This window comes from Eulemur rufifrons, chromosome 15 (assembly GCF_041146395.1).
Source record: "Eulemur rufifrons isolate Redbay chromosome 15, OSU_ERuf_1, whole genome shotgun sequence".
Taxonomy (NCBI): Eukaryota; Metazoa; Chordata; class Mammalia; order Primates; family Lemuridae; genus Eulemur; species Eulemur rufifrons.
Window position 1 is genome coordinate 83599736 of NC_090997.1, and position 144179 is coordinate 83743914.

Consider the following 144179-nt stretch of genomic DNA (forward strand, 5'->3'; position numbering starts at 1 on the left):
TCGGATTGTGTAAATACACTCTATGATGTTCGTACAATGATCAAATTGCCTAAGGATACCTTTCCCAGTGTATTACCATTGTTAAGCAATGCGTGACTGTACTTAAAAATTTTCCTAAGGCTTCAGATAGTAACAGTCTAGAGAAGATAATGGAAGAAATTTTATGCTTCTTAGGAGACACTTTTAGTACTCTGTTTTATAGAAAATCAGATCATGACATTTTACCTCATTGTGCTTGACTAGTTTGAACAGCAGAATTATATATTTTTTAGTGTCCCTAAACCAACCTTTAACTCAAGACCATTATGAAAGAAAGAGGAAAAAAAGACAAACAGATTTATTGCAAAATAAAAACAGGCAGGAATATGTGCCCTGTTATGAAGATAGAACATATATCCATGTATCATCACCAAATGGTTATAGGCTACTCACTAAGCACAAGGCACTGTGCTAGGTATAGAAGAAGGCTTATCTTATGAGTTACTTGTTTCAGGCAACACTATACCTATGCATCCTATGTCAGTTTTGGAAATCCCCATGAATCTCTCTATATAAAACAAAGAGAATTATGCTTTGACTATTTATGGCTATGAAAAAATGAAATAAAGTTTATTATATTTCAGTAGAATATAGTTATAGAAGGCAAGGATCTTTTCTGCTAGTTTAACGTAAAGTTGTCTGTACTGAGACGTCAAGCTCTTTTTAAGAATTGGAAAGTAAGTAAAACTATGTTCTTAGATAATATAATTTTATACCTTGAAAGTCCAAAAGAATCAATGCTAAAATTAACACAAGTAGGCCAGGCGTTGTGGCTCACGCCTATAATCCCAGCACTTTGGGAGGCTGAGGCAGGACGATTGCTTGAGGCCAGGAGTTTAAGACCAGCTTGATCAATATAGTGAGACTTTGTCTCTACAAAAAATAGAAAAATTAGCCAGGTGAGTCCCAGCTATTCAGGAGGCTGAGGCAGGAGGATCACTTGAGCCCAGGAGTCTGAGGATGCAGTGAGCTATGATGATGCCACTGCACTCTGGCCTGGGCAACAGAGTGAGACCCTGTCTCAATTAAAAAAAATTAATACGACTCATAAATCAGAAGCAAGCATGATATAAAAGTTAATATTTGAACAAATTATCAGATATAATGGAAGAGAATACCTCATTTATAACAGCAATATAAAAAATATGAAAATAAGTACAAGAAACGTACAGTATGAAGAAGACCTTACAATACTTCTGAAAGATACAAAAGTATAGGTGGTCTTCAACTAATGATGATTTGACTTAATCTTCTGACCTTATGATGGGTTGAAAATAATACACATTCAGTAGAAACCCTACTTTCAGCACCCACACAACCACTGTTTTTCACTTTCACAGTATGTAAGAAATTACATGAGACAGTCAACACTTGATTATAAAACAGGCTTTGTGTTAGATGATTTGGCCCAACTGTAAGCTAATGTATGTAAGTGTTCTGAGCACCTTTAAGGTAGGCTGGGCTAAGCTATGATATTGGGTAGGTCAGGTATATTAAAGGCATTTTTAACTTACGATGAGTTTGTTGGGATGTAATCCCATCATAAGTTGAGGAGCATCTGTAGTCCTGAACAAACTGAACATCATCCCTTGTTCTGTCACAAGACAATCTAACATCATATAAATGTCAATTCTCCACAAGATAATATATGAATTTAATATGATTCCAATTAAAAAAAAGTTTTTCCATAGCACATGACAAATTGATTTTAAAATTCATATGGAAGAACATGCAAGAATACCTAAAAATTTCCTGAGAAAAAACAAGAGCAACCCCTGGAAATAAACATGACTAAATATTAATATATACTATAAAAGCCTCTGTAATGAAAACAATGGGGTATTGACACATGACCAGACATGCAGACCAAAAGAATAGATTAAAATGTTTAGAAAAAGATCCAAGTACATATTGGTAAAGAAGAAGAGATATTTTTAAACATATGGTGTTGGGACAACTAGATGGACATTTTCAAGAAGAAACTATATCCATATCTCACAACAGCTGCACTGCAAAGTCAAAAGCCAAATGATAAAGTGGAAGAAAATATTTGCAACCTTTATTATAAGTGACAAGTCTCCCTAGTATGTAAAAAGTAAAAACATACATATTTATACAATAAAGGTAATTTTACATTAGAATTGGAAATATCAATATAAACTCATTGATTTTTTTTTAAAACTTTATTTCCTAGGTAAGTTCACTGAAAGGGCCTAGAAGCAACGATTCCCCCATAGTCCCAGATTTTAGTTTCTACGTTGCATTATTCATTAATAGCACGAGAGTTCCTTGGAGAAATGATTGATTTCAGCTCTGGGGTGGGGAAAGTAAAAGATAAACTTAGGATATCATAAGCAAGTAAGTGCTCAAACGCTTACTGGACACAAAAACAGATATAATGAGGTTCTCCTTTGCCAAATTAGGGGATGATAGTAAAGAAGTATAACAAATTGAATGAAAAAAGTCCATAATACTCAAACAGAAAGAGAAATGAGAAAGGAAAAAAGGGAACACTACTGGACTGAAGAATACCAGCCAATAAATGTAGATGTGATGGCAGCATTAGAAAACACCATTTTGTAACCCTCCCCACTATGATACTCCATTCAGGCACGGATCATCCATGGATGCTGAAACCACTAAGGCAGGCTTACTCTAAGACCACTCTAAGACTTACTAAGGTTGGGGAAAAAGATATTCACATGGCTCAAAGTATCATGCCACAGATTACTTAACAATTACAAAGAGAAAATTTTATTTTTAGAATGGAAAGAGCTGGTGTTTATCACTCTGTTAAGGACTAAACTTAGCAACACTAACAGTGGGAAAACCTGACATTATATGCCACCTGATATGATGCAGAAAAGTACATCTCATCTACAGTATTCTTGCCAAAAAAGTTTAGCCTAAATATAAACGCAATGAAATAGATAATTCCAAAATGTAGGACATTTTATAAGACAATGGCCCATCCAGACTCTTTAAAAAGTCAATGTCATGAAAACCAAAAAATTCTTAATTAAAATTAAATGAGACTAAAATGATATAATAATCAATGTAACTGTGCATGTGGACTGGATGCCGGATAAAATAAGCAGACAAAAAAATGCTTAAGACATTTTTGACACAATTAGGGTAATCTGAATCATTACTAGATAAGAATCTTTGTTATTTTTCTTAGATATGATAATGGTACTGTAGTTACCTAGGAAAACATCCTCATTTTAGCAGATATAAGATGAAGGTTTTGGAAGGAAGAAGCAAATGTGAATTTAGGGGTTATACTTTATCTTTTCTCAATTTTTTGTGGTTTTAAAAAATTTGAAAATAAAGTTGGGGAAAAGATAATAGGCCCTAAATAGACATATAATGATCATATGGTAGACAAGCAAATCTTCAATGGTTTTGAACACTGTAAAATCTTCCACATAAGCAGAGTAAACTGGTTTTATGTTCTTATTGAAAAAATTTCTCAGCATTATTTAAAAGCAATTAGAAAACAAAGAATTCCTTCCCCAAATCTGGATTTACCAGACTACTTCACTAAAAATAAGAAAAAGTTCAAACATTAATGCATGAATGAATAAATACTATAATATATATTTATATTTTACACGTTGATTGCTCTACTTAACAAATTTACTGTGTTCATTGAAAAATAATAATTTTCTGGAAATATCAGTATTCCAAACCAGAGGTATGAGTTATTTATAATTCTTCAGTATTAGTTTTTGTTCCTTTACAATTAGAAAAAAGCACATTTCAGGCTGGGCGCGGTGGCTCACGCCTGTAATCCTAGCACTCTGGGAGGCTGAGGCAGGTGGATCGTTTGAGCTCAGGAGTTTGATACCAGCCTGAGCAAAAGTGAGACCCCGTCTCTACTAAAAATAAATTAGCCGGGCATGGTGGCACATGCCTGTAGTCCCAGCTACTTGGGAGGCTGAGGCAGAAGGATGGCTTGAGCCCAGAAGTTTGAGGTTGCTGTGAGCTAGGCTGACGCCACGGCACTCTAGCCTGGGCAACAGAGTGAGACTCTGTCTAAAAAAAAAAAAAACAAAAGCAAAAAACAAAACAATTAGAAAAAAGTACATTTCAAAGGATAATTTATTAGTAGAATCTATCCTGACTCTGGAGCTACACTGTATGTATTACCAAGACTGGCTCTGCTAATTATTAGACATGTGACCTTGGACAAGTTATTTACAACTCTTACCTTCCAGGAAGATCTCCTGGGATATGCTAGTCTTTAATGATCTGTGCTATTTATTCCCAAATATTAGTCAAAAATTAAACTCACTGATCCAATGAATAAAGTTAGCAGATATTTAACTGACTTCCAAACTAATTCCCAAATAATTTAATTGTGCTAACCAATAATCAAATACCAACTGTACTCATTTCTACTTAAAAACCACCAAGAACTACATTATAGTTTTTAGTACTTGATAAATTTCCTCAGAAATCTCTAACAGGAGATTGAAGTCCATTCAAACCACATCCTTTGTGACATGTTCTATACATCCAGTCTGAGAACAGTTATGTATGTTTCTAATAAAGTCTGCCATATCTTTATTATATTGGCAAGGCCAATAAACTTTAAATCTGCGCCTTCAATCCTTAAACTAAAATTTCCTGTCTTTAATACTAACATTAATTATTTTAACAATGTTAGAGTACCTTGAAAATTGCAAGTAAAATAAAGGATATGAAAGGTATATTATAATTTATGTATTTCTTTTTTCTTCATATTTGTTATTGCAGTGAAGAAATTTAAAAAAATGATATACAACACCAAAAGAAGCTTCCTACATTTTCCTGTTTCCCCAATTTTTTTCCTTACCTTTTGGGTGGGAAACATCCAAGCTATTTACTTCATAGTCATCCCTAACAGTTCTTAGTTTCTTGGTTTCTTTTCATTAAATAGCCTCTTCCATCTTATCTCATTAACTCCTATGGATTCAAATACCACCCAATGCCAATAACTCTTTAATCAATACTTACGCTCCAAGCCTATATTCCAAAATATACAGTACAGTTCGTAACACAGGGCTTGACTCATAGTAGGATATTTAATAAATGAGGTTCAATGAAGAAAGCTATTAGATATTTTGTTCCAGATGTCTTCTAGGCATTTCATATTCAACACATCCAAAATAGAATACATTACCTTTCTCCCAATATTCCTGTATTTCCTGTTTTCATTTATGGATCACCATTTACTCATTCACCTAAGTTAGAAGTCTCAGACGCCCTCAAATTCTGCTTCTCTACCCCTTACCACCCACATTCCAAATCTCCATGTTAATGATCTAACATTTCCACTTTCTTACTTCAGCCCCTTGCTCCCACCTCAATTATTAAGATCATCTTTTAACTGGCCTTCTTGGCTGGAATGCCCTCATACCTTTTATGATTGTTAGTCCTCTCATCTTGAAACAATTAAATACTGTCTTCTCTGTAAGGCCTTATTCTCCCCCTTCAGTGCAGAATTTGTCACTGTATCATTTGAGCTCTTCAGTACACTTTGTTCATTTCTCTTACAGCAAATATCAAACCATATCATGTCATCCACCTCCCCTTTTAAAAATATGTCTTCAGTAATACTGGCAGTGCAAGAGATGGGGCTGAGTTTTACATTTCTTTTCTACAAGGTTCTTGTGCAATCTGGATCCCCAGTCCATTCCTCTGGTCTTACTGTCTTCTACTCTTCCCCTCATTCCCTCAATCCAGCTGTGCTAATCACTTTGCTGTTCAAAATGCATACCAAGCACATTCCTGTATCAGGATCTTGGTTGGGGATGCTATTCACTCAGACAGCATGGCTTGTTTTCTTCTTTAAAATTGTGTGTAATTGTCAGCATCTCTGTGAAGTTTTCTTTGACCACCCTATTTAAACAGCTACCTAACCCCACTCTTCAGATGATTTCCTTCCCTACTTTATTTATTATATTTTTATTTACAGTTGGATTTCTGTATCCATGGATTCTGCATCCATGGATTCAACCAACCACAAATTGAAAACATTAGAAAAATAATTGTGTCTTTACTGAACATGTACAGACTTTTTTTCAGTCATTAGTCCCTAAACAATATAATGTAACACCTATGTACACAGCATTTACATTGTCTTAGGTATTATAAAGACCCTAGAGATGATTTAAAGTATAGAGGATGTGCATAGGTTTATGCAAATACTATGCCATTTTGTATCAGGGTTGAACATCATGGGTTTTGGAATCTGTGGTGGTGGGGGGTGGGTCTGGAAACTAATCCCCCATGGATACCAAGGGACAACTGTATCATATTTGCTTATTGCCTTTCTCCATTAGAAGGTAAGCTACACAAGGATATTGATTTTTATCAATTTTGTTCACTGATATATTCAGAGCAGCTGTAAACAGTGCCTGTGACAAAGTTAAGTACCCATTGGGTACTTAATATTAATATGTGAATGATCTTGCATTTCCAGTACCTGCATGTGCAAGAATTAAACATCCTTTATAATTAAAATCAAAAACCAAAAAAAGGACAAAGTTAAAACAAGAAAGGATTTAATGATGAAAAGCATTTTCTGGTCTTTTATACTTGTATGGTATTGAGAATGTGGGAAAGTGTGAACCTATTTTCTAAGGTCCTTTCATAAAAGTTATATTTTAAATTCTAGGGAGAAATTATCAGTTTGAACTTTGAACATAAGCATGATGATTTAGAAGTTGTTTTCCACATCAAAAGCAAAGGGAAGTCGTTTAAAAAAAATCCTTAGTATGCTATTAATTTTTTTTCCTTGTCAAAGTTTGGTGAATATTAAGTACATTAATTTGCCTGTTATACTATGCATTTGCCCTCAATTCTAGGTGTAGCCCAGACTGGAGTGCAGTGGCATGATCATATCACTGTAATCTCAAATTCCTGGGCTCAAGTGACCAGCCTCCTGGCTAGATGGGACTATAGGCTAATTTTTCTATTTTTTGTAGAAGTAAGGTCTCTCTACATTGCCCAGGCTGGTCTCGAATTCCTGGCTTCAAGCAATCCTCCCACCTCAGCCTTCCAAAGTGCTGGGATTATAGGCATGAGCCACTGTGCCTAGCCAATATCAGTTGTTAAAGTGTTTTACTTTCAACTCTTCATTAAATCTTCACAAAAATACAGATTAAAAAGACTGAGATGACATTAAGTATCAAGCCTCATAATGTTACTACCAAAGGAAAAAGAAAAAAGGAGGACAAGAGCCCACCCAAAATAAACTTTGCTGTTCTGAGTTGGCCAAAATAAAAAACCTGCTCACTCTCTACTTTTCTCAGACAAATTTAATAACAATGAGAGGTAAATAGCTTGATTCCTTTAACAAAAAAAAGCAAAGTATACACAACAAACACATACACATACAAACGTACTCACACATAGACATTACTATGAAATAAACTGGAGTCTTTTGTAAGTATTCACTCACTTATTTTTAGAATACTAAAGTAGCCTTGGGAGGCTATTTGAAGAAATCTGCATAGTAATTAAAGTCATTATAAGACTTGTGACACATTGGCTTTATAAAAGGTAGCAACAAAATCCAGATTCCTAGTTCTGAGCTATTATTTAGAAAACTTCTAAATAGATGATACTGCTCTGTATTGCACAAACAACATTTAGAATTCTAAAGAGGGCCATGAAACTAAGTGCATTTTATAAGGATAATCTATTTAATCAGATTTATTCCTTTCTCTGTGCTCCTACAGTGTTTATGCACATCTCTTGTTGACTATACCACCATTATAACTATTTCTTTGTCTGCTGGATTCCCCAACTAGAGTGGGAGTACTCTGAGGGCTTTCATCTTCCATTTCTCCCAGTGCTTGACAGAGTCCCCGGCACATAGTAGGCTCTCCATAAACATTGCCTGATGACTGTATGAATTAATTTTTGAAAATATAAAAAGATTTCTATTTTTAAAACTGAATAATGGCTTTCATTAGAGTAGTTCTACTAAAATAGTTTTGGTTCTGCTCAAAAAAAGGATGGAAACTAGTCCAAAATCATTCTCAATTTTTCCTTCTTATGAAATTATAGTTGAATGTTTTTCAGAGGAGAAAGTTGAGAAAAAAACTAAATTGTCTGAACTAGAACAATGTTTCACTTTTTACTTTTTAACCATTTATAATTCAAAAACTTCTTAAATTATTTTTAAAAAATGGCCAGTCATTCCATTTAGTCATTTGTCAGTTTCCATATTTCTCATCAACTTTGCTCTCAGACTTGTAGGCAAGTTGCTGACTAAGAACAACACAAAGAGTGACTCTTACATTTTCATTCACTTTTCATTCAAGGAAAAAAGCTTCTTGAAAACATGCATTTAAAATTCTAGAAAATACAAATCAACATTATCTTGAAGTCTCTATCATTACCAGAAGGTCCTAAACCTAACTTCCATTGTTAGTTGACATTTTCAATAAGTGATGAATATTCCTTTTCAGAAAACATTGCCAGTAAATTTTATGGTATCATAGACTATTCACTATCCAGACCAAACTGACTAAACCACAAAATGCAAAAGTACGCACTTCTCCAAGGGAAACCTTAGGACTATTCTGAGTATAGTTTTAGCAGATTGTAACCTGAGTAAGGGTAAATGAGGACTTAAATTAGATAGCCCTCTTCCTCTGAATTTCCAGAGCTTTCACAAACTAAAATGTTTAAAAACTAAAATACTGCTTGTCTCAGATTTAATTTTAAAAAAGTTACCCTGAGACACAGGAATTTACAAAGGAAACAGAAATTGTTATTTTTATGATACAAATGGTATTTCATTTTTTCCCCCCAGGAAAGGAAACATGAAGAGCTGCTTGCTTGGCTCTAAGCAATGCTCACCTTAAGCAAAACGGATTGTTATTTTAAAAAATTGATTACTCTTCACAGAATCATAGAATATAACAGCTGAAGTGGACACTGATGTGAAATATGTGAAAATCAGCATATATGATTATTATGGAGAAAAACTTGACTTCTTATTTTAAATGTGAGCTAAGACAGTTTTCGTTATCAGAAATGTGGTCAACATTATATATATATTGATATATTCACCATTCATAATACTGAAAAACTAAAAATCATATCTAACAATTGAAGGATAGCTTAAAATTATATAGTATTCATTTTCTTCAAAGGCATGTATTTAGTGTATTATCAGAAAAAAGGTTACAGACAAGTTTACTTTAAAATATACATATTTGGAAATAAATATACCCTACAAGAATATGATTTTGTATCCCTAATTATGTTACAAGTTGAAAAACTGTCAATTTCAGTTTAAGATTATAAAATTGTAAAATGTATTTTATGGTTGATAGTAAACTATGTTAATGTAGTCTCAGTCTCAAACTATAAAAGCAAATAATAAAGTTATGTCTGGTCAAAATAATTTAGCCATCTTATAATCATCCCTCTCACCTTGCCTACTGCAGCCATAAGAAGTTGTTGTAATTCTTTTTTCAGTCCTCACCTTTGAGTAAATTGGTTACTGACAGTTTCATTTACCCTAGAAGCACAGCAGTAAATTATAAAATATTCACTACTTTCACCATGGTATAAATTATGTTTTGATAAAGTAGTTGAAAACTTTAAAGTCTTCTACTTTAGAATTATATATGACAAACCACTTTTGTCATGGAAATATTTTTATCAGTATACCTAAAAGTTGTATTTTGAAATTACATATATGTACCAGAGGAATATGAATTTTGACATAAGACATTTCACTAAGCTGAAGTCTAAGAACATAGTGCTTTCCCTTTCTAAAAGTTAATGGGAAGTTAGATAAATTTAAAATAAAAAGGTTCAATGATTAAAGTGGTTCTGAATATAGTCATAAAGACATAATCTATAACTCCTATTGCATTACAAGCCAAATAAATCTTGGTGTTTAAAAACTTTCACCTTTAGTAAACACTTTTCTATGCTCTATTTTCAAATGACAAGTTACTAAGATGAAATGATAACTTGCTCCAGGTCATAGCATAAGGAATAGAATCTGGATGTAAATTCAAGTGTCTCTGACTTCTTGGTTAAGTGCTACCAGAATTTCATGTATTGATTTATTTATTTATTTTTTTATTTTATTTTATTTTTTTTTTGAGACAGAGTCTCACTCTGTTGCCCAGGCTAGAGTGAGTGCCGTGGCGTCAGCCTAGCTCACAGCAACCTCAAACTCCTGAGCTCAAGGGATCCTCCTGTCTCAGCCTCCCGAGTAGCTGGGACTACAGGCATGCACCACCATGCCCGGCTAATTTTTTTCTATATATATTTTTAGCTGTCCATATAATTTCTTTCTATTTTTAGTAGAGATGGGGTCTCGCTCTTGCTCAGGCTGGTCTCGAACTCCTGAGCTCAAACGATCCGCCCACCTCGGCCTCCCAGAGTGCTAGGATTACAGGCGTGAGCCACCACGCCCGGCCTCATGTATTGATTTAAATAAGAAAAATAAGAAACTTCTAGAGTCTCTATTCAAGTCAATCAACATTGCTTATTAATATCTTCAAAATCACAATGATGAAATACCATAAAATCTTCAACATTATATTCAAGGAAATCTTATTATTAAAAGCATTATCAACATTCAATTTAAAAAAGACTGGTAATCTATATTGTAACACCTGATTTGTCTAGGATCAGATAATGAAGATTTACATAGAAATAGATTTTACAGATCTGCACTGGCCCATATGGTACCTACTAGCCACATGTGGTTTACAAAATTTAAATTAATTAAAATAAAAGTTTAGTTCCTAAGTCATACTAGCCACATTTCATGTACTCAATAGCTACAGGAGGCGAGAGGCTACCGTAATGGACTGTGCACATCTACAGTTCAGAAAAGAGGTGTAGGCCGAAAAACATTTGAGAATCACTAGCACATGGGTTTTATTTAAAGTCATGAGATCGCCAAGGAAGTGAGTAAATACAGGATATAAAAAGAGAGTCAAATTGCAGTAAAACAGTGTAATAAGAAATGGAAGAAAAGAGGAAGAATGAGTGAAGCAGAATGAAGAGGAGTAGCTAATGAAATCAGAGGAAAACCAAGAGACTGTAGAGTCCCAGAAACCAGGTATTAAGAAGTGATCAAATATGTCAAGTGCTGCTGATAGGTCAAGAAAGGTAAGAACAAAGAATTGACTGCTGTGAGCTTGAAAAGAATAGATTAGAGATTTCAACAAATTTATAGCAGATGAAAAATAGTTACATCTGTCTGTACACATTATAGGGGGTTCAGTAGATATGGAAGCTATCTATGAAAACTGTGAATAAGGGATCAGCATATTTTGTAGGAGGAAAATCAAAACGAAACCCAAGAGAAATAACTGAAGGTTCATATGTAAAACACCTAAGCCCAACAGGTTTCAAGATTCACAGAAAATGGAGGCTGCCCAGCATTAAGAAGCAAAAAACAAAAAAATAAAAAAAAAACCCAGTGAAATTGTTTCTAAAAATGTAGTAATATTGAGCAAACCATTTGGGAAGAATTAAGGCTTCTTAGAGTGGATATATTGTCCTCGTTATTTTCATTTTGGCAATTTGCATGACAGCAGGACAGGTAGACTCATTCATTTTGCCTGTTTATTCTAAATATAAGCTACCAATTAATTTGTCTTGGCCATATATACAAAGTTCTCAAAGGACTTTCTACTTAGGTGAATACAATAGTGAGATTATAGAGCTATTCACACAACAGAATAGATAAACCATATTTTTATATAGTTCTTCCTTAAAAAAAATAGATCTAAGGATCTATTTTTATAGATAGACAGACTTTATAGATGATCCACTAAGGATCATCACATGTATAAGGAAAAACTATTGGCATAAAGAAAAACACAGGATGTATAAACAGATCAAAAAAAAAAAAAAAAAAAAACAAGAAAAAAACCTGAACACAGAGGAAACATTAATTCAGGGAACAGATCTTAGATTTAGGAAGATGTAATGACACCCCCAAAATATCAATACTAGAAAAACGAACAAGCAGGACATGAAAGAGACCATAGAGTAAAAGGATGATTGGTGAATTTAGAGAGATTTAGAATAAAGAAATGAGAGGACTCTGAGACAGACTAGTTAGAAAGAAAGGAAAAGTAGTCAAAGAGGAATTCCAAAGTTTCTACCTGAAAGAATGGTAATGTTATAACCATAAATGAGACAGAAGATTAAAACCCAGAAGCTTCTTTTAGGAAGCTCAAGCTCAAGCTCACTCATGCCAATGATTACACTTCTGTCACATATGCAACAAAAAGTTATTAGCTTACATATCTTGTTACATAAGCTTAAGGCTGAATATCTTTTCTAAAATTAGATGATATATTTCAGAGTCACATTTGAGTTAGACAAGAGCTTTGTTCAAGTGTGCCTAAACTCTCAAGAATTTTACATTTGATCTTTTAAAAAAAAGATGCTATATGCAAATAACTTCTATAAATCTTCAAAATACAAAAGACAAATTAAGAAGTTAATACATCAAGCTTTGGAAAAGGTAAATATCAGACTATCTAAAAATATGAATTCAATCACCTAGCTCATATTTTGGCTATGGAAGAATTATGTGGTTTTCATATTCATTAAATCAGTAAGATCTCATATTTTCACTTCCTATAGTTTATGGTTTTCAGTAGCTGGCTTTTTATTTTTCACTGGTTGCCAGTATAGTTATTTCACTTTTAAAATTAATCCACTGGGCAAATGCTACAATATACTATCACAAATAAATTTGATAGTTTTTAAACAAACACACCAACACACAAAGAAATATGACTGAAAAAAAGAAGAAAAGTTTAACGCAATTTTTCTATTTTTAACAGATAAGGGAAAAGGCTGACAATTATAAGGTTGGAACCATATGTGCTATATAAACATCATATAAAATAGCTTCTTAAAAAATAAATGGCTAGGAAGTAGTGGGCAGATTTAAGCTCATTTTACTCTGCTGATTTAAATGAGAAAAGTTAGCATTTACATTCTTCCCTCAGAGAGTATTAGAAGAAATTTAATATCTCAGTGGGGACATTAATACTAACTACATATCCCCGTGCGTGAATAACTATTCATTAAGTATATTAACATTCACTAGCGTTGATAAAAATGATTCTTAAATTAGAAAATGACAAACATGTAGAATATATTTTAAATTATCACTAATTCAAATAGGATTTATTATTCACGAAATACAGGAGCTTTTTGTAACAAGTGGGGGAATCACTGGAGAACTACTTGGTATAATACTGATATTGGATACTAAAATGGCACCTTGTACCTTTAATGTAACCAATCAACATCACTTTTGGAAAATCCAATTATAACAACAATAAAAAAATCCTAACAAATGAAGAATTTGTGGAAACAGAATATAAAACAGTAATGTTAAAGGAAAAATCCATGTAATCAACTGAAAAATCCAAATATGAGTATTCTCACACCTCAGGATTTTTGTGTTGATTGGTGGTTAGAAAAGGGTATGGGATGGTATCAGCATTAGCTTTCGGAATAATTTTCAGTCCTTGGTAGATGAGATGGACAACAGAATTAAGATGATTAAGCAAGTCTGACCAGATATCTGACATACGTATGTTTTCATCCTGTTGTCTTCATTTTTATCACAATTGTCTTTTATTAAATTAAGCTACTATTACTGAATTAATGTTAGAAAAATTAAATAGTAATAACCTACACTTGGTTGCTTAACCACTTAAAAAGTGACTTCACAGTGATTGTCAGACCATTAGATCACTATAATAGCCTTTTTAAAAAGCAGGAAAAATCAAGCATCAGAACCTCCATTTTATATATGAAAAAAACCTCATAAGTTGTTCCCACTCCTCAGCCCTACACCCCACCCCCCTTTTAAGGGGGACTGATTCTTTTAAAATTCAGTTCGGAAATCATTCACTTAGTCTTTAAATTCTTTCTTAGCCCAGATCCATAAGTCCAAGTCAGGTTCCCTCTTAATGTAATCACAAAACTTTTTACCATTTCAATCATTTGATAGCATTTACCAATGTGACAGCATTTATCACACTGCATTGTTAACTCTCCGCTTCTAACAAAAAACTGTCAAGTCCCTGAAGGCAGCATTTGTAATTTTTTAATCTTAACAATCAGCACCAAGCATATTGTTTGCCCTACTGTAAAAGCAATTCAGAAGTTGAAAAAAATCAAGTGACTTGCTGAGTGATAAAGGCAGAATTAGAAATTTGGTGTTAATTCCTAATCTGAAGTCCATTCCTCTACATAGCACTGTTTTTGTCAGTAAACAAAAGTAACAAAATGGGTCTGATATAAAAAAAAAAACAAAACACTCTTCCTCCCATTTTGATGTTATCTGGTACGGAACATTATTAAGAGGGGAAAAAGCACAGGTTACAAAATGAAATTATATGAAGTATCTCAAAATTTTTTGATGCCTCCTGAGATAATGTTTTTAGAGATGGTAAAATCCTAACAGAAACAGAGGCTAGAAATGGAATTCTGTTATTTGTGTTCTGTTCATCACCTGTGGAACAAAGGATTGTCCCCCAATGGAATCCATGCCCTTTATAGATTTTGGCCTGCTATTTTGATTTTAATTATCTCAAAGTCTCAATGTTATCTCATTACATGTCAAAGATGGGTTAAGGCTGGTGCTCATGTGGATGGAAAGCTGAAGTTTCAAAAGTTAAGTGTGCTCTAGTGGATTGAAGTTTCAGATGCTTGTTTGACAACTTTCCTCTTAAAATTACTTCATCTTAATGTCTTTTTTGGCATGCTTCTAAAAATTCTATATCCATTATTTGTCTCTGTGACATGTTCTTTTTCCTATAATTACCACTTAACACATTTTATTAAATCATGTCTTAAAATAAGATTTCTTCCATTCTTTTGGCCACAATGCAAATTGCATGATTTCAAACTGGAAAAAAAAAAAAAAAAAAAAAAAATCAAAAGAACCTGCCATAACCTCATGCTGTTTATTCTCACAACATTTTATGAGTTTCAAAGTGTTAAAAGTACTTTTTTTGATCCTGACAATTTTATGAAGTAGAAAATATAGAGACATTTATCTGGAGAGATGAAGACAACTACTTAAGAAAACAGCTAGGAAGTGGTAGATTAGGGGTCAAGCCCAGCTCTTAGGGCTATATGACTCCAAGTCTAGTGCTTTTCCCACCATAATATACATGTGTTGAATTCAGAAAACTGACTGTTTGGAAAACAAATTCTTGCTTTTAAAAACTGCATAAGAACATTTTTGATTCTTTTTAGTAGCAAAAAGCACATTTAACGACATTTGTCCATAGAAAATCAATTAATTATGTACATTATCTTTATCTATGACAGTGTACTAATCTTTTTACCTATCCCACCACCTGAATTGAAGTCCTGGAATTTTGGAAGTTTGAAATCAGAATTCATTAAAATATTCTTTTTCAAGTAATAGTTTAAAGTTCATTAAGTAATACTAACAGAAAGCTCTGCCAATTCTGACAGGATGAGAAAGTTCTTTGAAGCTCATTTTACCTTCCTTAAAATGGAAACCCCCTTTTACAATCAGCTGTGTTTATTGAGAATCATTCTAATTACTAATTTTTGCCAAAATGTTTTTTTCTTTTGAAATACAAGATCCATCATGTTTCCAGCTTAGATGTAATCTACCATCTACAAAAGTTTATAGAAGGATACCATAGCATCTCTGGTGAAGTTATGACCCAGTATTCATTTTACATTTCAGTTATATTATCTAAAAACTTCTGCATTTCTCTATAAAAAATTAAAACTTTAAGGAACACTGACATTTTGAAAACAATAAAAAAAATTTAACTGGAAAAATAGCTTCCAATTTTAAGAGCTGGTCAAGGGAATCTAAGTGTATACTTGCCAAGGACATGCAAAATAAATGGAAAAATACAGTTCTTCAAATATTATTCAACATATAGAAGCACAAGAGTTAGTTTCACAGATCTCTTAAGCAATACTGAAGTCATCTGAATGATTTTATGATTTTGTTTAAATCAGGTATCTTGACTATCAAGGAAAATAGGATGTATTAAAACACCAAATGGCTGGCTATCAAGTTTAATACAGGTTTATAGGGTCTAATGAAGAACACAAAACAAAATGTGGAGAAGACAGAAGCTCTGAATTATTTTTAAAAAACAACTAAGTTGATACAAAGTTTAAAATTTAAAAGCTTTAAATTTAAAAATTAAAAAAGATGACATGAAGATGGCATGAATAAAGCCATCAGGAAGATGATCCCTTTTATTTTGCTTGCCTAGACTTATCTATTTAATCTGAATTAAATTTAGAGCAATGCTGTGAAAATGTACACCAAGTACATAAAAATGAAATATGCTGTCCTTCAAATATAAACATGCAAAGATGATATAACTACCCCACTGACAGTAGTAAGCACTTCCTGATTTCCCTTTCACCTACTAATAACAGTGATTAATTTTATTACTGTTAAAACTATAACATCTTCCCTAAGTTATTTTTATAAGAAATAAAATTATAATTTTAACATTTTTGGTTAAATTATAGATTATAGCCCATATAAATGCCTCACTATGTAGTAAACATGTTATACTGCATCTCAAAACTCTCTCCGTATTTTTTTAGTGTAATGAATAAAATCTATAAAACAATAACAGCAATATCCTCATTTGATAATATAGTTTATTATTACCGAATAATCCACATTTTAAAATTTAGTTCTATAGTAAGGAATCTTGTGATGGCTGAATGGGATCTGGATTCAAACAAAATATCACAGAATAAAATTTCTCTGCAGAGAGCCTGTTGATTTGACTGCAGACTAAATACCATAATTACACCGGAATGAAGCCTTAAAAAAATCTAAGAACTGGCAAACAGAACTATATTTAAAGGTCAAAGAAAAATATAAGTTCATTAAACCTCAGAAAATAGGATGTTCTTGACATCTCAGTTTCAAAACCACACCTTTTCCAAACATTATAGTTATTACTGTTCAGGTTATTACTTTGCAATTCAGCTCACTACTCTAACGTTAAAAAAAAATAATAATACAGCCAGAGGGACCACCTGGTAGAGTGTGGGGGACAATGGGCCATGAATGAAATAGTGGCTCCAGACACAGCCTCCCTGAGGACTGTGAGCAGGGAATCCACTTCACCTCCCTGAACTTGTGCCCTCCTCTGGGAAAAGCACACCTGTGGTGTGGGAAGGAGAAGAAGTACGGAGCTAGATACAACTGCTGCTATCTATGTGAATTCTGACAAGTCAGCATCTTTGATTTTCAGTTTCACTGTACAGAGACTAAATATTACAAGTTTTAAGGTCCTAGAAGCTCTCAAATGATTTTACTGCCCGTGATTTTCATGTTTACCCTACTTCTCAAAGGATTTTATTGAGAATCAAATAAGGATATATAGGAAAGCACTTTATAAATTTTTATACAAACAAGTTGCTATAGTTTTATATATTTTCTTCATTAAGAAACTATGGATATAGTTTTGAGATGCAGTATAACATGTTTACCACATGGTGAGGCATTCATATGGGCTATAATCTATACTTTAACCAAAAATATTAAAATCATAATTTTATTTCTTATAAAAATTACTCAGGGAAGACATTATAAGTTTTAATCTTACTAGGATTAGCTGATTCATTATTTTGTAATTAAGAATGTAAACTAATAGCCTAATGAATAGTTCCTCAAATAAGCATCTCATAAGAGTTGTGTTCAACTTTTCTCCATTCTAACCCATCCCTCAGACACCAGCTGTTTATTTTTTTAAAATACATTTTACCATATCTCTTTCATAATCATACCTTGGATAACTCTATTTTATCTATGCAAATAAAACTAAAACTAAAATTCTATTTTATCATATGTCCTCAGTACTGGGGATTGGGATTAGGAAGTACTGGGAATAGGAAGACTTGGTGGTAGGGGAAGTGGAGGTAGAAGGAAGGGTTTGGTTGGCAAGGAATCAAGAGTTCTGTTTGGACATGTAAAGTTTGAGAAACCTCTTAGCTCTTCTATCCTTCTTTATTCCTGTGACACTTTGTTTATACCATGATTTCAGAATATTTCACACTTTGTCTTAATTTGCTGCATACTCATTTGTCTCCCCAACCAGACTGTAAGCTCCTTGAAGGGAGAGACTGTAATATTTACTCCATATCCTAAGGAGAGAGTCTTGAACAAAGCAGTCATTTAAAATGATTTTACAGAATGAATAAAGGCAGTATTCTAGAAACTCTGAGGAATATAAACCAAAGAAAAAAGAAATGCTTACTTTTCTAGCAGTCTCCATTCCCTAGAATCCACCTTGACTAAGGCCAATAGAAGTTATAGCAGAACATAAACCCACTTCAGAGTCTAGCCTTCTGGCATGTAAACCGACTTACATATCATATATATCAAATCAACTCTTGCTCTTAAGTCTCCTCACATGGACTCACACTTACTAGCTCTGTGTAAATAGCTTTTCCCTATACTGTACAAAGCCAAACAGATGTGACTTGCATATTTGAGATAGGTTTTCAGTAAGATTTTTATTTTTAAACACAGAATTTTTAAGATAGAAACTCACCAAAGCCAAAGCACTCATTTACGTGTAGGGATGAGAAAACTGAGGTCTGAAGAAATTGTTCAAGATTCTACATTTAGAAATGGAGCTAGGTCTAGAAACTAGTTCACCTGGTTCCTAATGCAGGATTTTTCCACAAAGACTGGCTTCTTAATGAACAAAGCAGATTAATTTGGCCATTTTGCAATGGACTACATATTTTGCTTTTATAATTTTTCAAGTCAGTGACATCTCAATAATTTTTTTAGGAAGGATATGACTTAAAATGAAGTCAGGCATATTAGTAACCAAAACAAAATCAAATGAAACAGTGTAACCATGTATCATATGGCGTAATAGTAATGCTTCTGAGGCAGTATACACATGGATGGGTAGACATGATATAAATATCCTTATAACCTATAATATAGCCATGGAAGCTAAAGGGAAATGGAGCCAATCCTATGCATAATTGTGAAGTTTCTAAGGCTTGCCTTTATCATATCCAGCTTTCTCTTTACTCTTTATCTGTTTCAGTGGTAATTCTTCTTCTCATTTCAAAGGCCTTCCTATCTATCCTCTCTGTTTCTTCCCTTAACAAGAAATTAAAGAATTTTAAATCTATTATCTAACCTTGTTGGCTGGCAGACATAAGACACTACTTAAATGAATTTTAATCAATGTATTAACTCAACCATACATTTACCTAGTAAGCCTTTAATCCTGAAATGAAATAAAATGTAGAATGAAGAATTTTAGACCTCAGCAGACAGATGGTGGGGATGGAGCGGTGGAGAAAGGTTCCCTTCTTCCTACTCATTAAAATGACAAGATCTGAAGGCAAGCCAAATATTTATTTAGGGTGTAAAAAAAATGGCTAAAGGGGTAGCTCGTGGTGCACTCTCCACTGGAAATAACAATGACCAACACTATCGCTCCAACTTCTGGTAGATATCTGGAATACTAAAAATTAAAAATTTCTAAGGTCTGAGATAATTGTTAATTATTATAGTGATTTGAAATTAGAATTCAAAGTATTTTCAAAGCTAGCTGACACATATTCATTATGTTTACAATACAAATATGTTACATTCATATTGCACCTTATGCTTATGAAGCATTTTTATGTATGCTATGTCATTTGAACTTCAACAATATATAACATAAACATCATTTCCAGTTTTCAAATGAAGAATCTAAGGTTTTTCACAGGTAATAAGGAAAATAAAAGGCACAGCCAGGACTGAATATAAGAGTTGTGAATCCAAGTATTTTCCCACTATAATATGTAACCTATACAGCAATATGAAAATAATTTGCCTATGAAAATTCTAAATACTTTCAGGTAAAAAAGTAATATTGTCCTCAAATTTCTAAGTAAATTATGTTGATCTTTTCAAGTTCAAGTTTCTTCTTATTATAATCTTTGTCACAGATAATTGCTTTGCTATTTTCACCTTTTTAAAAGAATTCAGTAAAAGAAAAATACTGTCAAAGACACAGCTAATGAATAGAAAAAGTCATCTTTCAATACCCAAACAAACATTTCTCAGATGTTTTTTTCTTTGTTATCTTTTGAAAACCTTATTCAAATTCATTTAAAATTTAGCCTAAAAATTAGTAATTGTATGATTTGCCAACGTTAAAGGGATGTGATATCATTGCAACTTATATCTTGTTTCTGTCAAAATGTCTTTTACCTTGGCTTTCCTTGAAATGAATTATAAAATGAGATTATCTATAGACTATGGCTCTTTTATCCAATTGAGAAATTGAATCACATTTAATGCCATATAGGTATAAAACTCACGTTTTGCTACTTTAAAGTTATTATTTGCTCAACAGAACACAGGTTCAAAGTATCTACTGTTAAAGTTACTAAATCCAAATTTACTTTTGAAATAACTTTGATTTTAAGGAAAAAAGAGATGCTAGAATTGAATTCATCAAGTATGAAAACTGACCATTACAATGCTATAAGGTTTATTTCTAAAGAAAAGTAAGTGATATTTATTAAACACAAATAGCATCTGAACATTTAAAAGAATAGTCAAAGTAAGAAAGGGGCTCACCTGTCTCAGGGAAACCAAACTGATGTAAAATTTCTTGAGTGGTCAGCATGTTTGACTGTTTTAACTTAGTCTGTTGTGAGGAGGCTGGTGGTGGTGAAGTAAACGAGAGATTTTTGTTGACCTGTAATAAGAAAAGCAAATCAGAAACTACAGTGCAATTTCCTGGGTTACTGATGCAAAAACTGGATGAGAAATACCTGTTTACTACAGAAACCAGGACACATGGTAGGTCAAAAGTAGTAGTAATGATTTATATGGTTAGTTTGTAAAGTTTACAAAACAGAGTAGTTTTCATCAAGGAAGGAACATAATGGTAATGAAAGGATAACTATATGAAAATAAATCAGCCTTACTAAAGTTTATCATGGAATTGTAGATACAACTGCCGCTATTTATGTGAATTCTGACAAGTCAGCCTCTTTGATTTTCAGTTTCACTATACAGAGACTGAATAATACCAGTTTTAAGGTCCCAGAAGCTTTAAAATGATTTCACTCCCCATGATTGTCATGTTTACCCTACTTCTCGGAGAGTTTTTTTGAGGATCAAGTGAGGGTATACAGGAAAGCACTTCATAACTTAAAACAGAGTAGTCTTAAGTTACACAAAGAAATTAAAAAACTAAAAATGACTTCTTTCAATTATAGAAGAGTTAAAATGTTTCACATTGACATTTCTCTAGCACTTTAGTAAAACAGCAAGTACTTCCTTTTCAGAGACTACAGAGAAAACATCTGTACTTCATATACTTCATGGTGACACCGATAACACAGCTGTAACTTAACTTGCCATGTGAAATAGTTTCCATTGCACCAAGCACCTTATTCTTAAGACATTGTTTAAAAACAGCATTAAAATAATAATCAAGCAAAATTTCTGTAAGTAAATACCATGTTCTACAACACACAAAACCTATTATGATTCTCTAAGGACAATGGTCTCATAAAAATGAAATGCACAATAAGCGCAACATTTTAACTACAGCTTTTGTAGAAGAATAAATAAAATTTTACTAAAAAGTTTGAATTGGCCGGGCGCGGTGGCTCACGCCTGTAATCCTAGCACTCTGGGAGGCCGAGGTGGGCGGATCGTTTGAGCTCAGGAGTTCGAGACCAGCCTGAGCAAGAGCGAGACCCCATCTCTACTAAAAATAGAAAGAAATTATATGGACAGCTAAAAATATATATAGAAAAAATTAGCCGGGCATGGTGGTGCATGCCTGTAGTCCCAGCTACTCGGGAGGCTGAGGCAGTAGGATCGCTTAAGCCGAGGAGTCTGAGGTTGCTGTGAGCTAGGCTGACGCCACGGCACTCACTCTAGCCTGGGCAACAGAGTGAGACTCTGTCTCAAAAAAAAAAAAAAAAAAAAAAAAAAAAAAAAGTTTGAAGTATTTATTAGTAAATTCATCTTGTAAATTAGAATTAATTTCAGGTAAAAACTAGTCTTTTGTTCATGATTAATAAATCATTATATCTTTTAAAAATCATTTTCAAGAAGCATAAAATATAATCTATTTTTTAAAAATGGAAACCGTCTGATTTTCTAATTTGTTGCAAAAATGTAATTTGTGAGTTAACAAAATTATAAATAATTTATGGCACGATAAATATTAGTACATGAAAATTGCTCCTTTCCCTTTTTTTATGTAATCAAAACCACACAGAAGACTTCTACTGCATTAGTATTTTAAAATTCTTTTTTGATATTCTGTATCAGATAATATTGGGTTGTGGTTACAAGCCCTTTCTCTGACTCATTATTTACATGTTTGTAAATACTTTTTCTCTTGCAAACAGTGATAATAAATGGTATGTCTTAGCTTACGTTTTTCTCTTAGAGCAAAGAGCTTTAGCAGATTTGGTAAAAAAAATCAATTAATTAAGACCAATACTAATACAGTTCTAAAGTACCTAAACAGTTATGATGTCATCCTATAAAAAAAAAAATATTTTTCAAAGTAGTTAGAAGGGGTCAAATACTACATCAGTACTAAAATATTATCCAGCTTTAAAAATCCTTAGGATCCATTAAACATTGACTAAAACTAATGTTGACTATTTACAGTAATACAATACCTAACATAACAAATTCACTTAATATCTTTGAGGTTCATTTTCCATCTTTAAATTGAGATAATAATAAAAATAATACCTATGCTTCGATGGGAATGTGCTAGAAAAGCAATAACAATAAGTTGGTATCATAAGGGGCTATTCACATGTTAACCATAAAGCACTAAATAATAAGAAATAGATTATATAGAATATATTGGCAAAGGCAAACTATGAAGTACTACACAAATAAAGTGTTATATAAATATCAGTTATTATTAACGTCATGAGAAGTAAGGATAATTAGGTATATTTAATGTAGCATGATGATATGGCAAATTTTTCAGAGTTCTATGCTCTAAAATGGAATTACTATATACAAAAGGACATATTTATTACATAACTACTTAATTTACTTCTTTTTAGAATCATTTCTCAGTTTTACTTCTGTGTTCTTGAAAATTTTTACCCTTCATGTCAAATAGTGCATTTTAAAACTGGTGCAAACAGGTGTATGCTGAGGATATGGTATATAATACACACACACACACATACATACAAATAATGTGCCTTTTATAGTCTTCCACTTCAGAAATTTGTGTTAAGACAAAAAAGAATACCAGGAAAGGTAAAATAGGACACTTAAATGTCTCTGCTCGAATAGAAATATATGTTTCTCTTTTAAAATAAAATGTTATTTAAAAAAACCTATAATCTATTTTATGTTCTTCCTAAGCATTTTATATTTCTACTCTTTCTTGACACATTTCTTTAGAGACTATTCAAATGTCCATAAAGTGATGAGTAGCAACATAATAGTCCAGATAACTCAATTTCTAAGGTTTGGAATAACTATTAATTATTATTGTTATTAATAATTTGTTTTGAAATTAGAACTCAAAGAATTTTCAGAGCTAGCTTACACATATTTACCAGTTTATTTAGAGGAAGAAAAATAATAATCATCATTAAATAGAGTGAAGCAATATCTATTTTTGAAATATATGCTGTGGAAAAGAATTGCTTAATAATTTTACAACAACAGAAAGGTTGGCCAAGATCGTCTACCCTATGCCAACCTACCCTCTTTTCACAACACAGTTTTCTGCTTGCTTCATGCAAAAACCACAGTCTGCCAAAGTCAGTTTAATACCTCCACGCTGGAGAAACTAAAAGCATAAAAATTTAATAAAATTCATAATAAAGAGAAAAAATCATCTAGAATTTCTGTCAAGTTAATCACAAAACTGTCTTATTTATTCTTTTAGGGTATAAGCAGCTCATGCAAAATATGCAAATATTAATTCTCTAGGAAGGGGTTAATTTTCATGTTAAAAAACTTATTACTCCAAACATAAAATTGAATGCACAATACTAAGCAAGCTGACAATTAATTTCTCTTTCAGTGATTAGTTAACATTTAAAACCTCTGGGTGAGATATAATACGCATTTCCATATAAACTTGTAAGTCTAATAATTTTAGCTGATTTTAGATTACATGCTACATTCACCTGAAGTAGAATTGTTTATGAAGTTTCAAGCTGTGAAGACATCTCAAATTGGTTTTAAATGATAACTGAAAGGATGTCAGTGCTGTCTATATACTTAAAACTTCACAAATTCACCTGTCCCCCAAGACAGCTGCCATTTTTTCCCACTAAATCTGAACAATAATGCAGATAATATTTTAATATGAAGACAGTTCTGGTGGCATTAAAAAAAAGCCCAACAATACCCAGGAAATGTTTTGTTGCAAATCATATATCTGTTGTAAAAATTAAAATCTCAGTATTAAAGAACAAGTTAAACCAAAAACTTAAGCCAAAGTGAGATTTCAGATATATGTGAATTCAGATATTTTTTACATTCTCATAAAATAAATTCTAAAAGCAGCTTATGTTCCTGTGATTTCTAGGTTAGTAAAATCTAAGAAATGAGTAGCAATAAACAGCAATTCAAACACGGCCTCTAGGACCTCAGATGTTTTCTTTACAAGCCAGGGCAAAGAAGAGTCAGGGCAAAGAAGTGTAAGATTTGAAAGAAACACTGTTAACAGTCAAAGCAAAATTTTTATGGTGGTAAAATATCAGAGAATCTACCCCCAAACCAGTTCATTACTACATTAACTAACACTAGAATTCAAATTGGAATCAATCACTATAAAGTTTTATTAATATTTTGTAACGTTTAATCCAGATTTTTTTAATCCTCTGACAGATATTAAGGACTGGTGGTTCAAAGGTTACTGACATGATGCCTCCATGTGAAGTTCAAAATTAAGATCCAGTCCTGGCTCAAACCAATTATCCAGCAATATACCTTAGGGTAAGGCAATTTACCTCGATGCATCTTGGTTTTCTTCAAACCTTTACTGCCTATCTCTTAGTACATTGCTTTACTTCACAGAGAAAATCTGATCTTGAATCTCTGTATTGCTCCTAGACACATACCCCAAAGAAATGAAAATATATGTTCACACCAAAACTTATAAACACAATATTCATAGCAGTACTATTCTTAACTAAAAAAGTAGAAATAATCTAAATATTCAAAAGTTGATGAACAGATAATAACATGTAACATATCCATACAATGGAATTATTTGGCAATAAAAAGTAGTACAACTGACTCTTGAACAGCACAGCTTTGAATGCTAAGTCCATTTATAGGTGTATTTTTTTCAATAAAAGTTACACCAAGTGTGCCTGCCTCTCCTGCCTCCCCTTCTACCTCCTCCAGCTCATCTCTTCTGCCACCCCTGAGACAAGACCAACCCCTTTTCTTCCTCCTCCTCCTCAGCCTATTCAATATGAAGACAAGGATAAAAACCTTTATGATAATCCACTTCCACTTAATGAATAGTAAATATATTTTCATTTCCTTATGATTTTCTTAAAAACATTTTCTTTTCTCTAGCTTACTATTGTAAGAATACAGTATATAATACAAATAACATAAAAATATGTTCATTGACTATGCTATCAGGCTTTTGGTAAAAAGTAGGCTATTGGTAGTTAAGTTTTTGGGGAGTCAAAGGTTACACGCAAATTTTCGACTGCACAGTGGGGGTTGGCACCCCTAAGCCCTCTGTTGTTGAAGGGTCAATGGTACTGATACATGTTACAAATGGAAAAATCTTCAAAACATTATTTTGAGTGAAAGAAGCCAGTTACAACTGACCATATGTTATATGATTCCATTTGTATGAAATGTCCAGAATAGGCAAATCTATCGAGACAGAAAGTATATTAGTAGTTGCCAGGAGTTTGGGGTGTGTGCTAGGAGTTTGGGTATGTATGTGTAGGAATTGAGAATGACTGCTAAGAGACATGGAGTTTCATTCAGGGGTGATGAAAGAATTCTAAAATCAGATAGTGGGGATGGTTGCAAATTTCTGTAAATATGGTAAAAACCAATGAATTGTATACTTTCAAAGGGTGAATATTATGGTATGTGAATTACAGCTCAATAAAACTGTTATAAGAAAAGAATAGGCCGGGTGCGGTGGCTCACGCCTGTAATCCCAGCACTCTGGGAGGCCGAGGTGGGCGGATCGTTTGAGCTCAGGAGTTCGAGACCAGCCTGAGCAAGAGCGAGACCCCATCTCTACTAAAAATAGAAAGAAATTATATGGACAGCTAAAATATATATATAGAAAAAATTAGCCGGGCATGGTGGTGCATGCCTGTAGTCCCAGCTACTGGGGAGGCTGAGACAGGAGGATCACTTGAGCCCAGGAGTTTGAGGTTGCTGTGAGCTAGGCTGACGCCACGGCACTCACTCTAGCCTGGGCAACAGAGTGAGACTCTGTCTCAAAAAATAAATAAATAAATAAAAAAAAAAAAAAAAGAAAAAGAAAAGAATAACTGAAGAGAGTCTAATAAGGTTAATCTTTCCAGACCCTTATTAATTTCAAAATATGTAATCATTTTTTTTAATGAACATTTATTCTCCCTTTGTTAAATACTAGGGATATAAAGACAAATAATGTGATCCTTCACCCTTTGGGATTTTCCAGATATGTAGAGGCCATTAAATATAAGCCTTGCTAAATGTGTGCAAGACTTTTTACCCTTTTGACATTTGGACAGCATTCAAAAGAAAGGTAGGCAGTATATTTGTAAAAATAAAGACAAATAGCTTTGCATTGTTAGTCAGAAAATAATTTTTTTTTGCCTACTGTTTTATACACTATGCATACTTAAGGCTTAGTAATCTTGGAGCTACAATCATTACACCAATCATTACTATCAGGAACGAGTTTCCTGAACATCTGTAGCCTAAGTCAGAATATAGCTTGTTCTCTTTTCCCCCTTGTCTTCCTTCCCCTTGTCTATATTCTATATCCTGTTGACTTGTGATAATTAGGTAAAAAAAGTGATCACTTTTATTCTCAGAGAATAAAATGACCTTGCTGGTTCCTTAAAGTATATCCCACTCACTTAATATTCTTAAATCTTTAAAAATGTGAAGCTAATTGCTATAAATGTTCACCCTTACTGAAATCTCAGGTTCCAGTATTATAACTCTTTGATAAATTCAAGCTCCCACAAAGATTATATTAACCTCTGTAAAGGTTCTAAATTCCATGAATGGTGCATTCCAATTCTTTGGTGCATCACAATGAAAACTATAGCTTTAAAGTTATCCTGGTAATAAAAACTACTTACTTTTGCAGCACAGGATCGTATCACCTCCTAAAAAAAATGCAGTACAATAAAGAAGTATTCATAATTTCAAGTATATAAACTATTGACTGTTTCAAAACATTCATATATTAATTTTCTAATCGCCAATATCAGCATTTGGAAGAGTTTCTTTATCTATCACCTTGCAGTTGTTACTCTGTATTTTCCAATGAGCTAGAAAGAGTATAAATTTAAAGAAAGAGAACTAATGACATGTTTATGATAAATCTAACTTGCCAAAGCAAAAGGCACTGACAGACTCTTGAGGACTCCCATGTATCTGCCTGAAGAAAAACTTGTCTCCTTAATAAACTTAGCATAAATACTAAAATTCTATACTAGAATATTAATAGGTCTAAGAGACATGCTAAGTTAATTAAAATATATAATTATCTCTATAAATAACAATACCCAAAAATATAATTCCCATATTAATAATTTATATCAGATAAAATCTAATAGTAAATACTACTAAATGGTAAAGTATATGACTAATATTGAAGGAGCTACAAAAAGGAACTGCCTACAATTCATGGGACAAGGACAAAAAAAGATTGTTTTTGAAAGAGAAACCAGAAAAAGTCACCGTATAATGGACAATTTGAAAATAGGCTGCTAAAGAGACATCAAAAATACTCAAGTCCAATTAGTATTGGCATTAGTATTAGTATTGATGATAGAATATATCATGAGCCTAGTACAGATCTAGACAAAAATGGCAATAACATGGAGTTTAGAAAAAAAGAGAACTGAAAAATAGAAATATAATTTTTTTATCCAGAAATTCCTAAGGGACAGACACTGTGTTTAAAGGATATTGGTAATTCAATCACTAAAAGGAGACAGACTGACTGCGAATACCGGAATCCAACTAACTGGACTGTATCCCAGCTCCAATGCTTACTACCTGTGTGATCTTGGTTAGGTTGCTTGATCTCTGTAAGCCTCAAGTTCCTCTTCTGGAAAATGGGGATAATACTAGTACCCAACCCTACAGGATGGTACATTTTATTGCTTTACTTAGCACAGTGCAAGGAATACATTATGTTAATTATTAGTAATAATTAAATGAATGCTAGTTATCATTAATTAATAAAAGGTGAAATCTCCTGCAGGGTAGACAAAATTAATCAACCTTTTTTCAAAATTAGCATAAAACATTTTCAAATCCATCCAATCCCTATTTCTGTGTCTCTGCTTAACAATCAACTCTGTGATCATTAGCCTGGGTTTCAGGTTAAATTTTAGAAAGGGAGAGTGGTCTTGAGTGTTCAGGCAGCTGGAAAGGTCTATCTTTCATTATAAGGTGTTACTTGATGGATTCTGAATGGTTTATAAATCAATTTTCTATAGGACTGATTACTCTTAATGGGTACTCCAGATTCTGAGCAACTCTGGATGCACTAAGATCAATTTTCTGGATCTGAAAACTTAGAATGAGTTGTATCAATGCTCTCAAGATACTGTGTTGTCTTACCTGATTTGCAGAATGCTTTTTAGATATTGCTATAGCAGCAACATGCAGTCAAGTCTGCTAACTATGAAACAATTAAATGATTTTTATTATGACTAAATGGTAATGCTCCTAAGGATAGAGAATTATCTATTCTTTGTATCCTTTACTCATGAGTAAACACCTATTAAATACTTGCTGAACTGAATTTATTATGCAATTCACTCATGCAAAAAAAGAAATCATACCCTAAACCTGTACTGTAATTTATTAGAAAAATATTCCTGAGGCCAGGCGCAGTGGCTCACGCCAGCAATCCTAGCACTCTGGGAGGCAGAGATGGAAAGATCCCTTGAGCTCAGGAGTTGGAGACCAGCCAGAGCAAGAATGAGACCATATGTCTACTAAAAATAGAAAAAATTAGCTGGGTGTGGTAGCGCATGCCTGTAGTCCTCGCTACGCAGGAGGCTGAGGCAGGAGGATTGCTTGAGCCCAGGAGTTTGAAGTTGCTATGAGCTAGGCTGACACCATGGCACTTGCCTGGGCAACAGAGAGAGATTCTTGTCTCAAAAAAAAAAAAAAAAAAAAGAAAGAAAGAAAGAAAGATAGATAGATAGATAGATATTCCTATTGTGGTAACAAGAAAACACAAAAAGGAATTTGGGATCTACTGAAATACAATTACAAGAAACAAGAAAAAAGGCATAGTGACAAAAGGTAGGAACCCAGTCAACCTAAATGTTGCAAAATACAAAAAGTATGGAGCTGCCACAGCAATAAACGACATTTTGTTTTTATTCCCATACATACACTCTGAAAGAAAATACGTTCAGTGAATTTTCTCAAAGGAAAAATAATGTTTTTTTTTTTGTTTTTTTTTTTAAAGCACAGCAAACAGACAAAGCTTTCATTTTCAAAGGCAGCCTCTATCTACTTCAATCTCAAAGCAGACATATTCTCTGAATAATTTTTAAGAAGAAAAGATTTGGTAAAAACTAAATAATTATTCCAAGAGAAATGTTTTATTTTATTATAAACTGAATTTACTTCCCCCTTGCCTTTGATTTCATTGCTTAAAAAATATTTTTCTGATTTTATTTTTACTTTATAGATCTATTGGTGAGTTATTCTTATGTCTGTAGATGAAGTTATTTTGTCATGTAAGATTTTAGATAAGGACTACTTTCTTCTCCTCATGAAGAAATATTTTTTTCTTCATTTTTAAAAGTCAATGTATCTATTCAGACTATCTTTTAAAATCTGGAACACCATGTATTATTTGATTATATTAAAGTTATTAAAACATAAAGAACTACAACGTTGAAATAATTTATTATTTATAATAAATTCATTAATTTATAGTTATATATTCTAAAATTTAAATGAGAAATATAAACATTTAATCTATATTTCAACATATATTCTGAGTTTAGGTTAAATCTAAACCCAAAGACTGAGTATGATCTTCACTGAAGTCCCTACCTTTCTAAAGAAAGAAAAGGAGAGAAGAGAGCATGGTCAGAACTAAAGCTGTCTCAATGTAGTTCCTTTTATGTTTGGTTTAACACTGGTCAAGATTTCTATCAAGGGAGGAAGGAAAGGGATAATATTTGTTAAGTTACAGGCACTGTGCTGGAAGGTGAAAACACAACGATGAATAAGGCTGCATAGTCCCTGTCTTCAAGTAGCTCAAGGCTAATTCTATTAACATTACTTACTAATATGACCAAAGAGGATAAATACGTTTAAAGATTCTTAGGTTTCCTTACACATTTTACCATTTATTTTTGAGAAAAATTTTCTAGCAATTTTTCACAACAGAATGCCACACTACCTTTAACAAAGCATGCTCCTCCCCATTATTTTCATTACTTTGCAGTTTTACAGGCAACACCTGGATGCTGTGGCACTTCTTTTCTTAGCAGTGAGATAGAACTTTTAAAATATACATATGAAACATTTGCATTCCAACTCTTTTTGGAAGTACAGTTTATCTCTTTTATCCATTTCTTTGTTGAAGATTTACTATTTTTCTTTATTGTTCAGTTTTTTGCATGTTAGGAAGGCTGTTCTTTAATACATTTTATGTAAACATTTTCCCAGGTTGGTGTTTGTTGCATATTTATGTATGTGTGTTTGTATGTGTTGTATATATACACACACCTTCATGCACTTTTTAAACAAAGACATTTACAATTCTATGCCAATCCTTTATCAGTATTTTGGGGAAGGATTTTCCACAGCTTTCAAAATTGGCAAGTCTTTTATCCACTTGAGAAATATTTGCAAACCTATTTCCCTAGTTTTAAAAAAGACTTCTATTTCATATTTAACTCCTTGGTAAATAAGAATTTGATTTGGGTGTGTGACCTAAAATGTAGGTGTAAACTGAATGTATTTTTCAGTTAACTCATAGTTAATAAGTTTTCCCAGTGCCATACAAGGAACAGTTTTTCCTTTCCCCACTGATTTATCTTTCTATCCTCATGAACTTGTATCACACTATTTGTATTATTTCAACTTTCTAACACATTTCAAATGTGGTAAGACAAGAACTGGCATTATTATCACTTTGGCTCTCAGGGAGAAGTTCTAAGACAGCTTAATTTCTATGCAGATAACTAACTGGTTTTTCTACCAGGATACTTATGGAATTTTTTTTTTAATCTTTGAAAATCAAACAATTTCACTAAGATATTTCTAAGATATTGGTATCTTTTCATTAATTGGCCTGGTAATAGACACTTTCGTTTTATAGATTTGGGACTTTAGCACAGGAAAGCCTTTTGTATTTTATCTTCATTATCTTTTTCACACATTGTGTTCCCTTCTTTAACAACACTGCTCAACCACGTGCACAATCTCTCTCTTAAACTCATCTCATCTCTTGTTATCAACAACAATAACTAATACAGTGGTATGATGTATCAGACACCCTGTTAAGAGATTTACATTTAGGATCTCACTGAATTTTAAAAAATCCTGTAAGGTAAGAAATATTGGAATCCTCATTTTATAGATGAGGCTAATTAGGCTTACTTAACCAGACTCACAAAGCTGGATAGGTTGGAGCCTACACCCACGCATAAACAGTTGGACCCTAGAGCTACACTCTTAATTATAGTTTTCATCTCTCTCTTTTTCTGCATTTCTTAATAGTGCTTCTGAAATCAGTTCTCTAGGCTACACTACTGATTTGATATTTTAAAGCATTCAACTTTCCTCTTTACCATTTGCAATGTGGAATTAACTGAAGCTTACTTTTTAAATTTCTATAAATTCTTTTTATCTTAGCCAGATGTCTTTTTTTAATCAAAATCTCGAAATTTTCTTATCTTTTCATTAACAGAAACCCTGTTTTCTTCTATTTACTGAAAATACAATCTAAAACATTCTGTTTCTTTCAGCAAATCACTTTAAGATATGCTTTGCCTTTATTTACTTTCCTTTTATAAGGTACATAATCTTTTTAATGCCCCTCCTGCCTTAAATGAGATTTATCAGTCTCCTTGAGCACCAATAAATTTTACCTTTTTGAGTTTAGGCTGTTTATTGGGTTGTGTGCAGCTCCTAAGCCTATATCTAGTGGATTAGGTATTCCTGTTACATGGCTCTGAAGTGGAATCTTCTGTTCCTCTGTCTACTTTTTTGACTATGAGTGGAATGTACTACTGAAACACTCAACATCGTGAATATTCTTTTCCAGTAAACTCTCCATTAATTTGGGTAATAATACTTTTTCTGCTTTCTCTATCTCTTTAATGTTTTCTTAGTCTCTTTCATGCAAAATTCTATGACAGTATTTAGCACTAGCAGAGGCTCAACAGTTATACGCCGAAAAAAAAAAATTAGGTTCTGTTGCTTTACATATAGTTATAAACATTTTTAAAAAATAGCAAGGGAGATTATACATATATTATTTTATAATAACTTGTAAAACCCATAAAACTTTGTATCTGCCTTCTGAACAGACAGATCTATAAAACGAGGGTAATAATCACTGTCATGTCTATCTTACAAGGCTACTACATTAAAGGAGGTAATGTGAGCATTATACAAATGGAATGTATTAATAAAAGACTCTGCATTACATTATAGTAGTTTGAGTATTTGTCACTACCTATCAGACTTGACACAAACTGAGGTCAAGGGGTAAATATTTTTGTGTTCTTTGTAGTATCTTAAATGTAGTAGGTAATCAATAAATATTTAGGGTAACTAAGTTTTCTTTGGTCAAACTGTTGGAGGCCAACCTGTAAGGACAAGTTATACCTGGTCAGCACTTACTACAGAAGCACACAGGTGTGCAGGGTTGTGGTGTTTTTTGCCATAAGCAGAGGCCATCAGCAGGTAATCAGTACATGGACGTATGGTGGCAGAAAGAACAATGCCAATTAAAGAATAGGAAACCAAGGGGGAATGCCAAGAATTAGAAAAATAAGTTAATGGGAAAGCTTTGGATAGAGAAAATATGAAGAGACAGACTGATCTCCTTGAAATGAAGATAGCAAAAGAATGGCCAGAGACAAAGTAAGAAACAGCTTTTGGGTAAAGGGAAGTTTAATAATTCAGTTTTTCCTTAGATTGCTCACCTGTATTTGTTATTTAATGAGAATAGCTATTCAAATAAGGAAATATAAACAAGACAACAATATTAGAACTGCCCTCAAGGAGCTCACACTTTAGGTGAGGGTGGGAAACACATATTAAGTTCTTACTAAGTGCTGGGGACTGTGAACTAGGCAGTTGTACTCAAAGTGTGGTCCTCCAACCAGAAGTATCACCATCGCCTGTGAACTTGTAGAAATGAAAAATTGCAATATCACCCTAGACATACAGAATCACAAACACCGGGGGTGGAGCCTGGCAATCTGTATTTCGATAGGCCTGTCAGGTGATTTTCAAGCACACTGAAGTTTGAGAATCACTGAAGGAAATGAGGTTTTAGGCAAGATTTATGGGATTTTGAATGCCTGGGTAGAAATTACCCGTTTGAATATTATCTGTCCCTCCAAGAAGTGGTCCTGTTGCAGGGCCCTGCGAATTCATAAGGTTAGAGTATGAACCTGCTAAATACCATCCCTGAGGGATCCTAGTAGACAGGGCTGAGAAGGCCACAGTTTCTCTTCCTCTCCCAAAAGATGGAGAGATATCCATGTGGTAAGTCCCAGGTGGGGTCTTCTGGTTCAGAGCCCTACCTGTCCTAGTCTTTACACAGATATCACATCAGGATAGCATGATGGATTATACTAACTTCAGTCAGTCTATTGCAATTAATGATTTCAGAACAAGTATTTGAAAGGAACTATAAGAAAGTCTAGTTTTACGTAATTAACTTACTTCATTAAATTAATATTTATTGGCATGGCAATATAAAATAGGGTAGAAATGGTTTTAAAATTTCAACCACATAAAATAATTAAACATACTGTGACAGTTTCAAGTCTCTGTTTCACCAGCTTCATCTTTGTTGAGGAATTTTCAGTGTGGACAAATTCATCAATCTGAAAAGAGCCTTGATAGGGCAGCTTAGGACAGGTGCATAAGGCATCTTGACTTTGGTGTATTCCAGGTAATGGAAATGTTCCATTGTAGCGTTTGAACATTTCAGCCTCTTGCTGGGCTACTGAAAAAATGAATCCATAATTAGTTCAAATCATCACAGCAAAACCATAATCAAATAATTGAACCATGAGACTGTAACATTTAACAAATAATCAGAAACTGCATAATACATTTCAAATAGTGGGTAATTATAAGACAATGTGACTGGCAAAATGGCAAATTATTAGATACTATAAAATCATATGAAAGGAAATATAATAATTTCATAGATAATTTCATGTCAGACAGCATTCTAATTGAGCCTTGAAGGCCATGCAAATTGGGATAGGAGCCTAATTTCAAATATATGTATATGGAAAACATAATATTAAAAAAAAAATCAAAGGCACAATATAATAGAATTAAGGGAACTGCTAAAATAATAAAAATAATTATTCGCAAACCTAACTCCCTAACAAGTGTTTCCATATTTCTATACCCCTTTTAATCTTTATGCATATCTTACATAAAATATCATAATGTAAATACAATTTATCATTTCTTAATTTAAATGCAAATATTTCTCATATTTATACAATGATGTAATTATCATTGTTAAATTTTTTATAGTATCTTATCTAATAAAGCACCATAATTTTTTTTTTACACATTCTCCTATTACTGAATACAGTTGGCCTTCCGTTGGCCCTCTGTATCCATGGGTTCTGCATCTGTGGATTCAATCAACTACAGACGAAAAATATTTGGGAAAAAAACAATAAAAAATTACAATAAAAATAATATAAATTAAAAATACAGTATGACAACTATTTACATAGCATTTATATTGTATTAGGTATTATAAAAAATTTAGAGATGAATTAAAGTATACAGGAGGATGTGCACAGGTTATTTACAAATACTATGTCATTTTGTATAAGCGACTTGAACATCCATGGATTTTGGTATCTGCAGAGGATAGCATGGATACCAAGAGATGACTATATTTACAATATTTTCTATTTTCCCTTATTATAGGTCATGCATGAATAAGTACTTTCACAGCTGACTTTGTTTCTTAGCATAATTCTTATTTTGGATTTAATTCCCTAGAGTGGGGTAGATGGCTCAAAGGGTGAACGTTTTAATGATGATGATGATAATGATGAGTATGACATTTGTATTGCAGTTTACAGTTTTTAGGATGCTTTCACATACCTTATCTTATTCGATCATTTAAAATAAATGAATTTGAAAAATTTTAAATGCAGGTCTGTATATACAAAGGAGAAAATTATTTAAAAAAGTATTTCCTCAATTATATAATCTCAAAATGGAAGGTTTTCCTAAATATGACAGGAAAGGAAAAAATCTCAGAAAGATTTGTAACATGGAATCAATGAATGAGCCTTCAGAGATGCTGTGGACTACTGAAGTTACATACAGAAATACGAGTGTGTGTATGTAAATGTGTCTGAGAAGCAGACCTATAACTTTATCAGATTATCCATCAAAGGATTACATGAGTCAGAAAAGGTTAAGAACTGTCAACATTCTTATGGATCAATGAACATATTTTGCTACATGAACATTTTTTTTTTTAATTTCAGCATATCACGGGGGTACAAATGTTTACGTTACCTATAGTGCCTTTGCCCCACCCAAGTCGGAGTTTCAAGTGTGTCTATCCCCCAGACAGTACACATTGCACCCATTAGGCGGCTATATGAACATTTAAAAAGTCTTCGTTAAAATAAAAACACTACCACAATACTACAATAAAAATTAAAAAGCAAATGACAGGTAATAGGAACTTCCATCTCTGACCAAAATGGACTAAAAGGGACCAGATATATACCCTTCTACTTGAAACTATCAAAAATTGGACAAAATATATAAAAGAAAACAATAAAACTGCCCATTTTTGTAGATATGATTGCCTATGCAGAGCTAAACTAGAGTACAGTAAGTGAAGCACATAGGGAACAACACTAAAGAAGACATTCGCTCTCAGGTCCTGGCCTCATAACCACGTATAAAATCTAAATGGAATCTAAAAAGCAAGGCAACTAGAATCAACTTTAGCAAGGTTGCAGGATATCAGATCATACAAAAATTATCTCTATGTCTACATATAAGTAATAAAGAATCAGAAATTGAAATTAAAAACATATATACCATTTACTATGGCATAAAAAATATGACATACTTTGGGGAAAAAAAATCTGATAAAAGATATGAAAGACCTGTACACTGAAAACTAAAAACATTGCTGAGATAAACTGAAGAAGCACCTAAGAAATATATTGTGTTCATGGACTAGAATATTCAATATTAGTAAAACACTAATTCTCTGTACTCAGTTTAATACCACTCAAGTGATCTGCAGATTCAGTGCAATCCCATCCAAAATTCCAGCATTTATTTTTGGAGAAATTGTCAAATAAATTCTAAAATTTACATGGAAACATAAATTACTTAGAATAGCAAAAACAACTTTGAAAAAGAACAAAGATAATTAATACAACCTGACTTCAAGTCTTATAAAGTTACAGTAAGCAACACAGTTTGCTACTTGTGTGAAGATAAACAAATATATCAGTGGAACATAATGGAGAGCCCAGCATGTCTAGAAAAGGTATAAAGAAAATTTAGTGAAGAAAGGACAGTCTTTTCAACAAATGGTGCCAGAATAGTTAGATATTCATATGTGAATAAAATGCACTTTGACCCATTCTTCACACCATGTACAAAAAGTAACTCAAAATGAACCACAGACCAAAAAGTAAAACCTAAAACTATAAAACTTTAGAAGGAAACACAGATCACTTCTGTGGGCCTGTACTAGTTAAAGATTTCTTAGATATAACACTAAAAACCATGAAAGAACAACTTGATAATTTGGACTTCATGAAAATTTCAAACTTCTGTTCTTCACACTGTTAAAACAATTAGAAGACAAGCCAACAACTGGGGGAAAGTATCTGCAAATCATATGCCTGATGGAATACTTGCATAGGGAAAACATAAAGAACTTTCAAAAACTCAATAATTGGAAAACAGGCCAACTTCAAAAATAGGCAAAAGATTTGAACAGGTACTTCACTGAAGAAGCTATATAGATGGCAAATAAGCATGCAAAAAAGGTGCTCACCATCATTAGGGAAAAGTGAATTAAAACTATAATAAAATAGTACAGCATATCTATTAGAATGGCTAAAATTAGAAAGACTGGCCATTTCAAATTTGGCAAGGATATGAAAATACTGAAGCATTCACACACTACTGCTGGGAATGTTAAATAGCATAATCACTTTAGAAAACAGTCTGGCAGCTTTTTAAGAAGTTAAACATACATCTACAATACGATCCAGCCCTTCTACTCTTAGGAATTTACCCAAGAGAAATGAAAGCATATGTCCATACAAAGACTTGTGGGTGAATATTCAGAGCAACTATATTTGTGATAGCTAAAAACTATATACAATCCAAATGTCCCTCAGCAGGTAAACAGACAAACTATGCTATACCCATACAATGAAACAACACTCAGCAATAAAAAGAGCTATTGATGAACTATTGATAAATGCTAAAACTCAGATTTATCTTAAAGTGGTGATGAGTGAAAGAAGCCAGACAAACAAGAGTACATGGTATATACTCTTTCATTTATATATATAATTTTGGAAAGTGTAAACTAATTCATAGTGGTTGTGTGGGGTGAGGGGAAGGTAGGGAGAGAATACAAAGGGGCACAAAGTAAATTTTGGGGATGATGGACATGTTCATTTTCTTGATTGAGGCAATGGCCTCAAAGTGTATAAATGTGTAAACTAATCAGAGTGTCCATTTAAATAGGTACACTTTACTGTATGCCAATTATACTCAATAAAGCTATTCAAAAAAAAAGCAAATGACACAATGGTAATAAAAGGGGTAATTATTTTTAATATGCAAAGAGTCCTCATTAAAAATAAAAAATTCAACAGAAAATGGGTAAAGAACCATTACAGAAAATTCACAAAAGAACTGTGATCAATTAAAAAATATTTAACCTCACTAAAAATTAAAGAAGGAATTAAAATGCAAATTAGAAGATATTTTTTCCAAAGGAACAAATTAAATAAGGGTATCGAGGTGTATACTGAAGTACTGTTTAAAATGTTGAAAAGCATATATCAGTATAATTGTGCAACAGTTCTTTAAATAAACTATGGTGTATTCATTTAACAAAAGGGAATTCAGTCACCAAAATTATGTACAGAATAGTTATTAATTAGAAGAAAAAATATTTTATGAACAATATAGTGAGTATACAAAGGGGTAACCACTTTTTTTTATCAACCTTGGTTTTACCCACCATGAGTTTGAGATAGAGCACATAAAAAATTTTAGGCCTTTGATCTTTATATTCATATACTATTTCATTCAGGCATTACAAATGAAGAACTGCTCAATAATTTGTGCTTTCTCCCTGCAGACCTTGATGGTGGTGAGTACCAGAGGACATTATTGAGGGAGAAGTCCTGCTTACAATATACCCTTTTGGTGATGCACATTCCTCAATATCAATTACTGTTCTTACTGGAAGGGCAGCCATTTCTCTGTAGATTTTTGTGCATTTGACTACTATTTTTCAGTACACATTTTGAACTTTTTCCCAGAAAAATCAGGCATTTATTTTATACTCAAATATTCAAAAACTGCTTAAAGAACAAGAGAAACTTTAGAACTATAAAAGAAAATAAAAGTGTTCCGTGGACTGGAATTTAGAAGGTTTAACATTAGCAGATGGGTTTCAGGAATGAACGAATCAACAAATGTACATTGTGTTTCATGACATTTGTCTTATCTGCTTCTTTAAAAGTTGTCCTTTCAACATTCAATTGTTATTTGCTGCTATGAACGGAAAGCAAAGCTAGGTATAACTATTTAATGGCATTTTCTGACTTCTTACATTTTCTCTGAGGTGTACTTGCTAACCATGATTTCACTTTAACCCAAGTGAGTAAGTATGCAACATAGAAAGCCCAGAAGAATATACACCAGCAGCAGCTGCATAGGTTAGGAAGATTGTAGTGTTTGACACCCTATTCTTTTTGTCAAACTGTATTTTCTAAGTATTATGACATGATAAAGATGTATTATTTTTCTTTCTTAAAAAAGAAATTATTTTGACTGGTAAAAAAATAACAAAAGGCACAGCCTAAAAATTCATACATTTCTTTTTCCAGGTAATAAAATGCCTTTCAGAAAGTATCAAAATGGCCTAAATGGAAGCAGATAACAAAAATGAGCCCAAACAATTATGAATACTTGTTTATGTCATCTAAAGGGAATTTTCTTTACAAAAGACTGGTATTCAAGAAGTCAAATTCAATATTCTACTCTCTTAGCACCTCTGCTTTCTATGAAGGCAGCTAAAAAAATCTGCAGAAATAGTCACAAGGACCTAGTTTCTCAGAGACCAGAAACAGAAGCTGCTTACAAGTTCTTGTGCTCATGCCCCTCCGCAACCCTCCCCAAATACACACATCAATCTATTTGTATCATACCACACAGATGATTTTGCTGTAAAATAGGTTATAATAGATGACTTCTGATATTCCTTCAAGCTCTATGCTTTTAACATTTCAGAGATTTCTAAAATACTTACACCACAGGCCATGGTTAGAATATGATGTTCCAATTAAATAACTATTTCTTCACTTCATCATTACTTTTCTTTGTGCTAATTTAACTTTGCATGTTTAAAATTTACTTCTGTCCTCACCTCATATATTTAAAATTCAGAATTTCTATAGTCTCATTCCCATCCTTTCATCACTTTTTGAGGAGTTATCATGTACCACACACTAGAGCAGGCTTTGGGAAAACAAAGACATTGTCCTTCTTGGGGTTTCAACCTTTTGGAGGTGAACAATCATTGCAAGGTACTAAATAGTATAGTACAGGAATGGACAAGATGCTGCGAGCACACGATAACAACCATATTTGCTTAAAAAATGTTATATCCATAAAAATGCTTCTAAATTTACTTTTAATAGGCTATAATTTGGGATTCTGAATTTTACAGAATTAAACAAATTCTTAAAATATTTTTATAATTGACAATCCTTTGATTTACATAAGCTCAGTGCTTTTATATATGTTCCTGACTTAAACAATTATAAAAAATAACGTGGTTTTCTGAGGAGATTTTTATCTTAATAGGAGGAAGAATGGAGGAAACAAGATATTTTAATCCATTGCCCTTTACTTTTGGGCAAATACAAGGCTTGCTATTATTAAAATCTATGTGTACTTATGTTACTGACTTTATAATAAAGTACAACTGAAATCACAACATATTCTTTCTCATACATTATATCAGGAGTAAGATTTCCCTTTGATTCAACATTTAACTCCTGCGTTCAAGATTTGTGCTGTTACTATTAATATATATGATCATCTTACTGAATACTTAATTCTTTTATTTATAAACTATTATATTTCCAATTATAAGGATTCCTGTAAGACAGCAGTTCTACTTCTCTAGTTTCCCAGCATTTAGCAGTTATACAGCACCTTCCTTCTCTTTCTGTAATGAATGTTCAAGGGCTTAAAATGTTTTTTTTTAATTGTATTTTACCTGGCCTGACTTATTCCTCCTTCAGCTCATCTTAAGATACTGAGGAGATGGATCCAAGAAGTAACACTTCAATTCTGATGGCATAGGTATGTTTCAGGTCCTATTAATAATTCTCTATTTTCTTGACATATTTTAAATGTTACATAGAACTTAGGGGTGCTACTAATAAAACTATTCAAAAGCTGTATGAGAATGTATAGCAGATTCAAGTCTCATAGTCAACCGAATATGAGAACATCTACCATCATTTGACAATTCTGTTAGTTGGACATCAAAATACAATAAACTATCTGCAAGTCGTGTAGTACATGCCATTTTCCTCTTGATTTCCTGATCCATTATCAATCATCACACATCATGCTATTCAATGGAATGTGTGTGATGCATGCATTGCTACAGAAGATAGCTAGGATTTCCCTACTGCAGCCTAGTTCATGAACTCTAATATAGATATAACTCTGAGATATTGAGGTTTAGGTTCCAGACCACCACAATAAAGCAAATAATGCAATAAAGTGAGTTACATAATTTTTTTTTATTTCTCGGTGCATATAAAAGTTATGTTTATACTACACTGTAGTCTATTAAGTATACAATAGCATTATGCCTAAAAATATAAAGTACATACCTTAATTAAAAAATACTTTATTGTTTCAAAAAAAGCTAATGATCTAAGCCTTAGGCCCATTGTAATCTTTTTGCTAGAGGAGAGCCTTGCCTCAATATTGATGGCTGTTGACTGAACAGGGTGGTGGCTGCTGAAGGTTGGGGTGACTGGAAATTTCTTTAAAAAACACACTAATGAAGTTTGTTGCACTGACTGACTCTTCTTTCATGAAAGATTTCTCTGTAGCATGTAACGCTGTTTGATAGCATTTTGCCCACAGTAGAGCTTCTTTCAAAATTGGAGTCAGCTGTCTCAAACCCTGCTGCTGATTTATCAATTAAGTTTATCTAATATTCTAAATCCTTTGTTGTCATTTCAACAATGTTCACAGCATCTTCACCAGGAGTATCTCAAGAAACCACTCAATCTCAAGAAACCACTTTCTTTGCTCATCCATAAAAAGAGACTCCTTATCCATTAAAGTTTGATCATGAGATTGCAGCAATTCAGTTCATCTTCAGGCTCCACTTGTAATTCTAGGTCTCTTACTATTTCTACCGTATCTGCAGTTGCTTCCTCCACTGAATTCTTGAAGCCCTCAAAATCATTTCTAAGGGTTAGAATCAACTGCTTCCAAACTCCTGTTAATGTTGATAACCTCCTTCCATGAACCATAAACATTCTTAGGAGGCATCTAGAATGGTGAATCCTTTCCAGAAGGTTTTCAATTTACTTTTCCATCAGAGGAATCACTATCTATGACAGCTATAGCCTTATGAAAGGTATTTCTTAAGATTTGAAAGTCAAAATTACTCCTTGATCCATAGGTTGCAGAATACATGTTGTGTTAGTAGGCATGAAAGCAACATTAATCTCCTTATACATCTCCATCAGAGCTCTTGGGTGACTAAGTGCACTGTCCATCAGCAGTAATATTTTGAAAGGAATCTTTCTTTCTGAACAGTAGTTCTCGGTAGTGGACTCTTAATACCCAGTAAACCATACTGTAAACAGATGTGCTGTCATCCAGGCTTTGTTGTTCCATTTATAGAGCACAGGCAGAATACATTAAGCATAATTCTTAAGGGCCCTAGTATTTTCAGAATGGTAAATGAGCACTGGCCTCAATGTAATGTCACCAGCAGCATTAGCCCCTGATAAGAGAATCAGACTGTCTTTTGAAACTAGGTATTGACTTCTCTCTAGTTATGAAAGTCCTAGATAGCACTTCTTCCAACGTAAGTCTGTTTTGTCTTCATTGAAAATCTGTTGTTTAGTCTAGCCACCTTCATCAATTACCCTACCTAGATCTTCTGGATAACCTGATGCAGCCTGTAACCAGCACTCGCTGCTTAGCCTTGTACATTTATGTTATAGGGATGACTTCTTTCCTTAAAACTCATGAGCCAACCTCTGTTAGCTTCCAACTTTTCTTCTACAGCTTCCTCACTTCTCTCAACCTTCACAGAATTGAAAAAAATCAGAGGCCCTACTCTGAATTAGGCTTTGGCTTAAGGGAATGTTGTGGCTGGTTTGATCCATCCAGACCACTAAAACTCTCCACTTCAGCAATAAAGCTGTTTTGCTTTCTCCTCCCAGCCCCCACTGTTTGTTTTCTTATTCATGTGTTCACTGGGGTAACACTTTTAACTTCCTTAAAGAACTTTCCTTTGCATTCAAAACTTGGCTAAGAGGCACAAGAGGTCTAACTGGGCCTATCTTGGCTTTCAACATGCCTTCCTCACTAAGCTTAATCATTTCTAGCTTTTGATTTAAAGTAAGAGTCATGCGACTCTTTCTTTCACTCGAACACTTACAGGCCATTGTGGCCTAATTTCAATATTGCCACATCTCAGGGAATAGGGAGGCCCAAACAGAGGGAGAGAAATGAGGGAACAGCCAGTGGCGAGGCAGTCAGAACACACTCAACATTTATTAAGTTCACTGTCTTATATGGGCACAGAGATATGAAGTGGGCACATACTGTTGGAGAAATGGAGATGACAGACTTGCTTGATGCAGGGTTGCCATAAACCTTCAATTTATTTAAAAAAAAACAAACCAGTATTTGTGAAGTGCAATAAAGCGAAGCACAAGAAAACAAGGTATGTCTGTATCTACGCTTCATGTCTCACTTTAGAGTTTCATTTTATCCTTTGACAAAAATACTGAGATAAAACAGAGTAGGTATTATTTTTTTACAGGTGAAAAAACAATTGCAGAAAAGATAAATTATATGACCAGTGTCAAACTGAGAGTGATACCATTTTGTCTAGAACTCCAGTGCTCTAAATGTTACTCCAGTGTTTCCTACCACACTCTTGTCTATTTTGCATCATACCATTCTTCCTTCATGGTGCACTTTAAAAGGCACAAATGTAAGCATTTTAAAAAATGCCTGAATGAGGAAGTCAGGGAACTGGTTTATGCTCAAAATCATCAAGTTGACTAAGTTTTCTGTATGTCCTTTGAATGACATAAACTTTCAAACAAAAGTATCCATAGTGTGAAGAATATAAAAATAGATACTTCAGGATATGACCAAGAAATAGGTAGTTTCAGCATGTCTTAAAATGTGGCATTTGTATCTCTTAATTTCTCCTACTAGGCTAAAAATAAATATCTAAAACCTTACCCTACAATTAGTTATATTTGTTACAGCATAATCTCATACAAGTATGATAATTATAACATCTGAATTTGCTTTTAAATCATTCATCATCAGTATTACAAGAAAATCATTAAATTAAAATATGTAAAACTGTGGGTATTAAATTTATTTTGACTAGACATTATCTTATTCCAAAAATACTATAAAAGTAGTTACATTAAAATATAATGCTACATTCTTAAAAAAATTCATATTTTGAACTCTATATTCTCAATAGAATATAACAGCTTAGTACATCATAATTATAAGTCACCTCCCAAATTTTTAAAGGAGTGAACTATTAGTAATAATACGAGAAAAGCAAATTTCCTTTCTTAAGGGGTTCTCCTAAATATTGAAATTGAAAACTAACAACACATTTCATTGTAGGAATATTTAACTACTTTCTTAATTTAAGTCACTTCATAATACAGGAAATGCAAAGACTAAATAAGTAGCTGTGACAGACAATGCATTAAAAACATGGGCTTTGAAGTCACACAGCCTGGAATCAAATGGTGCCTTTACCACCAACTGTGTTACTTCAGGAAAATTACTTCATTTTCCCTGTACTTCAGTTTCATAATCTGCAAAATGAGGATAATAATGGTACTCAACTCAAAGGGTTTTAGGATTGTATGAGGCAATATATGTAAAATGCCCATAAGAATGGCAGACACATAGTAAATTCTTAATAAATGGTAGCTACTACTGCCCTTGTTATTAGCTCCAAATTTACTGATAACTATCATTAAATATTTTTATAAAATTTAAGAAAAAAATGCTATTCCACAGGATTTATAATTGTTAAAACATTTACTGCACATTAGTGATATGCTAAGTACTATGTTAGATCTATGGCATTATAAATACTATAGGCTTTTAGTCAATGAGCAAGTTATATAACAAAATTTTATAGGAATCTAAAGACACATGTTGCCCTGAACTCTGGGGTAATGTATGCCACAATGTAAACAAATAAGGTTATCAACAATGACAATGCAGGTAATCATCAATGAATATGAATTGTATTAATAAAATCTTGTCAAAAGTAGAAATTACATTTTAGTTTAACTCAACTTCTTCCAGAGGTTTAATCAACTACTTAGGAAGTCCAAAGGATTAGAAAAAGAGCATGGTAATCTGAGTCTGATTCCTGGGTTTCATAGCCCAGTTCAACTTGGCACTTAATAGGTGCTCAATAAAGATTTGTCTTGCCCAAGACACTATGACTAAAAAGCACTCCAGAGTTAATACTGGCTCAGAGGAGACAATGCCACCTAGTGAAAAATTAGGCTCATTACCTACCAGCTAATGCTGAGACCTTCCCAAATTAGACTTGACCTTACTTAAAATACTATTAATACATGCATATTCATTATGTGTCAGTATTCAGGCTAGGTACTGATAAGAAAAACAAGCCTCCACCTTTGCTTCCTACAAAGTATAGAAAATACAAAGAAAGCACACACTCTACAAGAGAAGCATAGAGAAAATGATATTGTAAGGAAAAAAAGGTTTGATTATTAGACACTGAAAAGCTAGTATTTCAAGAAATCTGCTGAAGAGGCAATTCAGTGTAGCAAATAAGAGCCTGATGCCGAGAACAGACTGTATTGATTCAAGCCCTGGCTCCTGTAAAATGGGGTTAATAATAACCCCTATGGCACAAGATTATTGTGAAAACTTAAACAAACATATGTAAGGTGCTTTACAAAGCACCAGGAACACAGAAACTGCCATGTAAGTATTAACTATAATTATTATTAACTGTAGAACAGCATCCTAGTGACTGATTCATAAAAATACTGATTTATTACAAAACATTAAGAGCAAAAGTCTAGCTTCATAAATTTAATTCAGTAGAATCCGTTTCTCTGACTAGTACTCTGTTATTATGGGAATCCTAAAAGTACATTATTTGTGGTACTCTGTGACTAAATTTTGTATTACTAGATGATTAACCCTTTCAACATCAGGCAAATAAAACTGCCTTCTGAAAGTAAAAATCATATTTCTTACCAAAAAAAGCATAAAGTCAGTAGAATGAAAGAACCAAAAGACCACAACCTGAACATATGCTTAACCGGGAAAGATGCTTGCTGTCTCTTCACAGATTTTGCTACAACTGAAAGATAGATGATACATTTAGCTACCACTGTGGTCTCATTTGCAGCTTATTTAACTTATTGAAAAAAAGCTTGCTCCATTTTCCTTGAAAATTATAAGAAGCTCTGATAAACACTACTTAAAAAGCACTTAACTATTCTGTATCTTTTCAATTTCGTATCATTAAAAAGTTTATACTAAACCACATGTAAACTTTATTTTCAGTTAAGAAAGTTTGGGCAAAATATTCCTGTATTAAAAATATAAAGTATAAGACAAAACTATTATAGGTCATTATAAATATAATTTTCAATGAAAAATTTAAAGACTATTTGACTTGATGATTCTGGCTAATATTTAATGGATATAATATTGTAGAATCTAAAACAACTTTTCATTTTCTTATGGATCTATACCATTCACAAGAACTCTGCCAAATCTTGGATGGCTTGAGATTACTTAACTTCTTCCTAAGCTTCCTCTTTTTAAAAATAGGCAGCAAAGAGTTAGGAAAATGTGTTGAAACATTTTGAGTTTTAATTTGTTTGTAAAGGTGTGTCTACGCATCGAAAATTGTGTTCTTAATATACTGCCCAAAATAATTTTAATTTCATGTGGCTATTATTTGAATATCTTAATTTCTAAAATGCTCATGGAAATCCTTCCTCCTCCACATTAAGATAGTGTGAATATTAACATTATGTTCTTAATTTTACGCATTTATTTTCTAATAAATTAACCTGGAAAGGCACACACCTTAATAAATAAAAGGAAAAGGCTGACCAACAGAGTGGGAAAAAACCCTTTTTTCAATTCCATCCCAGTTAGAGATGCTTTTCAGCATATTAAAACATAGGTTCTTATAAAGTCAAGTGTATACTGGCTGGATGAGCATGATAACAACCCATTTTATCTTTTGTTTGCTTTAAATATAGTGCTTGTCAATTTACAAAGCACTTTCACAGTCACTGTGTCTCACAGTATCCTCACAAACAACTCTCTTAGGTAGGACAGGTACTAGTACTGTAGTACCTTTCAACAGATAAGAAAATGGAGCTTCAGGAAGGCAAGAAGCTGGTACAAGGTCACTTTAGTAACAGAATGCAGCCTAAAATCCACGTTTTTGTACTCCTGAAACACTTTGCTCTTTCTACTATGCTTCTAAAATGGACTTCTATGACTATAACCTAAACACCAAATTAGCAAACCTAAGTATCCTGGGCTAGTAGTCTAAGGATAAAATCTTCCATCATCAACAACAACAAAAAATAAATAAACTGAAGAAAAAAGAGTAGAACTTTAATATGTATTTGTAGTGAAAATTTCAAAAGTGTCCAAAGCAAACTAGAAATTGAATGAAGACTATTATGAAACCTCTTAAGAGTCTGAGGAAATAACTGTGCTGCCTATTTCCTGTATAACAGTTTCAAATATAAAATACTTAGGTATAACTCTCTTGGTTTGTGTGAAAATTTAAGAGTGGGTACAAAGAATTGTTTCAGGATACATGTGACAACTATACATCAGATTTGGACACTGGACGATTTGAGAAATTCGTTTCTTTTCCTATAATCAGGCAGTGTTTACTTTCGCTAACATTTGCTTGTAATAGTAAATGGTACTGTGTTGCTTAACAATTCCACCATTAGTAATAGTGTTCTATAACTTGAATATGTGTTGCAGAAATTATTTCTTCTCTGTAAAGTTCTTTAAAAATAAGATGACTCTTGACTTTATGCATTATTTTCTAATATAAATCACCTAGAAAGGCATAATATAATCCATACTATGATAAGAACTTTAGGTTTATAACTTAACGCAATTGTCTAATAACTTAGCACTTACCACAACCATTAAAAAATTCAATCTGTAATAAAATTAGTGGACATAATTTTTCATATTTCATTAAAATACTTTCTCCATATAGTTCTACATTAATGTTATCTATATACATATTTGTATATTTATGCATTTATGATATCTATGTCTATACGTGTTAGACATTCTAGCTTATCAAAAACAGTGAATGACACAAAACATTCTAAGCAAATCTAAGAAACTAATAAAGACCTTTTATTTTTGTACAAGAATTGATATATGAAGAAAATGCAACTGCAATTTTGAGAATGACAGCACTATTAGTATAATGTAGAACAACAAAATCCTAATTTCAAGATAGAAGTTAAGGAAATATATGAAAAACACCATAGATCATTATTAGAATTCCACACTATTCCTGAAAAATGTATCCAAAGTTTTATTTCCTTATTATTTCTCAAAACCATAGGATTGTATAATTTTAGAGCTGAAAAAGACATTGGATTTCTAATTCCAGATCTTGTTTTTATTGACATTTGATTTTTTTTTGACTATTTTTTGTTAAACTCTCAGAACTACAACTTACTAAAACTACACGTTTTAGTAAGAAAAAAAACAGAATAAAAAATTAACTTGATATTCAACTGAAAACATTAAAGATCTATATTTCATAAGTGTTCTTCACCTTTTAAATTTAGTTAACAATTCCCAATAATTTTTAGATAAATTTTACGTATTTCAGTTGATTTACAAAGAAAGTGGTGGCTACCTTTCTGTAATTGCAACATAAGGGCACAGCCATTATGTGTACTTGTGCTAACATTTAAATTCCATACTAGTTAGGTAGAAAAATAAAACATTATAGCATTTATACATAATACAATCTATTTAATCTGTTTGGCTCTTACAGTATATTCAAGAGAGTTTTGTTAATACAAAAGATGACAGATTTCACAGAGCTTATGATTCCTGGTTCAGTCTAAATATAAAGGTTATTCTAAATATTCTTTACTTACCAAGCAGTGGACTTACCATGGAAATCATAAATATACAGAAGAATTGGCTCATTCTGCCCAAATGCACAAAATGCAACCATATTTTCAAATGGATGATAAGAAATATCTCGAATGGGTGACTTGAATGGCAGGTCAGAATACATGGCTACTTGTTCTCCTAAAAAAAAAAAACAGAGAGATTCAATAATCTGTACCATATTATCAAATATTTATCATTATAAAATTATTCTGTAACTTACTAGAAAATATGTATAGTAACAATGAAGCTCATATTATTTACATGGAAATCTCAAGTATTTATAAATGTTTGAGTAGCATTATATTAAATGATTATCATTATTTTGTATTCTCTTAGCCCTCCTCTTTCAACTTCTCAATCCAACCTCTTCGATGAGGTTTTAAAGGCACAAAATAAAGAGAAAGTGCCTGGGGAACCTGCAGCCTTGGGGCCACATGTGGCCTTCCAGATCCTTGAGTGCAGCCTTTTGACTGAATCCAAATTTTACAGAAAAAATCCTTTTAATAAACGGCTTTGTTCTGTGAAATTTGGATTTGGTTGAGGGGCCACACTTGGGGATCTGGAGGGCCACATGTGGCCTTGAGGCCGCAGGTTCCCCACCGAAGTCTGAGATCTGACAGAGCTAAGCAAACACCAACTAACAGAAACTCTGGGCAGAATCAGGGGAGGAATTACAGGACGGTAAAACTGAAGAAACTCTCTAGTTTGGGGATTTTTGGTGAGGGATTAACTTTTCAATTTTTTTTTCCCAGAAGCTATTTGAGGTATCAACTGCTTTAAAGATACCTATGACTATGGCTAAAAGATGCCTAAAGCAGAAGTATGTGGAACCCAGGAAAAATCAGTCAAAAAAGCCAAAAAGCAAGGAATCTACATCCATTTATTGAAAGCGAAGAGTAACTTAATGCTTCAAAATTGATACTAAAGTATCAAAACATGGTACAGGAAAAAAAAAAAAAACACCCACAACTAAGTTAGCTCACCAGTCAAAATGCTCAAAGAAAAGAACAAGAGAATAAACAAGGCAAAATCAAATACTGTTCATTAAAGAAATTTTGAAGTACATTTTGTGAAATTCTCTCAATTTCTGGTTAAAAAAATGTTCATGAAGTTTCAGCTTTTCTTTTGAAAAGCAAAGGTGAGGCACAGTGAACTTCCCAATGTAATAATTTATTTTATTAGAAAAAAATTGAATTACAATAATTTAGGTAAACTGCTATTTAAGTCTCAGACACCAAAAACTTTCACAGGAATGTTTTTGTTACTAAAGAAAATATATTGTAGATGTTTAACCATTTGTTTACCTAGTTGAATTCCAAATTTAGCTTATAACATTTGTATTTTGCATTTCAATCCTCATTAAATACTTCTCTAACATCAGCAATATCTCATTATAGGCAAGGAAGGAATAAATCTTCAATTATAATGTGAAATTCTAAATCCATGAAGATATTAAAACAAGAAAGAACAACATTTAACATAAGTTTAGACTACAGCTGAGTTCTATTAAAGGCTTTCTAATCTTAAAAAACATAATTGAAAACCTGAAATCAGAATTTCCTTGAAAATGATTCCATAAAATATTAACAGCAGAGTTTTCACATTTCCTCAAACCCCTGCCCTCCCAAAATATTTTTCAAGTTCAACAAATATTTACCTGTTTCTGGATTCCAAACATATACTATACCATCCTCACTTCCAGCAAAGAGAAAAGTCCCACATGGTGTCAAAGTACTATGAATTTTCTCCCGATAATTCGCTGCACCTACAAATTTCCTTGCTGCTAATCTATAAACAAAAAAGATTTTACAAATGCAATTGTCTTAACCATTTAAATGACTGGTGGTAGAAAACTTTTTCTTTTAAATACTTAATTTCCATTGAACAAACAATTTTTGAGAATCTGTCATATGAGAGACATTTTGCAACACATACAGAATAAAGAAGAGCTAGTTCCAGAGCCCAAGGAGTTTATAATTTAACAAGAAAGAAAAGAAATGCATCAATGTAAAATAGAAGGTAGATATAGAAAGTACCACAAAAGAAGAACAGAAAGAGTACTTTGTAGATTTGTATAAGAGATTAATTCTAGCTATGAAGAGAGAGAGACTACTTTATGAAAGTAGAATTTGAGTTGGTTACTAAAAAAAATAGAATTTTTATGCTCTTAATATTTTCTTTTCACCTGATGAATTTTTAAAAACATACAAGGAATATTTGATCCCTGAAGAAATATTAGATAAAACATATCATTAAATCATCTATTAAATATGGTACACACCCTTCCAGAATTTTTTACTTATGAATAACAGCTAACACTGTTTCAGCACTTACCATGTACTAGGTAGGTACTATTAAAATCCCTGGTTTAAAAAGAGGATATTAGATGCAATGCTCTGTAACATGTTTTGTTTATTCAATAATAAATAATGGATCTCCACATCAGAAAATATAGATTATACATAATCATTTCAATCGTTATATATCATTGTATAAATGTATCTTAAGACATTTTCTATTTTTGGATGACATTTAGGATGTTTCCAGCTTTCCCCTACCGTGAGCATAATTTCTATGAACAATCTTGTATGTGTGTATATATATATATATAAAATTGTACTGTTTTACAATTTTATTAACATAAATTCCCAGACCTGGGGCTACTGAGTCAAACATTTCTGGAGTCCTTGCTATGGGCTTTACTGTTCTAAGTACTTTAGATGTATTCACTTGCTTATTCCACCACAAAACCCTTGAGTACGGTACATTATTTCACCCATTTGACAGATGAGGAAAGAAAGAGGTTAATCAAGCTAGTAAAGGGTGAAAAGGTAGTGTTTAAGCAATGTGTCTGTAGAGCTCAACCATGTTCTTAACCTGTAACTGTACTGCTTAAAAAGGGAGTAACCAAACTCCTTATCCTGGCCTTCTAATCTGGTTCTAATTTTTATTTCTAAAAAATTATCTCAGTATTCCTTACCAAGAAACCTATGCTCGTACAGACTAACTCACTCTGCCTTGAACACATTATCCCACTTCTGAACTTTATTTCATGTTTTCCATCCTACTTCCATCTTGTCTAAATTCTACCCATCCTTCAAGATTGAGCTCAAATCCTAACCTCTCAATAGAGCCTTTAACAGATTATGAGATAGCTGTCAGCTTTTTTGTTGCTATAAAACATATAATCCTTTTATTATAAATTTATATTCATTAAAAATATTAATATATATTGAGTACTTGCTATCTGCCAGGCGTGGCATGGATATGTACAGAGAAAAGAATAAGCAACTTCCAGTCATACAAGATCTTACATTTTACCCTAATTAAATGTTTTTTGTTTTATTTTGAAGGTACACAACTAGATGATAAACTGATAGCGTAATCCTGCTTATCATTCTCCCACAACACCCATGCCAGTACCTTGAATTGTTCTACGTAAATATTAAAGGGCTTAATGGTTAACCCTAAAAAGATACTTACAGAATTAAACTAATATAAATCACCACATTAGGCTTTCTAAATACAATTAAAAAATCTAATAAAATAGCTTTCTCTTATTTGTTTTATAGGAACTTTTAACACCAAAACAAAAAGCACACTAGAAGTCCATGCTGGTTTCTCCAGGACTCTGCTTCTGCCTTTTACATTAAGGATATTTCTCTACATTTGCCTTTATTTAGAAATAAAACAAATAAGAAAAATAGGGACGTATTAACCAAAAGCCCTCTCCTTCAGTTATGATATTATATCATAATACTATATCAGCATTATAGAGATACTATCAATCAGTATCACTGTTGAAAATATTAGTTTCTTTTTTTTTTTTTTGAGACAGAGTCTCTCTCTGTTGCTCAGGCTAGAGTGCTGTGGTGTCAGCCTAGCTCACAGCAACCTCAAACTCCTGGGCTCAAGCAATCCTTCTGTCTCAGCCTCCCAAGTAGCTGGGACTACAGGCACGCGCCACCATGCCCGGCTAATTTTTTCTATATATTTTTAGTTCTCCAGCTAATTTCTTTCTATTTTTAGTAGAGACGGGGTCTCTCTCTTGCTCAGGCTGGTCTCGAACTCCTGAGCTCAAATGATCCACCCTCCTCGGCCTCTCAGAGTGCTAGGATTACAGGCGTGAGCCACCACGCCTGGACCAATTTCTTTTTTTAATTGTGAAAATAAAAGCAAGTGACTACATTTCAGTGTCAGAACTATTCACATTTTGGGCCACATAATTCTTCATTTTGGGGGGTTATCCTATGAGCTGTAGGATGCTTAGCAGTATCTTTTATCTTTACCCATCAGATGCTAGAAACAATACCAGAAGCATCTCCAGATACTGCCAGATGTCCCCAGAGGAGGCAAAATTGCCTGAGAACCACTGCTGCATTTTATAAATACAACTTAACTCATTACTTATTCTGTGGGTACTCATCCTGTCAACACTGAAATATACTTACATCCGGAGATCCATAATTCTCAAAGTACTGTCTTTGGTATGGATTAACAAACGTTTTCCATTGGGATGAACCTCCAAATAACTTATTGGAACCCCCTTAAACTCAGTTCCTTTAATTTCCTGAAATGATAAAGAAAAAAAATCATAAAATACTACTACTCTACAGTTTTTCTAATGTTAAACCTGTTTTTTGAGTATAAAATTAATTTTAAATTGTCATTTTCAATGCTGCCACATAGGAGGCTTCATAATTGTTAGCAAAAGGGTTCCCAGTAACTTCAGTTTAAGGTTGAAAGTGAAGCTGGCAAACTGTATTTTTGTTTGTTATGTAATGCTGCAATTAATTAGCTTGTATTTTTGTAGTATATTCACTTTCCCAAAATTTAGTCAGTCTCAAACAAGAAGACACTTCAAATAAACACATCTTCTAACACTGTATTTTCTATTTAACATCATATAAGAACGCTTCCAATTTTTATAAATTCAAAACTAAATGTGGAATTAACTTTCAAGTTCTATTCCAGTCTCAGATTTTTTCTTCAAATACTTTCACTTGTCTTGGAAAAGGTATGCTATCAGTATCTTATTCTGAAATCATTTAATTTAGTCTATCATTTTAGGTGGGGTTGTTGATAGTTATTTGATCAGCTAAACAAGATACTCAACTAATGATGTCAAAAAGGACATAAACACTCAAGGAAAACCTGCCTGCACAAGCCTTGCATTGGAAGAATTACCAAGAGAATTAAATTGGATCCTTGTCTTAAACCATACACAAAAATCAACTTAAAATGGATAAAAGACCTAAATGTAAGACCAGAAACTCCTAGAAGAAAACAAAAGGAAACACTGGATATTGGTCTACTCTTGGCAATAATTTTTCAGATATCCCACCAAAGGCTTAGGCCAAAAAGCAAAAATAAACAAATGGGACTACATCAAACTAAAGTTTCTCTACAGCAAAGGAAACAAAATGAAATGGCAGCTTATGGATTGGGAAAAAGTATTTTCAAGCCATATATCTGATAAGGAGTTACTATCCAAAATTTATAAAGAACTTAAACATAACTCAATAGTGGAAAAACAATCTGATTTAAAGGCAGGCAAAAGATCTGAATAGACAGTTCTCCAAAGACGACATAAAAATGGCCAACGGGTATATGAAAAAGTGCTCAACATCGTTAATCAGGGAAATGCAAATCAAAACCACTGTAAGATACTGCCTCACACACTTTAGGATGGCAATTACCAAAAAGTCAAAAGATAAATGCTGGTGAAGGTATGCAGAAAAGGAAACTCTTGCACATTGTTGGTAAGAATGTAGGCTGGTACAGCTATTGTAAAAAACAATTTGTACAGTTTGTACTAAGGAAATTAAAAATAGAACTACCATATGACCCAGTAATTCCTCTTCTGGGCATATAGCCCCCAAAAATGAAACCACCACCTCATAAGGATATCTGCATTCCCATGTTCTTTGTAGCATTATTCACAATACCAAGATATGGAAACAATCTAAGTGTCTGTCAACAGAAAAAGGAACTGTAAGATATGTTATTATTATTCAGCTCTAAAAAAAGAATAAGATCTTGCCATTTGCCACAACATGGATGAGGCTGGAGGACATTATGATACCTGAAACAAGCCAGAAACAGAAAGAAAAATTCTATGTGATCTCACTTATATGTGGAATCTAAAAAAAAAAAAATTCAGATATACAGAGATAGAAAACAAAACAGTGGTTACCAGGGTGGAGATAGGGGGAGAAAATGGGGAGATGTGGGTCAGAGGATACAAAGTAGCAGATACGTAGGATGAATAAGTCTAGAGATGTTATGTTCAACACGGAGACTAGGAGCAATAAAATTGTACAGTATTTAGAATTTATAAAGAATGAGTAGATCTTAGCTTCTCTTGCCACAAAAACAACAACAACAAAAAAAAGGTAATTCTGTGACATGATGGCTCTGTTAATTTGTTTTACTATAGTAACCTTTTCACTATATGTATCCCATACATGTTGTATACCTTAAATATACACAATAAAATTTATTTTTTTTTAAAAGAATTACCAGAGGTCTTTATTGTCTGAATTACTAGGAGAAAGAAAAAAAATTTCCAAATACAAAATTGCTTAGGCTAAAGTCCAAAGAGTCAAAGGAGAGTCTGCTTAGCCTGCAAGCAGAATTCTGCATTAGCTTTCTTCTCCCTCAAGGACTCCTTAATGTTTTTTGCTCCCTTCATCTACAAGGTCTCCCTTCAGCAGCGGAGGTTGGGGGGCTGGACTGGCTCCAGCAGAGGTGGGCTACAATATTCATACTAGCAGCTGAGCCCCTGCTACTATGTTTCACACTAAGAACTTCTGTCAGCTATTTTTTAAAAGTTACAGAAAAAAGTGAAACACTGACAGCACAGATGAGGTTTCAGTAAGCTGAACTATATAACAAATTTGGGGTGGGGGAAGCACTATTGGGGATTTGAGCAACTGCAACAGATGCAAAAGTGTAAAATCAAAAACAAAACTGCCTAACAAGTTAACTGTTAGGTATAAATCTGAGAAAGTTACTGGTAGACTTAGTGTTTGTAGTATCTGTTGATTTCATCTGTATTTTTCTTTACCAGATTCATGCTCAAACTGAAAAAGCCCTTGTTTTAAAGCCAGTGTCCTGGTCCAAGGAGTGTGTACAACAGCACATGAAATACTTCATCCTTTAGGGACAGATGAGTGTAACTTAGTATTCCCCACACTGGTGGCTGAATAAAACTCAGTATGAAATCACAGTTCCCAGTTTGTCACATGCCATTAGCTACTAAAAAGATATTCTAGTCCATTCCCTAACATTTTATTTCTGACTATCTCAAGTAATGACCAAGCTGTAGATTTTTAAGGTAAATATGTCTCTTAATTACTACATTAGGGTAAAGAAACACATGATTTTTATAACAAATAATAAATTCTATATAATAAACTCAATGAATGAAACTGGTGCCCTGGGGGCCTTGTCAATTCCTCAGGTATATAAGTAATCAAAAAGTTCTTTGCAAAAGTATGTAAAATTAGGCTACATTATGAATCTTAAGACATCATTCATTAATCTGACTGACTAGACAAGAATGACTAAAAATAGAATAGACTGTTTTAAACAGATGTAATAGACTCAACAAATTTAAATAAGTTCATCGAAATTGTTTTTCATAGAGTACCTTTTTTCAAATGAAGACAACTATTGTCACAATCTATTATGAAAAACTGAAGAACAGTAGACCGCATTAGGCAGAAACTATAGCAATTTCTATAAAACAAACCCAAGTTTAATGATTCATTTTATCATTAACTGAAAAATAAAAAAATACACTAACAAAATTAACATAAAAGCTATCTAAAAAAATCTCAAAATGCAAGAACTTATTCATTTGTTCCTATTTATTTAGCAAATTTCAAGTGAAATAATTATTGTGATTAAATGATAGACCTCCATCATAATTATATAATTCTGAAAGACACCACTATTGACAAAACGCTCAGTATACTGTTTTTACAAAGATGTTATTGGACCAAGAAAAAAAGGATATGAATAACAGAAAATATAAGCTATTACTTATAGATGATAATATAACGTACCCCTCATTTTAGCACAGAATGGTCAGCTAATGGATTACTGAATGCCACAGTGCAAACTGGGGTTCAAAAAAGTAAAAGTAAAGCCTAGCCAAAATTAACAAAATCTTTACTAAGTTGTTTTTTTTTTTTTTGAGACAGAGTCTCACTCTGTTGCCCGGGCTAGAGTGAGTGCCGTGGCGTCAGTCTAGCTCACAGCAACCTCAAACTCCTGGGCTTAAGCGATCCTACTGCCTCAGCCTCCCGAGTAGCTGGGACTACAGGCATGCACCACCATGCCCGGCTAATTTTTTGTATATATATATTTTAGTTGTCCATATAATTTCTTTCTATTTTTAGTAGAGATGGGGTCTCACTCTTGCTCAGGCTGGTCTCGAACTCCTGACCTCGAGCGATCCACCCGCCTCGGCCTCCCAGAGTGCTAGGATTACAGGCGTGAGCCACCACGCCCGGCCTTTACTAAGTTGTTTTATCACCAATTAGTCATCAGGAAGATGTGATAATTAGTTATTGATAACTGATTTTTCAGGTACTGAGAAAAATTGGTAATTTTTTGAAAAGAGAGAATAGAATACCTTGATTGTCCTATCTTAAAGTCATGTGGTTGGAATTTTTTCCAATGTCTTTAATTAAATCCCAAACATAAAACATGATGTTATACCTTATTTATAGACCAGTGGCGCACTGAATGTTGCAAATCATTAACTTTGACATAGGTATTCCAAACAACAATCACCCCTGTGCAGTCTCCTGAGTACATGTGATGACCTATTTAAAAAAATAAAATTACTCATTTACGAAAGTCACACAGAGTTAGAAATAAATACTGTGAAGTTGGGGAAAACCATATCCCAGAAAAACAATCAAAGAATTGAAGGCCTAGTAAGAGGTATTTCAGTTTTTAAAAAAAAACAAAATACAACTCACAATCAAATCCCAATTATCATTAAATGAATTTTTCACTCTTCTATTTTTGATGACTTATTTCCCTTTGCCACTTACCTGAATTTGAATACAAAAAGAAATGAACATCTCAATGCATGTGTATATAACTCATATTTCAAAACCAAATTATCCCAAATGTATTTGTATTCTTCATCTTTATTAGCCTATATAATCTGTTTTATATTCCCCAAAAAATACCTATATTCTAATATATACTGTTAGTGTAATACCTGAGACTCAGCAGGAACTCAATAAATGATCAGGGAATGAATAAAATAATAAATAATAGGTGTTCCAGTTTAACATCAATTCTTTAGAGTCAAACCACCTTAAAGTTGACAAGGACCTCAAAGACCATCAAGTTCAACTTCATAGACACTCAGGAATATCTTACACATCATCACTACAGATGGCTAAATTCAGTAAGTGTGAATTTAATATTTTATAAAACAGTTTATCCTACTGTTGAACTGCTCCATGTAGTATGATGCTCTTTCTAATTCTGGGCAAGAAAATCTGTTTTGTGCAGCTTTGGCCCTGCCTTTCCCTACTTGAGTGACATAGATCGCTTTCCTTTTTTTTTTTTTTTTTCACATTTGGCTATCTTATGTTCAAACATTTAAAGAAATTCTTTATTGCTCTTTTATAATCTGGGCTACTTCCATTATGGCAGAATTTTCAGACATGTTTTTATTCAGAGCCTTTCCTAAGTATGCTCCAAATTTATTAATATTCCTATAGTTGAACAGAGTATATTAGCAGTATTATCATTTTGATCTGGACCCCATACTAATTAATTATAGATATAGACTATACGCCTAGTATCTGAAATTATATAAAAACTATTTAATAGCTAATAAATTTCTTTATTCTTTCAGATAATAAAACTATATTTTACATCTTTAAAATATCTATATTATTCATATAGTAAGATAAACCTTTAACTGCAAAACCTTCTGTATGTTTGTGTATTTTAAAAAAAATCCTGTTGCTTCATTTAAAATATATGTTTTCAAAATTCTTTTGGGGTTTTTTCCTCTGTGCCCTTTAACTTAAAATTTCCTTTACAAAAAACCTACTAAGAATGATTATCACCAGTGCAAAGCAATATATTTATGAAACTTAGTGCATGACTGGTTGTTATAGCAAAGATTAATTGAATCTAAATGTTTAGGAATTTAATTACTTTAAAATTACAAACAGAACTCACTCAGTGCCAAATCTATCATGTGATCTGCAAAATTAGCATAAATCTAAATATGCACAATATTAAATTTTATCACCAACACATAAAACCCCTCTCAAGCTTAAATAATTATTATACTAGTAAAATTTAAAAAACTATTCATGTAGCTAATCTTCATTTGGAACATATTCTCTGACATACCTTCAGCATCAAAACAGAGCGAGTTGACAAAACTTTTGTGAACATCAAACTGTCGGACCAATATGGCAGAATCCTCTCTCAGATCAACTTTCCATATCCGTATCATAGAATCATAGCACCCTGTAACCACGAGCTCTCTTACAGCTGGATGGAATTTAGCCGTGTAAACAAATGAAGGATGAGGTAAAACTCTGAAAGTATTTGTATTACTTATTTCATTTTTCCATATCCTGGAAAAGCATAAAAACATATTGCTTCTGAAAGGCAGAAGTTTAACAGTTTTTCTAAGAACCAATATAGCCAATGAAACTTCAGTAAGCAAGTGACAACAACCAATGAATGGTAAACTAAGTTTTGTAACAGTAAAAAATATAATGAATATATATTTGATGGCTAGAAATGTTCACATCTTAATGAAATTACTTCTTAGTTATTAAGCATACTATATTCATTAATTGTAATCTGTATTTGGATGTATCTGTTTTTTAAACCTACCTATTTTTGATATTGATTAAACATACATTGAATAATTGGTAAAATATTGCACTTAGTACAGTATACATAAAAATATATAGGGATAAACTTTAATGATTTCCCATTTAGGTTGTTTATACTGCTTTTGCAAAATGCTTACTAACAGTGGTGAAAAGAATAAAATACTCCATTAACTTTTATATTGGTAATTTCAAAGCCTAGATGATAAACATGAAAATCTCAAAGAACTGAAAGCCATATTGAAATTATTCTGAATTCTCAAGTAAAGTAAGATTAAAGTAATTATGATATTTTGATAGAAAACAGACTATCCTATGTTAAGCACTCTCTTTATGTTTAATACTCTCATTATGTTTTCTCTAAGTAATGGCTGATTTTTTAAAAAAATTTAAGATTATTATCACTGCTACAGCCTTGAAAGAGTAAACCTTAAGAGTTGAACTGCTATGTTAGATACTCAACATTTCTAGCAATGTGAAAAAATAGGCAAAATCTAGCAACAGTCAAGTGCTAAACAAGTGTGAACATTGGATTTTTTTATATGTTTCAGTTATTAGAATTAGAAAAATATAATAATTTTTAATGTGGAGACTTATAGCTCATCCTTTTAATTACTGCCTAAAACCCAAAGCAAATTAAGTCCTTTATAAAATTATTGATAAAAGAAAAAAATATAGTTGCTATTCAAGAATAACATTCTATGACTTTTCTCAGCAGCTGCTTAAAAATATAGGATATGATCTTCAACTACTAAGAATCCAAACTAATAATGAAGGAAGTGAAAGAACCTGTTTTCAAGTAAAAATAAAGCACGTGTGTCATTGAGTAAATATTTTTACCACAGTATATTTTTCAATGAACATATGCTACATGAAATATGATACTTATTAAAATAAAATCAGTAAATTGAGGGGAATATGAGAAAGATAATTAAACCTTAGTTGCTTGCTAATAAATACTAGCAGCATTATTTAAAATACTATTAATATTTAACAGGAAGAAATGAAGGAAATATATCTTCAAAACAGCTCAATACAATTAAAATAGACATAATATTTTAAAAATAAAAATGAAGCTTTTTGTGTAAAATCAGAACTGGTATTAATGATGGCTTTTGTTACCCAGGCAATGGTAAAAGCCAAGAATAAAACAAATATATTAATGGATTTGGGGGAAAAATCAGACTGATTACAGAGAACAAGGAAACACAAATTTGTTAAGACTGGATGAACACACAAAAAAATTATTAGATTTGGGAAATAAAAAACATACCAAAGTTAAACAGTATGTGTGAAGAAGAGGGTGTAGTAGGGATATATGGGCCTATTTGGGAGCCATTACACATGGAAAAGTCTTTCTATTGTATTAGGGGCTTATTCTGGAGATAACTAAAGAAACATAGGTTATTCTGGAGATAATTAAAGGAAGGGATTTAGGATAAACTCATATGGCAGAAAGCGAACCAGTGGGAAAACTTAAGAGACACTAAGGATAACACGTGACAGTGATCCCCAGGAATAAAGAAGGAGAAGACACGAGCAGAAATCCATACTTTTGCCATCTGTGAGCATTTATAATTCTATTTTTCTTCCTTTTGACTTCAGCTTATTCATTACAATATTCCTTATCTCTTTCAAAAACCTCCTTGTCATTTTGATTCTGGTCACAATGCTTCTTTTTTCACTCAGTTAATGCTTTCACAGTAATATTTTTATGACATAAAGAGTCCTAAATTAATATCAGTTTTAAAGCTACATAAGGAAAAAAGCATACTTTACTATTATGTGGGGAAACCCAAGATGGCTTCAAGAAATGATAAAATTTGAGCTGGATTTTAAAGAATGACTATGAACCCACAAAAAGCATTTAATAAATTTCTGTTGAATGAATGAGTTGGGAAGGGTAGCAGTAGGGCAATTAAGTATAGGAAAAGTAGGTAAGGCGAAAGGGCATGAAGATACCAAAGAAGATAAGATGCTAAGGGTATTTCAAAAGATTGTGTGGGTGAAGCAAAGAGTACAGGGGAAGTGCACAAGAAAAGGATGTGAGGTCAATGAAGAACACATCTTTCATGTCATACTAAGGAACTGGAAAATGGGTAATCAAACATTTTTTAAAATCAAGGCATTACGAAATTAGTCTTGGAAAGATAATTTTAGTACAGTAGAGACACAGGACCTAGAGACTGAACACTGGGAAGGTTTAATAGCAACAATTTAAGCAAGAAATAACAGGGCTTGAATTAAGGCAAAAGCAGTGAGGATAAAGAGGATGTGACAGAATGGAGAGCCTTTGAGGAGGGAGAATTGGCAGACTTTAGTGCTTAGTTAGGTGTGAAAAGGAATGTGGGAAAGAAGGAAAGGATGAGCACTACTCTAAATCCCCAGCTTGGGACACAGGGTAGATAAAGATGCCGTTAAAAATATATTTACGAGGACTGGGGGTGAAAAACAACATTTAAAGAGGTCAGAAAGTTTGATTTTTGGATTCGAGATAGTACTGGACCATTCAGATGGAAATGTATAATATAAAGTAAAACTCATAAAAAAGGTGGGAGCCAGAAGACATTAGTGTTTAAATGAGATTCAAAGCTAGAGAAGGCAAGAGAAACCAGGATAAGCATATAAAACCAGGAGATGACCAAGTAAGGGATCCTGGGGATAGACATATAGAGAGAATAGACAGAGGAAAAGGAACCACAGAAAGGGGATGATTAGAATTGGCCAGAATTGTAAAAAGAAAACAGAAGAGGTTATTAATGAAAACTATAAATTAAAACTATTCCAAGACTGGTCAATAATCAATTACTGCAATGAAGGAAAAAAGAATGACAAAAACTGGCCAATGAATCTAAAAATTAGTAAGAAACTGATCTCTTGAAGAAGGCAATTTATATAGCATGACGGGAATACAAGCCAACTAATTGGGTTGAAGTAAAGACAGCATGTGTAGAATGCTCCTGATGGTGTAGAAAGAAAAAAATAATATGCTAATGTAGAAGGCAGGAGGAACTGGAAAAAGATGTTTTAAAGATAAGCAGATTTAAGCATATTTCTAAGATGAGAGGACAAAATCAGTAGAGAGGAAGACACTAAACAGACCAGTGGGGTAGGAAATAGTAGATGTAATAGAATTATAGATTCAGGGACTAATATTAAAAGCACAGGTCAAAGACAAGGCTTTAAAAAGTCAGTCCCTATACCTGTTAGATAGATGAACACAGATAAAAATGGGTGAATGTACAGATATTAGGAGGGAAACCAGAGGGAAAATAGGAAGTTCATATCTGGTTAAATTTCACTGTAGATTGAAAGTAGTCACATAATGAAAGTGGGAAGAGTGTGATTTAGCATACAGAACTTGATGTGTGGTAAGGTTTGGATGTGCTGCCAGAAGAATGAGAAAAGGAAGATGAATAAAGATAAATAAAAGGATTGCTCAGCAGAGATGAGAACTCAGGTGACTTTAAGACTTACGAATCAAGTCGGGCCTCAGTAAAGTTATGTATTTTTCTCTAGCATTACCTGGCATCTGACAGAACAGAATGGATAGATTCCTGAGAATATTGTTAAGGCAGAATAATAGTAGGTGCCCAGCTCAACAGAGAAGAAAGTCAATTGTTACTTATTGTCATCTTTTTCATGTACATATAAACTAAACAACAATGATAACATCTTGATCAATCAGACATAGAAACACAGAAAAGGAGGTTGATAAGATTAGTAGAAGGAGAAGGGGCCCAGAAACTAGAAATCACATGAAGTGTTAAGGGAGCAGGAGGCACAAGAAGTAAATGAGAGCGAAGTCAGCATGGATCTTAAAATACTCTACATGTCAGTTTCCTAGTATTTAGAGAGAATAATGTGTGGCCACCTAATAGTTGTTGGAATCATATATAAAAGCATCTTGAAAAATTGTCTAATAGTATTTTTAGAACACACTTAAGGTAGAACAAGCAGCTAAAAAAGTATAAATGAAACTTTAAAAATTAGCTTTTAAAATGTTTTATTGTGATACTTACAAAATTGAAAAGGAATAAATTATTTTTAAGACTGACATTCTGGAAAATGTAAATATTGAACAATGTATAAAACTCTTAAAACATAAGGTACATATTCATTTAATTCTCCTATAGCTTTACTGAGCATGACTGGGTTCTAGCCTCTGCAGCCAGCCAACAGTGAAGACAGAATCCCTGCCATCTAGAGCTTAAGTTCTAGGAAAAAATCTCAGGTGCCTAATAACCTCACCTCAAAGTATTAATCAAACAGTTTACATATGATAATTTAAAAATAGTGAGGACGAGGAATATTAAATATTATATAAGTAAAAGATGTTTAAGAAAAACATCTTCAAGAAAAAAAGTCTTACTACAATTTTGTCAGTCTGTGTGGTGCATATTTGTGACAGTCCCTTCATAGGTAAAAATCATTGAAGAATAAGAGTAGTTGTATCACTTTATATTCTCTTTTTCCTTGATGGCAAACAGTATACACATAAGTAGTTCTCAAGTGTACTAACCTGGCAGTGCCATCGGATGATGATGTAAGGATATAGCGATCATCTTTTGACCAGCAAAGATCATAAATGATATTGAGGTGGCCACATAATTCTCTCAGGAAACGTCCAGAAGGAATTTCATATACTAATGAAAATATTTATAAATTAGTAGGTTCTCAGACACAGGATCCTTAATCTAATATACAAATACATAATTTATCATAATTTAGATATAAGTTAAACAATGTCTGTGACAAAATTATAACCAAAAACATTTGCAATGTAAACAAAATTTCAAACAAAAACATTTGCATTGTGAACAAAATATCAAAATCTACTTAAGCATAGTTTTGCATTTGCTTTACACAAGAATTTACATACAAAATCTTATAATATGCTACAATGATCAATTATTCTCATCTCTTCAAAGCAATCCTCTACAAATTTTTGATAATCAATTTATTAATCAAGTAAATAATATTTACATTGCAATTCACTTCAAATATCGTATAATTTGGGTTTTCATGAAGTATTACTTTAACTGAAAATCAATTAAATGCCAACCAAAATTTTAATTATTTGAAGTAATGAGAAGTTTAAACTGCTATTGTCAGAGAAAAAATTTAATACTAAAATGATAGTGTAAGCAAAGTAACGGCGACTTAATTTGATAAACAAAGCACTGTGGTATTACTATATGTCACATATACAATGAAATCTTCTAAGATAACACAAAACAACAAAGTTTACAAGTCTCTACTTCCACCTAGTGGTAAAACTAATTGTCCTTTAAAATCCTAAGCAGTTCAGAAATACAGCAGTCCCTCCTTATCTGCAGTTTCACTTTCTGTGGTTTCAGTTACCCATAGTCAACCATGGTCTGAAAATATCAAATGGAAAATTCCAGAAATAAGAAATTCATAAGTTTAAAATTGTGCCCCATTCTGAGAAGCGTGATGAAATATCATGCTGTCCAGCTCCATCCTGCCCGAAACATGAATTATCCCTTTGTCAGGAGCCTCTCTTTTAAATACACAATTATAAATATGTTCAAAGATCTAAAGAATTAAAGTGTGAGACTAATTTCTCAACAACAACAAAAAAATTCAATAGACAGAAATGATAAAAAAAAAAAAAGGACCAAACAAATTTTACAGTTGGAAAGTACAATAACTGAAATAAATAATTCACTAGAAGGGCTCAATAACAGATCTGAATGTTAGAAGAATTACTAAACCTGATGATAGGTCAATTGAGATTATCTAGTTTGTGGACCAAAAAGTAAAAGAATGAAGAAAAATAAAAAAGCTTCAGGAACCTGTGGGATACCACCAAGTATACCCACACATAGGTATAATGACAATCCCAGAAAAAGAAAGAGAAAAGGGCAAACAGAACATTTGAAGAAATAATTACTGAACACTCACCAAATGTGAACAACATTAATGTGCACATTCAACAAACTAAACAAATTATAAGTAGACACATCATAATCAAATAGCCACAAACCAAAGGTTCTTCTTCTATTTTTTGAGATTTAATCAATAGGTATATCTAAACCTTTACAGTATTTTAAACAAGTTTATTTAGGCATAAAGTAACACATTTATCACAGAAGTTTTTAAAACAGAAATCAGAATGAAAATAATCCTTTCACTATTCAAAATAAAGAAATCACTATTAATAGCTTAGGTCATGTTTCCCAAGAATCTTTTCCCCCCTATATCTAGGTTTTTGGTGAATTTTAAAAATAGCATAGTGGTAATCAGTAATTTTGCATTTTTTAAAATCTATGATTATTTCATGGGGAGGAACATTTATTTAATAAATGCCACTCAAATCAGTTACGAGTCCCGTCTGAGAAAAGTGGATCAAGCAAGGAATGACAAAGTATGTGAGGCTGAGAAAAGCTCAACAAGACAAGACCTACTGCTCAAGGCAGAAGCCCATGAGGAGCTGGCTACTTCCTGCTGAAGACAATTGGTTTTCGTCACTGAGCAAAAGTAAGGGAGGGTGTTTAATGCTTCTAAGTCTAGAATAATTTGCTAACGCTCACTTAAAAAAGTCTTTAATGCTACAAAAATAATTGTTCTTGGCCTCTCTGCTGATATCCCTACCATAATGAGAAGTTTTCAACTAGGTACTCCTGAGTCAATATTTAGTGCACAACAAATTTGGGAGTTTTCATAATTCAAATCACCATTGCTATCAACTAACCACATTGAACTAAAATTGTCCCTGAGATTTATTAATCCTTCATCCTTCTAAATTTCTATATTTAAAATAGAAAATGTTTACAAAAATCCTCCTGCATGCTTTAAAAATAAATTTACTATCTTTCATTTGATGATTCTCATTCTACTACTGAAAAGTTCCTATAGAAAAGTATAAAATTATTATAAAAGAACTGTTTCTTTACTTGAAGAAATCTGTTTTCTTTAATTTAGTAGTACTGGGGATGACTCAAAGTCAGATTTCAATGAATTTTAAAAACCAAAGAAGGTCCTCCACATAGGCTGCAATAATATTAAATAGGTAGGATTATTACTCACAAATAATTGGATATCCATCCCGGCTAGCACAGGCTGCTGCTAGTATTCTTCCATTGTGGGAGAAACCAAGACAAAAACATCCTCGTTCTCCTGCATTTAGTGAGAAGAGGTGCTTGTTTGGGATACGGCAAGCCTAAGAAAACATATATTTTAAAAATATAAATCAGAAAATATTAAAATGCAAAGGCTAGTTGTTAATTTCAATTACTATAGTATTTTTTAAAAGTCCTTTTACTGTGATGAAAAGGAAAAGCAAGTAAGGAGAATGATGAAAAAACACTGAAAATCACTTTTTAAACAAAGAATCAGTTCCCATAAAATTTTAAAAGCAACTAATTCACTTTTGCTAAAGTCACAAACTTGTCTTTGTGACTTTAGCAAATACCCTATTGGTTCTAAGTGTAAGTCCAAGATGTATGAACGTTCATTCTCTCTTAAAATAACTATCCTTTGTGGCTGCCTTCCAAAATGTATTTGCAAGGTAATCAATCACCCCTATTGATTGCTCATTCATTAACTGTATTACAATTTCTTCATAATTTTTATGTTTTCATTATCTATTACCAGATGAAACCAAAATTTTATGGGTATTAGTATTTACTGTAGAAAATACCACTTTATTTATTTATTCTAATTCTACCTCTTCTGACCTTCAGGGAGCCTTAAACTTGTATTTCTTATTACTCAAAAAGCTGAACTAAACATATACAGGGCCCTTACCATATGTCATGAATGTTGCACCTTATCACAAATGCCTTTAAATATATTCATCACAGCAACCCTATGAGTAACTATTAATAGCTAGGAGTAAACACTATCAGCTATATATAGCTAATAAGGATTATTCAGAGGGTCAAGCCCAGCTTAGTGGGCCTAGGCAAAGATTACTGTTACTAGTTCAAGGGCTTGCTTCCTAGATAGGTATCAGAATTTTAAAAAATAGCATCAAGATTTAGCAGTACTTCAGGAGGCAATATTATGAGCAGCTACTAGGAATGTGAAAAATTTGACATTTTTAGGTATAAATCATGTACCAGACACCATGCTACCTATCTTAATCCAACCACATGATTAAGAAAAGGGAGAGAGAGAAGGGTAAAAGAAAAAAATTGAAGAGAATGTCAGGGGGGTTTAAAAACCACTTGCTGCTGCTCCTAGAATATGAAGTGTAGTTGAGGAAAACTGTGCTTAATCACCTAGGCTAAAATCACTGAAGCCACTATTATGCTCTTCGTATTCCCAGGGTTTGACATTGGGCCCTACCCAGAACAGGCACTCAATGAAAGTTTGATAATAAAAATAAAAGTTCTTCGAGAGCTTGGACTTCTTCCCCTCCTTTACTACCTTGTCACTAAATCGTGCTGGTTCTTACTTTTTGTCTCTTATATTCATGTCTTAGCTTTCATTTTTGGCACCATTAATCCAAGGTCAGACTCTTACCACCTCACACATCAATGACTGCCATCTAATTCTCACGTATCCTACTTCAAGACTTCCCACATCACTGCCAGCATTAATCTGTCCTCAATGACAACTGTTATTATGCTTCTAACCTACCCCAAAATCTTCCATTATTCCTCACAACCAAGTATTAGGCTTTTGGAGTGTCTAACCTATCACACTACTTTATCTTTTTCACAAACTCTGTTTTTTCCAGCCAGACAAGTACAAGTTTTAGAGTACCTAATGAATACAACAGGTCCTTTCCCACTTACTTACAACTTTGCCTCTATATGAAATACCCTTCCCTGTCCCTCTTCTCTCACTCCTAACTTGGCCATCCTGGTCTATCTTAAGCTCCACTGCTGAATGAACTCTTTTTCCACCATTCTAGTTCACCTTCTTCATATGTGCAATTCTCGAACCTTTTTAGTTTCAGGATGCTTTACAGTTTAAAAAAAAATTTCAAGAACCCCAAGGTTCTTGTTTATGTGGAAATACTTATGAATATTATTACATTATGAATCATATTAGAAATTAAAAATGAGAAATTTAAAATATATTTAATTTACTTAAAAAATAAGTCACAAAGCCATTAAATATTAACATAAATAACATTTTTTATGAAAAATAACTACATAAAATGGAATTGTGTTATATTTTTAAAAATCTCTTTAATATCTAGCTTAATAAAAGCTAGGCTTTCAGTAAAAGCATTCACTCTCTTGTGATATCCCATGTCCTTTAACCTCTGGAAATCTCTAGTGCATAACTTGCTAGAGAATGAAACTGAAAAAGACTAATAACATCTCAGAATCGTTATGAAAAGAGATTTACTTCAAGGACCCCCTGAAAGGGTCTCAGGACCCAGAGGTCCCCAAACCTCACTTTGAGAACTGCTGATGTATAAAATATTTCTATCCCTATCTTTCCTTAGACTTCTCTGAGGCATACCTAAAAATGAACAACATTGTAACCACTTTCTGTTCCCACCTAACCTGGAAGGTCCTCCAGGGCATAATCTAAGTGTTATTCTCTCCATAGTATTACGTTTGAATTATTCTAACTCCAATAAAATGACTTTAAAATGTATCTGTGAAATTGGCCTCAAAAGAAAGTCAAATGTGATGCAAAACACAGAAAATGAAAATAATAAATAATTTTTATTTTAGATGTTTGGATAAATTAAGATTTTGGATAAATTTCATCTGGTAATGGCTCAGGGGGCAGGGAACCTGAGGCCCTGGGGCCACATGGAGTCTTCTGGATCCTTGGGCATGGCCTTTTGACTGAATCCAAATTTTACAGAACAAATCCTTTTAATAAAGGGCAACAGAGCAAGACTCTGTCTCAAAAAATAAAATAAAAAGCTATTCACTGCTATTATAGGCTGAATTGTGATCCTCCTCCCCAAGTTCATATGTTAAAGCCCTAACCCCGAGCACCTCAGACTGTAACAGTACCTGAAGATAAGGCCTTTAAAGAGGTAAATTAAGTAAAAATGAGGTCATTAGGGTGAAGCCCTAATCCAATAGGACTGATGTCCTTATAACAAGAGAGAGAGAACCAGGGATATGCATGCACAAAGAAAAGACCATGTGAAGAGGCAGAAAAAGGGTAGCCATCTGCAAGCCAAGGAGAGGCCTTAGGAGTCAACCCTGCCAGGACTTTGATCTCTGCTACAGACTGAATGCTTGTGCCCCCTCAAAATTCATATGTTGAAGCCCTAATCCCCAATATAATGATATTTATAGGTGGGGCCCTGGGTGGTAATTAGGTCATGAGAGTGAAACCCTCATGAATGGGATTAGTGTCTTTATAAGAAAAGACATGAGAGAGACGATCTTTTTCCACCATGTGAGGCTATAGAAAGAAGAAGGCTGTCTGCAGTCCAGGAAGAGGACCCTCGCCAGGAACTGAACTGGCTGGCACCTCAATCTTGGACTTCTCAGCCTTCAGAAGTGTGAGAAAAAAATGTTTAAGCCACCCAGTTTGTGGTATTTTGTTATGGCAGCCCAAGCTAATTGATACAACTGCCCATGCACCCAAACAAAGAACCTAAGATAGTGCATTTACATACATGATAGGCACACTCTTATAATTTGTCAAATGAATTATTGGAAAGACTAAATTATGGTTAAGATTAAGGATAATCTGAGCATTTTGGTAGTAAACTAGGTACCCTAGGATCTGTTGAAGTTTTTAAGGTAATAAGTAAATGTCTAAATGAATCTACTATTATCAAACACTTCACCTGCCCAGGCAGTCGTTTCCACTTTATTACTTCCTTTGAATCTTCTAATCCAGGTTCTATGTCTACTGAACTTGACTCACGCTGACGTTCGCAATACACTGGTTTTTCCTCCTGAAGAGCCATCATAGAGCGGTAAGATGGCTTTATCTAAATATGTACAGAAAATGTGAAAATTTATATATCATGTTCACCTTTTTCTGTTCTCCAGCATAGATAGTGCTCTTAAAATTTTGAAACAAATAATAGGAAAATATTTTCAAAATGCAGTCCAGAAAAAAATTCTACTTTTATTTGTACATTATTCTAAATAAAATAAAAACTGCTTAGGCCTATAACCAAAAAGCCTTAAGCATTTGTGGGGAAAAAAATAGGATCCCAATGATTACATGAAATGGTTTTAATAATTTTATCCTTTTGTCTCTGCTTCTTCACCAATACCTACCAGATGATATACTATGGCTCTGATACACTATGGTATCTCTGGCTTTAAAAATCACAAAACTAGTATCACAAAAATCTGAAGTTAAATCCTCATTTCTTAATGAGAGATTTTATTTAACTCCATTCAAACCAATGCAAATCAATCCTGTGGTCACAGTGTATGTGTGTGTGTGTGTATATACACACACACACACACACACACACACATATATGCAACTAACCTGAAAGATTAGTGTCTTATAAAAAATAAGACAAAAGCAAAAGTTTTTTCATTTTAGGACCAATTCTTTGCTAAAATCATTTATAATATTACTCTACGGAAAACAACAGTAGAAATATTATACATTGATTATTTGAATAATATTGTGAAAAATATCCCTGTAAATCTGCAAATTAAAGCCACATACCAAATCCAGCCTGTTGCCTGTTTTTGTAAGTAAAGTTTTATTGGAACATATCACCTCCATTTGTTTAGTTACTGTCTACATCTGTTTATGCTGCTACTTTCACACTACAAAGGCAAAGTTGAATAGTTGTGACAAAGATCACGGGGCCTGCAAAGCCTAAAATATTTACTATCTGGCCCTTTAAAGAAAATATTTGTCAACTCCTGCTTTAAATCAATCTTTTATCTTTAATTTTTCAAAGTCAAATTTTAACAAAACATTTTTCCTAACACTGAAATCTGTATTTAATACTTAAAATTCACTTAAGCATCTTTTAAGTATCAGTTATTACAGCCCTAATATATAATCTCTGAAGGTACTTTTCTATTTCAGAAATCTATTAAAATAATTCTAGAGACCTTACCTTTTCAGAAATGAAAAAACATGTTATGCCACCATTTGATTTCAACAACAGAGGATATACACTTATATATGCTATTAACTTACACAGTCTGGAACTTTCAATCCTCTTACAGTTACATACAATGTTGATGGATAACGATTTCTTGGACATTTTAACCACCATTCAAAAACCTCAACAACATTTGATTGGGACCGAGGCTTAGTAGGTGGGTAATACAGCTGCAAGCGAAGTTTTGAATTGATGTTTGCATTTCCATTGGCTCCCAGAAGCTTAAAATAAGAATTTACATAAAATTTTACCTTCAATGAAAATAAATATCCAATAAAGCAATACTATAAAGCCAGAAACTTATTTTGAAAAGATTAATATGGCATACTGAAATTCCTTTAAAAAGTCAAAATCATTTAGAAGTAATTAAACTCATATAAGTCATTCATTACATTTTTTTCAATATTTTATTGTACCCTCTTAAAAAGATCTATCTAAAAAATCTATTAAACAAAAGAGCTTAAGTTTAAGCTAAATAAATGGAGAGTCTTATGAGAAAAATAAAAAATCTCACCAACTCAGAATAGGTCCTTGATCTATTAGACCTAGTCATGGTCCACTAGACCATGCATGACTCTAAATAGGAAATGCTTTTTTAACCTTTGTGTCCTCTACAAATTATAAGTAGAAAGATAGTTGGAAGCCTTTGCAACAGTTCAGGCAGAATATGAGGTGACTTAAACTAGAAGAGTAGACACTCAGTATAGAGATCATATTTAATAACTGTTACTGATTGATGCAACTTAGAAAGTAAAAAAAAGACTCTAAGGTAACACTGTCCAACAGAACTCTCTATGATGATGGGAATGCTCTACATTTGTGCTAACCAATACAGAATCCACTAGTCACATCTGCCTATCTAGTACTTAAAGTGTGGCCAGTGTAAATGTGGAACTGAATTTTTAATTATATTCAATTTTAACTAATTTGAATTCAAATAGCCACATGTCACTTGTGGCTAACGAAACTGTAACTACAAGGTCATAGGAGACTGGGCGGATGGTGGTAATACCAAGTGAAGTAGAAAGAGAGTATGGGTAAGAGATTAGGTAGGATGTTCAATTTGGGTGAGGGTGAGCTACCTATGGGTCATCCAAGTTGAAATGTTCAGCATTTACAAATCTAAAGCACAGGTGAGAAAAGCGGGTTCCAAAGAAGCTGGTTAAAGATGAAACTATGAGTAGGATTCATATTAAAGAGGTAGGTGGAAGACCATGAAGGAAACTGAAGGAACAATATAAAGAAAATCAGGAAAGGGTGGTGTCAAGAAAACCAAGGTAACAGCGTTTCAATAGAGCAAAGTATTAAACACATAGATGTGACAAAATAACACTGAAAACATGTTCAATAAATTTGGCAAATTGAAATCATTAGTGATTTGGTTGGAGAAATTTAATGGCGGAGACAAAATGCAGATTGTAGTTCAGGAATGATGTATCAACAAGGAAAGAGAGATGGCAAAATATAGCCCATCTTTTCCCCTACCCCTCTAGGAAAGGATGTAAAGAGAATGGAGGTTATAAGCTGAGGGGGTGATTAGTGTCAAATGATACACAGGGCTAAAGAACAGTTTCAAAATGAATAAGAGATGTTCCATCATTAAGTATTAGGCATTCCAGACTCTCTTCATAAATCCTCCTGGAATATCCCCAAAGCTTATCATAGTGATTTTAAGGAGATATTCCCCAGCCTCTAAATCATAATTTCCATAAGTTGTTGTAATAGTCACCAGGCAATCTAGTTCACACCAGTATGTTGCTTAGCAGGAGTAAACAACTAAGGGAGTAAACAACTTGCTATCATGGTTAGATGTTATATAACATAGAGCTCAAATAAATAAGGCTTTATTACTTTATAGTTTAAAAATATAGCTACATATATGTATTAAAAGAATTGAAAGTCTCATTTGAACCACTATAATAACTCTACAATTATCCAAGACATTTCTAGAACCAACAATTATAGTTAATATTTAAATTTTAATTTTATTCATGTCATTTCTTAAAGATGACTTTTATCCTACTCTTTCCACATCCATTTAATAATTCTCTCAATAGATATTCACCAATCACTTTCTGTGTGGCATCTACATGCTAGGAAGCTTTCTATCATGAAATAGAAAGTTTCAAGGGAGTGATATATTAAATTCAAAGAGATCTAGTAAAATAGAGACTAAAAATGTTCAACAAATTTACCAAAAATAAGACATTGGTGACTCTAAAAAGCTGACAGTCTAATGAAAAAAATACAGAAGTGTTACAAAAGTAAAGCAGATAGAATACTTTCCCCTTTATGAGGGTGGGGATGGGATCAGGAAGAATTCTTGATTGCCATTTCTGCCAATGGCAGAAGATGGCTAAATAAATAAAAGTTCATATAATACTTAAAGGTAAAAATGCTATGAAGGCCGGACGCGGTGGCTCACGCCTGTAATCCTAGCACTCTGGGAGGCTGAGGTGGGTGGATCGTTTGAGCTCAGGAGTTCGAGACCAGCCTGAGCAAGAGCGAGACCCCATCTCTACTAAAAATAGAAAGAAATTATATGGACAGCTAAAAATATATATAGAAAAAAAATTAGCCGGGCATGGTGGTGCATGCCTGTAGTCCCAGCTACTTGGGAGGCTGAGACAGGAGGATCGCTTGAGCTCAGGAGTTTGAGGTTGCTGTGAGCAAGGCTGATGCCACGGCACTCACTCTAGCCTGGGCAACAGAGTGAGACTCTGTCTCAAAAAAAAAAAAAAAAAAAAAATGCTATGAAATATGTTCTTGTTTCCCAAGTGCAACTTATAGTAAATACTACAGGTCTGCATAAGTCTTAGCATAAAAGGAATGCAGTTGCTAATAAAACCACAAGATGGCAATATTTACTATGTAAAAGTGAACTTTTTGGGGTTGGTTTGTTGTGCTTTTGGTTTTTCTGCTATAATCAGTATGGAAGGCAATATAGAAAAAGGTATAACAGGTTTATATAATGGTGATTTTAGATGGTACACTGGACCAGGTGATTCCTAAAGCCACTCTCAAATTAATTCCTTACCTCAGTCTACCTGGCTGCTTTCAGCCATTTGACCATATCTTCTCTAAAACCTATCTCTAATGCTCAACATGGATTAAATGCCTCCACTGCGTTTTCATAGCATCTACTCTACAGCACATAATCATGGAGGTAACAGGTTTATACAGAAACTGAATTGGAGTGCAGGGACAATGTCTAATTTATCTATGAATGCTCTGTGTTTAGCAGATTGCCTCACATTTTATAGCTACTTCATAAGTATTTGTTGAATGGACAGATGCACAAATGAAAAAGGTTTTATAAGATGGTACAAAATAGACTAATTATTCAAGACTTTTCATAATTCAAATTTAAGTTTGAAGTCAGAAATAAAGGATACCAGAAATAAAAGATAATTATAAAATTAAAATTTTATTTTTAACATCAATTTATCCATGTTTTCAATTTCTGCTGCAACACCCTAAAGACACTATCATGTTGTAACTAGATCATGGAAAGAATTTCCTAACTTGATCTTCAAGCATCTGCATTTGCTCTTTCTCTAATCCATTCTCCACACAGTACGGAATCTATCTTTCTAAAACATATATCAGATTATTTTATCCCTTTGTCAAAATCCAGTGATGGCTTTCCATTGCTCTTTAAAATCTGTAATGGCTTCCTGTTGCTATAATGGCTTAGAAGACCCCGTGTAATCAAGACCGTAGCAACCTCTTCATGCACCATTCTCACCCTCAGTTTCTGTCCTCCAATCTCAGTGGTCTTTTGATTTTCTGAATAAACCTTGCTCCTTCCAACATTAGGGTCTTAGCATGTACTGTACCCTCTACTATCTCTTCCTCACTGCCAACATCTAGCTAATAATGCTCACGTTAAATTTCTTCCTCAGGAAACCTTCCCCTGACCCCATATGTCCCTAGTTTTCATCATCTACCCCATTCTGCTTCACAGTATTTATAATAATTCTAACTAAATGATAAATTGTGTAATCAATTATTTTATGTCTTTCTTGCTAGAATATGAAATCCATGAGGTCAAGAAATTTGCCTTCTTCGTTCACTAACTAGAATAGTAGCTGGCACACAGAAAAGGCTTAATAAATATTTGTTGAATTGAATAAATAATGGCAGGGCTGTATGTGTATTTTTCAATGCTATATCCTCAGAGCCAACGAGTGTAACTGGCAAACACTAGGCAATCAGTAAACGTTTAAGAATCTGAATAAACATCACCTGAACTTGAGTTATAATAACTTTTCACCATTGTATTCACCTTAAATCTTAACTCCTCATATGAGACCAAACAGACTTGGGAAAAAGCGGCCAATTAGATTTGAAGATTATTTTAAAAGTGTTTAAAAATGCACGAAAAACATACCTTAAGAAATGCCCAGGCAATTTTCCGAAAGCCACATTCTTGGTTTTGAACCTCAGAATTATTCTTAATTTCTTCCATGCTTAAGAAATCAAGAATCTACAAATAAATTCACAAAATTACTTCACAGACTAGGATGCCTAAAATTTTTTCTAGCAATATATTAATAAAACTAAAAAATCATTTGTAAGGTACTTAAAAATGTTTCCCTTATAGGGAGTAAAAATATTTCTATCTCATTTCATTCACCTTAAAATGAACTCATCCAGTTAGGCAGGGTCCATTTCTTGACAACTTTATCTTTCATTAATAAATCTTCTATTAAGACTTATTTCAACTCCAAGGCAAAGTATTAATTACCTCAAATATAGTCTTCTAGGCACAAATATACCAGGCATAGAATTCTTATACTTTGATAAATTTTTATGTATCAGAGCAAACTTCAAAGGATTGTTTGTTTAAAAAACTCATGGCCCTATTTCTGGGTCTTTGCTTTGGATCATTTTCCTCAAGCTGGGCATTTTCTCTTTGTACGTACGTTGTAATTAAGGTTCTCAATATGATTTCTTTCCTTCCTTCATCCTGTCTGGATGTTAAATCTCATGGATTTGCAACCAACCTGCCACAGAAATAGTCTGTATTCTAGGTACTTGTCAGAGGCTATTACTTTGAACTTACTGGTGCTTACCACAAGCTCAATTGAGATAATCCTTATAGAAATAAGACTGCTTAAAAAACCATACAGACTCCATTCATCCCTTTTCTTTAGGTGCTTAAATCTTTCTACAGATATAATACATGCTCAGTGAAAAAACACTGACAATATAGAAAAATATATAAGCAAAGTAAAAACACTTTATAGTCCAGATCCATAGATAATCACCATTAACATCTGGTTTATAGGTATATCTTAACCTTTTCCTGTGCATTCCTAAACATATGTATGGAACTACCAATTTAATACATGCTATTTTGCAAACTATTTTCATATAATATGTAGTGGCTATCTCTTCACGTCAATACATACACATGAATTTCACCATGCTAATGGCTGCCTACTATTTTTCTGTATTATAAATATCATAAATTTAATAAAAACTTTATTTAACCAAATCTCTTACTGATCTAAATTTAGGTTCTTTTATCTCCCTAAAATTTTAGCTCTTATAAATAGCACTGAAATAAATATTCTTACACACACATCTTCAGGGACTTTTCATCTTTCCCTAACGCTAAAGACCTAGAAGTAGAATAATGGTTTTAAAGACTTCTGATAGATATTATCAAGTTGTCCTTAATAAACTCTTAAGGCCGGGCGCGGTGGCTCACGCCTGTAATCCTAGCACTCTGGGAGGCCGAGGCGGGTGGATCGCTGGAGGTCAGGAGTTCGAGACCAGCCTGAGCAAGAGTGAGACCCCGTCTCTACTAAAAATAGAAAGAAATTATATGGACAACTAAAATATATATATACAAAAAATTAGCCGGGCATGGTGGCGCATGCCTGTAGTCCCAGCTACTCGGGAGGCTGAGGCAGTAGGATCGCTTAAGCCCAGGAGTTTGAGGTTGCTGTGAGCTAGGCTGACGCCACGGCACTCACTCTAGCCCGGGCAACAGAGTGAGACTCTGTCTCAAAAAAAAAAAAAAAAAAAAAAAAAAAAAAAAAAATAAACTCTTAAAAAGTTGAAATCAAAATGTAGTTGTATAGGCAATAACACATTATGTTAAAACTGAAGAAGCAACCAAAAGCATTTATAATCCAACAATCATTCTTAAATCTCTTAACAATAAAATGAATATAAAAGAACATTATAACAAATAACAAATGACAAATTCCTATGACAAAGAAAAAGTTCCTTGAGATATAAATTATATCCCTTTTAAAAAATTACAGCTTTGTATAAATTACACACAACATAATCACAGATGTAGATGGTGGAATGTTTGCATCATAAACACACAATACCTGAAAGTCAAGGTTCATAGAAACAATAACTCTACAAAATGAATCATTAGCTCTGGTTACACCAAGTCCCTTGTTATTCCCATGCTGAAATTCTCCATTCTGCTTAAACTGGAAGGGAAGCTTTCCTACTCTCCTTTGTTTATGGAGACAGAACATGAGATACAGAAAAGAAACGTGGTATTCTAGGTTCAAACTATCTCCAAATGCAATTTTCTTATACTTAAAATTTTAGTAACTCTGGAGGAATCATTTATACTCCAATCCTTGATATCCTTTTCAGTAAAAAAAAAAAAAAAAAAAATTAGAATAATAAGTCAGCTCAAAGTCCACATATTCCATAAAGCTTTCCTAACTGCTCTGACCTTCCACTAACTCTTCATATCTAAGAAGTTCTACATCATTTTTGGCTATATATTACATTGTAATAGTCAACTGATGTGTGAATGTTTTTCTTTCTTTATCCAGGTATGTACACAGGGAATCATATCAGTAATTGAGTTTACACTTCATGAAATAGGTTCAGAACGTAGGACTGCATTCATATAGCTTACATTCATGACTTTACTACAGTTAATAGTCATGGGGTTGCTGTAAGGATTAAATGATATAGAGTAGGTCAAATGGCTAACTACTTGCACTAGTAAATTCTCAGCAAATATGCTATCATTGTTTAAAAACAGACATCTCATTTGCACTTCTACGGCATATTACAAACACTAAATCCTAGGGATTAAATTCTCACACTCCTTTGTTGCATTATTGAACTATCAAAATAATAGCTTACATTTGTGCTATTAAATATCAACTAAAATTCAGTTTAAATTGTTCTATTCAGTTCATACCTCAAAGAACAAGATGACTTTAGGACTCTCATCAAAATCTCGAAGCAAATAGGAAAAATTTTCATTAAATATAATTTGTTCTTCCCATTCTGGAAGTCTTGATTTTAACTGCTTAAAATCATAGGGCTGGGTCATAATAGGAAGAATATAATCCACACTCTCTTTTTCATAGTAAGATGAAACAGGCCGTTCACTGTTCAGAGAAAGATACTTCCATTAACATAATTCTTTGTAATTTTGAGATGAGAAGAAATATACAGTATACAAGGTGAGGCAACCAGAAATAATTAATAGCCATAATAATATAAAAGCAAAATTATTTTGATTGCCACCTAAAATTCATAAATTTTATAAGACTTAAACGTTGTGCCTTGCTATCACCTTATATTTACATACTATCAGTTAGTTTCACAGAATTTTTTTATTACAGAAATGTAAAGTGAGAGGTATGACATCACCTTCACCATACACAGCTGAAGTAAAATAACTCCTTCAGAATTTTAAATGTTTGTAACAAAATAGTACAGTTAATTTATTTAAATAATAAAATAAGCACAAGATTGTAAACCTTTAGAGCTGTCATTTTCTTTGTATGCCCTAAGACAACTGAATGAAGTGAATGACCTTTTTTCAGACAATCTTCCTCTTTCCCTTTAATGTCATATTTCCAAACAAATAATTTTTTGAATTCCAGTATAATCATTTATTGCACTTTTCATTTGGGTCTTCAAGCATGAATTAGTGATATAAGTGAGCTTAGAAAAAAAATCAAAATTCATTTACCTCACCTGAGGCCCAGGTAACAATTTCAAAAAAAAAATACGAAGTTAGACAACTAAAGCACTTATAGTGCAATATAAGATATTTATAATGCAAGTTTTAAGCCATAAATTAGTCAGTAAGCATGCTAGAAGCTCTCTACCACAATGAATTACTCCCCTCCACTTAAAATGAATTACTGAATTAACAGATGTTCTCCATTTCTTCTACTAACATACTGACTGGTGCCAATCAATGGTTGATGAACATCTACAACTACTATTCTCTAATACAAATGCACAGCTCTATTCCCATTGACTTTCAACTACCAGTGGAAGAAAAGAGGACTTCTACTGTAAACAGTTTCAATATTAAGGGTTAGCTGTGCAATTTTAAAAAATTACCTATCATCTTTCTTGACATATTGACCAGTATTCTCATCAACCACATGAATTTTTACCATTGGGTGAGAAATCATAAAATCTGACTTAAGACGATCAGTTCGGTGAATGTAGACCCCCAAGACAAGGTCATCATCAAGCAAACATTTGGGATAAACTGGACTGTCCAGGCTTGTTATTTCATGAACACCATCACCATCAACATCTTCGTTATCATCTGGAACTACATGTAGGGAAGAAAACAACATTATAATTAACTGTTCCGATGGTTGGATTTACATATAACCTAATCTTTATGATCTATAATTGTTCACTTTGTTACCAAAAGAACTTCATGCAAAAAGAAAGAAAAGCCAGACAGCAGCAGACTACACTCTGAGAGCAAATACCATATTTACTAATGCATTAAAAAAAGAGTGAGGAATCTTTTTTTTCCTAATAAGGACCAAGAACACAAAAAGGAAAAAAAAAAAAATGAGAGTCAAAGACAAACAAGTAATTTTATCTAGGTATTTAAGTGGAATATATATCATTCAACCCATTTATAATTGGAATTTCTGACTTTGGGTAGGATGTAGTGGGATGCAGCAGGTCAACCCTTTGGGTAACAACAACTAGAAAAAGCCAAATAAATTACAAAAAACTTTAAAGGCATCAGAAAAGTAAAGAAATAATGTATACTAGAAGGACTAAAATTCCAGAGAGGAAAATCAGTAAGAGGTAAGCTGGAGGACTGGTAGCTGTTACATTTGCTGACTGAGGGTGTGGGCTGAGGATCAGAGTTTGGCCCAGCAAGGTCACTGCTAGGAGAAAGAAAGCAACGAAACTTTTAGTGGTTCCATAGCATTAAAATGATAAAACTGGAAATTTGAGGAGTCTCACATGGCTAAATTCTCACAAAACTAAATTCTGTGGCTATGGAGAGAGTAGAAAGGCAGTGAAATCTCCCAGTCTTAGGGTTTTAGCAGGCCATGACCAGCCACGGGGAGGGCCCTGAAACAAAACAGGCAAAGATGAAGCCCTAGAGGGTTTGGTCAATTTAAACTGAGGATCTATAGCCACTTTTCACTTGGGATCATTTACCAATTCTGGGTACAGGTGGAGGTTGTGAATTCAGGCGTGACCACTGGCAGAAGGTTGCTACTGGGGAACAGAGAAACCAACAGAGATTTTGCCATTTTTAGGGGTGGAGTGACAAAATCAGCAATTTGAAGGGCCTCAAATACATGACTAGTCTCCTCCTGAAGACACTGGCAAATATTGAAACTGCATGGGGCAGAAGCCTAAATGGTTATGCTGGAAAGCACTGAAGAGCAAAACTCAATCTCCCACGGTTTTTTAGGGCCAAAGAGATAAACACCTGCCAGGCTCTCAATCTGAAACACCAGGAAGGCCACATCCTTGGAAAAGAGTGAATCAGAGATAGAGTCTTACCAAACTATAACCCAGTCCTGACATAGCTCAATTGCTGATTGGTTGAGATCAGCTGCCTACCCTATCTGCCTCAGAGAAGAAAGGGGAAAACTTTCTCTAGTGGAAGATAAAATCATCTGGGGCCTCTAGAAATCTATATACAACATCCAGCATACAATAAAAAGTTACTAAACATAAAAGAGGCAAGACCATATGACCAATCAGGAGAAAAAACAGACAACAGAAACAGACTCAGAGATGACCCAGAATGAAGTTAGCATATAAGGACATTAAAATAACTATGATTAATATGCTCAAGAAAATCAAGAAAAAGATGGGCAAAATAGCTTTTTAAAATGGAGATATTTTATAGGGAATTAGAATCCACAAAAAACATTCTGGAACTGTAAAATACAATGTCTGAAATTATAAATTTAACAGATGTGTCTAATGGCATAAAGACACAAAAGAAGACATGATTAGTGAACCACAAGAAAGGTATATAAATATCCTAACTGAGTAGAAACATGCAAACACATCCAAAAGAACTAGTATATATGAAATTATAATGCAGAGAAAAGAGGAGAGAATGTTAAAGAAGCCATATTAAAAAAATAATAGCCAAGATTTTCTACAACTGATAAACAATATCAAACAGTTCTCTAAGGAGAATAAATTCTAACAAAACCACATTTAAGCAGATCATGATGAAACACTAAAACTAGTCAGGAAAAAAAGATACAGACATAAGACTGACGCTGGGGACAGAAATGACAGAAGCCAGAAGACAACTGTATGGTTTCTTTAAAATACCAAAAGAAAAGAGCTAGCAACCTAAAAACCTATACTAGCAAACACCTTCAAAAATGAAGGTAAAGTGAAGGCATTTTAAGACAACAAAATGTGAGGGAATTAGTAAGTCTTCATTCACACAAAAGGGAGTTGGTCAAACAGATGAAAAATGGAAAATTGGAAATTCATTAAGGAAAGGGTAAATTTGGGGGGAATATAAATTAGTATCAATTGTATAAAATGTTAACAGTAGTATCTGTGAAGTTTAAAATATATGTAGAAATAAAATGCATGACAATTAGAACCCACAAGACAGAAGAAGGACAAATGGAGTTTAACTATTCTAATGTTCTAGCAGTGTTGGGGGAGTACATTTTATTAGAGAATTAATTTGTTGTAGACTATAATAAGTCAAGAATATACTAAATGCTCTTCAGGGTCGTGACTAAAAATAGTAAAAGAATGTATAATTAGGAAGTTAATAGCAGAAAATTTTTAAAATACCGGAATAATTCAAAATAAGGAAAGGAGGAAAAGGAACAAAAAACAGGTGGAGCAGTCAGAAAACAGTGAGATCATATACATAACATAAGAACCCAGAACGACTTCAAGCAAGAGGATGAAGAAAATGTACTATGCAAACTCAAACCACATGTAGACTTTAGGGGAAAATGAATTATTAGAGATAAAAAAGGGAAATGCATAATGATAGAAGTGTCAATCTGACAGGAGATATAACACTCCTAAATAGGTTTCAATAACACAGCTTCAAAATAAATGAGTAAAACTTGTCAGAAATTAAAAGAAAAATAAACAAATCCAAAATTATAGTGGAAATTTTAATACCTCTCTCAATAGCTGATAGAATAAGTAGACCAACAAAAATTAGTAAGATGAACTAAACACAATTAAACTTGATTTAACTGACATACACAGGACACTGCACTCAACAGAATTCACATTCTTTTCAAGTGAACATGGAATATTTACCAAATCTGACCATAAAAATGATCATGAAGAAAGCCTCAGTAAACTCAAAAGATTTAAATCATTCATAATATGTTCTCAATAATAGAAAATAGAAACCGGTAACAAAAGATAACTATAAAATCGCCTGCTTCCTGAAACTAAGCAACATACTTCTAAATAATGCATGATCAAAGAAATTAAAATGGAAATTAGAAAACATTTTGTATTGAATGATAATGAAGATATGGAACACCAAAAATTTGGGGCATGCAGCTGAAGTAGTGTTTAGGTGGAAATTTAAAGTCTTAAATGCATACAAAAGATGACTGAAATATTTCTCATAAAATTTATAAAGCTAGAAATCAGTGGCAAATCAAACCCAAAGAAAGTAGAAAGAAGGAAATACTATCAATAGGAGAAAAAAAATCACTAAAATATTACACAAATGTACAATAGAGAAAATCAAAGATAAACACTAGTTCTTTGAAAAGATTCATGAATTTAAAATCCTCAGACTGAGCAAGAAATTGAGAGAAAACAAATTAATATCATGACTGAAAAACCGGGAAATATTTTCAGATTCTGTAGAAATTCAAAATTGGAAAATTTGGATTAAATAAATATATTCTTCAAAGAACATAGTCTATCAAAGCTGAAGAAAGAAAATGTGATAAGACTGATATTTACTAAAGATTTAAAAGCCTTCTTGCAAAGAAAATCTCAGCCTTGAAGGCTTCATCAGTAAATTCTTCCCAATACTTAAGGAAAAAATAACACCAATCTATAGCAATATTAATATAAATAATTCTAGAGAACTGAAAAGATGACACATTTCCCAACTCTTTTGAGACCACTAACACATTGATATCAACACTCTGGGCATTTCAAGAAAGAAAAAGTACAAACCAAGCTCTTCCATGACCACAGGTCCTAAAAATTCCTAAACAAAATATAAGCAAACTAAATCAAGAGATAGATTAAATAAATAAAGATAATTATTTTATTTTATTTTATTTTTTACCACGTCCAAGCCAACATCTACTGGTTTTTGCCTTTGTAGTAATAGCCATTCTAATTAGAGTAAGATAGTATTTCATTGTGATTTTAATTTGTATTTCTCTGTTGATTAATGATCTTGAGCACTTTTTTCATGTTGGCTGTTTATATATCTTCTTTTGATAAATGCCTGTTTATTCATTTACCCAGTTTTTAAGGGGGTTGTTTGTTTTTTCTTGCTGAATTGTTTGAGTTTCTAGTAGATTCTGAATATTAGTCCTTTGTGGGACACATGGGTTTGCTAATATTTTCTTCCATTCTTTTGGATGTCGATTTACTCTTTTGATTATTTCTTTTGATGTCAGAAGCTTATGACAATAAAATAAAATAAAATAAAATAAATAAAGATAATAACCAAGTAGGTCCCTCCACCTTTGACAGGAACACAAATATGGCTTAATACTCAAATAACAATTATTTATAACCATATTTATAGAGAAAAGGGTGAAATTTATGTGGTCATGTTGATAGATGCAGAAAAAGCAACTGACAATATTCAATTTATAATAGAAAAATAAAACACTTAGTGAACTAGGAATAGAAAGTAACTTCTTTAATCTGACAAGGGTTATAGGTATACTTCATTTTATTGTGCTTCACACAGATAATTGTGTTTTTTATAAATTGAAGGTTTGAGGCAACCCCGCATCAAGCAAGTCTGCTGGTGCCATTTTTTCAACAGCATGGGCTCACTTCATGTCTCTGCATCACCTTTTGGTAATTCTCACAGAACCATGCCCATACAAGCCAATAAAATGTTGAAAGCAAAGACAGACCAAAAGCTAGACCTCTTGCACCAAATAGTAAGCCAAGCTGTGAATGACAAGTTCTTGAAGAAAATTAAAATTGTGACTCCAGTGAACCCAGGAATGATAAAAAAGTGAAACAGCCTTATTGTTGATATGGAGAAAATTTTGGTGGTCTGGATAGAATATCAAACCAGTCACAACATTCCCTTAAGCCAAAGCCTAATCCAGAGCAAGGCCCTAACTCTCTTCAATTCTATGAAGGCTGAGAGAGGTGAGAAACTCTCAGAAGAAAAGTTGGAAGCTAGCACAGGCTGGCTTGTGAGGTTTAAGGAAAGAAGCTATCTCTCTAACATAAAAGTGCGAGGTGAAGCAGCATGTTAATAGAAGCTGCAGCAAGTTATCCCAGAAAATCTAGCTAAGATAACCAATGAAGGTGGCTATACTACACAACAGATTTTTCAATGGAGAAGAAACATCCTCCTATTGGAAGAAGATGCCATCTAGGACTTTCATAGCTAGAGAGGAGAAGCCAATAGCTGCAATCAATCAACTAATCAATCAGTCAATCATCTAAAATAAATTTAACCAAGGAGGTGAACAATCTCTACAAGGAGAACTACAAATCACTGATGAAAGAAATAGTAGATGATCCAAACAAATGGAGAAACAATCCATGCTCATGGATCAGAAGAATCAATGTTGTTAAAATGATCATACTGCCCAAAGCAATCTATAGATTCAATGCAATTTCTATCAAAATACCAATGTCATTTTCACAGAATTAGAAAAAACAATTCTAAAATTCATATGGAACCAAAAAAGAGCACGAATAGCCAAAGCAACCCTAAGAAAAAAGATTGAAACTGGAGGCATCACATTACTTGACTTTGAATTATACTACAAGTCTATAGTAACCAAAACAGCATGGTACTGGCATAAAAGACATACAGATCAATGGAACACAATAGACAACTCAGAAATAAAACCATACACCTACAACCAACTGATCTTTGATAAAGCAGACAAAAACATACACAAGGGAAAGGATGCCTTATTCAATAAATGGTGCTGGGAAAATAGGAGGGCCACATGCAGAAGAATGAAACTGGATCTCTATTTCTCATCATACACAAAAATTAACTCAAGATGGATTAAAGACTTAAATGTAACATGTGACACCATAAAAATCCCACAAGAAAGCCTAGGAAAAACTCTTCTGGACATTGAACTAGGCAAAGAATTTATAACTAAGGCCCCAAAAGCAAGCGTAATAAAAATAAAAACAAATAGGACTCAATTAAACTCAAAAGCTTCTGACATCAAAAGAAATAATCAAAAGAGTAAATCGACATCTGAAAGAATGGGAGAAAATATTAGCAAACCATGTGTCCCACAAAGGACTAATATTCAGAATCTACAAGAAACTCAAACAACTCAGCAAGAAAAAACAAACAACTCCCTTAAAAACTGGGTAAATGAATAAACAGGCATTTATCAAAAGAAGATATATAAACAGCCAACAAACATGAAAAAAGTGCTCAAGATCATTAATCAACAGAGAAACACAAATTAAAATCACAATGAAATACTATCTTACTCCAATTAGAATGGCCATTACTACAAAGGCAAAAACCAGTAGATGTTGGCTTGGATGTGGTAAAAAAAAAAAGAACACTTATACACTGTTGGTGGTAATGAAAATTATTACAACCTCTGTGGAGATCAGGATGGAGATTTCTCAAAAACTAAAAGCAGACCTACCATTTGATCCTGCAATCCCACTACTGGATATCTGCCTAGAGGAAAAGAAATCATGATATCAAAAATATAACTGCACTCATATGTTTACTGCAGCACAATTCACAACTGCAAAGGTATGGAATCAACCTAAGTGCCCACTAACTGATGACTGGATAAATAAAATATGGTATGTATATACCATGGAGTACTACTCAGAGATAAGAATGAAATAATATCTTTTGCAGCAACTTGGATGGAACTGGAGGCCATTATCCTAAGTGAAGTAACTCAGGAACAGAAAAATAAATGCCACATATTCTCATTTACAGGTGGGAACTCGGCCAGGCGCGGTGGCTCAAGCCTGTAATCCTAGCACTCTGGGAGGCCGAGGTGGGTTTTGAGCTCAGGAGTTGGAGACCAGCCTGAGCAAGAGAGAAACTCTGTCTCTACTAAAATAGAAAGAAATTATATGGACAACTAAAATATATATAGAAAAAATTAGCCGGGCATGGTGGCACATCCCTGTAGTCCCAGCTACTTCGGAGGCTGAGGCAGGAGGATTGCTTGAGCCCAGGAGTTTGAGGTTGCTGTGAGGTAGGCTGATGCCATGGCACTCTAGCCTGGGCAACAGAGTGAGAGTCTGTCTCGAAAAAAAAAAACAACAAACAAACAAACAAACAACAAGTGGAAGCTAAATCATGGCTAAACAAGGGCACGCAAGGTGGTATAATGGACATTAGAGCCTCACAATGGGGTAAGGTAGAAGGGCAGGACGGGTAAAAAATTACTTATGGAATACAATGTACACTACTCAGCTGATGGGTACATCAAAAGCCCAAACTCCACCACTATATGTATATTAATACATGCTAACAGTATTCAGCTTCTACCCCCAATCTATTAAAATTTTTTAAAAAAGAAAAATATCTAAGAATAAACTCTTAGAATAGTAAATTTAGCAAGATCACTGGATACAATGTTAAAAAATTTTAAATCAAATACATATCTACATACATATATCAACAACAGATGAATAGAAACAAAAATTTAAAAAACAATGCCATTTACAGTATCATTAAGAAACATCAAATATCTAGGAATAAATCTAAGGAGAGATGCTACTGTAATTTGTAATATTACCAAGATAAATTAAATAAGATGTAAAATAAATGTAGCTGCATACCAAATTCATAGATTGTAAGAGTCAATATTTTATAAAGACATCAAGTCTATTTAGAGAGTTGTTATACTGTGAATCTCTTGAAATTCACCCAGTCTAGATCACAATCAGTTTGGCAGGCAGTGTAGGGGTGGGTAGGAGGAAGGTGATTGAGAAGATGCTTTTATTAAATAAATTCACATGGAAATGCCAAAAGTAAAGAGAAGCCTATGCAATGTTGAAGAAGAAAAAAGCTGGAATACAACACTAATTAGCAAGACCTGTTAGAAAGCTATAGTAATTAGACATGGTGGTATGATGCAAACTCTAATGTAACAGAACAGAAACTATAAAAACTGATTCACTTTTAATATAGTCATGTTATTTTTTGATAAAAGTGATACCGTAAAACAGAGGGAAAAAGATACTCTTCATTAAACAGTACTAGGTCAATTATATATTCACATAGGAAGAAAGTATCCTGACCACTGCCTCCCACCATAAACAAAAATCAATTCCAGATGAACGGCATATCTAAATCTGAAAATCAAAGCAGTAAACTTTTAGAAAAATACCTTCAGGACTTGGGAAAGATTTCTTAAATCAAAGAAAGCACTTACCATCCAAGCAGAAAAAATGGATAAACTGGACAGTATAAAAACTTCTGCTTTCAAAAGATACCAATAAGAGAGAAATGAAACCCAGAGTGGGAAGATATTTGCAATATATATGTGTATATGTATATCAGAATAGACTCATATTTAGGTATATAAAATATTACCAGAAATCAATTAGAAAAAGATAAACAATTCTGTTTTTTTAAAAAATACACAGAAGATTTGAGCAAATTTTGACAAAATCCAAGCTGTCAATAAACATGAAGATGCTTAACTTCACTAGTTATCATGGAAATCAAATTCAAGCCAAAAGGAAATATCACCATACACCCCAACAATGACTAAGATTTTTAAAGACAATATTATGTGTTGGTGAGGATGTAGAACAATTGGAACTGTCAAACACTACTAATGTCAACTGGTAAACCAAGTTTGAAAAACTAGAAGTAGCTATTAAAGCAAAAAATTTACATAATCTATGACATAGCAACTCTACTCCTAAAAAAAATGCCCAACAAAAATGTATGCATACCCTTACCAAAGACATGACTGGAATGTTCACTGCAGCTTTTACATTATGGCCTAAAACTAGACACAACTCATGTGTCCATCAATAAAATAGGTAAATTAACTGTGGTATATTCACACAATGTATATCTAAATAGTGCAAAAACAGAACTGAGAATGACTAAGCTCAACTGCATGCAATGATAGTATAAATCTTACAAAAATAATGTTGAATAAAAACCGCCAGGCACAATGAGCACAGTATTTATGATGTTACTCATATTAAAGTATAAAAATAAGGAAAAATAAACTCTGTAAGATGTCAGAATAGTGGTTACTCCTACAGGGCAACTAACCGCAAGGGGACATGAAGTGGTTTCTGGGTGCCAATGATGTTCTGTTTCTTGATTTGGATGATGATTTTATAGCTAAGTTTAGTTTCAGTTTGTGAAAATTCACTAAGCAGTACACTTGTGATATGTATACTTTTCTATATGTATATCATGCTTCAACAGAAGTTTTTAAAAATTTAATTATAGGAACCAAAAACTCCATAAATTACATTCTCAAATGAATAAGTACCATAAATTCTAAAATTGCCTATTTTCCAATTTTTGGCCAACTAAATGAAAACTGAAAAGAAATAAAAGGATATAACAAGGAGGAAAAAGGTAAGAACAAATAAAGAAAAATAAGAGAAAAGAAATGAGAAAAGGGGAAGATAGAAAGCAACAGGAGAAAAGGAAAGAAGGAGAGGGAAACTGAATTAGGCTGAAAAATTGGGATGATATCAAGATTGATAGAGGGAGGCAGCCTTAATATCTAAAATGTTAATTGTCTATTGACCACTTATAGCTTTCAGCAACTGAGTCTTAACCATTTGGAGGCTGTAAACTCAATGGTTTAAAGAAAAATTTTCTATGCCACAATAGCAACTACAAAGTCAATATAATTCTAGGATTGAATTAAATTAAGAATTAGAGATGACTCAAGTAATACAAACTCATCACAGAGACCTACAGTTACAAATAAATAAATGGTTCAATCTAGATGAATCTAAAAACAAGTATCAAATATTCTATATTGAATTATTTTCAGTTATATCCTCCAGTTTTAGTTTTAAGGTTGAAAATTCCTAGAATCAAATTATTTCTACCAAGTCACATGATTTTTTCACTTAATTTGGATAACAAACCTGCTTTAGCTTTTTTTTTTGTTTTTTTTGGTTTAGACTTTGTGTTATCTTGCATGTTGTCATCTACGTTTTGTTCCACTGAGCTAATTTCAACATCTTGATGAGGATCTGAAGTAACTGTTCCAACTGGAGATTCTTCCTTTTGTTCACCTTCAACTGTGTCATCAGAGACAGTCAATGTACTGCAAATATAACCCAAGTACAAGTCATACAAATATATTATTATTACTATAATTATTCACAGTGCAACAAATGAACAGTAAATAGAGGCAAGGATAATCTTAAAATTGATATTATTTTCTACTGGGGATGCATATACTTTCTTACATACTAAAATGGTTAGCTGTCAAACCAGGTTATCATAGGTACTATTTTGTACTTGGTGAGGAGTTACATATCCCATGAGCCAACTTAATCTGAGCTCTAAACCCCAGGGAAAATGAAATTGTATTTTATGAGCAATGGATCTGTCTTTACATAGATAGCATTGATCAAAGCTTCCTTACCCTGCTGCCAAGTAAATGATTAACGAACAAATTTCTAAATTACTTTGTTTAAAGGCAAAAAAGTATTCTATGTTTGTTCTGTTTTCAAGAGGCTTCAGATACAGAACTTTTGATTTCTAGGTAAAAATTAATTCTTTGTGTTTTCCAGTGGCTGGTGTCACTACATTTTCAGAAGGCTATTATTAAAATTAAAATGTACATCACATGAACTGATAAATGGTAAGGGATAGCAGCCCAGAAGCACACTGAGTTTAAAGAGAAACCAGCCTATTAAAGTTTGTAATTTATTAAGTACAAAATCTGCATTTAAGTAATAAAAAATTGAATTTCAATATCTTTAGTCATCTTTCAAAAAAGCATTAAGAAATAAAAAGATAAGAGAAATATTTCAAATTAGTCATTCCAGAAAGCCATTCTATCATTTTATCACATCAAATACCATTTTAGTACAGCTACCCTTTGTGTGCCACTGTCATGTGAGGCATGGTTTTATCTAAAATTCATGAACTAGCCCTATTTTACAGTAAGTATACATACCAGTCCATCACAGATGTGGTAGCTGAGAAGAAGGAAGATTTACATATAATGTGGGGTAAGCAGCTTTTAAGATGGCCCCTACTCACATTCAACTCTTCATATCTCCTTTCCTTTGAGTGTAGACTAGACCTAGTGACCTACTTCTAACAGACAGATTATAGTAAAAGTAATGGATGCCACTCTAAGATTAAGTTCCAAAAAGACTGTGACTTCTGTTTTGCTCTCACTCTTTCAGAGAGACCTTGCTCTGGAGAAGCAAGTGGCTATGTCATGAGTAGACCACAGGGAGAAGTCCATGTGGCAAGGAACTGATGTCTCTGGCCAAAAGTCAATCAGGACCTGAGACTTGCCAACAGTCACATGAGTCATCTTAGCAGTTGATCTTCCAAGATCTTCTAACAATTATGTCACTTGGCAGATCCTTCCCCAGGCAAGGCTTGAGATGATTTCAGCCCTAGCTAGCATCCTGATTGTGACCTGGGAAAGACCCTGTGACAGTCAGAGGCACCCCAGACTCCTGACCCACAGAAACTGTGAGACAATAAATGTTTGTTGTTCTAAGCTGCTAAGTTCTGGGGTAATTGTTAAATTAGCAATACATAACTAATACATATACTAACATGTCCCTGTAGCAACCTGATTTGCCTTCTCTTTACTACTACTGGCCATTTAGCATTTAATAATATGTAAATTATTTTTAACTGAGGGCTTTAGGGAAAACTACCCCTGAATGTCAAGGAATAGTCACATCTAGAATGTTCTCAACTCAAATTATTTCTCTAAAAGAGAACTGCAGGGAGAAAAAGTTAGGTATAGCAGCTAAAAGGCATTTTTATATTACGGTTTTCTCTAAGGAGAGAACATAAAAATATGAATATGCTCACAGAAACTTATACTCTTTATGCAAGCATATGTGTATAAGCATGGCACATTGAAAAAGACTAGAAGAATACCAAATTGCTAATGGTGATTATCTTTAAATAATTGTTCTACAATGAGCAAATGTTATTGGCACAATAAGAAAAAAGTTCTATTTATATATCTAAACAGGCATTTATAACTCAAAAAAGGAGAAGTAATTAGGTTTCTGTTATTTTAAAAGCAGATATAAGTGAGTAATTAAGGGTAGCAACACTGGAGCTAGACTGTCAAACTTCTGGCTCAGCTTCTTACTAGTTCTGTGACTTTAGTTTCCTCATCAGCAAAATAGGATGATAATATTATTATACTTTTCCTCATAGAACTGTTAAAAGAAATAAATGAGTTAATTCCTGTAAAGCATCTAATACATAGTAAAGAGCTATGTAAAGGTTAATTGTTACTATCTTAGTGGCAATGTCTCCAAATGAAAAACTAAGAATTTTCTGTTAAACTACAGATAATACTCAAAAGCTGAAAATAATAGAGTGTTTTTTTAAAGAGGACATTTATCAATGTAAAGTACCTTGTTTCAGCTTTAGACAGAATTGGAACTTTCTTTTTTTTCTTTTTTCTTTTTTCACTGCTCAATTTGTCATCAGGCAATAAAGTGTCTGAGGGAAAGTAAGTCAACTGTTCTTTCAGTTTCTTTCTTATTTTCTTCTTGATCTCCTTTGCCATTTCTTCAGCTACTTGGAGTTGATATGCTTGCATTAGTTCTTCTTCCTCTTCTAAATTATTATTTTCTATCCCCTCATTTGCCTTCTCAATCTTCTGATGATCAACACCTGGCTGTGACTTTGTATGTGTTTTCTGATGTGTAGATTCCACCTTCTCAGAAGTTTCTGGTTCCATTTCTGCAGTCACTTGGGGTACTGTCTTTATTACCTTTTTATTTGGCTTTCCTTGTTTGTCTTCCTCTACACTAACAACATCATTTGGATTTTCAGTTGCTGATTGTGTATTCCTCAGTTTAGTGGAGTTTTTAGTGACTCGCATGCTCTTCTCTGGGTTACTAGTGTTAGTTGCACTTACATCATCATTTGTAGTTTCTTTAATATTCTGAAGATTGCTTTTAACGGTGTCAAGCTAAGAAAAGAAGACACAATAACAAAGTTTCAGCCAAGCACAGCTTAATTTTATAAAAATAAACACAATAATTAATGTTCAAAAATATGGAATACTAGGAAGATTAGTTTTTTACCTGGACATAGTGATCTTATTCTAGAGCATCTAATTAGTATTCTCTCAGTTAATGCTCCCAGAATTAGATTAGTAATCTCTGAAAGTAACTTCAGATTAAATGTTAATTAACATGGGAAAAAGTACTTAAGGACTTTTCAGAAGTGAATTAGTTGTTCAAATCTTAATTGCTATTTTCCTCTTTGGCAGAATGATCCACATTCTAATCTAATTAAGAGATATTTGAGAGAGTGATAAAAGAGCTACTGTACATGAGACACTTTAGGTTCCCCAACAGAAAACATACATGGGTCATTAATCTTGCTTCCTAATTATACTCTAAAACCAAAATTCCACAGCTCTAAGATTACCTGCAATTAGGCCAATATATCACTAAAATGCTGCTAAATATCACAATCAAGTTAAATCACATACCTGTACCTCTTTCCCCAATCAAAATGATTTAAAATGTGAGATATTTTTAATAGAAAAAGTCCATAAAAGTCTGGAAATCAAAAAAGGAATGTTACCAGTAGTAAAATAAATATTTTGAGACATCCTCCAAAGATTAAAACTAGGCAGGATAAGAGCCATTAAGAAACTACTAGAGAATACCACAGCCCATAAAAAAAGGCTTCTCCAGAGATAAGGGTAGTTTTGGAGAAGCCATAAGAATCAGAGTCAATTAATGTAACAAGAAGGAGCTAAGCCTGAGAATGACAAATTGAGGAGCTGGAATGAACAGCTCTGTCTCCCACCTCCACTTGTGTTGACTTCCACCCATGGGATTAAGCAGCTGAGCACAGAGAAAGGGCAATGTCCTTCAGGTAAGTACAACTTCCACAAACAGCAGAAGCAGACTATGTTTAAAAAAAAAAAAAACAACGGGCAGGAGAAGAGAGATTCTTAAATATAAGGATGACTAGACAACTAAAAATTAACAAACATTAAAGGAAAGTAGCACAATGAAGAAAAGTCACCAAATTCAACACAGTTTATGGACACCAAAGGAAAACAAATAGCATAAACAAAATAAGAATTTGAAATAACTATAATTAATATTAATAAAGAAATCCAAAAGTATATTGGATGAAAAAGAAACAATTGCAGAAGTTAGAAATAAAATTTTGAGTGATAGAAATAAAAGCTTAACAGATCTGTTGAAAAACAGAATAGACAAAAACCAAAGTGCTAAAAGATGAAGACAAAAATCAAAATGAAGAACTCTTCCAGAAATGGGAGAGCTTACCAATGAATACTGAGGTGCAATTTTTGAAACTCCCCATGTTTAAGAGTAGTTAGAAAATATCCAATATATATGAAAATGCTAAAACAACTAGTACCCTCAAATAAGTCCAATATTTTACCATCTCCAAGACTCTTGCTCACCTGAAATATATTTCCAAATTCTATCTGTTCTTCCAAGGTAAATTATGATGTCATACCCTCCAAAAAAAATTTACTAATCAAAACTAATAAAAATAACCTCTCTTTTAAAAAATAAAGTTTATTTTCAGACATTCTGCTTTAGAAGCAATATGTGCTTAATTTAAAACAATAAAAAAAATGAAAAAAAGCAGAAAATGCCAAAAAAGAAAAAAAAAAGACTGAAAACTCAACCCTGGTTCCCTCACACAAAGAAAAACGTTGCTAAACTTTTCAGAAACTTCTTTTTGCTTTCTTTCAATGAATACAGTCGTACCTCAAAAACATTGAATTTCCGTTATGTTAAAATGGGACATATGCAAACTTTTCTATTTTTTCAGCATGAGAAATGTAGTGCCAGTATACACAAATAGTGAGGACAGTCCTCAAGGAAATAATTAGAAAAAGAGATAATCGAGAATTAGAAATAGAAGAAAGATTTATGGTCTGAAAGATTTTAAAAATGAAACTCTGAGCAAACTAATCAGATGAGGCTAAGTTGTTTATTTATTACTCTGTTTCATTACTCGGTTAGCTTTTGTACTAACATTAATTTTATATGACTATGTATTTGTTATTAATTTGTCTTTTTGTTTAATTGTTTGTTTCTTAAATATCGCAATAAATACAGTTTCCAGAGTATCTTTGGTAGCATCCCTACATATCATAGCATTATATTGATATTTTCATTACTTTTTAAAGAGTCTTATTTATGTGGTTTTGACATCCTTTTTCCTTCTAACAGCTTTATTGGATAAACTTCAAAGCAGTGTATAAATTCTAAACTTTTGTTATTAATTTCTAGTTTTGTTGTACTATAGTAAAAAAATGTCTGTTTTGTGGAATTTAATCGTTTCATGGCCTATTAATATTTTATGATTGGATTTTGTTGAAATGTCCCAAATATATTTGCTTATGTTCCTGTTCTATTATCTTTGCCCATCTTTTACTTCTTTACATCATGTAGGTTTTTTTGCTTTAGTTTGTCTATTTTTAAATTTGCTTTAATGAGATGCAACTTAACATACAATTCACCAACATTAAGTGTACAGTTAAATGAATTTTGGCAAATGTATACAGTCATGTGACCACCACTATAATCATGATGAAACATTTCCATCACCCTACATGTCCTTTTACAAAGTCAACCCCTTCCTTCTGTGCCTTGGCCCCACTAAATCATTGATCTGCTTTCTATCACTATGCCTTTGCCTTGTCTAGAATTTCATATAAATGGAATCATACTATAGATAACCTTTCATGTCTTGTTTCCTTCACTCAGCATAAAGCTTTTGGGATTCATCCGTTGTTGCATTTATAGTTTATTCCTTTCTTGCTGAACAGTATTCCATTGTATAGATATATACTACATTCTGTTTCTCCATACACCAATTAATTGACATTTGAATTATTTCCAGTTTTGTATTGTTATGTGTTTTCATCTCTCTTGGGTAAACACCCATAAGTGGAATTGCTGCATTATATAATAAGAAAATATTTAATTTCTTAAATAACTGCCAAATAGCTTCCCAAAGTAGTTGTACCATTTTGCATTTCTATCAGCAATGTGTAAGAATTCCAGTTAGTTGACATCCTTGTCAGCACTTAATATTGACAATTTTTGTTTTTCAGCTGTTGTAATAGGGGTGCAATGGTATCTCCTCAGTATTGTTTTAAATTGCATTTCCCTGAGTACTATGGCATTGAGAATCTTTACATGTGCTTATTTGCCATCCATATCTCTTCTTTGGTTAAGTGTTCAAATCTTTTGCCCATTTTTATTAGGTTGTTTGTTTTCACATCACTTGAGTGTAAGAGTTCTTAATATGTTTTATAAATATAACATTTTATCAGTGCTTTGAAAATATTTTCTCCAACCTATAGTTTATCTTTTCATTTTCTTAATAATATTTTGAATTTTCAAAGCCCAATTTATCCCTTTTTTCTTTTATGGTTTATGCTTTTGTATTCGGAGAAACCTTTACCTAACCCAAGGTTACAAAGGTTTTATCTTTTGTTTTTTCTATAGGTTATATAGTTTTACCTCTTATATATAGGTCTTTGATCCACTTCTACTTAATTTCCAAACATGATAGAGTACCAAATTTATTATATTATATATGAATATCCCAAAATTCCAGGACGATCTGTTGAAAGATTATCCTTTCCTTTAGTGAATTACCTTGGTAACTCTGTCAAGAATCAATTGACCATACACATGAGTCTCTTTCTGGACTCTATTCTACTCTACTGATTTATTATATGCTTATATTTATGACCATACCAGATTGTGTTAATTACTATAGCTTTATAATAAGTTTTGAATCAGATAGTGTAATTGCTTCAATGTTCTTTTTCAAAATCGTTTTGGCTATTCTAGTTCCATTATTTATATTTCCAGAGAAATTTTATAATTATTTTCCATTTTAAAAAACCTACAGGCATTTTGAGTAGGATTGAATTGAATCAACAGATCAATTGTCAGAGAACGGACATTTGACAATATTGATTCTTCCAATCCATGAACATGAATACCTATTTATTTGGGTCTTCATTTGCAGCACTTTGGGAGTTTCAGTGTACAGATCTTGCACATTTTTGATAAATTTACCCTTGAATGCTACACATTTTTGTTGCTATTATAAATAACTTTAAAATTTTAATTTCAAATTACTCATTACTAGTACAGAAATACAATTGGTTTTTATACATTGACCATATACTCTGAATTCACTAATACAGATGGCCCCTTATAATAGTTTGACTTACGATTTTTTGACTTTACAATGCTATAAAATACAGTCAGTAGAAACTGCACTTCATGTACCCATAAAACCATTTTGTTTTTCACCTTTAGTACAGTATTCCATAAATTACATGATATTCAACTCTTTATTATAAAACAGGCTTTGTGTTAGATAATTTTGCCCACCTGTAGGCTACTGTAAGTGTCTAAGCACACTTAAGGTAGACTGAAGTGTTTGATAGGCTAGGTGTATTAAATGTGTTTTTGACTTACGATACTTTCAAACTGTGATGGGGTTATCAGGATCTAACACCCATCATAAACTGAGAAGCATCTATAACTCTAGTAGTGCTTTCTGTAGATTTCTTAGGATATTACTTAGACAATAATGTAATCTGTGAATAAAGACCATTTTACTTCTTCCTTTACAATCTTTATGCCTTTAAAAATATTGCATTATTTCATTGGACAGGGTCTCCCAATACAATTTTGAATACATATGGTGACATATGTTCAAGCTTAGGGCAAAAGTATTCAGTTTATGAATAAGTATGTATGTATGTAAGTAAGTATGATGTTAGCTGTAGATTTTTTCGATGCCCTTTATCCATTTAAGTTCTCTTCTATTCTTGGTTTAAGAGTTATCAGGAATGAGTGATGAATTTTTTTCCATTTATTGAGAAGACTGGGTTTTTTTAATTCAATTTTTAACATGCTAAATTATATCAAATGGTTTTTCTAACTATGTATTCCTGAGATAAACCCTACCTGGTCATGGTATATTATCCTTTTTGTAATATTGATTTCCTAATACTTAGTTGACGATGTTTACATCTGTGTTCAAAAGGGATTTTAGTCTGTAATTTTCCTGTAATTTCTTTGTCTGGTTTTGGTATCAGTGTAATGATTACCCACAAAAAGGAGTGGAGAAGTATCCCCTCTTGTTGTATACTCTGGAAGAGTTTACATAGAACTGGTATTATTTGTTCATCAACTGTTTGGCAAACACCTCCATCCCCCAAAACCATGAACACCAATGGTTTGGGTGAGCTTCCTGGGTAGGCAACACTTTGCACATGTTGTCACACATTGTTGCTGGTAGAACTGAGTCCCATGAACCTCTACCTAGGAGGGTACACCTGGAAGCTTGTATCTGGTTTCTCCTGGGCTGCACTCCACGCTCTTTTTCCCTTTGCTGCTTTTAATCTGTATCAACTTGCTCCATGAGCATTTTGGTGCTCAAAAAGTTTCAGATTTTGAAGCATTTCAGATTTCGGATTAGGGACAGTCAACCTGTATTGTAAAGCCCACAAAAACAATTGTTATCTTTCTTGCTTTAAAAGTTAACTTTTAGGGCCAGGTGCGGTGGCTCATGCCTGTAATCCTAGCACTCTGGGAGCCCAAGGCGGGTGGATTGTTTGAGCTCAGGAGTTCGAGACCAGCCTGAGCAAGAGCGAGACCCCATCTCTACTAAAAATAGAAAGAAATTATCTGGCCAACTAAAATATATATATAGAAAAAATTAGCCGGGCATGGTGGCACATGCCTGTAGTCCCAGCTACTCAGGAGGCTGAGGCAGTAGGATCATTTAAGCCCAGGAGTTTGAGGTTGCTGTGAGCTAGGCTGACGCCATGGCACTCACTCTAGCCAGGGCAATAAAGCGAGACTCTGTCTCAGAAAAAAAAAAAAAAAGTTAACTTTTAAAGAGGTTTTTTAATAAGAAAAAACTCCTTCTATATCACATTTGCTATTTTCTGTGTGCCTTTTATAAATCCAAATTTCCTCTTTCTATTATTTTCTCTTTCTTGTTTAATCTTATACTGGGAGTCTACTGACAAATTCTTTCAGCTTTTGTTCACCTCAAAATCTTTTTACTCCACCTCAATTTTTGCAAAATATATCCCCTGGGTATAGAATTTTTGGTTGGCAATCTCTTTTCTTTCAATCTTTTAAAATTGAAATTGCTGTTCCATTGGCTTTTAGCTAGAATAGTTTCTGATAAGAAATCTGTTGTTATTATTCTTTATTTTCTCTGGCTGCTTTTAAGATTTTCAGTTTATCCTTGGTTTTCATCAATTTTAGTATGCTGTAACTTGGAATGATTTTGTTTACATTTCTTCTGTTTATGATTTGTTAAGCTTCTTGGATCTGTGGGTTTATTGTTTCCATAAAATATGCAAAATGTTTGATCATTATTTCTTCAATATTTTCTGTCCCCCACTCTTTGTCAGACTTCAAATGTACATAAGATAAAATGCCCAATATTATCCTACAGGTCCTGATGTTCTGTTTCCCCTTCTCTCAAATCCCACCCCCTCCCTCTAGGCCTTTTTTAGTGTTATGTTGGTAAATAAGCTTTTCAGTGGGGGTAGGACAGTATAAATAAAAAGCTCTCATATCTAGTGTTTACCAGTTTCCATGATGTATGTATTCATATGATGGCCAATTTTAAGTTAGCAGTTTATAAAATACCCCAATACTTAACAAACAGCTTTCAGAAGCCAGGACAGACCTGCTCCATTCCACCACTGGTTCTCTGCTATTGATTTGGATAATTCATATTATTATTTCTTCAAGTTCACTGATAAGTTTTCATGCAATGTATAATTTGCTAATTTCATCCAGTCTATTTATAATTTTAAATACTACTTTTTAACTTCTAGAAGCTTGATTTGGTCTTTTTTTAGTATGTCCTATTTCTCCTTTTGACATCTTTTTATATGTCCTATTTCTCCCCTACAGTCTGTTTCTATTGATTGATTTATCTTTTGGCAATGATCATATTATCTTCTTTTTTTAAATGCTTAGTTGTATTTGACTGGATATCAGACATTATTAATTTTATATTGTTGGCTGCTGGATTTTGCTGGGATTCCTTTAAATATTGGGCTTTGCTCAGGGACAGTTACATTACTTTAACAAGTGTGATCCATTTGAAGCTGTATTCAGTTACCCATGGAAGAGACTGGATTTCTAAATTTGTCTTTGATAGAGCCAAGGTAATTCCAGATTTATAAACTAATTCCAGACCAGCACTTATAAGGGTGAATGAACACATGAATGAATATTAGTAATATCTAGAGAATTTAGAAAGTTTCTACCCTTTAAAAATCAGTGTACAAAATGAAAATTTTTAGAAACTGTAATTCATAAGATAAAGAAGATATAACCTGTATGAAATAACAGTTATAAGAATAAAATGAGATACAAGAAATCATGAAATAAAATAAAGATAATATAGTATAGACAATAATGAGCAAAATGTAGCTTAAAATTCTGCTTTTAAAAGAATTCAGATGCAACTTCAAAAATAATTATAGCTATAGTTTGCTTTTTACTTAGCAATTTATTTGTTCTATTTACTACTGCTGAATATCAAACCACTCCAGACTTGCTGTAAATAATAAACAGTTTATTATGCTTTGGGACCAATATAGTCTCCTTATTTATCAAGCCCCTCTTATCTAGTTCTTGATGCTCTGATCCCTCAATTCATCACTTCAGTCATCACTTGCCATTATCATATACTTCTCGTTCATAAAACTTTTCTCGCAAAACTCCAGGCACTGTTCAAATTTAGTGATCTTTATCTCCATAACTGTAACCAACCTACTCAATACTGCTGGAAAAACCTCAACCACTTCAAAGACTGGTATTATCATAAAAATATGAACTATAAACTCAACTGGGACCTCAAAGCTACTGGACAATTCTTCCATGTTGCATAATCTGTTCATCTGCATTCTTTCTTGTCTTTTCCACAGTGGCTATTTCAAACCTTCTTCATTCATCTCTAACATCCAATGTTGCCACTTTCTGACTTAGCTTCACAAATATAAGCCATCGAATGGGATGCTGGAACTTTCTGCTACCAAGTCTATAAACTTCCATGCACACAAAATCATCCTTTTTTTTCTTCCCATTATAAATAGGTTGATCTTGTCTATTTGTGTTCTAGAAAACTTTAAATACCCTAATTAAATTAATATCATCTTCACAATACCCCTTGTTCATAGTCAAACTTCCTGAAAGAGTTGTCTATAAATGATATACTTATACTATGTTACCTTTCTACCGGCACTGTATCAAAAAGCCTTGCTTGCTTCCTTACTATTAAAAACTTTTAAATAATTATTTGGTAAACTATAATATCTCAGTATTCTAATCTAATCTCTTTTAAAGTACCTCTGCATTTGATTAATGTTATTTTATCTTGTAACTGGTTTTTTTTCATGGCTTTTGCTCAATTAGCTATTTAGGATCCTAATATTTATAACATCAATTTATACTACTTTTTCTACATATTAATAGGAATGAAACTTACTTAGAAGATTGTTCTGAGGATTAAGAGGATAATGTGATAACAACAAAACACTCACAAAGTCCTTCTGATTATAGAATATATATGTTCTGTGAGTATTACCACTTATCATTATCTATGTGTAAGAATAACTCTATGTCCATAAAAATATTGCATATTTTTCTCAGTGAATTGGCTTTTCGTTGCATTTATTTTTGACAAAGAAACTATCTTGTACATCAAATTTATTCATTTAACAAATGTTTACTGAGTCTTCTGTGTGCAGGCAGAGAATATTCTCTTTATTTGAGATGTCTATTATCCCTTTTAAGACCAGAATATCTCTCCACACTGGAAGATTAAACCAGCCAGCCATTTTTATTTTCTGATTTAAGTATTTGCCTATTAATTTAGATTTTCACATTTAACTTTTTGAGCTGTCTGTGTAATTTAGAGTGAGATAAAATGAGACTCTAAATGATCTTTTTCCTCAAAAGCTAAAGCAACCATATCAATACTATTTTTGAATTATATTTATACCATCTTGAAGTATGTAGAAAAGCCATACTCACCTCATTCTTTAAAATGTTTTTAGCTAATCTTCCTTTTTTATTCTTCTTCTTTAACTTTAGTCTAATTTTGTCAACTAAAGAAGAAGTCTACTGGAGATTATTACAATTGGGCTAAACTTTTTTTTTTTTTTTTTTTGAGACACAGTCTCACTCTGTTCCCCCAGCTAGAGTGCCGTGGCATCAGCCTAGCTCACAGCAACCTCAAACTCCTGGGCTCAAGCAATCCCCCTGCCTCAGTCTCCTGAGTAGCTGGGACTATAGGTGTACGCCACCACACCTGGCTAATTTTTCCATTTTTAGTAGAGACAGGGTCTTCCTCTTGCTCAGGCTGGTCTCGAACTCCTGAGCTCAAGCGATCCTCCTGCCTCGGCCTCCCAGAGTGCTAGGATTACAGGCATGAGCCATCAAAAACTTAAAAATTAATTTGGAAACACCTGGTATACATAAAGTGCAACCCTTCTGTAACATCTTCTGATAAAATTTACAGATTTGTTTCCACAGGAATCTTTACTTTAGGAAAATTTACTTTTAAAGATCTTCCAGGATTTTTGTAGTTTCTATGTATGTAATATTTGCCTGTTAATTTTTCTATTTTTTTCTCCAATACGTTGTAACTTATTGTTTCTAGTTATAATGGCTGATTTTTGTATACTTCTCTTGTTCCCTTTAAGTTGACTCACATAGGTTTTCTAATATTAGCATTTGAACGATCAATAATGGTCATTTGGGCCGGGCGCGGTGGCTCACGCCTGTAATCCTAGCACTCTGGGAGGCCGAGGCGGGTGGATCGCTCGAGGTCAGGAGTTCGAGACCAGCCTGAGCAAGAGTGAGACCCCGTCTCTACTAAAAATAGAAAGAAATTATATGGACAACTAAAATATATATATACAAAAAATTAGCCGGGCATGGTGGCACATGCCTGTAGTCCCAGCTACTCGGGAGGCTGAGGCAGGAGGATCGCTTGAGCCCAGGAGTTTGAGGTTGCTGTGAGCTAGGCTGAAGCCAGGGCACTCACTCTAGCCCGGGCAACAGAGTGAGACTCTGTCTCAAAAAAAAAAAAAAAAAAAAAAATAATGGTCATTTGTTCATTCCTAAGAGTCATCTATTTGCCCACACTATATACCAATATAGCAGGGAGCCAGCACAGCACAAGTTGTCATAAACACGAATTGTAGAGTCAGTAGGACCTGTATTCATTAGTATTAGTTGTATGATCCTGAGTAAGTTTCTTTACCTCTGTGCCTCAGTTCTCCAATCTATATTGATTTTATAGGATTCCTGTGAGAATCAGGTGAGTTAATACATGAAAACACTTACTATAGTACCTGGCATGCAAAACATATAGACAAATATTAATTTAAAAGAAGCTAACATATCATTATTTATGTTTCATGCCTTATATTTATCAAAACTTCAAGAATATTAAACAATTACGATGAAAAGAGATCTTCTTTTATGGGTCCTGTCCATGGGCTCCCCTCCCCTCTCAGAGATATCCATGTGTGGATCTGCATTTTCCTAGAGCCTCAGAGGGTGCATAATTTTTCATACATGAACACCAAAATGCTTTTTAAAAAACCATTAATGTCCTGTTTCCAATTAAAATATGATGGCTTTTTACTTTGTTATTTTATAGATCATAAGGTTTTTATTAAGTTTATTTGTACTATCTTATTAATATTGACTGATACCCAATTATTAAGCTATAGTTGAGTTCTTGGGGTGAGAACTGTTTGGCTGAGATGATTACTCTTTTAACATCATTAATTTCAATTTGCTTATATTTTTATTTAGGGCCTTTTTCCTTTCAATATATATTCACAAATGAGACAGCTCTTACATTTCTTTTTAGAACTCTCATTGTCTGTATTTTTTGCACACTTGTATTTTTAAACTTTATGTCATTTTGTTTGATGTATGAATCTTGCAAGCAGAATACCTGATATTTTAATAATCTGTTTTTGAACCTTTTTAAAATAAGAAGCTTAAACCATTTACGTTTATAGTCATAGCTGAGTTTTCTCTTATTTAAATTTCTTTTTTCATTACTTTCTTCCTTTTAAAAAATCATTTGATTTTTTTCTGACCTTTGATGACTTAGAAAGTATAATAATCTATTTTATATACTATATATTACTTGTTTACTTATTTCAAACTCTAGGATGAAATAATAACTTTTGACTATCCCTTGGGGTAAAAGTAAGTTATATGACTTTTTCTTCCTTTGCAAGCCAGGAGGCTTTGCTCAATCTTTGTAAATAATCTGGTTCTGTTATCTCACATTATCATGTATACATATCTAATATAAATCTTCAAGAATTATTTTTGATATATATAATAGAGAAAGTTTCAGATACTTAACTGCTTTCAAGGCTCATCCAACCCAATCCAGTATTTTCAGGTCATAATTTTAAAAAATTTTTATTGATATATAATAGATGTACATATTTTGAGGGTACATTGATATCCTGATACCTGTATATAATATATAATGATCAAATCAGGGTAACTGGGATACCCATCACCCCATTTATCTTTTCTTTGTGTTGGAAACATTACAAATCTCTTCTAGCTATTTTGAAATAATACAATAAATTATTAACTATAATTTCCCTATTGTACAATACCAGAACTTATTCCTTTTATCTAACTGTATTTTTGTACCCTTTACCAAACTTCTTTTTATCCTCCCATCATAAATTTTCTATTTCTAAATTCTTAACTTTGATTCATGTCCAGAAATGGTACTACTTCTTCAACTGATACATCTCTAATATTAATAGTTTTAGGGGTTCCCCCCTCCCCCCCCAGGGAGTGAACACTGTTAATATTCTCTGCTAATTCACATTTGTTTACTATTGCTCTCAGGAATGACTGACAAGTGACTAGAATCCTTGTGTCACAATTTTTCCCTCAATACTCTATATTTTTCCATTGTCTTCTGGATCTATTATTTTTAGAGAGAAGTCTGAAATGCACTAGATTTATTTGTTTAGATGTTTGTAAAATTTATTTTTCTCTTAAAATAAAAACAAAATGTTTCTAGATACAGTTCTTATAAATTTTACCTAGAATGCAAGACGAACTCATCTCTTCATAGATCTTTTTTTAATATCAAAAATATTTCTTCTTCATGCTTTTCTTGTTTCTACTCCATTAGCACTTCTGGGAATACTTATTTTTATCTCTGTATTTCATTATTATTTATTATATCTTTCATTTTAGTTTTGGCCATTTCTTCTCATGAAAAGTGCCTCAAATTTGTCTCCCAACATCATTGATTAGATTTTTCCATGGTGCCAATTCTACTATTTTATGCCTGAGATACAGTTTTGAGGAAGCAACTGAAGAAAGAACATGGACTTAAAAATTGGAGAGACTGTGGTCTTAAATCCCACTTATCCTATTTTTGACCGTATGACACAGGCAAACTACTTAACCTTTTTGTTTATAAAATTTCTCATGTGCAAAATAAGAGTCCCAACACCTGCATGATTAATATGAGAATTAGAAATAATATTTATAAAGTTCTTATTACAGTGCCTGATTTGTAATTGGAACAAAATAAGATGAACCTACCATTATTATTAATTCTCTTATTGTGGCTTTTTTCTTTCTTTAATTTTATTTCAGATTGCTTTCTTTTTAATCTCAGCCTGTTCTGTACATTGGACTTTCTGCTCTTGTTTCAAAGAGGTCCAATCTCTTCAAATTTTATTAAAATAGGTAATACTGAGTTGTGGTTAAGAGAGTGGATTCTGCAGTCAGACTGCCAGTGTTTGAATCCTGGTTCTACCACTTACTATGTAACTTTGGGCAAGTTATTCAACGTCCATGATCTAGTTTCCTCATCTACAGAAATAAAATCTCATTAATTTTTTTATTTGTATTGAATGAGTAAATGTACATATAAAGTGCTTAGAACAGTGCCTGAAAGATAGAAAGCACTCAAGAACCCAGTAAATGAAAGGGCATATACCAATATGCAATGTTCCATCCTCCATATTCCACTATTCCCTACCATACTACGTACTGGTGCCAAAAGAAAAAGCACATTCTATTTTACGGTAGCATTCACTATGTGAGATCTAACCTGTCCAATTCTTTCAGTACTAAATTGGTGTGCAGTAGTATCCTGGTATACTTTGAACCCTTAAACATATGCGGTTGAATTCTGGCCAACATTGGTACTTATTTCTGCCTTGCTTCAGAATATATACTCTTTATATTGATGGCTGCCATATAGAAAAGTAAAATGAACGGGTATCATGAAAAAATAAAGGGGTAAAACTTGCTACAAGCTAAACATAGGATATATAACCATGATAAAACTCCTGCTAAAGAAATACTATGTACCATTTACCAGGACATGCAAGAACTTAGTTATTTTTTGTGTGTGAAGACACAAGAGAGATTATGATCAAATGAGTAAAAAGCAGAACTGAAGTAGTGAGATAGGTACAAAGAATAGTTCATTAATTGTGGATGGTATTTCAGACTCTTTATGATACCACGGGAATCAGGTTGTAGTTAGTTGCTGATTTGTTTAGTATTGCTTTAGGTTAGGTTCTGTATTTTTAATCTCTTCAAGTGTGCTGCCAAAAATCTATCATTTGAAAGTGTGCCTCAAGCATAAAAGGATAATTATTGCCTCAAGACCATTGATTTCTCCTGTTTCTGCTGGGTAGGATCACATAGAATAAGTTTAAATAAAGACAAGCCACTGAATAATGAAGAAAGATATTTCTTCCTAAGTTCTTCACAATTCTGAGTTAAAATTTTTGATTTTCTTCAAAAATGTGCATCATGGCTAATTTTGACTTTATTCATCATCCCTGGTAATTCTCACCAGTGTGTCTATGTTCTTCATGTAGAACAGCACTCAAGACTGAACTCGATACTCTCAGAGTGATGTTGATTCTAACGTAAACTTTATTTTACCATGTGTTATTGACCATGACATAGATCTACTGTTTTTAATTTCCAAAATTCCTTAGAATTTTAACATGTCATTTTATGCAGATATATGTCACTAAATTACCAAATGATCAATTACTCACTGAGATGTTTTCTCTAGATTTGACACGTTTTTTCTTCAGTTTTTTTCTTTCACATATTAGATCATTGTGGATCTTAAGCAATTCTTCAAAGCGAACTTTGGTTTTTGCTTTTGCTTCACTTTCAACTACAAAAGACAAAGACACATCATTTTCTAAACAACTCGATTATAACACATACCTGAATTACTGTTACATTAAGCAATATACTTTTGTAAATACCTATATGAGTTCTCTAGCTACATTAGAACCAGTCTCTCCATCTTAAAATACTTTTCCTTTTCACTTTGGTGACAACACACTCACCTGTATCCCTCTTACCTTTTTGGCCACTACTGCTAAAATTAAAGTCTCCTTTGCTAACTTTTTACTTCTGATGCACAATAGCATCTTCCACTGTAACATGTTATGTGACTTTAGACAAGTTACTTAACATCTCTAAACTTCATTTTCCTTATCTGTAAAATCACAATAAAACTATGTCAAAGATCATTTTGCATGAAAAATGGCTAATCTGCCTAGCCTGTAATCAGCAATCAACAATATTAACAGTCATTTTCTCCTTTAAAACATAAATTAAATCATGTTATTCCCCTACTAAGACTCTGCAAGTTTCCCATTCCAGTTAGGATAAAATAAAACAAGTCCTTCAAATGCCCTGCAGGTTTTGCACTTCCTGATCTGACTATCTTTAAAGCTTCAAATCAATACAGATATCCTCTAGATACTTACATTTTAGCCATACTGCTCCTCCATCAGAGCAAGCTCCTTCCCACGTGAAGCTGCTTCCACCTGGAGCAAGCTTCCTCTAACTCCTCACTTGGCTGATGTTAAGCTGTTTAAATGTTGCCTCTAAAATGGAACATTTCCCAACAACCTCATCTAAATTTTCCTTTTTCTCACATAGCAGGCTGTTGTCTTCCTTCATAGCACTTAACCCAAGTGGAAATTGTACAATTATGTTGATATCTATCTAAATAAAAATATTGTCTGTCTCTCCCACTAAACTCTGTAGTTCATAACTATATCCTTAGCTACTACCATGAGGTATGGCATACAGTAGGTACTCAATAAATATGTTTTAAATGAATAAATGCTGAATGAATGAATGCCCCAAAGCAAGTGTTGGCAAATTATGCCCTACAGACACCTGTGTTGTAAATGAAGTTTTATTGAAATTAGACATGCCCATCTGGTTAAGAATTATTATGACTGCTTTCATGCTTTAATGACAAGAGTTGAGTAGTTGTAGCAGAGATCAAGCCTAAAATATTTACTAGCTGGTCTTCTAAGAAAAAGATTTCCAATGCCTGCTGGAGAGTAAGACATCCAATTCTGATGATAAAGAATAAAAATTAACCATATGTTATATCATTATTTACCTTGTCCAGTTGAGTTCCAAACTGCCATACACTGAATACATACTAACCTTAATCACTAACATTAAATAAAAAATTGAATATAAAACTAATAAATATCTCTAAATGTAATATTTGGTCAATGACATCTACTTTATTCATTAATCTGTTAAAGAATCCCTTAAAATAAACCAAACAAAAATAAATGCATAAAATGTGAAGTTTATACATAAATTTCATAAAAGTCTTACCAGTGGGCATATCTCAGCTTTATGGAGAGCATTGAGAATGTAAAGCATTGATTTAATCAGGATCCTATTAAAACAAAGAGGATTTATTTGTAATATGGAACTTCAAAATAAAAATTATTAAAATATTCTCCATGCAAGATTATGCCATTGTACTTCCACTACTTCATTAAGTTTATAGTAATAAAGCTATATTCCCTTATCCCAATCTTATGCAAATGACTTGAATACATTTGAATCAGCTTGGGGTCCTGAAATCAAATGAAGCAAACTGCATCATATTTGAGTAAAATATTTGTATATTTGAAATGAAAAACAAAAATCATTTTGAAAGGCAGCAAACATCTAACTTGGTATGTTAACAAACTTTTTAAAGTGTTTTAATGAATTAATGAACATTTCAACTTGCTCTTGGGACTGATTTTCCCAACAGCATGCACTATTACATTGGTAAAGTATGCTTATGGGAGGCGCCCTCACAGATAATGAATATCTCTGTATCTGCCACTGAAAATTCTGCTGTAACAGAGAAGGTTAGCATGAGTATTTATACCATCTTTCTGGAATAAATACCCAGGTATGCATTATTGTGTGTCAGAGCTACTCAAAACCATGGAAATTCCTGAATTGCCAATTTTATTTAAAAATGGAGGCATGTGTCTAAAACAAACATATTCATTCCCACATTAGGACACAATGTGCATAAATTTTTAAGAATAAAACTTATGACTGCCACACTTACACACACTCCGTGCTCCAGCCATGCGAAACTACCTGCAGGACTTCAAATGTGCCAAACTCTCTTGCCTCTGCACCATTTGTATCATTACAGGTACACCCCTCTCTTCAAAAAAATGCATTTCCTCCTTTGTCATTCTATACAAACTCCTCATTGTCCTTTGACATTACATGCAAATGGTACCTTAGAGGTCAGAGTCCCTTGATCTTCACACCTCACTCTACTTCAACCCTGAATTTTCACTATGGTAAAATGTTCTGGGAACCCCACAAAACTGCTAGCTTTTCAAGGGCCAGGTCTATGCTCTCTTTATCTACGTATCCTCATTAAAAAAAAAAAAAAGGTAGTAATAATGGTTCTAGAGACAAAATCTCAGGCTTGAGCTCCTATTCTGCCGCTTACTGATGTGTGGCCTTGGGCAAGCTTCTTAACTTCACTAAGCCTCTGTTTTTTTTCTTGCCTGGGAAATTAAAACGGTACCTACTTTACTGTACGAAGAAAAGAAAATATCAAAAAGCAAAGTAATCAGCACATTGCAGAGGGCTCAATAAAATTACTTTATGTCCACTATTACTACATTAAGAATAAGTAAATAATTATATAATACAATACATGATTAAATTATATATGTACATTATTTATTATTTAATAGTTTAATGCACAACTGAATAAACACTAATATTATTTAATCGTAACACAGCAAATACATTACAGAAATAATCACCTCTAAACGTACTACAGTAAAAAACATTATAGAATTAATGACTAATATTTGCAGTAACATTATCTGCAAAAATTAAGGTCAGACATAAGACATCCCAGAATCTTATATATACCATTATTTTAAAACTTCTTCCTCACAATCCCTTTTACAGGAGCTTCTAAGAGATACTGTTGTAGGAAAATTATTAATAACTGGATTACGTTTCGTCTCATTTTATTTTTCCCTGACCACCTGATTATCAACCAATATGTGATCAAGGGCAGAAAAAGCTGAGAGGCTTGGATATTTCACTCCTTTACTGAATTTTATAACAAGGAAAAAAAGAGACAAACAAAAACCCTGTATACATAATTCAATTAACAAATGAACAAGATTTATAAATAAGCAAGATTTTTCATAAACAAGATTCTAAATTCATAAATACTATTCTTCATAAAAAAGTTTCTAAATATGGTTTAAAAACACTTTTGGTATTTGAATTTCTTTCAATTATTCTTTCAAAAATTTTCCCAGAGTCTTCCTGAAAGCTCAAGCAATAACAGCATCGTTAACGCAACAGGTGGAAAAACTGTTAGCATCTCTTTCTCAAAATAAAGAAAAGCCATATTTTCACAGATGTTTTCACAGTAATGCTGAAATGCAGCGCAACCATTTATAAGGATTCCTAAACAATCTACGATTTTTTTCAATTTTTACGCATATCGAAACGACCCCACTATTATAATTTGACTCTTTTCTTACAAATGTTAAACATCGATCACCTTTTCTCAGATGTAATTAAGAAAGCTTTTTGACAGGTTCAAGATTCAGCACCAGGTTGACACTCTAAAAGGAAATAAACATAGTACGCCAGTGATCTAGTAGCTTTTAAACCAGAGTCGGGAGCTGGAAAGGCAAGATTGAAGTCACTGTCAGAGCGCCATGCTCAACACTCCCGAGACGAGGAGACCAGAGAAGAGAGCGAGTTAAGTACGTAGAGGTAGCTCAAAAGTCGTCCACCCCCCCGGGGCGCCCGGCCACTCAACCTGCGATGGCGCAAAGCTGCCCCCGCACTCTCGGACTGGAGCAGCCCCCGCACCGCCGCCCCCCGATAGGGCCGAGGCGGGCCGAGCGCCCGGGCCCGGGCTGCCGCCACCAGCGCACCCGCAAGGTACTCACAAAGAGAAGTGCGCAGAGCTGTCTCTCCAGCTCGAGCCGACAGCCCGCACGGTGCGAATCAGCTCCCTGCCCCAAACACGGCGACCCAGGAATTAGGCGGCCGCGCCGCCAGCCCAGCCGCTAGTGACCCCGGCTCTGAGAGCGCGCCGGTGCCGCAGTGCGGACAGCGCGCCGCCCGCTGACGTAAACGCCTGCCTACGCCGCCGTTCCCATGACAACCGACGCGGCCCGCGTTCCCCGCTTGGACCTCCGCCTAGCCGCCGCGCCGCCGGCGCCTCAGCGCGAGGAGGAGTTGCAGTGCACCTTCAGCTGGCCCGGGCGCGCGCTCCGGCGGCTCCCGCCTCCGCTGCTCTGGAAGGGTAAGAATCTCCTCTACCTGGAGCGCGAAGGAACCGCGGGTGTGCGGGTGCCCCTCAGAGCCTGAGTTCATCGCCACCCTCACCCCTGAAAATGCGCTAGGCGCCTCAGAACTGTAGCAAGCACCAGGAGGTATTGAGGGGGCAAAACGAGGTGGGAAGGCTGTCGCGGAACTCGCCAAGAATAAGAAAATGAATGAAGCAAAGAAACACACTGTCACCACCCCCCACGCGATCGCGCCCACAAAATAAAACATGGTGTTAAGTGTGGAGACTGAAGAGTTGTACTCCAGAAAAAATCTTAAGGAAATCATCTACGATTCGCCTAGAGCTGAGTTATCTCACTATGTGTGGAAAACAAAAGTGAAAACGTCATCTTTTTCTACACCTAATGCCCCCTCCTACTTTTCTAATTTCTGCCACAGGCGCCATCTTTAACTCCTAGTCACCAGGGATGGAAAAAATACGGGAGGCGTTACTCCTGCACTCTTAAATCGGAAGCCGTTTTTTGCAGTTGTAGCCACGCACTAAAACTTGTTGCTTCATTTGTACAGCGAGAGAGTTATGTGTGGAGGCCAGCATTTCCGTTCTCATTGGCATCACCACGCCTTGCAAAGCCTATCTCCTGTTTCTCCAAATCCTGTGAGGAGGCAATGATAAAGATTACTAATCCAATGGGTGCCAAACTGAGCTGTTCAGCTTTCCACTCTAAACCTGCTCCTCTTCTAGATTTCTGTCTTGCTTTGAGCTACCACCATCCCCTCAGTGTTTTAGTAAGATACATGTAGCGTATCCTAAATGCATCTTACACCAAAGCATATCCATTCTTCCTTTTTAACTTGCGCAGATAACCCTTTACCAGTCCCGTAACTCCAGTTTTGACTCCTAAGTTCCATTCTCCACATCGCTACCAGAATGACCTCACTAAAACTGCAAATCTGATAATGCCATTCTCCTGCTGAAAATTCTTCAAAAGTGATCTGTAAGAGAAAATCTAATTACTTTCCCTAGGACAGACCATGGTTTATCTCCCTGACTAGTTTCATGTCTCATTACCTTCTTGTTTCAATTTTATGCAGTACTGAATTATGTGTACCACACAAAACAATCCATATCCCTTTATGCCTCAATCCTTGCACATATTGTCCCCTCTTCCTGAAAATTCCTCCTGGTACACTCCTACTTCTGCGTGTCTCAGCCCAAATGTTGCCCATCCTTTGAATCTTAAGCAGGTTGACTAACTCCTTCAAACATTCCTGCTGTGTACCCTATTAGACTTTGGATACTCATTCTATAAATTACATTCTCACTGTTGGCATTTATTTTCTCTATCCCCAGCATCTACCACTGTATCTATGAGATAATTGGCACTTAATGAACATTTGTTGAATGAATAGATGACATATATTGAGCTCTTTCTAGGAACTATGCACTGTAGGTGTTTTATGTACTTTTCATCTGTCCTCACAACTGCCATTTAAGTACCCACATTTACAAAGAGAGGTTATAATTCTCCCTGTTTGTTCTTAGCTGGGCATTATTTTCAGAACATATTCATCAGACTTGCTGGCATGTACACCTGTTATCTCTTGCCTCAACCTTTACAATAGTTTGCAGAGGTGCAGTGGAGGATCAGGGAATATTTCATAGCAGAATTGACATTTAAGTAAAGACCTAAATAATGTGTAGAGTTGTCCAGGTTGGGAGGTTTTCTGGATAGAGGAAGGTGAAGTATAGTGTTCACTAAAAGTAAACTTGGAATAATCCAAGAACTGAAATAACTTCAACATGAGGCTAGGGACTTTGGGAGGAAATAAGACAAGAGATAAGCAAGGTATAAAGAGACCCAGGCAGAATTGTGAGGTCAATGATATAACATTGAAGGGTTTTAACCGTAGGGTGAAATTGTCAAATTTTAATTTCACAAAGATAACTCTGGCTGCAGTGTGGAGAATGGATGGGAAGAAAGCAATTCTAGATCCAGGAATTCCAGTTAAGATACTGTTACTGTAGCCATGTAAGAGATAAAGGTCGTATGGGCATGACAACAGTCAGAATGGAGAGAAATAGATCAATTTGAGAGATTTTTTTTATGATAAGAGGTAGAAACGTCAAGACTTAGTGATTGGATGGGAGAGTGATAAGGAATCAAAAATTATGCCAGCTCCTTCCCCTTCCCCTTACCAAGAGAGGAGGTGGTGCGAAATATTTAAAGAGGCTTATTTTGAGCCAATAGGAGTGACCATGGCCTGGGGAAAACACAAACCCAGGAAGCCTTGAGTAAGTGTTCCTGAGGCAATCAGAATGTATTAATGACTTTTTAAAATACATTTCAAGGAGGCAGGAGTTACAGGCAAAGACAAAAATCAATACATGGAAGATACACACACATTGGTTCAGCCTGAAAAGGTGGGATATCTTGAAGCAGAGCTTATAAGTCTTAGGTGGATTTAGCAGCAAGGAATGTTTAAGTTAAGGAAGTCTGCTGATCACAGAGCAGGCCAAAATATGCTGGGTTAAAGTGACCTGATAGGCAAAATTGATGGGCTGTAGATGTGACTTAACCCTTGCCTGGCATGGCCTTTGGTCTTGTTTATCATTTGGTATCTTATTGCCACAGTTTGTTCTGTCAGTCCCACGATCTCTATTTTAACATTAATGCTGGTTAGTTGTTGCATCTAAACCACCAAAGGGAGTGAGTATAATGAAGTGTGTCTCACGTCTTGTCATGGCCAGAAACTTAGTTTTTCAGGTTTCTTTGGGGTCCCCTTGGCCAAGAGGGGGTCCATTCAGTCACTTTAGGGGGCTTAAGATTTTATTTTAAGTTTACAGTGGTAAGCATGAAAGGGAGTAAGGAAATAATATTGAGGCTAATGGGAGCCAGGTTTATTACTAAAGTGAAGGGAGTTACAGATTAGGAAAGGAGGAATTCCACCATATCCTTTGTGGTGGTGCTGGATTAGAACTGAATAAGTCAATATGAACTCAGTTTTCAATGGCCACTCAAGCACATATAGAAATAATTGTAGCTGAAAGTGTGTTATGTGTGTGTATCCCTATCTACTTATTTTTTTTCCCTAGTTCTACCTGTTAAAAGGGTCTAGAAGCAATGGTAAGCTAGAAGCAATGAGCATGTAATACCTAGATCTTGGTTTCTAACCACCATTCTTCACTAAAAGGAACTATGGCCTGTTGGAGAAATGGTTGATTCCAGACTAGGAGCAGGGAAAGTACAGCATGAGCCTGGAAAATCTTGTTGCACCAGAAAGTAAGGAGGTTCTCACAGAATGAAGAAATATATCAAAGGGGCACAGAAGCCAGCTTGAAGGAGCCCCCATTGGGCACATCTGGGTCAATCTGAGCACCAATATAATAATATTAATAGATTATAATCCACTAATTATAATCAGAAGACATGAGTCTATACTGAAATAAATGAATTTTTTGAAAAATGATGATAAATAAAATCTCTTTCTTTCATTAAAATGCAAGTAATGAATGTAGAAGGAATGTTACAGATAGAAACATCACCATTTGACAATCAGTAAAAACTGATTCAGGCAAGAATCATCAATGTATGCTAAAAGTAGAGTCAATGTATGCTAAAAGTAGAGGGTGAGAATTTTAAGAGACACATAATATTTACACAGTCTCAAAATGTCTCCCCACCATATATTTACTAATCACAAAGGGAAAAAGTTAAAAATTTGACAGTGTAGATATCTGGCACTGGTGATCAAAATTTGCCATCACCAATGAAGAGATACAAATCAACATTGAGTGCCACCTGGTAAAAGGTGCTTAGAACATACTTCTGTGATATTCCTGCCCCAAATGCATAATCCGAATCAAATTATGAGGAAAGATCAGACACCTCCAAATTGAGGAGCACAATTCAAATGTCAAGGTCATGAAAGACAAAGGAACAACTAAAGAACTTTTTCCGGTTGAAAGAGAATTAAGAGTCGTGACAACTAAATGGAACACATGGTTTGGAATTGGATTCTTTTGCAAGAAAGATATTGACATAATTGACAAAATTTATATGGGGTCGCTGGATTAATAGTATTTTGACACTGTTAATTTTCTGATTTTGATGACTATACTCTGGTAACATACCTTTGTTTTGAGAAAATACACACTGAAGTATTTAAAAGTAATGAGGCTTCATTTCTGCAACTAATTCAAGTGGTTCATAAAAAACTATATATAAATAATAGAAATAAATATAAATACTATATATAGAGAGAAAATGATAAAGCAAATGTAGTATATCAGCAGTTTGGGGAATTTGGGCAAAGGCACAAGTTCTTTATACTATTCTTACAATTTTTCTGTAAATTTATAATTATTTTAAAATTATAAAAAATGTTTTAAAGGTGCTGAGGTTTCTGGTTCAGGTAACTGAGTGGAGAATGGCTAACTAATTAAGAATGGAAAGTCAGAAGGAGCAGGTATGGAGGAAAATATGTTTAGTTTCAGTGGGCTGTATCCAATGGATAGTTGGATATGTACTATATTAATGAGCCATTTTAGCCCTCATTACCCAAGATTGAAAGACTATGGTCCCTTTATTGTCCTAGGCAGCCAAGCAATTAAGAGTGGTAGTGTAGCAATAATAGTAAAACTTGGCTGACCATCCTTCAAAAAATTATATAAAAATTGAACTGTTCAGAAATAAAACAGATCTAGGGTATTCAGAACATTTAGCAAATAATGAATAGTGTATTCATTGACTAATACATAACTGTGACTGATACACAAAATATTTAATTCCCCGTACAGGATGTGCATTAACCAAGCAGAACAGATACTGGCTTTACTGCTTGTATTACTTTGCTAGAGCTGCCATAATCAAGTACCACATACAGGGTGGCTTAAACAACAGAAATTTATTTTCTTACAAATCTGGGGGCTAAAAGTCTGAGACGAAGGTGTCTGTAGGGTTGGTTTCGTCTATGGCCTCCCTCCTTGGCTTGTAAATGGCTATCTTCCCCCTATGTCTTTTCATGGTCTTCTCTCTGTACCTCTGTCTTAGTTTCTTCTTATAAGGACACAGTAATATTTGCCCACACTAAAGATCTCGTTTTAACCTAATTACCTATTTGAGACCCTATCTTCAAATACAGTCACATTCTGAGATACTGGGGATTAGAAATTCAGCATATGAATTTGGGGTTGGGGTACAACTCAGCCCATTAGCACTCACTACTACTGGAGTATGGTTCTGGAGCCATAACTGATGCAATGAATGGGCCTTGCTTGAATTCTGATTCAAACAACCAACTGTATAAAGACATGTTTTAGATAATCAGAGATTTTTCATTATGAGTGAAGTATTAGATGATATTAAGGAATTTTTATTAATTTCCTTAGGTGAAATAATGGTATTCTGGATATGTAAAAATATGACTTAAGTGCATAGATTAGACTGACAAGGTGTCTGAAATGTACTTTGAAATACTCCAGATTAAAAAAAAAGTGGGGAAAGATAACACATGTATCTCTAAATTTTGGTGATTATTGTAGATGCGTAATAGGTACCTGATATTTTATTACTACTTTTATTTGTGTGTTTGGAAATTTTATGAACAGGAAAAATAAAAGTGAGAATAGATATATTATGGAGAATTTGAAATATTTGCAACCATGAGAAAAAGGAAAAAGTATTCAATACCACTACCCAAAGAGAATTTCAATTAACTTTTTGACCAATTTCTTTTTAGTCTGTTTTCCATACATACTTTAATGTTGGTAATGTTGTATGTAAAATATTTATTTCTGCTCTCTTGAATTAACATTGTGTTATAATTACATTTCCATAGTATTACAGCAGCCCCCTGTTATATGCAGTTTGGATTTCCATGGTTTCACTTACCTAAGGTCAACCGCAGTATTGAAACATTATAGTTTTTTGGCAGAGAGACAGAGACAGAGAGACTACATTCACATACCTTTTATTACAGTATATTTTTATAATTGTTCTGTTTTATTTTTAGTTATAATTGTTAATCTCTTATTGTGCCTAATTTATAAATTAAAGTTTATCATAGGTATGTATGTATGAGAATAAAAATAGTGTATATAGGGTTCAGTACTAGCCATGATTTTAGGCATCCACTAGGGGTCTTGGAACATATCTCTTGAGGATAAGGGGGACTACTATATATATGCCATATAAATTTCTTAAAAATTCTAACTTTGTTAATAATGTTCATATGTGCTCATGGTAAAAATTCAAACAATCATCCAGATGTTTATAATGTAGAAATTAAAAGTCATTTATATGTTAATCCTTGATCATAGTCATTTATACATTCTTCCAGACTATCTTTCATACATATACTAAATTATAAAGAAAACTTCATACTATAGATTTTGTCCTGTCATCTTATATTTGTCTTTTATCATTTATTATTATCCCTGAAGAATTTTTATGTCAGTAGCATACATCTACCCTATTCATTTTAATAGCTTCTTATTATGCCATTTCTATTCCAAAGTTTCTTTAGCAATATATATAAAAATGCCAAAAGGTAACATGGAAGGTTTTTTAAAATAAGAGAGCTTTCCTATAAGTCTTTCATATAATTAAATGTATTCCTCAATATTTTTTGTATTTTGGTGCTATTTTGTATGTATTCACTGATTATATTTTCTAACTAGTGATTGCACATTTTCCTGCTTCTCCTCCTTCTGAGGTTCCTTTGCTAGTTTATGTGTATCCCTTCTACCTCTTGATACTGGAGTGTCCCTGAGGCAAGTTCCTGGACTTCTCTATCTATAGGTATTCACTTGACGATTTCTCCCAGTTCTGTAATCCCATTGTCATACAGACTACTCCCAAGTGTGTCTCTTCCGTCCATTCTTCTCTCCTGAACTTCTGATGCATTAATCTAATTGCATACTAGATGTCTCCACTTAGTTATCTAATATTCATCTCAAACTTAACTTTTCTAATGCTGAACTCCTTATGTTCTACCTCCTCAAACAAACGCCACTTGAAGCTTTCTCCATCTCACGTAATGGCAACTCTGTTTTTCCATTTACTCAAGCCAAACACCAAACGCCTTGGAGTAATCTTTGAACTTTCTGTTTTTCTTGTATCTGATATGCAACCTATCAGGTTAATATAGATTTGAACCCAAATCTCATATAAGAAAGACTATGTTTATAATTCAGAGGGGAGATTTTTTTTTTTTTTCTTCACCTAAACTTTAGCCGTGACAAACAAACTTCCTTATTTCCCTTTGCTGGTATAGTCTTTTGAGGATTCCACTCTTACACAAACATCTTGGTTCCCACACTGAACAAGGTCTCATGTCCTATGTTTTGGGAGGCCATTACATTCTATGACTACATTCCTGGTATCAGTAAATGCTTTCAGAGTAGGAATGCTCTCAGCCCTTGATTTCTGTTTCAGTACTCTTTTCTCTTTGGGCCCCTGAGAATTTCCTTTACTTTCCAGTAAGCTCAATAATGCAATTTAGTAAGTATTTCTAGCTGCTTTTCAGATTTTTTTTTTTCAGACTATCTTTTTGACATATTGGGTAAAGAGGAATTCTTTTCTCTCAACTCTTAATACATGTTGAAGGAAATTTTATGAGTAATAGTAACTGCTTAGTAATGGTGATTAATACTCAAATTTAGCAGATGACTTACTGAAATAATTGAGCCTTCGTTATATACTTCTGTGGGGTGACATCCTAAGAAAACTCAATGAACCTATATCCATGGGTTAGGTCAGAATTCACAAAGCTTCCCATAGTGTATAAAGCTATCTGTAGATTTGTTGTCTACATATGAATGCCATTTAATTAGGAAAATGATTTTATTTTGGTCTCAGAAGGCTTCATGAAAAACAGGAACTGCTGCAGAGACTAGGAGGAACCATTTAAAAACAACTAAAAAAATCCATTTTAGCATGTGGTCAGTCTAGGACTGTACAGCAATGAGCAGTAGATGGCAGCATATCAACGTGTTATTATCTGTGCCTAAAAGACCTCAGTTTAATGGTGTGTAAGGCCTTATTATTACATTTTGCTATGCACCAGCTTGTTATCCAAACTGTTTAATTTACTGAAGTTTAATCTACTAGTTTGAATTTATGATAGTTGATGAGATGCATTTGACATGAGGGTTGAAAAATACAGTTTCTAGATTAATACAGTACAGAATTGTGCCTATATCACTGAAGTTTGTCTAGCAATATGTACAAGAATCCAGAGCCATTTCTTGTTGTTAAAGGCCATCCTCTAGACAGCTCATCTTTCATCTGTTATGGGAGAACTTCTAGTTGAACAAAAGGCACATTTTGGACACTCATTCCTGTTGTGGAGTTGTAAAGCCTTTTATGGATGCTAATGTTTAAATTTTCATCTTATGATTCATATGGCATCTCTTTACTAGGTTAGAAACCAGTTTCCTATCTCTTACTAAGTGTGAAAATAGGGGCTCCCCAATGCCTGTTGTGGGTAGTTACCAGGCCTTCTTCTCTAAGGGACTCAGGTCAGATGTCTCCACCATAGGTGAGAAGGGACTTTCCTTGTTATCACATTTGAGATTATCTTTTGTTGTATAACTAGTATGTAAAATGTAATAAAAAGCATAATTTTAATGTATAATTTAACTTGATGGCCCCATTTGTTCTCTCTTTAACTGAGATAATTTATAATTTATTGTCTTTTAAAGTGTTTAGAATAAATTATAATTAAAGTATGTGTTGTTAATAAAGAAGGACCTGCAAGGGGAAATGCCAGGGCTTGGATTCACCTACTGCCTCCCACAGTCCTGCTCCTGGGACCAAAACCCTTTAAGCAGTTTCTCTTTTTGCTTCTTCTGGTGATTACCTCTCTGTCTCTTATCACTATTTCTTGATTCACCAATTTAAAATATTATCTTAACTTATGCTGAGAGAGACAATGATTTAACTTATCTGCATGGCCTGCCACCTTCCCTATCCATCTCTTGCCAATATAGAGAGACATAGATAAGAGCACAGACTCTGGAGTCCCACTTGCACCATTTCCCAGCTGTGTGATCTCAGACAAGTTAATCAAGCTCTCTGGGCCTCTTTTACCTCATCTGTAAAATGGGAATAATAATAGTCCATTCCTCAGAAGATTATTTTGAGGATAAATTGGTCAATACCTTTAAAGCACTAAAGAAGTGTTACTATTATTATATTTAATTCCTCTTTTGATTATCTTTGCATGTTCAAATAGTATACTTACCCCTTTATTTTTGATTAATTATATATACTATCTCTTGACACCTCATATTGAAAGATGAAGGTACCGGCAAGCTTACACTTCCCTACACTCCCCCCACCCCCTTCTACGTCTCAGTCTCACCTCTCATATTTTCCATCTCTAACTGATTTTTTATTTTCTGAGAGATTTTCTTAACTTAATATTCTAACCATCTATTGAAAATTTTACTTGAGCAATCGTATTTGTAATTTCTGAGAGTTTTATCTGATTTCTAATGTTTACTTTGACAGAAATTTAAAGACTCATATCTCATTGACTATAATGTTAGTCAGAGTCCAGTCAGAGGACAAAAATTACCACACCACTAATTTGGATAGGGAAAATAATTGTGAAGTAAGTGAATTGTAAACTAAGTAAAAGATGCACTAACTACTGAAAAGGAACTCTAAGGTAAGCAGCTCCTACTCCTAGGATTGAGGAAAAAGTGAATAAGGCAGGAATTTGGAAAATCCATAGGAGGCCCAGAGGCTGAGATTCAGACCTCTAGGTGGGCATGGTTGCCACAGGAACACACAGCCTGCTGTGTAAACACTGAAGGGAACTTTGCATGCTTAAGAGGGAAAGAACACCAGAACAAAAACCATCTTTTGATCATAGTGTATGATCCTTTTGATGTGCTGTTGAATTCAGATTGCTGTTATTTTGTTGAGGATTTTTGCATCTATGTTTATCAGGCATATTGGCCTGTAATTTTCTTCTCTTGTAATGTCCTTATTTGGCCTTGATATCAGGGCCATTTTAATACTGGAAAATGATTTGGAGGTGTTCCCTCAACTTTAATTTTTTGGAAAACTTTGAGTAGGATTGGCGTTATAGTAATTCCAGTGAAGTCATCTAGTCCTGGGCTTTTCTTTGTTGGGAGGTTTTTCTTACTGCTTCAATTCCCCCATTCATTATTGGTCCATTCAGATTTTTTATTTCTTCATGATTCAGTCTTGGTAGGTTGTATGTCTCTAGGAATTTATTCATTTCTTCTAGGTCCAGATTTGTTGGCATATAATTATTTACACTAGTCTCTTATTTTGTATTTCTGTGGTATCAGTTTTAATGTCTCCTCTTTCATTTATAATTTTATTTATTTGAATCTTCTCTCTTTTTTTCTTGGTTAGTCTAGTGAAAAGTTTGTCAATTTTGTTTACTTTTTCAGAAGATAAATGACTTTTAGTTTTGTTGGTCTTTTCTATTGTTTTTCCAGTGGCTATTTCATTTATTTCTGCACTAATCTTTACTATTTCCTTTCTTCAACTAAGTTTGGGCTTAGTTTGTTCCTTTTCTAGTTTTTTGAGGTATAAATTTAAGCTGTTTATTTGAGATCTCTCATTCTTTTTAATGTAGGCATTTATCCCTATAAACTTCCCTCTTAGAACTGCTTTTTGCTATATCTCACAGTATTAGTATGTTGTGTTTTCATTTTCATTTATCTCCAGATATTTTTTGACTTCTGTTTTGATTTATTTTTTGACCTATTGGTTGTTCAGGGCTTTGTTGTTAACTTAAATGTCCATTGACAGATGAATGGATAAAGAAAATGTAGTGTATATATACATATATGGTGGAATATTACTCAGCCTTAAAAAAGAAAGATATCTTGCCATTTGTGACAATATGGGTGGACCTGGAGGGCATTATGCTAAGTGAAATAAGCCAGATACAGAAAGGCAAAAATGTATAATCTCACTTATATGTGGAATCTCAAATAGTCAAACTTATAGAAGCAGAGATAGAATGGTGGTTGCCAGGCGGAGGGAGGGAGGGTGAAATGGGGGACGTGATGATTAAAGAATACAAAGCTTCAGTTATGTAGGATAAATAACTTCTGGAGACCTACTGCACAGCACAGTGCCTATAACTAACAATACCGTACTGTGTACTTAAAATTTGCTAAGAGAATAGATCTTATATTATGTGTTCTTACCACAAAAGTGGGCAGGGGGGAGTGGAGGAAATTTTGGGAGTTGATGGATATAATTATGGTCTTGATAGTGGTGAGGATTTCACAGATGTATACCTATTCCCAGATTCATTGAGTTGTATACATTATATATGTACATCTTTTTATATATGAATCATACTATAAAGTGGTTTAAAATAAAATAACATAAAAAACACCTCCTCTCCTTATGAACTTGCATTGTCTGACTTTGCAGTTTTTTTCTCCCAGTGCCTCTTATTGGCAGAGCCTGCATGGAGCCAGCCAGCAAAGCCCAAATGTTGAGTCCAGTTCCACTATCACAAGCAGAGAAAAAAGGGGTGAGTTTGGAACCAAAAAGCATTAAATTATTAACTGGCATAACTACCTATGAGCATATACAACAAATAGACTGTCTTTCTTTTTTTATTCTCTCCTACTCTTTAAATTACTTCCACTTTCTATGTGGACTTCTTTTCCTGTATCTTTCTTGGCCTCTCTTTAATTTTGAAGCCTTTAAAAAATGTTTAGAATTTCTTAATTATTTCTTATTTTTTAAAAATAAGGCAATGAAAAACTGATTGGTTGTGGGCTGGCCTGGCTATTAATCAACTTTACTTTACTTTGGGCTGTTTTGATGGGAAACAACCATATTGGCTGCCCTACTTCTCTCCAGACAGTACAGTTTCTATAGAAAAGAATCTTCCAATTTTTTGCTAGAGTGGTAGATGCCTATCTACTCCACTTACTGGGGTAAGGGGGGGGACATTATCACTTACACAATTGTTCAATTAATTCCACATTCTATCACCTGCTTCCAATGGGTGTTTTCTGAGCTTCTCTGTATTTCTGCAAGGCCATTTTCCTCAGCATCTTACAAACCACTTGCATTAATTTCTTGTGGCTACCTATAACAAATTACCATACACTTGGTAGATGAAAACAATAGAAATATATTCTTTCATAGGTCTGGAGGCCAGAAGTATAAAATCAAGGTGTCAGCAGGGCCCATACTCCCTTCAGAGGATCCAGATGATATGTTCTTTGCTTTGTCCAGCTTCTGGTGGCTGTTGACATTCCTTGGCTTGTAGCCACATCACTCCAATCTCTGCCTTTGTCTTCACAGGGGCTTCTTCTCTTCTGTCTATATAATCTCACCCTCCTGCCTTACTCTTATAAGGATGGTTATTGTTGGATTTAGGGCCCACCCAGAAAAATCCAGGGTGATCTCCTCATCTCAAGACCCTTATTTTAATTATGTCTGCAATGATCCTTTTTCCAAATAAGGTAACATTCACAGGTTTGGGGGATTAAGACATGTACATATCTTTTTGGGTACCACCATTCAACTCACTATACCACTCTTCTAACTGCTCAATCTCTTTAGGAAATTTGGTGACATTTATTGTTAATAGCCTACTTTCTGTCCTCTTTATATTCTTTATTGATTTTATAATTTCTCTCTCTTTGTGTGTGTGTGTGTGTGTGTATATATATGTATAAATATGTGTGTATGTATGTAAATATGTATATATAGTATACAATCTTGACTGTGACACATGTAATATATTTCAGAAGAATTTTTACTAGGTAGTCTCTGAATAAAGTCAAATTAAGCTAAAGTCTGGGAAAGTACAGAAAAATAAGCCATGTTATATAAAAGAGCTCAATTAATAGTTTATGTAGCTGTGTTTCTCTTTCTCTGCCTCTTAATCTTTTTCAACCTGTTCCATTATGATTCCCCAAATCATATTTCATGTTTCCAGGGTAACAATAAGCATTCAGCAGTTTACCTCCCATTTAAGGTAGGAACAAAATAATGGAAAGGAACCATTATTAACTTTTGCAAAGCTGACCATTATGACATTTTGCTGGCTGTTATCTTTTCAAATACTTTTACTTCTTTTTCATGGTTATGACTGCAATTTTCTGATTAGTGATAGCAACAGGTGGCATATATGCTGCCTGCTTCTCCAACTTCCTGTTGACCATGATCACTAATTGGTCATATTTTCATTTTCAGTAAGCCTGGATATAGGTTCAGAGTTGTTTTCAATACAGTATTCATACAGTCATACCAATTTATTGGAGCTGGTGTATAATTTGAAAATTGCTTGCTATCTCTGCTGGAAACTCCTTATAGATCTTATGACTTCAATATATTTTACCACTGTAGATTTCTCCCAATGTTATAATTTTGTTATTTCTTCTGCTTTAACCAAGCCATTAGAGAAAGCAGTGCAATGTAGCCAAAAGAGCTCTGGATTGGAAGCCAAAACACTGGAGTTCCAGTTCTATATTAATTACTTGTGTTACTGCATTCCAATGTGGTTGAGGTAAAGAAAAGAAAAAAAAATTACTTGTGTTATATTGGATATATTATTTATTCTCCTAGATCTCAGTTTTCTTATTCAGGCCATAAAGCAACTGGAGTCTGATAATTTCTGAGATACTTTCCAGCTCTGAAATCTTTTAATATCAAGCACCCAACTAGGTATTTCAACTTGAATTCTTATTATGTGAAACTCAACTCAAATTTTTAATTCAATGTCCTGAAAGCATCTTTGCCTCTTAGATTTGTATTTCTAATACTTTGCACTCTAAACTCAAAATCTTTAATTACCCTTGTTTCCTCTCTTTAATTTACTTTTTATAGTTTATCTATCATTAAGTCCTATAAATTCTTTCTTGGAAAGGCCTTTGCATCTATTTATTACTTTGCATATCAGCTGTCACTACTCTGACAAGAATTTGTATTCCCAATAAACTTGACCTCTTTGGCTTCCAATTCGCCTTACATATCCTTACTCATTTTCATGATGTGACTCTCCTACTCAAAATCTTTGGTTAAAAAAATCTTTGGTGATTTTCCCTTGCCAATATAAAATTAGAACTTCTTAGTCTGCAATTCAAAGCCTTCCACATTCTGCCTATGATTTAATCTTGTTAACCTGAAATGGAATGGTCTGTTCCATCCACTATTTATCATTAGTCAACTAACAACTTTCTTAGTGCAAATATTCAGGAAAGAGAATTTGATTCGTCCAGTCCAGGCTCTAAGTCTGTTGTTCACCCCTAGTTTAATTAATGTTAATAGGGGACAGCATGGGCTATTGATGAAGAGGGAAGCTTCTCAGAGAAGAGAATATGGTAGCAAATGTATAATCAGTATCTCTAATAAATCCTTAGAATTAAAGATTATGTAAGCACTAAACCTGAAACTATAGGAAATCCAAACTATAAATAAAACACTTAAATAATATACAGATCATTTGATCATCTGAAATCTTCTCAAGCTTCTATCAGTGAACACAGATATGTTGGTTAAAGGACGTGGAGTCATGCTAGCTAGAACTTATGTGTGCATGCTCTAATGTTAGACAAACATGGATTTGAAACACACTTCATATTTCATCTATCCTTGAAAATATACTTATATAAGTATATTATAGTTTACTCATGTCTAAAATGAGATAATAATTGTTAACATATTTTGAGCACTTACTTTATTCCAGGCACTGTTCTAAATGCCTTTTATATAGTAACTAATTAATCCTCATAGTCCCATAAAGTCGGTCCTAATTTACAGATAAGGAAACTACTGAGGTACAGGGAAACTAAGCAAGTTCCCCATGATAGAGACACAGTGTTTGAACTTAGGCAGTTGGATTTCAGAGCTTGGATTCTTAGTCACTGCATGATGTCAATGCCTGAAAAATAGAGCTTTATAAATGTTAACTGTTATTATATAAATTGCTGTTCATTTTATCAATTGAATCTCCATTCCTTTCTCTCCGCATCCACTCATTATGTCTTACCTGGATGATGGAGAGTTCCCTAGGAATAAAGGGTCATACCCTTCTTCAATCTATCCTCCCCATGGCTTTCTAAGGCTCTTTAACATGTCACTCTCCTGCTCAGAATTCTTTAATGGCTTGCCTCAACATATATGTAATCTATAATAAGCCTTCCCAGTCACATCATTCCTCTCCCATTCCCTCTCCAGGAACATTATACTATATGTAGCTCCTGGAAGATATTTTAGTTTCTCCCGTGTTTACAGGGGGAACCTGCAATATGCTCTCAAAATCTTGCATATTTTTATCTCTGACTGGAATGCTATCACCTACTTCGCCCACCTGTCAAAATCCTATTTCCCCTATAAGTCTCCCTGCAAAAGTCACTTCTTCTTTGAGATTTAACTCCCAATTCCCCAGGGTAGATTAGGTACTAATGTTGTGTGCTAATGGCCTTTGAGTGCACATAAAATATTACATTTATATATATAATGAATGCTGGTATTTCTGTATCCCTTCTGTGTGATAAGTACCTTGAGGATAATGATGATGAGTATCTGTCTTAGTTTGTTTGTGCCACTATAACACAATACCAGAGACTCAATAATTTAAAAAGAACGGAAATTTATTTCTCACAGTTTTGGAGTCTACAAAGTCTGAGATCAAGATGCCAGCAGGTTTAATATCTGGTAAGGACCTGGTCTTCACATCTAAGATGGTGCCTTGAATTCTGCATCCTCTGGAGGGGAGAAATGCTGTTCCTTACATGGCAGAAGAGCAAAAAAGAGTGAAACCCCTCCTGCAAGTTTTTTTAATAGTGGCATTAATTCTAAACCTAAACACCTCCATTAGGCCCCACCTCCCAACACTGTTGCATTGGGGATCAAGTTTCAATATGAGTTTTGGAGGAGACAAAAGCATTGAAATCATAGTACTGTCCATCTTTGCATTTCTAATATTTTTAACAGTGCTCTGCACATAGTAGGTATTAACTAACCACTGCATCTTTTAACTGAATTTCATTCTCTCCATATAACTCAGAAAATGTCAAAGCCATAGAAACTCAAAGCCTCCCTCCCACTGGGTTTGTATTTTAATCACTACTTCTTAAAAATTTAAGAAATGAGATTTCTTAGAAAAATTCAAAATTTCTTGGGAAAAAAATCACAACTGGGTCTAGTAATAAATACTGATCCCTAATTACTGAGCTAATTCTAACAAAAGAAAGATTTTATTAAACTGACCTGAACCAACTGTGGGGCATGGCTGGGATGGCAGAGAATAAAAAGAGAGAAAGAGTTTGCTCTTGACCTGACCACTGGTCTAATATGCCCCGGGGTGCCCTTGCTGCCCAAGAATAATCGCCATGTTCTGGCTTTGTTCTCGAAGTCATAGCTACTCCTGTTTTTCTCTTGAGATTTCTGCATCTGCATCTTCCTCCCTTGAGCCTTCTTCACCCTGTTTATAAAGCTCAAATTGTGTTTTGTTCGCAATCTGTGGTTTTTCTTGTAGTAACTTCAGTCCTCCTATAGAATTGAGGTTGTGTTTTGTTCTAGTCTCTTTTCTTAGAAACCATAGTGATTCTCTAATCTCAGTCTAGTTGCCACGGTCCCACCTTTAATGGACACACTATATGGAAAAGGGACTTCAAATTTCATGCCTTGGTAATAATATCTTAGCAGAGTGGACATCTGTGTGTGTGTGTGTGTGTATGTTGCCTGCTCAGCTTCTTTTTCTTCTTGTTTTGGTAAAAGTACACTGATTTTCATACAGAAAAAAGGAAATAATTTCCCCTCCCATTGCATTGATTTTGTAAGGAATTTCAGTGAAAGAGCCTTACCCTTTTAAGGCCAAGGCATGGACATTTGGCCTAAGCAAAGACAATCAACTGTGTCTCTGGAAATTAAGTCCTGAATGGAGTTAAACAGTTACCAGTGATTAGTCTGATGGCAGCTATCCAATGAGACTATTTATTTGTCCTGAGTACTGGATTATTAGAACCATCCTGGTTCCTGTAGTGTTCCACCTGATGCTTGATTTTTTAGCTTTTTAATTTGATTCTGTGAATGACCCCACACCTTTCCATTAAATCATTTTTTATGGCCTTAAATTAGACAGGGTTCATTTATATCCTAAAGCCCAAATTGACAAATGCAAATTCCTTGTTGTAGTGCTTGTCCCAGCAATTGGGACCTGGTCTTGGAATCCCAATATCAACTATGCTGTATCAACACTACTAACAACAACACTATCTTTTATTGGGTTTTTAATAGTTTTCTACTTGTCCCATAACTGAGAACTGATGTAATTAAAAGACTTCATGCTTTGCCCCAACTAGCTGAATTTCTGTGTGGTCAGCCCCTGTCATGATGACAGCACCGCCTGTATTGACTTATACTTAGAATGGGTTCAATGTCAGTCCAGACTTGTCCTACCTACTTCCATTACCTGACAAATCTTTTTCTTTTAAGCTTGACTGAGGTAAAATTTACATACAATAAGATTCACCCATTCTAAGCATACAGTTAGTTCAATGATATTGAGTACATTTATACATTGTGTAACCCTCACAACAATTCAGTTTTAGATTGTGTGCCCAACCTTGGTGAGAATAATGTCCATGGCCCCTGATGGATCCTAATATCATGTACTGCATACACTATATCCATGGCAGCCCCGGGTGTGTAGCGGTCAGTCTTGGAGATCTGCTGATGCTCTCAAATGTAATGTAAGGCGGAGGTGGCAGTCTGGTAGATGCAGAGACAATTCCTGTGCTATTAAAGAAGCACTGCCAAGAGTCAAACAGAAAAGACATTAGAAACCCCAAGTGGGATCCAAATAATAGGAATCAGCAAGACACACAAGGCAGCAGGAAGCAGGGCACTTGGAAGAAATGCCACAGGGTTTTCAGCCCTATGCTGCTGGACAGATCTGACTGCTGTGAATGGATGTGGCACGTGGCTGCCTGATAACATCACCTGATGCCTGATATGCCAGATGTTTCAACTTCACTTAATATAAATCTTTAATAAATGGGAATTACAATTTTGAATAAATGGTGATGAAAATGTCAACAGATACAAGGTTAGCCTTGAGACTACGATTGAAATGCTTTTACTTTTCTTCTTTCACCATTCATTTTAATGTGAACACATCTGTGAGAAAAGTGGGTAATTTATGTGAATAATGTAATGATGATACATTCTCCTAAATCATATAAAACTGTTTTTGAAATCCTCATCTCTTGACCCCATCTCAAACTTATTGATGAATGGCATTGTGTAGGAGTACCAAGCAATTAAGTTTGCATATTCCTGAGACTCATTATAGAGGGCTGATGTCAATCATAAGAAGAACTAATATTGAAACACAACAACTGGAGTGAACTTGGAAGAGAACAAAGCTTTTTATCTTTCCCCTCCCAGCTCTATTTGCCCTCTGAAATCATCTCCTCAAGGTGGCAAAAGAGTAGCCATCCCGTTGCTTTTGTACATCCCAGCCTATCACTCTTAGGTACATTACTAAGGTCTGTAAGTGTCTTTGCTTGGGTACAGCTACAGTTTCCCTTGAGGAAGAATATAGATTGGGAAATGTACAGAATACATGTTTCCTCATTGGTAATGTTTAGTTAACTTTTTAATATCTTCAGAATAATTTAAATTTGGTGCAAAGAGCTACCTTTTGAGGTATCAAATAATGAAACAAGAACCCTGTAAAATATAGACATCAGAAACTTTCTTTTACCATTATTACATGGATTATTGTGGAAATGGAAGAAATTGTAACTCAGGGAAAATCAGAGAAGGTATAGTAATATTGGGAGTTAATAACTTTGTGAAAATTTTTCTTTCAGAGATAGATTGAACAAGGACAGCTAACACTGTCCTGATAACTGACAATTTACACTGCATGGTGGACACAAAATGGCCAACAAAATTCTTATGATTTTTCAAAGTAAATGGTATCTGTGACTCACCAAGGATCCATATCCAAACTGTTACCCAAATGGTGTTCATAGTGCATATTAAATATGTCCAGAATTAATCAATCTTTGTTATTTCCTGATCTCTGCTGCCCTTTCTCAAGCCCCCATTACAGTGTATTTGTTGCCTAGATTACTGTGATGGTCTCCTTACTGGACTCCCTGCCCTTGATCATGTCTCTATAATCTATTCTCTGCATGGCTGTCAGCAACTCTGATCGTGGCCGCCATGTTTAAATTTTTAAATTTCTCATATCTTTCAGAATAAAGTTCAAAGTCTTTAAATTGACAGAGTAGAAAGAATCTTCATGATCTGATTCCTGTGTGCCTTTCCAATATCATCTCTCACAACTTTCCTTCCTTATACTTGATGTGTCAACTTATTGCAACTACTTCATTTGTTCTTTCATCACACTACATTTTTGTATTGAGTATTAAGCATTTGTGAGACACTGTTTTAGAATCTGGAAATTGTGGTAATATTTTCAGTTCCTAGAAAAAGTCCTTCTCTTTCTTATCTCTGGGCCTATGCATATGCTCCTCTCTCTCCCAGGAACTCCTTTTCTCCTTGAAAGTGTACTTTCTTCTAAGTGCGCCACTGACTTACTTTTGGTAAGCCTCCCCTATTTGCTAGGCTGAATTAGGTGATAGGCTGGGTCTTTTCATAGTTTCCTTCCCCCCATGCATTCATCACACTACATCTTTCCACTTCTCTGTCTACTTCACTAGCGTGTAAACTCCTTAAGGTAATATGTCTTTTTCATTTTTGTATTCCCATGACAGTGCTTGCATATTGTAGATGTTATTTATGGGACATCCTTTGAAAAATCTCCAAGTGGGTCCTGAGATCCTAGGCATTGCCTAGTAATCATTTTTCCTTCTCATGGGAACAGATGGATTTAATCTGTTTCGTTTATTGTCTTTGAAACAAGTTATACAAGGGTGGTTACGCTCTTTTATGAAAGATATTAGCACAAAGGGAGAATAACAACATTTGCAAATCCTTTGCTTAAAGCTCTTGTTTAGAATTTTGTTTGCATGTCTTTTTTTTCCCCTAATATATCTAACTCCATAGCTAGATTAGAAAGAAATTTGAACCTAAATTTGAACTTTTATACAACAGTGAAAGCAAGCAGAAATTGCAATATATTTCACTATAGGCCGTAATTCCTGCCCTGGAGGAGGGGTCAGATCATGGTCTCCATCTGGTGGAGCAGTTACCTGATAGTCCCATAAACCATGGGCAGTCTCCTCTGTGGTCTGCTCCTGAGCAGGTTGGATTTCCCAGAAAATAGGCTCTGAGAGGTAGGTTTGAATATGGAGGTTTATTTAGGAAGGCTCTTGGGAGCTGTACTGGAGTGGGGATGAGGGGCTGGGGCTGGGGGTGGGTAGTAAAAAGCAGACCTGGGTGGAGGAAGAGAGTGAATTACAATGCTGCCATAATACAGACCTCATCCAATGCTATAGGAAGGCCTGGAACTGGGATGACCCCAGCACTGAGGCAAAGCAGATTGCGCCGTTTTGCTCCTGCCTCCACCCCAATGCAACTTGATGAATGACAGTTTTTTCTTCAGCTGAGGTCAGTTCCCAAGGAGGGAATCAGATGAGTCCTAGGAGAGTGTTATGATTTGAATGTATATGTCCCTCCAAATTTCATATGTTGAAACTATATGACCAAGGTGGTAATATTAGGAGGTGTGGGGCCTCTGGGAGGTGACTGGGTCATAAGGGCTCCACCTTCCTGAAAGGAATTAATATCTTTATATAAAAGACTTCAGAGGTTGGCCTCTCCTGTCCATCCCTTTTATCCCTTCCATCTCTTCCACCATATGAGGACACAAGAATAAGGTGTCATCTATGAAGCAGAGAGCCCTCACCAGACACAGAATCTGCTGGCACCTTGATCTCGGACCTTCCAGGCTCTAGAACTGTAAGCAATAACTCTCCATTATTTATTAATTACCCAGTCTAAAGTATTTTGTTATAGCAGAAGGAACAGACTAAGAGAGGGAGTGAGTGTTTCAGTTCTGAAGCGGCAGGTGGAGATCTTGGCTGTGGACTCCAGGATCCTACAGCTCCTAATCACTTGGTGAGAAAAGTCAATTTTGTGCTTCAGGATGATTAGGAAAATTCAAGATTCCCACATGCATGGAAATAGAGGGTTAAAAGCAGGATAGGTATAGCAAGAAGGTGTTCGCTTGTAAGTCCATTTCCCCCTTCTTTCTTGCTGTTAAAATTTGTTCAGTTGTTTACCTCCTGTGTAGCCATTGGCTCAGGGAAAGTGACTCAGATTCTCTGTCTCAAGGGGACAAATCTGATTACTCCTAGCCAATCATGGTAATTCTATTCTGCTTTTCAGAGACTGGTTTAAAAAGAGTCAAGTAGTCCTTCCTGCCAATGAAAGATAAGGGGAAGTTGGCTGAGGTTGCGTCTCAGAAAGGCTTACTCTTAAAAAGAAATGTGTTTGAAGAAATGGTAACTTCATTCTTACTCTGAACGTGGCTAGGTGAGGAAGTGATGTTTACAGCTGCTGCAGCCACCTGGGCCAGGAATAGAAACGGCATAAGTCAGCAAGCCAAGATACCAAAGGTGGTAGAAAAAGAAAGTGGCAAAAAGTCTTGATGCTGTTGAGTTACTGAATTAACCAACTTTGCAACTTCCTGTTTTAGTAAAGGTTCTTCAGAGAAACAGAACCAATAGAATGTATATATAAATATTTAATAAGGAAGAGTCACATGCAATTATAGAGGCTGACAAGTACCAAGATCTGCAGATGGCAAGCCTGAGACCCAAGAGAACCGGTGGTATAGTTCCTGTGCAAAGATAGGCAAGCTCAAGGCCCAGAAAGAGCTGATTTATTTATTTATTTATTTATTTATTTTTGAGACAGAGTCTCACTCTGTTGCCCGGGCTAGAGTGTAATGGTGTCAGCCTAGCTCACAGCAAGCTCAAACTCCTGGGCTCAAGCAATCCTTCTGCCTCAGCCTTCTGAGTAGTTGGGACTACAGGCATGTGCCACCATACCCAGCTAATTCTTTCTATATATTTTTAGTTGTCCAGCTAATTTCTTTCTTTCTTTTTTTTTTTTTGTAGAGCTGGGGTCTCGCTCTTGCTTAGGCTGATCTCGCTCTTGCTTAGGCTGATCTCGAACTCCTGAGCTCAAATGATCCTCCTGCCTCAGTTGCCTAGCGTGCTAGGATTACAGGCCTGAGCCACTGCTCCCGGCCCTGATGTTTCAATTAGAGTACAAAGGCAGGAGAAAAAGCCTGATGTCCCAGCCTAAAGACAGTCAGGCAGGAGACATTTCCTCTTGTTCATGAGACAGTCAGACTTTTTGTTCTGTTCAGGCCTTCAATTGATTGGATGAGGCCCACCCACATTAGGGAGGACAATCTGCTTTACTCAGTCTACTGATTTCAATGTTAAATGCATCCAAAAATACTCTCGTGGAAACAGTATAATGATTGAGCAAATATCTGAGCATACTGTGGCCCAGTCAAGTTGACACATAAAATTAACCATCATAATCCCCTCCTTTTGGATTTCTTATTAAGCAAAATAATAATATTTCTCTTATTATTTAATGGAATAAAGGCATAAAAACCCTTTGATAGGTCTCTAACTTTTGTTGATCTGGAATTGCAATATCATTATGATTTTTAAAAAATTGAAATACAGTGTAACTAGAAAGGGGAGTCACCTCCAAGTTTTGCAGACCTCATGGCAATGGTTAGAAAATATTTGATTAATTCATTCTTTAATTCAACAAATGCATGTTATATGCTAACTAAGCACTACGTGCCAGTTAGGCACATGGCACACTTGTGAACAAAAAGACAAAGATTCCTTTGGTAGAGCTGACATTCTAGTATATAAGTGAATGGTCAATTTTAATATAGTTTTGGGTTTAAGTTTATTCCAAAATAAAAAATTAGTGCCCCAAATTGACAGCTCTTGCATAGCCATGCTTAGCAGCAGATACTACATAATGTCAACTTATAGACATAGCACCATCAAGTTGTTACTCAAATAAGACCCAGGCTTGGCAGGATGTTAGGAGTTCCATTCCTATTAATAAATGGAGTCTGGAAGTCATCTATTGCCCTAAGCCTGCTATTGGATGAGTCCTGTGTAAACATTTACATGGCTACCAATATTAAGCCCCTTGGTCCTGACCCTAACCCCACTGTGTTTCTAGACTCTTGCCTCTGTTCTTCGTTTGCACTTCATTCTTTCCTGGTAATGGATTCCAGCCCTGAACTCCAGCCAAATTGTCTGGGCCCGAGAAGCTGACTATTCTTGCCAGCCTCTTCTCTCTGGGGGATCTGGATCTTATCCCAGTGTTCTCCCCTCTGCAGTCCACTGGCTAAGGCCCTATTACAACCCAGACAACTCCTCCCATTCCAAACATAAAGCTGTCATCCATCGGATAATAACATTTCCCCCATAACCAATTCCTGGTGCCATGCTCCCAGCTGGCTTGGGATGATGACTAACAACATTAACCTGGTTTAGATTCAGGTTTGGTATGTCCTTTTAGATGTTGAAATTGAGGGGAGCACTATAGTCATATCTATCAGGCTGGCCCTGTCCCTACCAGTCTTGGCTTACTTCCCTCTCTGCTAGAGATATACAGCTGGGGTTCTCTTTTGGCTCTCCTGCCAAGGTCAATCAGATTACAATACAAGAATAAGGATTTCCAACATTCTGTAGAGGCTGCTTTTCTAAACAGTTCTTTAGATTTCAATGCATCTTAATCACAGTTATAAATAACGTTTTATCCTTTCTGTAGCAGATTAGGCCTCCTATAAAATAGTCATTTTCAAAAATTGTCTAAGATTCAGATGCTGCACCCAATGTTTATGCTTTTTGCAAGCAATATGGTCCTAATTCAACATATCATGCAGAGTGCAAACCAGGGTTTCTTCTAACTTCAACAGTGATAAATATTTATTAAGCCTCCACTATGTTCATGGCAGTATACCAGGTGCTGCTATAACTATTTTTCCTTTCCAGGAAAAATAAATTCAAATAAGGAATAAAAAGCTCAAACTCATGAAACTGGACTGACTTTGCTTCTTAAAAATTCAACATGCTGCAGCTGTGTGCTTAAACCTGATTCAAACAGGATGATGAAATAAAAAATTATTATTGTTGGGAATATAATATTGTCTGAATGAATAGCCAAAGTAAAAATTGTTTCTAAAAATCAGAGCATACATATGTGCAGACTATAATTAAGTTATACAATTCCTCTCTATTCTGTGACATGGCCAATTCAGACTGTCTTACCATTAATCTTGAAGACATTGAAAGATGTTCACTTTTCTAACTCTTCCCTTTGAAAGTATATATGAACCTTACTTACAATAAAAATCTCATAATATTTTACTGCTTTTTGATGTGCCATTTCTGTTGAATAATGTCTCGAATAAATCAGCTTTGACTTTTCAGATTACACATGTTGTTCTAGAGTTTTAGCAGTTGTAACACACATTTTCTAATATCCTTACTATAATGAAGATAAATACAGAGACAAATTTTTTTCATGTGTATATAGGGTAAGAACAAGGCCAACTGTGTCCCTATCGAACTTCTTTTAGAAGGCTTCTAATTTTGAATTTTAATTAAATGCTTGAACAATTAGGACTTTTTGGTTTTTATTTTTCAGATATGTGTTAGTAGAAAACAGATTGAAATGTGAGATATACCAGATAAGTCTCTTTAGTAATTTTACATGTCTGTTTGATAAATTAGAAATATCAATCTTTTGATCTTATACTTCAAATGCAAAATTTATGAACATAAAACTCTACATAGCTATAAATGTCCAGGAAGAAATCTTGCTCAAGTTCACTAATAACGATCCAAGTTTTAGATAATTCTGAACTGATTCCAACATATTTTCTAGAGTATTTTGCCCCATAAGACTTTCCAACCTAGACATTTATGATTAAAGACCATATTTTATAGATCAAAGGCTAGTTACCTTGTGGAATAAGGTATTTGTTTTGAATAGTGCCAGAAGCAAGTAAATGTTAAATAGTATTACACAATAGGCATTTCTGCAGATTAGTGAGTTTAATTCTCATGGTTAAAACTTTCACGGTTAAATTTCCATGTATTAGTAGAAGTTCCCAGTTTTATTAAAAATTCTTCTTCTTCTTTTTTTTTTTTTTGAGACATGGTCTCACTCTGTTGCCTGGGCTAGAGTGCAGTGGCGTCATCATAGCTTACTGCAACCTCAAACTCCTAGGCTCGAGGGATCCTCCTGCCTCAGCCTCCGGAGTAGCTGGGACTACAGGTGTGTGCCACCATGCCTGGCCCAATTCTCCATTTGTAATAAAAGCCCGGCTTTCCCCATGATTAGACTGATGAGAAGTTAGTTGAGAAAGCTGCTCATTCCCATATAATCACCTTTGATTTAATACTGTTAATTTATGAATAATAATTTTCTTATTTGTTGAGGCACACATCATGAAGTTCAGATGTGGGCTATTCTTTGTCCAATAAAACTAATTAGTTAAATAGGAATGAGTTGTAATTATCATAGGTAATACCAGAAAATATTTTTTCAACTTTATGAGCGTTTCATGGCAGTTAATGAAATCAAAGAATACTTTAATAGGAGCTGTAAGCACTAGCAATTGGCATTTTGTGAATCTTAGCGATAATGTTTGGTGTTTTGCTAACCACTTTATATTCTTTATCTCATTTAATTTTTACAAGAGCTCTGTATCATTATTGGCCTTATTTTAATGTTGCAGAAGCTGGTGGACAAACAACTACCATCTGGGGAATGGGGGATCCTGAGCTGAGTAATCTGACACGGCTTCTGCTTCAGTGGCATTTGGGTCATATCTTTCTCATACAAGTATGTCGCATTTTCCCTGTTAACTTGTAAACCCATTGAAGGAAAAAATTATCTCCTTTTCATCTTTATGTTCATTACTTGTCTAGAGCGCAGTAGGGATCTATAAATGGTGTTCACATTTTATCTTATAAAAATGCATTTATAATAGTACTACAATATATAGTTATGTAAAAGTTTACTTACCTTTTTAAGGGTGAAATAGGCCCACCATGTGATTGATTCACTTGATTATTGCTTAATGTACTTAAAGGTCCAATATATTAGTTCAACTCTACTATTACTGATTTAGTCACATAAAGTCATTTGTTATTCTGATATAAGCAAAGTGGCCCATAAATCCCTTGGTATAGTTTTGCTGCCAGGGAGTACAAAAGTTCATTCAACAAATATTTATTGAGCAAAACGAAGCTAAATTCTCATGCAAGAAAACAGATAACAAAGAAGTAATAGAGGTGATTAAGAAAATAAAGCACAGTAGTGGGATTCAGAATGAGAGGAGGAGTTTCTACTTTAGTGCCAGTAGTTGGGAAAGGCCCTTCCGTGAAGCTTGTCAACTTCAGGTGCGACTTGAAGGGTAAGAAGGACATGGACTTGGGCAGTGTGAGGGTAAAGAAGGATGATGTGGCTGGAGTATTAGAGAAACAGCATAATTTCTACCTCTCTGAAACCCAAGGCAGGCTTTGCCTGAGGTTCGCCCTTCCAGACTTCCTTGATGGGCATGGGATAACTCCAGCTCAAATGAACTTCTCATGCCCTACAGCTGTTCTGTCTTCTTATTTCCAATGCTCTCTCTCCTTAGACCTTAATCTCCACAGACTTCTCTCTGAGCCCACAGACATCTCCTGTTTCATGACGCTACTAGCTTAGTTTATCTACCATTTTCTTCTTGTTTATATCTCTTCCCAGCTTGAACCCTTTGACCAATTGCTGGAATCACTTTTTTGCACCAATGCCCCCAATTCTCTTCAAACCTGGACTTTCCTATGCATATATCTGGGCTGCCCAGTAGGCTCAGAAAAAAATCACCTGGTATTTGCTGAGGGCCAATATCACATTCAATTTAGCTGGCTTCTCATCAATGCTTGACAGTCCTATTCTTTGTACTTGGCTAGTAACTCTTGCCACTCTTCTTAATAACTTCTCTAAATCCCTGCCACTCCCCCTTGGCACCTTCTTAACTTTTTGTTGGTACCTAGGCCGTTTATTTTATTGACAATATTGAGGCATTTAAAAATGAAAACTTTCAGACACCCCTATCTTCCCTCAAATTTTAAACCAGAGTCATCCTTGACTCTCTCCCTCCAACCTCAGTGAATGAGGTCTCTTGCCTTCTTTTTGAGGCCAGGCCTTCCTCTTAGGATCTTGCTTAGGATACTATTTCATTTCCTCTCCAATTTTCTCCTATGCCTTCAACTTTTCTGCTTCTCCTTGTCTATCTTTTCCTCAGGCTATGGCTCTCCGGTTTACAAAATTGTTGAATGTGTGTGCCCCTTTAATGTCAACCATCCCTCTATTCCCTTCTCAGCTGTGTTTTTTTGAAAGAGCAGTTTACACTTGACCACACCACTTCTTCACTTCCCCAGTTATTCACCTATTAAAATCTGGCTTCCTCCTCTATCCTCTACCCTGACACTGTCTGGCTAAGCATAACTGACCTTCATGTTTCCAAATCCATTTGATCCCTAAGTATACTTCTTTATTCATTTAGGGTACAGACTGCCCTTCTTGAAACCCCCCTTCATTTCCATGACACTCCCCTCTTCTGTCATCCAAATTCTTTGGCTATTGCTTCCTTGTTCTCTTTGTCTTTTTTCTTTGCATAATTCCAAAATGGTGGTGCCCTTAGGGTTCTGTTTCCAGCCCATATTCTTCGCATTCTGCATACACTTCCTTTGTTAGAATCTGATAACTGCTGAGAAAGACAAGACCTATAGACATGTTAAGGTCTCAGAGTTCAGGAGTGAAGAGGCTCCCATGAGTTCTCAGTGAGACTTGGTCTGAGGCCCTGAGAGCTTGGTGGGAAATTGGATTTAAGAGTTTTTGCTTTCTAGAAACCTAGGACAATGGGAGTCTGTATATTGCTAAAGGAAGCCCCATATGCTTAAAGACACAGACAGAAACTTAGTATTTGCTTGTGTAAGTAGTACAGTACTATTGGGGGTGCTATTGGAAACCTCAGAAACATTTGTTAAATAAAATCATGGTAGACAAAACCCTTTGGAGTGTGCCATCTGTTTGTTTTGCTGTGATCCCGAAAGCTCCTACACTATTTCAAATGAGATGTAGCACAAATTATTGGTAATAAGCCTTCCTAAAACTTTTATATGAAAATATTTATTGCAGTGTCATTTTCAATAGCAAATGAATGACAAAAAACTTATATAACCATAAAGTAAATGATTAATAAATTATGTTACATTAATATGATAAAATATTATCTGTCTCTACAGTGAGACTTATGAAGACTGATGTGGAATGCATCTAACTCTAGAATTGCAGCTAACAAAAAGTAAGACTATCTTTGGATAAGGACTATCCAAGGAGGCAAAAGGTAATATGCAAATATGAAGATAACTATGTTTGGGTAGTGGAATCTGCTGATTATTTTTTATTTTTGGAAGTTTATATAATTATAAAAATAAAATTATTTTAAATGCTTTATGAGCATCAGTATTAAGATATTGAAAGTATTATTCTTATATGAACCAAGATAAATGCTCCAAGCAAAAGAAAAGCAATTACTAACTTCCCAAATTATTCTTCTTATATCTTAATTGTAAAACCTAACCATAGATTATTAACAGACCCTTGCTTCCAAAGTTGAGCTACATGTCTTTGTAAAATAGAAAATACTATTTTATGAATAGTTTCTAATGTCTTGTAATCAAGGCACAATCTCTTGAATAAATAATCAGCTTTAGAATCAAATATAAGCAAAGGAAAAATTAACATCTGGACAACTATATTAGATAACATGGTTCTTATCCTTGCAATGTATATTCAATAGCCTTCATTTCCATTTGACTATCTTATACAATGCTCAAACTTTAGATTTCAGCTTAATGTACTCAGAGTCATGAGTCTGATCATATGACTGGATTTCAAGAAGAAAAAAACAGAGGAATAAATTGATAATCTGAATTTTAGTTAATCTTAGATTTCTTAATCAAGAATTTACAGGCAAATTAGATTGTTAAGGAAACACTCTTGAGAGAGACAAGGCTTTCTCTGTAATTCTGAAAAGTGATATTCTAGAGCTTATGGAAAATAGAGATATTTTGATGAAATGCCCATGATGAAAGTCCAAGTGACTATGCTTAAACCACCACAATCCTATATCTGGTTGTTTTATATTTAAATTCAATTTTTTAAAATTATTTTACTTCTCATCTGATAGTGAGATGCAACACTATAGTTTTCTGCTCTGTTATGTATTCTATTATTTTTCCAAGTATGAGACAGTGACTTTATCTCCTTCATTGGTTGTCACTCTTGAGATAGCTAGAATCATCAAATGCCAAATTGTCATAGCTAGAAAACTGGTCTATTTGGCCAGAAATTCTGCCCTTGTGTGTAATACCAATAAATACTTTGTTAATGAACAAATTTGTTCTTCATCCCATTGACCATAAATATATTGGTAATCTAGCCATAAGATGTATTAGTTTATTTCATTAGTTATTATAGGTCTAATGACATTAATGTTAACTATTAAGTAAGAAGATGATTCTTTATTTTTCCATTAATTCTTATACTACATCTTATAGTTTAGCTTTTATTAATTCATAATTTCTTCCCAAATTCCTTGAATTCCTTGCAGAGGAGCATCAAATACTTGATGGATGGTTGGAAAGTTCCTTCCTATCCTATGGATAGAAGATTCTAGAATGTCTTAACGTATTTAATATTTTATTTAAATCACTCCTGATGTGTGTTTATGTATGTAGGCTCTCTTGAACATATAGGCTGATCCATTTAGTAACACTTTATTGATAAGTTTATGTATGTATAGGCATTTCTAGATTGTAACAGGCCCATTGGCTATCACCAGGCACATTGTACTCTTGGATCTACGAGGAAAACCTGTCTCAGATTCCAATCTGGAAGTGTTTGTTTTAGTATGGGCTACCAGTAAATCACCCCACAAGAGGTCACCAAAGCTCTAGTTTTTTGGTACGTGATTTTCTGACTTTTTGTTCTGTAAAGGAATTGAAAAAGATTTTCTGTCTCCTGATTTTTGGCCTGCCAGTCTTTTCTAAGTAGACAGGAAGGTAAGTAACTGAGAATCAGGGCTTAGTTAGGGCCAAGGCAGCTTATATGAGTTTGTAGCCATGTAGAGGTTGTGCTCAAATCCATCACCTGGACTTTGGAACCTTCCTTACCACAGTTTACACATGAAAAGAAAGGGAAACACCACCAGGCACCTTCTGACCTCAAAAACTAAACTCTACCTTTAGCCAAAAATTAGACCCTTCTAAAGGCACATTAGGCCGGGCGTGGTGGCTCACGCCTGTAATCCTAGCACTCTGGGAGGCCGAGGTGGGCGGATCGTTTGAGCTCAGGAGTTCGAGACCAGCCTGAGCAAGAGCGAGACCCCATCTCTACTAAAAATAGAAAGAAATTATATAGACAGGTAAAAATATATATAGAAAAAATTAGCCGGGCATGGTGGTGCATGCCTGTAGTCCCAGCTACTTGGGAGGCTGAGACAGGAGGATCACTTGAGCCCAGGAGTTTGAGGTTGCTGTGAGCTAGGCTGACACCACGGCACTCACTCTAGCCTGGGCAACAGAGTGAGACTCTGTCTCAAAAAAAAAAATAAAATAAAAAATAAAGGCACATTAATACTTTTCAGGCCCTGGGTTGATGTTCCAATCTCTTGTACAAACCAGAATGATAGAACAAATATCTAAAAGAGATAAATATCTCTTTAGGGAAGATCAAATAAAGAAGTACTCTCAGCAATGGAAAACTGCCACTACATCTACTTCAGAGGATTTTTAGACTCAAGCAGTCAGATTCCTATAAAGAATTTGGTTTAAAACAAAGTTGATCTTTCAGAAACAACCTTTATTTTCTTTACAGGAAGCATACATATTTTTTAAAAGACACTTAACATTATGTTTTAGAGAAAAGTTCACTTAAAATTCAAGGCTATTTCCCCCCACCCTTAGAAGCATTTCTCCCACCCTAAGAAGAAGAATTAAAAGGGAGTCTTTCTTTGATTTCTCCATCTCCCAGATCTTAGAAGAAATAATGCTACTTTTAGTACCTTTGACTAGTAAGATTATTGGCTGTATATTTTCCTAGCAAGGGTCACAGGTTGCATTTTTTAATGGGTTCTATTATAGAGGGGCATAGGTTATAGGCAGAGTCTTCTCTAATGATCTTTTCTCTCCTTTTTTTTTTTTTCTCTTTTTTTGAGACAGGGTCTTGCTCTCTTGCCCAGGCTAGAGTGCAGAGGCCTCATCATAACTTACTGCAACCTCAAACTCCTGGGCTCAAGAGATCCTACTGCCTTAGCCTCCCAAATAGCTGGGACTACAGGCATGCCCAACCATGCCTGGCTAATTTTTCTTTTTTTTTTTGTAGAGACAGGGATCTTACACTTGCCTAGGTTGGTTTCAAACTCGGAACTAGTGGCCTCAAGCACTTCTCCCTCCTCAGCCTTCCAAAGGGCTAGGATTACAGGTATAAGCCACCACACCCAAGCCTTTAATGATTTTTTGACTTCCCTTCTCTAAATGGGGACTATTTAA

General features: G+C 34.0%; 1 protein-coding gene across 1 annotated transcript; it reads right to left on the minus strand.

Moving 5' to 3' along the window:
- Positions 1–15201: 15201 nt before the first annotated feature.
- On the minus strand, positions 15202–112327 carry AHI1 (Abelson helper integration site 1). The gene is made up of 22 exons (XM_069487742.1): positions 112231–112327; positions 109613–109676; positions 108007–108131; positions 93248–93810; positions 90761–90942; positions 80567–80786; positions 79404–79596; positions 76602–76697; positions 72244–72429; positions 70910–71056; positions 67216–67348; positions 64685–64808; positions 59669–59898; positions 57998–58104; positions 53719–53837; positions 50925–51055; positions 49265–49405; positions 34303–34499; positions 27403–27429; positions 20681–20801; positions 18411–18418; positions 15202–15246 (listed from the first exon to the last, which is right to left on the minus strand). The coding sequence occupies exons 2-22, from the start codon at positions 109620–109622 to the stop codon at positions 15202–15204; spliced, it is 3105 nt and encodes a 1034-aa protein (XP_069343843.1). The 5' UTR covers positions 109623–109676; positions 112231–112327.
- Between the last annotated feature and the right edge of the window lie 31852 nt (positions 112328–144179).

Excerpts from the sequence above, each read along its gene's own strand:
- AHI1 (XM_069487742.1), bottom strand. Across the intron at positions 80,787-90,760 it reads AAAAAAAAAAGCTAAAGCAG|TTCCAGATGATAACGAAGAT; the intron begins GTTTGTTATCCA and ends CCCTACATGTAG. Across the intron at positions 51,056-53,718 it reads AGAATTATGGATCTCCGGAT|ATTAGCAGCAAGGAAATTTG; the intron begins GTAAGTATATTT and ends TTTTGTTTATAG.